The sequence below is a fragment of the Phoenix dactylifera genome, chromosome 12, assembly GCF_051530095.1.
Source record: "Phoenix dactylifera cultivar Ajwa chromosome 12, Ajwa_hap1_PhDact_Kaust_v1.1, whole genome shotgun sequence".
NCBI classification, from domain to species: domain Eukaryota; kingdom Viridiplantae; phylum Streptophyta; class Magnoliopsida; order Arecales; family Arecaceae; genus Phoenix; species Phoenix dactylifera.
Genome location: NC_143201.1, coordinates 28,993,237 through 29,136,834, shown reverse-complemented (window position 1 = coordinate 29,136,834; position 143,598 = coordinate 28,993,237). Strand labels below are relative to the sequence as shown.

Below are 143,598 nucleotides of genomic sequence, written 5' to 3'. Positions count from 1 at the left end.
AGGTGGGGAAGGGGGAGGCATCAGTGACGTGGACCGTCGACTAGAGAGCAGGCCCACGAGTCCGCTAGGCCGACAGGGCGGTCCGAAGCCGTCACGGGAGCGTCGCCACGCGTCGCCAAGGCCGTCTCTGATTTGACGCGCCGATTGACGTCCCTGCCGTCACATGGACAACGGAACTGCCTCGCTCCACTTTTCTTTTGCCCTTTTTCGCTAGCATCCGTCGTCTCGAGTAACCGAGCACGACGCTCCCCCCCCTGCTTTCGGTGGACGGTGATATCAGGATCCCTTTGATTCTTCCGGCTTCCGGCGTCAGCGGATCGAGGGGAGGAAAACGGAGCATCGGTCAGCATCCGAGTCCAGGTATCAGGCGGTGTGTCCCGCTTTCTTACGTTAGAACGTAAAGATAATAAGATAGTTTAATCTAATGATGGTCTGATTGATCGGTTTAACCTCAGATTTGGTGTATTCCTGTCAATCATTCTGTTTTGATAAAATCTCAATCCACCTTTGAAACTCGTACTTAAGCCTAAATTTTGTCCCAATTAACTGACTTTAGCTAGGATGTACTTATTTTATAAGAATGTTGTGTTGTGGGGGGTTCTCGAATTTAGTCCCACATCGACCGAGTAGCGAAAAGGTCTGTGCCTTATAATGAGGAGGCTTAAGCTTTTCCTCTCGAGGGTCTTTTTGTGGGACAAAACCGTGAGGGGCGTTGGCGGGTGACCCCCGTGCGAGCTCCGCGCCTACAGACAGGTGCGCCCCCTGCGCGAGCTCCGCGCCAGCCGGGCATCCCCAAAGCAGACAATACCTCGGAAGTGACGCAGTCGCTTTCGCTGCTCGGATCGGTCGGGGGCTATGCTGGTGATGGGGTGCAAATCCCGCATCATGTTGAATATGTTTGATGGGGTGAAAAAAAGAGCCTCAAGACATGATGGCGTGATTAAATTCGTTCATCTTGCGATCCACCGGCAATTCAGATACTCTAAATGCTCTACAGCCATTAGATTGGGATCACCTTTTTCAACTCGGAGGTTAGGACGAGCAGGCTACGAGCAACTAACCTCCAAGATCAGCTAACGTGTAAAGTTCTAAATCTCTCAACTTAGCGTCTGTCTCAAAATGATCCGAATTTTCTCACTTAGCTGAAGATTTTTCCACCCTGCACTGAAAGGTGTCCCCTCCATTGAGCCAGAGTGAAGATTATCATAATAAACTCCAACGATTACGCCGAACCTTAAGGCAATTATAACGCAATCCTACCAAATCTTTAGGTAGCTATAGTGCAATCCCAAGTGATTACAGCATGATTTTGAGCCATTAAGATACAATTCACAGAAGATTTAGGATCGCACGGCTATAAACAAACCATGAGCCACTACAAAGATAATTGCTAAACCATAGTTAGAACAACACTTTCTCTAATGTAAGCATTGGATGGTCCGATCGAAGCCAATCTGGCGAGTTCTCTAACCTTTTTGTTGTCGTGTAGATCTATAAAGGCAGCTCGTATCATCAATCTGAAAATCAGCAGCAACAACGTCTATAGAGGCAGCTCGTGTCATCTGTGCCCCAGTCTTAGTATTATTTGCTCTTTTCTGATTTTGTTGATTGTACCCACGTCCGCTGTGTATGAGCTGCTGTTATATTAAAAAAAAATTTAAAAAAATTAACATACGATGCTTCCAAATAGCCTACTTGACTTGGTTTCACAATTCCTGGCCCTAGGAATTTTACAGAAAGATGCGAGAGCATCAGCAGCGTCTCACCAACAGCGATATATTCGGTTTCAACAGAGTGGCTGCGGACGTAAGAACTCTACAGTGGATGCACAGCAAGAGAAAGGAAGACTCGAAAGGAATGGTGAAATTTTAGATATCCCTCCGAAAGTTCTATTCCATCTGTGAAAACTGTCACCAAGCATTACCCACTATAACACCGTTCGAGATCAAGGAATGAGAATAAGACGGATATATTATGCTTTCTATGAACGAAGAAGGATAAGACAGCATCCACGTTTTGTTAAGTGTCACAGTTTCCATCAAAAGCAATCTCCATGAGCATTATTTTAAGCGTTCCGAGAAAGCAGCGTGCCGTCAGCTGGCAGCAACAGAGGAAAAGTGCGTTTTGCCCACTATAATATTGATGATGCATCATTAGCGTCAGTAAGTTGTCTTCAAGGAATAGTCGGACTGACTACTTCTGTTGATAGATCTATCCAGAGAGCTAAATTCGCAAATTGCACTCAAGGATCTAATTCAGGGATAGGTGATGAGATTTTTTTGGAAGAAGATATTGCTAAGTGGGCTCAAAATGACTTGACAAAGAGTACTAACTGTAGAGAATACTGACCACCACCTTGGTCTCCTCAGAATGGCCTGTTGTGCAGTCAGTTGAGATGTTACAAAGAGGAGGACCTGCTCCTGGGATTGGATTTGGCTGGGGTTCCTCTGGGTCGTGCTTGAGAATGATCTTGCTCTTGCTGAAATCATGAAACCGAATGTCTTGATTCACCTGAGTCAATTCTGTCCTTGGATATGTTTGGTTGCAGGACCTGCAGACGGAGCAGCTGCCTTGGAGAAGGCACTGGATATGTTGCTTCAATCTCGTGTTCGAAACAAACTCAGCTTCCATATCCAAACAAACAAACAAACAAACAAAAAGCAACTTAGCTTCTGCATTCATATTTGTATTCATCAAAATTAAGACGGGTTTCAAATCATTTCACTGGCAATAAGACGAAGAGGACTACGTACTTTCTTTAAATTCTCATCTCAAGAACAGATGGTTACGTATTAAGAAGTCATCTGAAAAGGTGACATATCTAGAAATGGCGATGCTCTGGAAACAATTCATGAGGAAGTAGAGCAAGCAGAAACAACTATCAAGTATCCATATTGCAATTCATTGCTTGTAGAGTGGGCACACCAGAAACAGCCGCTTCCTGCGCATTGTTTTTTAGGTGCAATACGTAGCATTGGCGAGTTTAAACGCACTAGGACTTCTTTCATTGGGAACAAGCTGTTTATATTGTTGAACCCATATCGATTTTGGGATTTTTGTTGTAAAGATGTACGGTATTATCGGTATTATCTTATCGATCATAGAACTTCCAGATTCAAGCATTGGAAATTAGAATTCCTGTCGAAAATATTGCCGATGTTTTTGGAAGAGATGATGAGCACAATTACTTGAACCGACGCGTGCGGTGATGAAAGATGCCCCAAGATTGTAGGCAGTTCTTAAATTTTTTCCGTCAACTAGATTCATGGACCGAGACCAATCACTTGTGCCTGGGTGTTTGACGGTACGCCACAATGCCATAAATAGATCTTTTGCACCAAAGATACAAATCCATAATCAGCGTAATTAAATACGTTCGAATGGGTTCGATTTTTTTTTTTTTTCTGCTGCAACAGATGTTTTGTACTTATCTAGTATGAATAAATTTAAAAATATTAAAATATAATAAATTTTAAAGTGCTCTAAACAACTTTTTGTTTCCAACTTATAGTATCCTTCGGAATAGTTGATCATAGATAAGATCATCCAATTTGCAATCTTATTGATTTAGAGTCTTTTAGAATGATAAATTACAAATGAAGTTACATAATCTATAATTTTATTGGCTTTTCTATATACAAACTTAATTTAGAAAACAACGCTGTCCCAAATATTCTAAAGCAAACGGAGCGCAGGGAGCATGGTCCTTTACGTGTTATCAGAGGAATGGCTCTTCGCGTACCGACTCCATGAATTTGAACCATTCCTCTCATGCCGCATCGCATGGGTATGACCTAGCAATAGCTCCAAGCCACGATATAACCTGAAGGGCTAAGAGTCATTTCGCCTTGTAACCCCCCCGATTTAAGCGCTGTCATGTCACTCCAACGACCGATGGACCTACATGTAGGTCTCCTTCTTCTCCACTCCTCCCACCTCTTCTCCTCTCCAAGAACTACTCGAATTACAGTATTTGCCCTCCCTTTCTTTTCTCACCAACAAGTAACTCTTTTCTCCTGGCTCTCGTAGATAAGAAGACCACCATCAACCACGCCAAGAAGGAGAAGAACAAGAACGGGAAGAAGAACTATGGAGGTTCCATCCGAGAAATATAGTTTCTTGAATTCTTTATATAAATTCCCAGCACGACCTTGTAGCGACCCTATTCTCAACGTATCTTTTTCTTTTTCTTTTTCATTTCTTTTGTAGGAAAAACCGAACAAGGAAAGAGGAATTAAGAAAAGGCCATCACCATCACGGCTGCCCGAGTTTCAAAGATGCCGAGTCCGCAGCGCAACAACGTCGAAGAAACCGTCCCTCTCGACGGCTGGGAGGAGATAGCTCTCGGGCTCGCCGATGTGGCGGCGGCGGCGGCGGCGATGATCGTGCTTGGGCTGGCCTGCTCGATCAGCGCCGCGCTGATCGAGGTGGTTCGGTTTGTACGACGACCCTCTGGCCAAGCGCTTCACCACCAACCACACCCCGGTGACTGCGATCGGAATCCCGTGCGCGGTGTTCACGGTGGCTCTGTGCATCAAGAAACGGAGAGCCGCTTCAAGAATCGGAGTTAACGGTGACTGCGAGAATGGAGGCACTGCCGAGGTTCTTGATGACTTCGTGCATGGAAGCAAGTCGTGATCGTGTCTCGGTTGGTGACTATTCCTAGCTCCTCGTCCTCGAGGTCAGGTGGTGGTGTTTCGGCCGGCAGCGGAGGGGTAACTGCGGCTGATGTGAAGCTGGGGGGGAGCGAGCCATCACCGGAGGGACAAGACACAAGAGGGAGATAGGTGTTCGCATGTCTGGAGAGGCGGTCAGTGATGGGAAAGGAAAGAATGCTTGATGAAGATCGATGGTGTCAAAAGGTGAAGATATTAGGTGTTCAGTTGGTCTAATGATCTGGGTCTGTGGTTCTTGGTTGAAGTTCTATAGGCCTGGCTTTGTTTGTTAGGGACGCATGGGGCTCCAGTTCTACGTAACCTTCAGCCTACAGATACTGTTCAGCTCTTTGCTATTGCCCTCATGTTGCCAACTCGTGAATCATTTGTGCCCCATATAAACTTAAATATATTGTGATCTGGTGCAGGCAACTGGTACTTGATCTGTTCGATCACATAACTTTTGTCCCTTTATATTCAGGTACCAAACTCTTTTCTCTCTTCTAATCTTTTCATTAATTACTGCTATCTATCGAAGCAACTTTTCTGCGATATGGGCTCTTTGATTTGTATTAATCAAGTTGCCACAAAACCTTTTTCTTAGGGTAATTTTGTTGCAAAACCTTAAACCATAAATTATGTGACATGTGATCTTTGATTTCTTATTATAGTAATTTATTCCACGCTGCTTTTTTTTAATATAAAAATGGCATTTCATATAGCTCTAACGTGAGAACATCCAACTACATCAAAAGAAAGTAAAAAGTACAAGGTAGGAGGTATGTCTCCTACAGATGTCCATATAATCTTTCCAGAGTACCGGGCAACAAATGAGGTGACGCAGTCTGCTGCGCTATTTTTGCCTTCGAAATACATGTAATGCTACTGCTTTCTGAGTTATGGAAATATCGTGTTTTCACTAGTCTGTTTGCGAGATCATGCATATACTTTGAGTGCATTCTTCTTGAGATTATGGATGTATTTTGGCTAGTCTCGCATTACACGTATGGTGAGCGGCTAGTATTGCAAGTGATTCAATAAATTAGCTCTACGATAATGAAGAACAGCGTAAATCTCAAACAATCAAAAGTATGAAGTTCATATTTTTCGGTCATTGATAAACAGTTTGTTGGAGAAAGGTCCACATTTTTAGAATTAGTATGTTCTATGTTATTTCAGTATAAAGCATGGTGAATGGCATCATAGCCAAACTGAAAGTTGCAACGTCTAGGCAGCCAAACGAGACCAGTTTCTCTGCTTGTATATATGGACGGCAATGATGAGCTAAAAAGGTTTTGATCTTCTTTAGAAATGACTGAACTTTTGATAGATTTTTGGAGCTAGAGTTGCAAATTGGCTTAAGCTTAATCGAGTTTTAGGCTGCTAAGGCTTGGCTCAACAATACCAGGGGTGAATTCAAACTCAAGCCAGCTTCAAACTTAGCTACAAACGCTACTTAATCGACTGACTAGAACGGATTGCCCGGGGCCAAAACTGCCCATTTACATGGCAGCAGCATGCTTTAACTCTCTCTTATTATTACATGGAATTCCAATTCGTTCCTTCGCCATTTCCTATCGCATCCTAAGACTTCGAGACCATGAAGACTTGGAGGCAATCCAATCCTTCCACTTGCCTCCCCCTTCGATCCAGTCCCCTCCGTGTCTTTCTTCTTCTCCCAATCTTTCGAATGCCAACAAATTTCTTCTTGCTTTTTTGAGGATGTAACGAGATCATCCCTAATGTCGACAAGAGGAAGAAACCAAGAAGACCGAAGCCTATTACATATAAGAAACCTTGACTTATGAACCGGGGATCATCCACTGATCGCTTTGAGAGCTGTGCATACGGAGGCCTCTTCTTGTCTTTCTTCTTCTTTCTATCTTTCGAGTACTGACAGAATTCTTCTTGCTTTCTTGAAGATAGAACGAGATTATCCCTATATGAGGAAGAAATTAGGAAGACCGCAGCCTGCTACGTAAAAGAAACCCCGCAGATCATCCACCGATTGCTTTGAGATATGTGCAGATGAATAAATAACAGCATTCGAAGCGCGCTTTTGAGAACTATGCGGTAGACTAGGTAGCCTCCTTTGTGGCGCAGCATTCGGGTGGATTGATTTAGGCCAAGGTCGGAGATATATCTTATCTTCTGTATCATTTTCTTTCTTTTGATTTGGCAGATTGTACACACGTGGAATCTATATATGAACGCCAATTTTAAACCCAAAAAAAAAAAAAAACTGTGCGGCAGCCATTTCAAGACGGATAGCCCGAAAGCTCGACCTGAAGGGCATAAGCCGAATTTAAGCGAGGTCACCTCAACGACTGATCTACCTATCACAATCGCAACGACGACGCTGCTTCCCCCCCTCCGTCTCTCGTCTTGCCTTCATTCCCAGCAGCAAAGAGAAGGTCTCCTTCTTCTTCCCCACTCCTCCCTCCCCTACAAGAATTACGCGAACTACTTTATTTTCCCTCGCATTCTTATCCGACCAAGAACTAACTCTTTTCTTCTGGCTCTCGTAGATAGAAGAAGACCATCATCAACCACGCCAACGAGGAGAAGAAAACCAACGGGATAAGGAGAACTATAGGTCCTATCCAAGCAATATATAGTTTCTTGAATTCTTTATATTCACAGCAGAATAACTTTTTAGCCACCTTATTCTCAACATATCGATCGTTTTCTTCTTTTGCAGGGAAAAAAAAAAAAAGAGCAAGGAAGGAAGAAAAGGCCATCACCGTCTCGGCTAAGCGACTTCCAAAGATGCCGGGCCTCCAGCGCCGCGACGTCGAAGCGACCGTCCCGCCCGACTCCTGGGAGAAGGTTGCCCAGGGGGTGGCCGACGTGACGGCGGCGGTGATGACCGCGCTCGGGCTGGCCGGCTTCATGAGCGGCGCATCGAGGTGCCATTTCGGTCTGTGCGACGTCCCGCTCCCCGAGCGCTTCATCACCGACCACCCAACCCTGGTGATCGGCATCCCGTGCGCGGTGCTCGCGGTGGCTCTATGCATCAAGAAACGAAGAGCCGCTTCAAGAACCGAAGCTAACGGTAACAGCGAGAATGGGGGAGGCGCTGCCGAGGTTCTTGATGACTTCTTCGAAGCATATCATGATAGTGTCTCGGTTGGCAGCGATGGTGGTGGCGAGAACTGGACAGTCCGGCCGCCGATACGCCTGCCACCGGTGGTGAGTATTCCTAGCCCCTCGTCGTCGAGGACAGCTGGTGGCGTTTCGGCTGGCAGCGGAGTGGTGACTGCGGCGGACGTGGAGCTGACGGGAGCGAGCCATCACCGGAGGAGTGAGAGGGAGAGAGGTGTTGACATGCCGGGAGAGGCGGTCAGGGATGGGAGAGGAAAGAATGCTTGAAGAAGATCGATGGTGCAGAAAGGAGAAGATGTCAGATGTTCGCTTAACCGGTGTGTTCGTGGTTGAAGTTTTACTGGCCTGGCTTTGTTTGTCAGGGACGCATGGAGCTCTAGTTCGATCTATAGAACCTTTCAGTCAGTTCTTTGCTATTGTTCTCTCATGATGGCAGTTCTTGAATCATTTGTGCCCGATATGATATGAACTAATAAATTGTGATCTGAAGTTGAGGCGTGAAACTGGTACTTGAGCTGTTTGATCACGCATCTTTATCTCCTTATATTGAGGCACCAAAGTCCGTGCTACGGGTTGTGTTCTTCGGCTGATTGGCTTGTAAATCCTTCTTTCATCATGTTTTTCATTATATAGATCGATGTTTTTAGCCTGGCTTTTCGCCGGGTGTTGTTCCTTAATTTTCTGCAATCTATTTTTTTTAATAAATTAGATGATTTAAATTAATTAGGTATATATATATATATATATATATATATATAGGGGATTGATAACCTACTCTCTGTTATCAATCTACCCATTTTTTATTAGACAAAAAATACCCTTACTTTTTATAACTTTTAAGGATACTTTATGTCTTTTTACAATCTCACATTTACTCACCCTCTTAACTCCTCAATTAATGCTCTCTCCCTCTCTCTCTCTCTCTCTTACATATACATATACATACACATACACATACATACATACATACATACATACATACATACACATATATACATACATACATACATATATACATACATACATACACACACATATACATACATACATAGACATACATATACATACATACATACATACGTATGTATGTACATACATGCATACACACAAACACCGGAGGGAGGGAGGGAGAGAGAGAGAGAGAGAGAGGGAGAGAGCATTAATTGGGGGTTGAGAGGGTGAGTTAATGTGAGATTATAAAAAGACATAAAGCACCCTTAAAAGTTACAAAAAATAAGGGTATTTTTTGTCCAATAAAAAATGGGTAGAGAGTGCCACCAAGGTAGTAGCCTAGTGGTAAGGGGGCGATAATTCCGCCCAAGTTGCCCGGGTTCGAAACGCACGGGCATCGATTAAATTAGGGGACCGGATGCCCCACGCTCGGCTGGCTTGTTGGCGGTTATGCTTTCCTTCCACTTGTACCAAGGTGGTACTGGGATGACGTACCCACACGTGAGGCGGTGAACCCAGTGGCTTCGGCTTTATCTCCGATGATGCTTTGGCTTTATCTTTCTGGCGACCAAAAAGTCGACTATTCAGCTGATAAATAACCTGCTAAACAAAACTGACAAAAGTTTTGCATCCAGAAATAAAGCGCGGACATTAAGACCGTCCAACAAACTTCCTGCAGCACGCACTTCCCACTATATAGGTCATCCAATAAATCACGAATTACAAGCCCAAATACTTGAGCTTTCCAATTGCCGATTGACAGTAGCTATGCGATGATATCTTTAAAAACAAGTCAGTCCCCGTCATCCAGACAACCATATGAGGACTGGAAAGTGCATTAAATCTCAACTAATCTTCGGACATCCAAATTCTGTAGACCAAGTTTTGACATTTAAAGCCAATATGCACAAAAACCAGCAATGAATTAGTTTTTTCTTTTTTTTTGAGAATTCTAGCATTGAATTAGTCTACTTAGAGTCTTAGACATCATATTTAAATGCAACTGCTGCAACAATGGCACGAGCAGAAAAATAGGAGCAACTACTTGAATACATAGGCTGGAAACTACGAAGAAGCCACTTCTCAAGTATGATATATCCTGCATGTTAACGCATCTATATGGTCATCAGTCAAAATGTATGAATTTACTGGTGCTTCACTGGTGAGTCGTCTGATGACTGCCTGAGCATGACAGATCCCTGTATAAAAGCCCACAGGGTAAAAAGTGCATTCGAATCATGGCTATCCATAACAAGCTTTGCCGATTCCCTGTCAATTTGGGCCACCTCCATGTCTCCGGTCATCACATACAGAAGATGGACGGAAAGGGAATTTCGCAAATTGGATCCTTAAGACTGGCGAATCCTGTTTCCTGGCATCAAATTTATATTCTGCAGGAAACCCGACTAGGTAATTAGTCAATGGTGTGGATTGGAATTAGAATATGGAGTTGACAGATCATGGTATTTCCGCATACAGGCGCTATCTTCGCATCACTGTTTTATGTTTACCAAAAATGTTACAAACCCAAGTTTATAATAATAAAATATCATCTGACCACAGCAGTGAAGAAACAACAGCAGGAAAAACTTAGGTTGAATGATATGATTTTCCATGCAACTACATTTATAGCTGATGCTAGTTATGAATGATCGCATTTTCTGGTTTTGGTGTTGGTGGGGGAGGGGGTGGATGTCTTATTCATGAAAGCTATGCAAAATGTGTGAATCTTTAGAGAATCTGAGCAAATATGGCAGCACATGAAAGTCTAGCAAGTCATGGCATGAAAAATGCACCTTGAAGAGCTTCCAGAGCAGTTAAAGCACATTTGGCATCATTAAACTCCACGAAGCACAGGACATGAGCCTTATCTCCAGTCTGCAAGCCAGCAGTTGCACAAACTATGAGCAAACTTCTAGGCAGTAAAACTCACACTATTTAGTTAATATGTTGGAGAGAATTTTCAAATGGAACAGATAACTGTCATAGGTTTATGTCAAGCTTGAATGTTCAAACATTGCAAACTGTCGGTATCGAACTTTCACAAGAGCACCATTTGCAATGACAGATGTACTGCTCAAAGGACAAACACAACCAAGCTAGAAAATCTGAGAAAGGCCAGAGCATTCTAGATGAAAATCATCTAAATTTGTGAATGTACCAATTTAAGAAATAGCAGACCCTCTTCATTATAAAGCTGGTATCTATATAGAATCTAAAAGGGATAACAAAAATATTCACATGACACCACGAAAAGATGATTGAAACAGGCAGTTAAACCATTTCGAGAACAGCAACAGATGGTCAAAGAGAACATTTTTCAAATTCATGTAACTGATCCATCTAGTCAACTAGTGTTCTTAGAAAAAACAACCTTCGAGGCACAATCACAGCATGAAATGGGTACAAATTCAGCAAAAGGCAAAGTGTAAGTGCTTCATATTAACTGATGAAACATAATTTGAAATTTCCAACATCAAGGCATCCAGATTTTGCCAGAACAAAAAAAGGTCTGCAGATGAACTTGCTGACTCATAAACATCTTGCTCTCAGCTTGCTCAGTGGCTCCTTCAAGTTAAATCAATTAAGCAAAGAATCCGGCTTAAGCCACATCTTAAGGCTCAACAAATAAAATAGCTCAGACTGAACACTGAAAAGTGTGGCTGGCAAGCAAAAAGAACTAGAAGTTCGACTTAGCATGTTTAATCGCGAGCTAAACTTTTGCATGGACAGCTGAGATTGTCCAAAGCCTGAACTGAGTTTGAAAACCTGCTTGATATGATCAAGCTGACCTGAAGCCCAAACGTCAACGTAGGTTGACTTTTGAAGGCCTATAAGCAACAGATTGTGGAATTTGCATTGAGCAAAAGAAAACCTTCAAATGTCTATGATAAAGGAGGTGGCTATAAAGACCTAAAAGTACATATGCTGAATGGAAGCATAACAACCAGCATTTTCCTAATAAAGGATAATCAGGAAGTACAAAAAGGGGATAAAAGCTAGAACACGTAAATCCAACAATAAATCAGAAGGTCCTCTCCAGCAAGATAGGCTAACAGAACATTTAGAATTGATGGCTGCAAAAACAAGTTCACCTTGTGAAGGGTACTGAGGGAGTAGTGTGCAGAGAAATGTCTCTTGAACAGGAATGAGCAACGTTTTGGAAAACTGAGAAATCTATCATCTCGGTAGGTGACAAAGGCCAAGATGAACCCAGATCTTGATTTATCTTGGCCAAAATGGAGGATAAGGACACCTGGAAAAGTCCAAAATTTTTCAAGATCCTGGTAGATATTTTGGGATGAAGGTATAAAAATATTAGCTAATATAGTAAATCCAGGATGCGTTAAGGCATTAATTTTGGAGTCTATTAATTAAATATCAATTTAAGGAAGTAAAAAATGTGATTGGAAAATATAAGCCGATATAACAGTATATCAGCTAATATCTCGGAATTTATAAGTTTGTATCGGCCAAGATAATAGAGGCCAAGATTTTTAATATCTTCTTTCAGGATTTGTCCAATATTGGCATAAACCTAGATCTCAGCCAAGATGAGAACTTCCAGAAACAAATGGTCCAACAGCATCAGCTGCATTAATAATCATCTCTGACCACCATCGATTTAAAGACAGAAATTTGAATAGAGAGGAAGGTTGAACAATATTAAGTAATATAGCTTGTATCTCTCTCTCTCTCTCTCTCTCTCTCTCTCTGTGTGTGTGTGCGCGTGTGTGTGTGTGTGTGATACATAATGATAAAAAAATTGACAAGTAGAACATCAGCAGCTACATGTAAAATATCATACGTATTTTAACACGACTTATATATTCATAGGGAGCATATATCAGCACAATATTGAGACACTACAGAAAACTGCAAATTTGACATCAAAGATATTAATTTGAAACATGAACCCATGGTTATGACCCCAAAATTCTCAGAGGTTGAAAATACCATAAAAATAATTTTCTGATCAGTATGAAATACGCATATAAAAGTGCCTCCAGTATGAAATACGCATATAAAAGTGCCTCCAGTATAAAAATAATTTTCTGATCAGTATGAAATACGCATATAAAAGTGCCTCCAGTGGCAGGTCATCAGATTCGGTTTAAGAGGCAGGAAAGAAAGTGGACAGTGAAAGAAGAACTTAATGTGTCTAGTGAAAGTAATTTAATATTTCATTTTGAAGGATCTGGCCTTCATTATAGTGGCAAAACATGGTCTGTAAAGACAATACCAAATTGATTGGGTGTGCTATGAAATTATGCTCATTGGACAATAGGTGTTGCCAAAAAATAAATAATCATATTAATCAGGCCATCATAGGATGATAAAGAATCAATTCTACATATCAGCAAGCAGTAAAAACACCATGATTCTCATAAGCATCAAGAATGAATCGATTACATTTCAAATATTTATAACTACTTCATGAAGTTTCAAAATTTACCAAAATAAGAAACTGATTGTATCAATATACTTACACGTCTAGGCTCCTTATGTACAACTTTGATATCCTTGAAACCAATAAAAGGGCGGAAGAGATCTTTTGGTACAATATTAAGGATTAGAATAGAAGAACCAAAGAGTAATCAAGTCAGAAGGCAAGGTCAATGAGTCACAGCCACAAGGATACGGGCTACTTCTCTCCTTGTACAATCAGTAGGAAGGCCATCAACAAAAAGGATATTAGACTGATCTGCAGATGCACCATCAGATTTTACCAAAGGATTGGGTACGTCTCTGATGCCAGGCTTAATGCCTAATGCATCTCTTCTTGTTAAGCCTGGCTCTTCTAATGGAGTATATCCTCTTATGGTAGCTCCAGCAGCCAAACCACTAAATCCAGGCGTAGCATGACTTCCTGCTCCAGAAAGATGATCTGAACCATAACTTCCAGGTCGTATCGGTATCTGAGTACAGCCACAGCATATGAAAGATATCACTAAGCAGTAAGATGCTCTGTACTCAAATCTTAAATAACTTTTAAACCACTTCTAGGTGAAATCTTACATCACTCCGCAGAGAATCTGATGTGCCCCTTGGATCACCAGCACTCTGCATGTGATCAGATGCTACAGTAGAACCATCAGATAAAAGAGAACCACGAATACCGGCTCTTGGATCTGCTCTTGGATCTGTTTCATATAGAACAATAAATCAATGAAGAAAATCCAGAAGCTAGAAACCAAAAATATGACAATGGTATTTCCTTAAGCAGATTATTGTTGATGGACAAGAACATGCCATACATAAACATCAGACTTATATGGTACAGGACATGCCAGTCCTGCTGAACATAATACATTGTACATTAAACTTATTAAAACATTGATAATTACAATCATTTTTTATGTATGCAGAAGAAACACTTCTCCGTTCTTAGATGTTATATCTGTACATACCATGAAAATGAACTAGAGATGTATCTAAGTGTAAGTAATTGCAAGAACAGAATAAAGAGGAAAGGCAAGGATCCTATACTCCAGAATGACACAATGACAAGTGTAGACAAAATGTTAGAATTGCTCTTCTGTATAGGTTAAAACACATATGTGACCCTAGATAACATCAAACCATATGAGTTAAAGCATAATAACCAGCAGGTTAGTAGCAAACGTCAGCATCAAAAAATAAAGTATGCACCCAGCAAACCATTATTACTAAGATAGCCAGCCCATTTTAATTAAATGTTCCTAACCAGGAAGATAAAACAATAAAAAATCACAATAATTAAGAAAAATAAACATGAAATCTTTCATCTACAAGGACCATGACTATGGTCAGTCATATGTAATATACGATCTACAGACTACAAAAACAAAGGTAAACTACAGAAATAGTGATAGATTAAGCATCAGCTGAATAATCTAAAGGGAAAAAAGGCTAACAAGAACAGGATTCATCAGTTGTCAAAGTTCATGTCTCACATACCAAAATGTTTCTCATCATGATGTGTTCACGCACATCAAACACATCCTTTTGGCACCTGAAACTTCCTCAAAAACTTGGGAGATGAATGCTCATTCTTAAATTTTAACCACCCTCTAGAAAATGAGGAGTGCAAGACCTACAAGCGAGTGTAGGTGGAACCTGCAACACGTGGCATGAGCCCCACACTCTGCCCTCTTTAAGAGAGCTCACAACCGATTCAAGCAAGCTGGTGTACTAAGCAGAAAAAGGTATGGTTCACACCATGTGTATGTGGACATTTTCTAACACATGGCCTTAGTTTAACGTTTCCTTCCAGAAATGGAATCCCCATAAATCCCTAACAGTTATATGTGTTCTCTAGCATAGAAAGTAAGAACAACTGTTCGGTAATTCCCATTGTAATATCCACTTTGGGGAAATAAACAAGGAAAGGTGGAAAAAATGGAAGCGGGAAAGGAGTAATGTCACCAGTGTGCGATGAAAGAATACTTTGTTAGCAGAAACAAGAGAAACTTCTCTACTATCATAATGGAGACTCTTGGAAGTAAGACTCCAACCCCATTTGGCTCCATATTTGATTTTTTTTTTTAATAGAATTACACCTTACAAGAGAGACTTGAGCCACCTCCTTCCCAGGAAATGAGTCCATCATTTTTCCTTAATCTGTTTTCAGGATCCACTCCACGCCCTTCTCTTCCTCGTATTCCTAAAATTTCCAGTTTTTTTTTCCTTTTGCTTTTTAACTGCATGCATAGTGGACATGCACCTTGTGTGCTAAATATTAGTTTGAACAATGAAAGGGATATCATAGGGAAGTGCTGGAAACTGGTTAGCAGTCTTGGAGTCTCTTCTTGCATACTTAATCATGTTTCCCAGCAACTTCCCCATAATTTTCGAGGTCTTTACCTCGATGCTTCCCAAGGGTGGTTCCACAGAACCATGCCCCCCTGCAACTAAGATTTGCATGCACAACTTCTATGGAGTTTATGCAGAAGGAAAGATAATATCATAATAATGGTAAGAAAAAGAAATTATAACCATTGCCTAAACATGACACAATTCAAATCTCTGTAACTGAGTAGGCAGACAGTATCATTACATGAGGACTCAAAAAATCATATCGTTATGCAATCACATCAATTAACTCTTCCGTGCAAAGCAATGCGGCACGCTGTGAAGGTTTTCTCCGAGTTTAGTACACTCCATCCGGGTGGTGCATTCACACGTAATGTGATGTGCTGCGGGCACCAGCACAAAGAATTGCGAAGAAGATATCAGCATTAACATAACTTAATCAATAAATTTGATAGAATATATGGCACTAAATAAAACCTAACTCATCTACCTTCATTACACGGCTATTCCTATTTGTGATGTACCTCTCCTCCACCCTAAGAACACATCTCTCTCTCTCTCTCTCTCTCTCTATAAATATATCTGGAATCAAATAGCAAAAGATGACTGTTCGAAAGAGGGGCCGTCTATTAAAAATCTCACGGCCTCCTTCTCCCCCATCCAAGAAGATAATAGCTATTTCGACGATCGAAACAAGAAAATGCTTCCAGCTTCTCTCAAACATTGACCAGGGCTTGCCGGTGGCCCAAACCAAGCGAGCAGAAGGAGAAGGAAACAAAAGGCTTGGGCGTATCCGAAGGAGGGAGAAGGGAGAGGGAGACGGAGGGTACCTCTTTCGGGAGAAGAGTATCTCCGGTAGCGATCGGACATTGCTCACCTCTCCTATCTTCCAGTGCCGGTACCGCTGGGGGTCGAGGTTGGGGTTCGGGTGGCGGAAGGAGTCCGATACCGAGTACCAGCGCCCCTAGAGAGCGTTCCCCGTATGCGGCGCCGCCCCGAAACAGTATCTAGCCTCATTTCATACGAGGGGACGAGCCAGGACCGAATGGCGGCATGCATCCAGGTGACACCCCGATCTCAATTGTATATCTTGATAAATAAAATTAAAACAAAGTCAAAAAACTAGACGTACAAATACCATTTGAAGAAGCGGAGAAGAACTAAACTACAAAAGAAAATGCCATAGATCCTATAAACTTTCTTTTGTTCAGTGCATGTTGTAAATCATTAATTCTACGGCTTCTAAATTATTCCAGCATGATTTTAGACTAGTTCATTGGCCTATATATAACCAAACTATCTTTACCCTAAGAGTGCATGGATAGATTTTAAGAATATGTTCATTGCATTAAGAACCATCTATCTCTCCAAGGCTAGATCCACGTATGGTTAACTTGGTCATTATAGATTTTAAGAATCATAGTTCTACATCTGGGTTTGAATCATGCGTTAGGCATGCTCACTAGAGATATTTGTCTGTGTCGGCATCTCTTCCTGGCAAACCACCAAGTCGACAAAGCCCTGTCGATTCTAGCTTTAGCTTAAGCGGCCGAAACTGATCTTAAATAAGATCCCATGTTTAGCTTGTGCCTGTGCTTCAAAAGCGGAGCTTGGAACAATGCTTCTAAGCCTTGGTATATAAATTTGATAACCGATGCTGGAATTTCACTTGAAACTATACTAGATCAGCTCATAATCTAGCATGCCTCCTCAAAGCCAATATAACTAGGTTGCTGTGGACCTTGTTAGATCTCCAAAAGGAACCAAAACGAGCAGATGGGACAAGAAGGAAAGCCATCCCGCTGCGGCAACTTAGCTTGTCAACATTGTTACATAATTCAAAAACCACACGCTACTACCAATATTCATGTTATCGACTTCCCCACCCTTCCCCGGGGGTAACATTTCACGCAACAAAGATCAGACATTTTCATCCGAACGTAGATGAATTATTTAAAAGCTTTTTCTGGCCAAGTAAAAAACTACCTTTTGGTGCTCGAAGCGCAGATGATGCTACGATCATTTACGTCATGGACACCTGCAATGAGAATATATATATATTTATAGCTGAAAACAAATGAGCACAATTATATTCCTATCAAATTTTCTTCCAAATTATAATCCAGATTGATAAAAGACGATGGTGCGCACTTCCCACACACCACACGGGAAAGAAAACATCAACGGTGCGATATGACTCACGTACTATTTAGCTTTCGATGTGTACCACATGGCTTTTGACGTGCTCACTCCCCAGCGAGCCCGATTTCAACCAACTTCAATTAACCAACCTGGAGTTCGCTTATTTCTTATATTCACCTTTCTTAAGACTTCCATACCGGGGCACAGATAAGTCAATATATTGCATTTGTCACATCAAAATGTGAGCCTCAACACTGCTAAAATAAATTGGCATCACAACATAAAACTTGCAAACATAAGGCTCGTGCTCATGTCATAGAATGTTTTCTGGTGTTGGTCGGTAGCATATTTCCGGGCTATTTTGGATTATGTTCAATACTCGAAGAAATATCATACATTCTCTGAATGCATGTATCAATCACGCCACAGCAACCACTAAGGCATCAGAACATCTCACTTCGCAAATTCAATATACGAACATTAGAACTCATGCACCAAGTTCCTTAGCTTTGTATGCGGATGTGTCCACCCTTCAAAATAAATTAAAACATCAATTCTGGCGGTCAGATAATTTAATTTGATTGAGATTAAGCATACCATTCCGTGCTATATAATAATAAAGTATTAAACATCAAAATACACCGTATCGAGCAAAACCGGATGGTACAAAACGTATTGTACCATACTAGTTTGATACCTATATCTAGTACAAAAATTTCATAACATACTATACTGACACTATATTAGTATGGTACCAGTACGAAGTCCGGTATCGAAACAGCGAATATTGATCGACACATTCACAGTTGGAAAATTGTCAAACTCCAACCTATAAACTAGGCATAAATCTATCCGCATGCTTGTAATCCCACCATTCAACTCACTATCAGTCAGCGGTCAAAAGAGCAGACATCTATATTCGAACCACATTTGAGATTGGTGACGTGCCCAGAGAAAATGTCCAGCCTGTACAAAACTCTAATTGCAAATGCATCACCACTTTGCTTGTCCCAAATGCATGATTTCAGGTTGAACTGAATCCATATAATAAGAGACTCCTTAAAAAAGTCCCTTTCACCATCTAACAACCTTTAAGCATCGAACAAAGTAACTGCTAATCAAAATAATCTAAACTCTAGATGCTTGGAGGCAAAGGGGCATTAAATAGGAACATTCAAGCCCCTATTCTACCCTTACAGTGTCCAAAACTATGTTTACCTCCCAAGTGCCCCTCCTCCTGATTTTCTCAAAATAAACTTCGACGACAGTGTAACCAAAGACAAAAGCTACAAAGGTGTAGCATTCATCATTAGAAATCACGACACCGGACTAGTAGCAGCAAAAAATCGACGAATCTTCGATACATCTGTGGTGTGTACCGAACTTAGAACTGCTTGGAGGGGTATCTCCTATGAGAAGCAGGTACTAGAAGTGGATCACCTCCTCGAGGAGAATTCGGCCACGGTGATTGAGTAAATCCAAAGTCGCAGATGCGCTGCTGGAGACTGGTAGTTGCTCCACGGCATTCGCAGATTACTGAAAAAGTGCGGCTTCCACCAGGCCACGCACGTTTACAGAAAGACAAACAGTGCCGCAAACTGAATTGCCTCATTTTCTGATTTTGTTGGCTGCATCTACACCCATCATGTGTGAGCCGCCGTTGTATCAAAAAAAAAAAAAAGGTATTAAATAAAACTACTGCAGTCTCCCAAATACTCATCAAAGAGCATGGACATGATAGCAGCATGCTTGGAGTACTTACTGTCCCCGAAGCTGAACCAGGCCAGAAATTGCCACAACAAAAGGCATTGCCAACCTGGGCAGCCAGGACACAGAAATCGCATTCTGCTATCAAAACATATTCGAAAGAGCACAGTTCAATACACCGGGCTTTTCTAAACATCCTTAATATAGTACTGTACAACTAAAGGCCCATTCGATTCTACAAAATGCTTGCGAGACAAGCTTATCAGGACAACTGAATAGGGCAGACCTGACTAAAAACAAGCAGGTCACTTCCACAGCCACATCACGGAGGGCACATGAATAAACTATTAATCAGTGCAGATAGCAAGTTATGGGGACATTGCATCGCCTGATGAGACCATGGGTACGTCAGTATCCCCTCCAGTTGATTTCCTAGCAGAGTCCATGGCTGAATTGGCTGGCAATAGAAAGAAAAGGAAGGGTGTAAAACAGGACATGAGACTTTTTGAAAGAATCGTGAAAGATGTAATCGCAATAACTGCGAGGCACTTCACCAAATATGGAATCGATTGCGGGCCGCTTTGGTGACGTACTTCTTTTCATATCTGCAGGATTAATTTGCAATAGAATGAGTTCAAAGATTCTTTTATAATTTAGTGAAAAGGAAACGTGCAAACTCGCAAAACTCTTATTTGCATATGTAAAAGACAACATATGATCAGAGCCCAACAAAATGATTGTTTTTTTTCTATCATTACTCTAAGACATGTAATTTAAACAAAAAGAATACCTTTGCGATCAGCCATAATACATCACATAGTTATTATGATAAGAGTGACCGCCTGAGCTTAAGATAGTGTGCTCTCATATTTGTTCATTTATATCATCCAGTGTTGCTAAAAGCAGTCGCCTAGGTACAAAATGGAGCCGGGCTGCCTAGGCCAAGCCCACCTAAAGATTTATGAGGCGGCTACCACCAACCTGCCAGCTGCTCGTAGGTTGGTCAATGGCCATAGATGGTGATGGATCACCGCAATGATAGCAATCACTTACCATTGGTGCCAAGAACATATATATATATATATATATATATATATATATATATATGTGTATGTATTACTTTTTTCTTCCTCCCCAGTTTCATTCTTCGTTCTTCTTTGGACGATCTTCAACATCGTCCTCTTATTCTTCTCCTTCCTACTCAGATTTTTCTTCCTCCTTTTCTAATATTGCTTCTTCATTTGGTCATGATTTTCCTTTTTTCAATGTTTTTGTCCTTCCCTTCCTTGCTAGCCTCTATCCCGCTCATGGTCTGCCGTACCGGAAGAAAACCGATACGAAACTCAACTCTGAGTCCGTATAAGTCCTATACCATCTTGTACCGCCTCGTACCAAGATATACCGATCTGTATCGAGGCATACCAAGATTCGTACCGACCTATACCAACATATTGACCTATATCGAGGCGTACCAAGTTAAAAATTGAGAAAAATAATTAGAGAGCTATTTCGGTACCGAATGCATACCATACCGAACCGATAAGGTACCGATGCATACTCGATACCGAGAACCTGCTGACCTTGAACCTGCTTGTCTCCACCCTCTTTTTCTTCTTGATGGGTGTTTGTTATGGCTCTGCAGTCTGTCGGCTGCTGCTTCCCTACCATTCTCTTCTTCCTCCTACTTCTTGCTTGGTGTTGGCTGCCTAGCTATAGCCCTATCGCTTGCTGGTTTGTGCGATGGCAGCAATTCTATTAGTGCTCTCCTTTTAAATTTGTTCTTGGGACTTCTTAAGTGTGGAAAAAGGTTGTATAATATCATATATTGTGAAAAAAGAATGCATATATGACATGCATATACTAATTTATGTATATCATTAAAGGCATTCATACTTAAAACTTTGGGCACTTCCCTCCCTAGGCACCTAGGCGCTCGCCTAGCCCATAAAGGGTGTCCACAGCCTGGATTCACCTACACAATTTAACAGCCTTGATACCCTAATGCATACCTTGACAAATATATGATATTCTCATATGGTAAGTAAGACACATGCTTCAATGCAAAGATATAAAACTAGAGACAAGAAACTTGATGACCATCAATTTAACAGCCAAGAAAGTCGTTATCAACACCGGTCATAAATTAAGATTTTTTTTAAGCATGCTGTACACAAACAGCTTAATTTTGTCCAAAACCAGAAATTCTGGAGAAAAGGCAGGTCACTTTCAGAGTCTCGGAACTAAAAATCTTTCAATTCCTTATTTTGGCAAGGAACCCCAAATATGCTAGTAGAATCGCCGAATATGATGCAACACAAATACACAACCACAAGAACGGTTGTTTCCAATACAAGAAGACAGCCAACAGAATTAGAAAGCACTAACATTTTTGTACATAAGATCTCTTTTCTAATTAGAGAAATTTCATGAAATAAGGAAAGACATGAAGCCCCTCTTGAACACAGCCACTAAAACTAACCTTGTTCTACCAATCAAGATCCTAGTGAGAAAACCACCTAGATAAATAGAGACACAAATTGAACTAACAATCTCACTGTTATTAAGCTTGCAATAATACACATATGAGTATTCTTTAATGCTTAAAAAGAGCTCTACATTAAGGCATTCTTATCTACAGGTTGAACGTTCTTTAGCAAGTGGATTCTATTGAAAAAATATCTACTTGTAGCTACTGCTTCTTTGTTTGCAGAAAGCAATTACTGTTCAAGTCTATCATATACGATATGAATCCTCCAATTTGAAGGCCGCTTAAAACATAGTGGCATCATTCCCCAACATATATTTCCACTGGCATAATTCTCATGCGAGGACCGAAAATACTGAGATCGATGGCCACATTATCCATAAGAAGGTTGAAAATAAAGAAGAAATTGGAGCATATCTTCGACCAAGAGATGAAATCAATTCATATGTCTATCAAACTTTTGCTTAGGCAGGAATTAGTAATTCTTCTTCTAAGCTCGGGATTGTTTTTAAGCTTGGGAATTACCATACCTACACTCCAACTGAAGAGGTGTTGAGATGTAATCTATTTTCCACATGAACCATTAGTCATGCTCCCATGTTACTAGCGTGACTCTCACATATATATCATGGGTTTTTATCATGTGTTCTGAATTCTATTGAACTGGCCCACTGATGTAAGGAGTATTCTACCAACTGAATCCTCACCAGAGGCAATTTGCTCAATCACCAACCCTAGTAAGAGATGACATACATTCTTATTATAAAAAAAAAAGGGGCACACAACCTGAGTCAAAAAACTTCCCCTTTTCTACTCTCCATCTCTTCTTTCTATCTCTCCTCTTTAATATAAAGTTCCTCATATTATAAGCTTGACATCTATTCACTTCTCTTTTCCACCTTCCAGTCCTTTTAAATAAGATCAATATCTCAGATCTCTGCACAACTGCATGTGCAGGTGAGCAATAATTTTAGCCTTTCAGGCTGTTTGATGTTGATTTATGATCCATACTCAATGACTTTCGCTCGCTTAATATGATATGGTGATAAACATGCCAAAATGTAGGTATCAGCAGAAACTAATTGCATGTATATTATTAAAGGGGTTGGAACCACAAAGCAACACAAATACAAGATCCTCAAGAGAATAGGAGTTTCTAAAAATCTAAAAACTTAAAATGTAAAGAAGAAATGCCCATACCAAAAGAATGATGAAAGCCTTTGACAGCCTCAAAGTTCTTGTAAGTATATCCGACAAAGCTCAAGTCCTTAGAATTTAGCAACATCTGTTCATAAAATGTTTCACAGCAATGATCAGCTACCTTGAAATGCTCAACAAAAAAATTTCAGGCCATCAGAGATGAAAGTACAAGGTTATTCAAATGTGTAAGTAGAACAATGAACAACATAACACATATAGATAAATGATATTCCCAGAACTCTAAAAACAAACACTAAAAAAAGACAATAGTTAAAAACTGTAACATATTTTTACAGCTGTCACATGCAAAAAACAAGAGAAATGGGATCCCCATCACGGACTTGGTTGTGTAGTCGAAGCAATGTGATCCTAAATCATAAATCTCAAATTCAAGCAGAATGTTAATAGAACACTAATATTGTTCCTATCTATGTCAAATGAAGAATGAGGCATGTAACACCTTGACAGAAGTTCCACAAGCAACGCTTGCATTTGAGAGCCTATTAATGTAGCTTCTTAATCCACCAACTGCAGCACATGGTGCCATATTGTATTCTCCTCACCAGATCCATCAATGCATGAAATTTTATAATAACAAAAAAACCAAGAATACTAAGCATAATTTTGTCAAGCAACAATACCAGTGCTTTAAATATACTACAAGACTTGCATCAAGAAAATAACTAAAACCTTAGACTTTTCTTTAGAAAATAAAATATTGTTAAATCTATATGCAAGTTAGCCAATAAAAACTTTTAATTTAAAACATGCAATGGTACCACCATCTAATCATTTCAAACACCAGAAAACTACTTTTGTAAATTAAGCTGAACAAACTCGATAAGTATAATTTCAGCTGAAAATGAGTCATTTCTGGACGAAAAGCTCATAGACATGGGATTCTTCAAACTTGCTTGTAACCTGCGGAGCAGTTTTAAAATTTTCTTTTAGAAAAAATGTGCAGGCTCTTAGAAAGAAGCATACCCTTTGATTGAGTTTGTTGGCTTTAAACCTGACTCCTATGAATTAAATTTTGTCTGTTCAACTCAACTTGTTTGGAAATAGTAGCAATAGTTTTTCTAGCGGAAAGATAAATTGGCTCAAACTAATGGAACTCGGATAACTGTATCCGGGACCATTTTAACCGCAACCACCTAGCCTTTTCCCAACTATTTGGCATTGGCTTTATGGATCCTCATTCAAGACCATTTTCTCTTCGTAAATATATTTGATATAGTAAGGTAGATTCTGCCGATGGGTTTCATGCATATCACAATGCATTAGTGCTAGATGGGTTGACAATAGGTCAAAAAATGATGCAAGTATCAGTAGTAATAATTCTTGATCAAAAAGATACAAAACAACACCACAATGTCAGGGCAGATATAATATTCTAAAGGTTTTTAATGTCAAAATACTAACAGTCCTATGCATTGAACACCTTCAAGTCTGATTTACCAAATCATACTGTTGGTGGAAAAATGGACCACCCCACAAATGTAATTATAGCACCCAAATCCATCAGCAAGCTCGAGCTCATCCTAAGTGATGGAGCTCTTCCGCTCTCGAGCTCATCCTAAGTGATCGGGCTCTTCCGCTCTCGAGCTCATCCTAAGTGATCGAGCTCTTCCGCTCTCGAGCTCATAGACCAGAGAGCCGAGACCAGATAGCCGAGACCAGAAGGCCGAGACCAGAGAGCCGAGACCAGAAGGCCGAGACCAGAAGGCCGAGCACAGCAGGCCGAGCCCATGCCTTAGCCAAATATCCAATTTCCACCTAACCCTCTAAGGGACCTGACAACTCCACTATAACCTGCCACTATCTCCAAGCCATCAAGGCATAAGATCTTCGCAGGTATTCGGCACGACCTGCCATTAATGCACGAGACTCTCTCCAGTCTCCGATGCACTCAGTCATTTAATGAACACGGCCCAAGACGATCTCCGGATCACTGAACCATCAGAACGTATGGCTCTCCCTGACCGCCGGTTCATTCGGTAATAAATGCACTTACCATCCACGGACCCCAGGCCCACCACAGCCGGCAGTTCAACCACTCCAACAGGTCCGATCGACCGTGACAACTCCCTGATTCCGGTCTGATCCGGTCCCGTTCTCCATTACGCCATTAATGGGCCAAATCGTGCCCAATTATTACAAAACAGGACAAACCTCCTGTCACCTCCCAGGTAACAAAAATCCTCCTATAAAAGGAAACCTGGGGGGAAAAGGGAGGGGGGACCAAAAACAAGAGGAAGGACCGGAAGCCCGAGAGAACCCTCCTAGACCGGGTAGAAAGAAGTGAACAACACACACAATTGAGGAAATATATCCTCTTCATCTTCTCCACATACTCTCTCCCTTGCTCTCTCCACATATCTGCCCCCTCTGACTTAAGCATCGGAGGGCCGGCGCCGGAGAGCCCGGCCACCGGCTTTTTGCAGGACTTACGCCCCCCAGGAGGACGCCACCCGCCGGCACGCCATTGACCACCGCTCCTACGGCGGACTTGCACCCCTCCAGGAGGACGCCAGTAGCCGGCGCACAGCCGTCCACCGTCCCTGCGGCGGAAGCCCCTCCTTCCCCGGCTTCGCGGCGGCCCCCGGGTCCAATTTCCAGCAACAGTGGAGGACGCAGCCGGCCGGCGCTCCGCCGTCCGCCCCCTGCAGCAGCGGAGCTCCTCCTTCCCCGGAGGACGCCAGTAGCCGGAGCACAGCCGTCCACCGTCCCTGCGGCGGAAGCCCCTCCTTCCCCGGCTTCGCGGCGGCCCCCGGGTCCATATCTGCTACAGGACAGGACTGGACGCACCACCCCTCTTCGGACGCTCCCACGCCCCACGGTGGAGGACGCAGCCGGCCGGCGCACCGCCGTCCGCCCCCTGTAGCAGCGGAGCTCCTCCTTCCCCGGCTTCGCGGCGGCCCCCGGGTCCAATTTCCAGCAACAGTTGGCGCTAGAGGAAGGGCCCGAGTTCGCTGCCATGAAGCTAAGAAGCAAAGGGGCTTCCAATGCCTCTCGACGTCCTCCACCCAGTCCTGAGCATTCCGTCCGGAACTCACCACCTCCGGCTGAGTCAGTTCATCAAGTTCGGCCGGAGCAGTTTGATGCCCTGGTGCAACAAGTGCAAGCCTTGGCTACCGCTGTCCAAAGCTTGCAACCCAGGGGCATCCCAACGGCACCGCCTCCTCCGGCTCCAGTTCAACCGGAGCCCCCTACAAGCGGGTTTCCCCTTCGAGTATCATGCTCCAAGTCCCAAACGCTCAGTCCAAAATTCACCATCAAGATCTCCGGTAGATCAAGTTCCACAAGTCCAACTCGAGCACTTCGATGCGCTTGTGCAGCAAGTCCAAGCGCTAGCTATTTGCAGCCCAAAGCCTGCAACAAGTGGAGGCCCCTCCTGTGCCGCCTCCACGGAATCATGTGAAGCAGAGGAAGAAACTTTCTCCTGACTCCCGAGCCATCTCGAATCAGGTATGGCTCCCGCTGCAACGACGTATGTGGAGGCAACCAGTGAGAAGTAGTAGTCCAAGTCTCACGTCAACGAGTTGGGGGGAAAGAGAAATAAAAGCTGAGGTCTGGAGAAGGAAAGTTATGGAGCTTTAAAATGGGATTGTAAGCCTCTGTGACAAAGGGTACAGCCCCATTAAATCCCATTATCCTTCCAAGTCTTCTGTCTTCCGGCAGCAAGCAAGAAACCAGCATGTACTCCCTCCTTACGGGCGTAAGTCCTTGGGACGGCGCCCGCGACATTGCTCCCCTTTCAGAGCGTCGCCATCATTGAAGCCCCCGCCGAGCTCATGCAGACCGAGCTCAGAAACCCGAGCGCAAAACACCTAAAAAATCAAGCCAAAGAAGGCCGGTGCCGAACCAAGTCCTGAGGGACTTCGAAGCTCGAGAGCTATCAAGATATCTCCAAAAGGTACAGGACGCCACTTTGGCTTCAAATAAATTCAATATTTTATCTATTTTCAGGTTAGCCAACGAGCTCGGCTCGTTCTCCTACCCTGACCACGGTCAGGATGCCCTGCCACAGCGGGATGCCCCGATTCGTCGGGATGGCCCGAGACGTCGGGATGCCCCGGCTATAGGGATGCCCGAGACGTCGGGAGATGAGTTAGCGGTCCTCCTACCCTGACCACGGTCAGGATGCCCCGAGACGTCGGGATGCCTCGATCCGTCGGGATGCCCCGAGACGTCGGGATGCCCCGGCTATAGGAATGCCCGAGACGTCGGGAGATGAGTTAGCGGTCCTCTCTGACCGGACGAGCTCGGCTCGTGCTCCATCGGCTATGAGTTAGCGGTCCTCTCTGACCGGACGAGCTCGGCTCGTGCTCCATCGGCTTCCACCGTCGAGCTCGGCTCGTGCTCCCCGACTATGAGTTAGCGGTCCTCTCTGACCGGACGAGCTCGGCTCGTGCTCCATCGGCTATGAGTTAGCGGTCCTCTCTGACCGGACGAGCTCGGCTCGTGCTCCATCGGCTTCCACCGTCGAGCTCGGCTCGTGCTCCCCGAATATGAGTTAGCGGTCCTCTCTGACCGGACGAGCTCGGCTCGTGCTCCATCGGCTATGAGTTAGCGGTCCTCTCTGACCGGACGAGCTCGGCTCGTGCTCCATCGGCTATGAGTTAGCGGTCCTCTCTGACCGGACGAGCTCGGCTCGTGCTCCTACCCTGACTACAGTCAGGATGCCCCGAGACGTCGGGATGCCCCGGCTATAGGGATGCTCGAGACATCGAGATGAGTTAGCGGTCCTCTCTGACCGGACGAGCTCGGCTCGTGCTCCATCGTCTTCAGCCAACGAGCTCAGCCCGCTCTTCTATTTTTGGATCTCTGCCGACGTCCCCAAAGAACGGAGTCCGAGCAGAGAAGCGTCTTCAGTCGCCTCGGCGCAAGGACGCACACGGTACAAGGTACCCATTCATTTAATGTCTTTACATTATTTTATTCTTGGACTTTTCTCTGCCGACGTCCCCAAAGAACGGAGTCCGAGCAGAGAAGCGTCTTCAGTCGCCTCGGCGCAAGGACGCACACGGTACAAGGTACCCATTCATTTAATGTCTTTACATTCTCATTTATCTTTACTTGGATTCTTCTCTGCCGACGTCCCCAAAGAACGGACTCCGAGCAGAAAAAGCGTCTTCAGTCGCCTTGGTGTAAGAACGCTCACAGCACCAGGACGATCGATGACTGAACTACTTCCTTCGCCCGAGCCAAAAAGCAGCTCGGACTCGGAAGTCGGGGGGTAGTGTTGGTGGAAAAATGGACCACCCCACAAATGTAATTATAGCACCCAAATCCATCAGCAAGCTCGAGCTCATCCTAAGTGATGGAGCTCTTCCGCTCTCGAGCTCATCCTAAGTGATCGAGCTCTTCCGCTCTCGAGCTCATCCTAAGTGATCGGGCTCTTCCGCTCTCGAGCTCATCCTAAGTGATCGGGCTCTTCCGCTCTCGAGCTCATCCTAAGTGATCGGGCTCTTCCGCTCTCGAGCTCATCCTAAGTGATCGGGCTCTTCCGCTCTCGAGCTCATAGACCAGAGAGCCGAGACCAGAGAGCCGAGACCAGAAGGCCGAGACCAGAGAGCCGAGACCAGAAGGCCGAGACCAGAAGGCCGAGCACAGCAGGCCGAGCCCATGCCTTAGCCAAATATCCAATTTCCACCTAACCCTCTAAGGGACCTGACAACTCCACTATAACCTGCCACTATCTCCAAGCCATCAAGGCATAAGATCTTCGCAGGTATTCGGCACGACCTGCCATTAATGCACGAGACTCTCTCAAGTCTCCGATGCACTCAGTCATTTAATGAACACGGCCCAAGACGATCTCCGAATCACTGAACCATCAGAACGTATGGCTCTCCCTGACCGCCGGTTCATTCGGTAATAAATGCACTTACCATCCACGGACCCCAGGCCCACCACAGCCGGCGGTTCAACCACTCCAACAGGTCCGATCGACCGTGACAACTCCCTGATTCCGGTCTGATCCGGTCCCGTTCTCCATTACGCCATTAATGGGCCAAATCGTGCCCAATTATTACAAAACAGGACAAACCTCCTGTCACCTCCCAGGTAACAAAAATCCTCCTATAAAAGGAAACCTGGGGGGAAAAGGGAGGGGGGACCAAAAACAAGAGGAAGGACCGGAAGCCCGAGAGAACCCTCCTAGACCGGGTAGAAAGAAGTGAACAACACACACAATTGAGGAAATATATCCTCTTCATCTTCTCCACATACTCTCTCCCTTGCTCTCTCCACATATCTGCCCCCTCTGACTTAAGCATCGGAGGGCCGGCGCCGGAGAGCCCGGCCACCGGCTTTTTGCAGGACTTACGCCCCCCAGGAGGACGCCACCCGCCGGCACGCCATTGACCACCGCTCCTACGGCGGACTTGCACCCCTCCAGGAGGACACCAGTAGCCGGCGCACAGCCGTCCACCGTCCCTGCGGCGGAAGCCCCTCCTTCCCCGGCTTCGCGGCGGCCCCCGGGTCCAATTTCCAGCAACAGTGGAGGACGCAGCCGGCCGGCGCACCGCCGTCCGCCCCCTGCAGCAGCGGAGCTCCTCCTTCCCCGGAGGACGCCAGTAGCCGGCGCACAGCCGTCCACCGTCCCTGCGGCGGAAGCCCCTCCTTCCCCGGCTTCGCGGCGGCCCCCGGGTCCATATCTGCTACAGGACAGGACTGGACGCACCACCCCTCTTCGGACGCTCCCACGCCCCACGGTGGAGGACGCAGCCGGCCGGCGCACCGCCGTCCGCCCCCTGTAGCAGCGGAGCTCCTCCTTCCCCGGCTTCGCGGCGGCCCCCGGGTCCAATTTCCAGCAACACATACCATTAGACATCAACCATAACTAATATAACTTGCTCATCTAGTAATTAAATATAATCTGAAAACAGCACAAAGAAATTAGTTCATGGGATTTGTAAACCACTATTACAAGCTATGATGGATAATTTTTCACTAGACACAAACATTTGAACCATTTTTTAAAGTTATTCAAGGGGTAAGGTAAGCTCTCAGCATGAGCATAAAGAGGCTGACCTTTGTCGTGTTCAGAATAACAGAATCATTAAGATCAAACTTTCATAATTTATAGTCAAGGTCGAAGCTTTGCATACATTGTGACCAACCAGCCACCCAAATCTTTTCACAACCATTGACAAAGTGGTTAAAATAAATTAAACAAAATGGCATACTTAAAATCACCAGAATTCATGGTCCTTCCCATCATCCTGCTCCTTTGTTAATCCTAAGTGCCAAGTTCCGAAATTAAGAATGCGGATTTTCATGAAGCTTTACAAAAAGGCAATAAGTAAACCAAATATCCAATAAGCATTGGCCCATCTAAGATCTCAGATAAGTGACTGGCATTACAAAAAGTTAAATTTCTAAGCTTTTTACCAAGGAAAAGTACTCATTCTCAAATTTAATTTAAAAGAGTTGTCTACCTTTCTTGATCCAGAACCAGTTCTTGCTGGAGTAGGTGGCTCTAACTGTTTACAGAGGAAGAAGAAAACTGAGTGAGAAGATAAATTTCATGAAGTCACTAACACTACAACTTCCAACAAGTTGAATTAAAAAATAAAATTTAGAGGGAAAAACTGATGACTCTATTGTTACCCAGTGTTGAATTATTCAAAAAATTATAATTTATAAGTGACCAATTTTAAAGATAATTTCCATAAGATGTCGGATCAGAGGTAAAAGAATCACGTTAAGATATAAAAAATGCCTCACATCATATAATGCATTATGGACAGAAAACTAACGCAAAGCATATAAAGGAAAGTAGATGCCATAAGTATCAAACTAAGGCAATTTATGATTGAAGACATCAGCAAAAAGAAATTGCATAGGAATTGGACCAAACAAACACCTAGTAACAAAAAATTAGCTAAGCATAAAATAAGAACCCTCAGCACCATACTTCATCAAACTTCAGGAAGTTCTGGGTATCCAGTTCTCCATTTATTTCAGGTTTAAATGCTGCCTCCATTTCGTAAAGTTTATCCCATATGATATCTTTGAACCAAGGATGGGCCTGAGAGAAGATAAATACAGTTTATTTTAGATAAAATCAGCTATCAGACAACAATGGAAAGTTTTAAGACAGCTATCTATTCAGCACAATACCTTTATGTGGTCTGCACCTCCACTGCCAAGTCTGTGTTCAACATCACATAGCAATCTGCAAATAAGATCCTTTGCCTCAGGTGACAACCTTGCCTCTTCAGGAAATTTCAAATTATGTCTCCAATGCACAATCTATTGTCATTGTTACAGAATGTGAGATGGGATAATAGGAGGTCTCCTTTCTGTTTAAAACATACAATACCCTACCATATCTAAGAGGCATTATCTTCAAATAGACAACCTTAACATGCTATCAAATTCTAGATGAGAACCAGAACCCACTTCATTACTTAATAATGTTACAGCATAAATTTAAATATTACAGCATAAATGACCAACCATCAGAAAGATTTAATTAAAATCATCAGATTAAAAGTCCCTGTGTATTGGTACATAAAGGAATACAAATTTCCAGAACACTCTCGTGGTAGCTTGAACATACCCAACTCTAGGATAAGACCCAACTGCAATGTGCAAACTATACAAGAGATGCAAAATAAGGAAGACCGTGGATCAGAACTCATGTTTATTGTCTACTATCACCAATAAAAAAGCCCTCGACGTTGTTGCAAACTTCACTCTAGTCAAGAACAAGCTATCGGTCATTCTCATGAAACTATTAGCATTTAGTGTCTCTCTTCTTGTCCAGCTATCAACCCATGATGAAAATGTTGGGGGGAAAAAAACATATGTTTTGCATTAATTGGTGGGGCATTTACAATTCCTTGAAGCACAGGCCTCTATGAAATATGATTAAAATGGACTCAGCATATCATTTAAAATAGACTTTCAAAAGAGATGACTATTTTTAGCATTTGATACTTCATTGTAATAAATGAAGCTGCAGAGGAATTGGCTGTTCTTTTCTCTCTCTTTTTTGGCAAAATCTTCAAACATTATATGCAAAAAAATGGTACCAACCTCATGTTTTTGCAGCAGATCATCAACGAACTGTTATTGAAATAATAACATTGACCATTGAGGTATTTTCTCTGGTATGAATTATGTAACATATGGTTATAAACGAATATACTACAAAGAGTGACACATTGCAATGATATAGGATTAAATGATAGAGAATAAACTGTGATTGCACAGGCATGTTGGAAGATGATTCAAGAAAACCTTTTAAATAGTGTAACAGTTTCTGTATCTTAGGGAACATAGAATGGGGCATAACCAAAACAAATCTGGATGGAACCTGCAAGAAAAGGTTGGAATTGTATTGATAAAAGATGGTCCCTAGAGGATCATAAAGTCAAAGCCAAATAATCTGGATACAGTTGATATTTACAAGCGCCCTCAAAGATTTCAAGTTTTCTGATAGTCTAATCATGATATAGACACACATGAGATAAAGACAATGGCTTTAGAGCAATATTTCCCACCCAAAAACCTAAAAGCTTCCATCAAGAATGAAGGATTATGGATACATCGACGTGTAACACTGAGAAGTTCGGTAGAATAACCTTTCGACAAGTGGTAATTGGGTCATCGGAGTAGAATGGTGGATAGCCAACAAGCATCTCATACATTATAGCACCCAATGACCACCTACAATAAACCAACATAAGAATGCATGAGAAATAAACAATTATGTCACAAATTTGTGCATTACATCTTTGCAAAACTTACTACCAAGGTGTAAACATTGGAAGTTGCAGACAAAATAGTAGTTTGCAGAAAATGAAAAAAAAAAAACTACAGCTATAAAATACAAGAAGAATTTAAAAAAAAAATCTAGAAATTAAGTTGAAGATACTCTAAACCGCTCAAATGCGGATCAGGTTTCTTCAACAAAGTCTCGTATGCGCTATAGTGCTATAGCATATCAATTAAGGAATTACACTGTTTTATTTGATATATATGGTGCATGTACTGTTGAGCATGCACGAATAGGTTCAAAAGAAATCTAATGAATAGGTGCAATATTGATTTAAATTTTTCGTATTTAGTGTGCCTACAGATTTGATATTTGACAGACACAAAGAGAGCACTATTTGGTAAGTTGGTGAGATTGGATCAAGGACCTTGGAATTCAAGGGTCAAGTACACTATTTGGTAAGTTGATGAGTTTGGACCAAGGACCTTGGGATTTAAAGGCCACGTACAAACAATGCAGAGGGTGTGATCTTTTGGAAACAAACAGGTAAACATATCTTGCATGGGCATTTATAGTTGTTACCTATATTGAGTGTTTTAGATTAATATCGAGCTTGAAACTTCAAAGTGGGGAAATTTAGAAACTGTTCCATATGTAGCCCCTAGTGGGGAAATTTAGAAATTGTTGTTGCAAGGAAGCATAGAGCTAGCGCAAAGGCTTCATGGTTAAGTGTGAAGGTAGCAATGCCTGGTATCCACTAGATGTTAAATGCTTCCATATTAGGAATGCTGAGCAAGGGAGAAGCCATCACACGACTTGATAGGTTTAATGTTGATATGGAAGGTTCAGACACCAAAGTTCAGAGATGGGAAGGAATCCATAGAGGTAGTAAAGCTATTGAAATAAGAATTTCTGGAGAACAAAATATCTTATAAATACAATACTCATTTGAACTGACATATAAGGAAAGATATTTAGGCCTCATTTGGCATTGCTTTTGGAGAGCCAAAAAATGCTTCTTGGAGGGTCAGAAGCTCTTGTAAGTGACTTTGAGGTGTTTCCTAAAGATTTTGAAATAGCTTTCTAGCTCCTCCAAAGGCTGAAAAAGACCTACTAAGGAAAAACTCCAATCTAGAGCTTTTAGGCAAAAGCTCTACTTAAGATACATAGGCAAGCTGTTTGGGGGGCAAAATCTCAACCGAAAGACCTAGGTTTGAGTCTTGGCCAAAGATTTTTCAAAAAAATAATTTAAAATACTTTTTTATTGCCATAATCATATGTATTGGTGTTTTGATTGCCATAATAATGGAATTCAAGATCTTGAGTTTAACCTTAAGATGATGAAGAGGTACTTCCTCCCGAATTGTTTAGAGATTGATCAACCACAGAACAAAAGAAGCATGGAATAAAGCCAAATTTTAAATAACTGTGAGATTGATGTTTTGTGAGATTGTATTGCAACTCTTCTTATAAATTGTTGACTTGTTTATTTAGGATATTATACTTGTAACAAGAATATTGAGAAATGTTGGTGAACAGTTACGTTGTTATTATGATTGTGGATATATGAACAATTTTATTGCCATTTTAATCTAGGTGAACAAAATCAAAAATTAATATTGCTGTTAGAATCAAGAACTACCCAGTTTGCTATTGTGATATTCTTTGTTACTTGATAATCATACAAAAAATAACTACATTATTTATTATATTATTTATACTAAATATAAAAATATATAAATTAACAATACTTTGAATAATGATTTTGACAGTACAATATAATACAACATAATGATATTTCATAATAGTAATATAATAGTTTTATATTAAAATAATATTATTATTATTATATTATAACATAGTATTGTGTTATTGTAAAAATATTATTATATTTTATGATAAATAATAATTTATTATTTATTATATTATTTAGATTAAAATATCAAAATAAATAATTTATAATTTAAGAGTTCTGATAGTATAAATAGTTAAACAATTGAAATCATTATGCAATGTTCTTTATTGCCATTGCTTGATGCTTAAAGTACTTTCACAGTTTCTGTACTAAAGAGAGATTAAAGTTTCATAGCACTTCAGAAATATAGTTACCAAACAGCAAACAACTTTTTAATAAAAGCTCTACTAGTGAAAGCGCTATTGCTAAAAGCTCTGCTACTTAAGCAATGTCGAATGGCCCTAGAGACTATCTAGTTAGTGGAATCTTCTAGAGTGAAAGATGATTCTATTAATTTACCTAGCCTACACTGTCTTCCTAAGAGCTATTGGGCAACCAATCTTAGGGCTGCATGTGTTATTGCGCTTTTGCCAAAAGACACTTTACCCCATCTACATCAGGCCTATGCCTCTTTAACTGACAATTTCAAATAGCATTTCAAGTTGTCATACTAGATGTTGTATGAGGAGATATCTGGAAATAAAGTAATAGAAGCATCTTCATAGAGCTCTCCAGATTGGAAGATGTTAGGGCTTCATTACAGGCATCAGCAAGGTTTTACTTCCATTGCCGGGGCGGTGCGAGGGGAGTGTGGGTTTCCATTCTTCTATGTTTAAATTATTGTTCCTCTTCCATACCTTTACATTCTCTTTACAAGATTATCCTCATTAAATCTCATTAAAAAAAAAGAAAAATAAAAAAACTACACTAGACATAAAGTTACTCCCCTAAAGACTTGAGAACAGCTCCAGTTGTTTTCTATGCAAGGTGTAATGTTAATTTTATGGGCGAATTTCTAGAAAACATAACAGGGAGTATCCAATTCCAGTTTGCTAGGTGCATTACAGGCTTTAGGCAGATGCTCAGAAAAACTGCCTAGAATATCTAGGAGATAAAAATAACTTTGAAGTACAAGGCAAGAATTTCAATAGACATCCCAAATTTATAACCTGGTCAATTATCATAGAGAAGATGCGCCTACTGCACTCACCTATTTATAAGCTTGGCTAAGTCTGGGTTTCTTTGCATTATTCAAACATAAAGCAATAAGTCTTTATCGCACATATTTATTACATGAATAAAAGAAAGGAAGAACTGTAGAAGATCATTGCATAGGAAACAAATTTCTTCTTTCTACTATAATAGCATTTGATTCATTCACAAGGAAATGAGATAATCACCAAGCCATTGTGTATACTGTAGAAGCCTAAAGGCATAATTATCGAAAGTTTCGATATCATTTGCTCTTAGCTACTAGAAAAGCAAAATTATTTTTAAGCATTTTCACCTCAAAAGCATAAATCAGCATTTAAGAACTTTACTATCTGAGACAAGAGCCAAGCAAAGACTCCCCATAAGCTTCAAAAGTTAAACCAGTATTGGCCATTGAGCATCTATGATGCAGTCTTTAATGGATGGCTTTGATTCCATATGTTTCAAGATTTTGCTTTTTAGAAGTTTTACATAATCTGCTAGGTATACTCCCACTTTTGGTTGATATTATTGTTTTCTCCAAAAGAGCAAGAGGGATTCAAAACAAAAGAGGTGTAGCTACTCATGAAGGGGATTGGTTAGAGGCAACTGTTAGACCAAGGTGAAATCATTCATGAGAGTTTGCATTATAATGTAGAGAGGAATTACATACCAATCACATTCCATTCCATATCCCTTTTTCAGTAATACTTCTGGAGCAATATAGTCTGGTGTTCCCACTGTGGAAAACGCCTGAAAGTACAATTCAACAACCTCTAGCCTTATATTTATACCTCGGAGCAAAAAAAACATAGTGCAATGGATAACATGAAAGCAGAAGATGAAGAAAAATGTGTTGTGTAATAACTAATTCAGGAGGTAAAAGTTATGGACATAATATACCAGTTTCCTCCTGTTCATCTGCCAATGCTGAAGTTGTTCATGGGGGCTATTCCACCTTCTACCTGTATTTGTATCTGAGAAGCTTCCATCAATGTCCATTGACTCATTAAGATTTTCATCACTCATTGGTTCATCCTCATTCAAAGTCAAAAGTTTTGAGCAGTCAATTGGCTTGCACAAGCCAAAGTCTGACAGCTTCATGTGACCATTTTTGTCCAAGAGAAGATTGTCAGGCTTAATATCTCTGCATATAGAGAAGGCTACATGAAGATTGGATTGATAACAAAAAAACACTTGAAATATTTAAACCATAGACCTACAAAATAATACAGTTTACTAAGGTAATATAGTCAGATATTGCTGACCTGTGAATATAATGATGTTTATGAATTGATTCTATGGCCAATACACTCTCGGCGATGTAAAATCTAGCCACATTTTCAGTTAAGGTATCTTCTCTGATTAGCAGGGTCATCATATCCCCTCCCGGAAGATATTCCATAATTAGGTATAGGTATTCAGCATCTTGAAATGAATAGTAGAGCTTCACGATGCAATGGCTCGCAACCTCAGCAAGCAGGTTCCTTTCAGCTCTAACATGCTCCACCTAAGAGACAAATATGCAAAAATGTGACTACAATAACATGTTCAAGAAGATTGATGAATTTTAGTGGGGAAAAAAGTCAATGCAGAGCATGAACTGTATCGACTAGAGTTTTATGTAGCAAGCAAATTACTACAAGAAGCCCCAAATATCATAGAGAAACTTGCGATATTGCCACATTAAATGGAATAGTATGAGAACTTTATTATCCTTAATGTAGCCAATTAATTCTTATCCATGAATTTATTTATACAAAGATGTAGTGTTGGAACTTCTGCCCAATCAATACTTAGAATATAAGCAAATATGTTAACCTTAGAACAATTTGGGGCCTGTTTGGACTGCAAACCAATGTATCCATATGATATAACCCGTGCAGCTAACCCGTGCAGCTTTGTAGGCTGTGAAGTTCAAAAGTTCGAGATATTGTTAGAGAGCCTAGATCCCACGATACCATGAATTTTTTGAACGCTAGAAGTCACCCTTTTAGACAGATTGTATTATCCCAAAACAAAATCAGAATTGGAGGAATAAAAGGCTTGTCCTGATTCCTCCCATTCTTCTCTTCATTTCAATCTCCACTTAAGAAGTCCCGACCGCATGGGACATATCTTATGGCTAGAGTAATCAGCTGAACCAAGTAACATAAGTTAGCCATAAGTGATCACAAAGTGCAAAAGGAACAATTAAAAAACCTGTAAGACAATTTAAGAACAGGTTATAAGGAAACATCATTGTTCCATTATGTATGATCAGAAAGAATAATGACAAAAATTTTAATAGAATGTACCTTAAATATATAGTACCATTTCAAATCTCAAAGATAAGAACATGGACAAAGATCCACCTTTCTCTAATCTGTTTGTTTCCTGTTATGCTCGTACTCCTTAATCCTTCAAATTTACCAGCGTGCTATAACTATTTTCTGTTAAACGCTATATCCATATCATAATAGTCTCTTAACACCAATTACTTGCCACCAAGTCAGGGTTCCATCAACCTCATGTATTTCCAATCCAAATAACTCTTACCTGGATTACCTTATAAGTTTCATTTACAATACAGCCAAAAAAGCTAAGAAATGGTTAATTAGTAAGTACATTAAGTCATTAACAGTGCATCAGAAGTTAGTAGGCTTTCTCAAAATAATATGTGAATTAATATTTCACAAATATGAAAGGTCAATAAGCAGGCGAGAAGATGAAAGGTCTATCTACAAAACTTCACTGACAAAATTTATAAGGGCAAATCTTACCTGACCCCTGCTGACCATTTCAGACTTTTTCAGCTTTTTCATTGCATAAATATTGCCGGAGGACTTCTCCCGGCACAGTCTGACCTATATTATAGCATGAAAATTGGTAAGCACCCAAGAAAATGGCAAGTAGTCAATATTACAAACTTGCAACTTTGAATAAAAAGTTCTATGTACGACTACATTAAAGGATCTTGCAACGATGCTCAAACTTTACAAATCAAAGCTATAGCCCATTCTTATAATAAAATTTGACCAGAAACTCTAGTTCATTTCAGCAAATAACTATTCTTCTAATCAGTTATCATATTATTATAAAATTTCTGAAATGATACTGCAGCACATTCATAAGTATCCACAATCACAGATACCACTTGTTCCAATAAATTCCACCAGTCATCTTTATCAACTAGTAACCTAAAGTTAACCCAAACAGACATCAGAGTGAAGCATGTATGGAATCAAAATCACCAGTCAACCCTCGTATCAGCATACAACTTAAAGTGTTACAGATTTTTTCTTTAAAAATATATTAGTTTCAGGGAACCTCTCATTTGATATTATGTTAAACACTAATAATTTCTAAAATATATCTACCATAATATAATCTGTATCGAAACAATATTTTCTGAGTGTAAAATATGCCTAACAATAGTATCTCACTGTTGTAAGTAATACGTCATATGCCATTATTGCCACCAATAGCTCATGATTCAAACAGCAAAATAATAATTCCAATGGGTTTTTTATGAGTCATAATAGTTTCAGGCCACGGACATCATATAGCCATAACAACATTATGGAAACCACGATTTTCAGTGAGACGATAGCTACAATAAGAGCCTTCCATGTGTTAGTGTTTCAATCCTGAAATCAATATAAGATTTTCCAGATGCATAAACATCAAGCTTTATGTATTGGAATCAGCTTTGTTGCTTCAACTGTGTCATCACTTTTGTTCTGAGCCCAATTACTTTCAATGTAAACCTATAATAACCCCCCTCTCCTCTTTTCTGAACCTTATTCTTAGATGATCATCCATGCCATCCTATTCAAAGAATATCCAGATCATCTCAAACAGTTTCACTCAATTGGATCTCCATTCACACAAGTTGTAAACTCCACACAACAAATTCATTCTTGTTCTGTCCCTACTGTTTCTATTTGGTTGATACCAGGATCCTCTACTAATTTTCAAAAGCTCTCAGATACCCACACTTAATCACTGGATACAAATACAAATGAATTTAACCTTTTTATATTTCATCTAAATACAATCCATTGATATAAAATTCTTATAAACATTGAGTTAATGATAAATCATATTCCTTTTTTTAAGTTTCTGCCTAAAGGTTAACTTTTAGCATAATATAAACTTGTTTTTTAATTATTTTTCTAACACAGTAATTAAAAGTTTCCATTTCAATACAAGTAAGGTTTTTCCATATCAATACTGCTAAGCGGCTATTTTTTAAGGGAAAGAAAATTGTGTTACAAAAACACAAAAGGCTGCTAAATATCAAGATGGGGTCCACGAAATGCATACATCAAATCAAACAATAACTCAGGAAAATTACAAGCAAAAATACATGGCACCACAAGATGAGCAATAACTCCCCCCAAGATACACCTGCACAAGACCTCATGTTCAAGACACCAGCAACATCTTCAAGAAACTTCAATTCTATCCATCTATATATTTCTTTCTTTAAATAAGTATTCTCCTTTCTTTGTCCCTAGATTGACAACCAAACAACAAGGGACAGAAAGCTTCCCCTTCTTTCCATTCTCTCCTCCTCCAAGCACCTAACTCCTCCAAAACAGCAGCTCCTAAGGATCAAATGTCCTCAGTCGAGAATTCTCAAAATCTCCCAAATTTCCAAGAAAGTCCCAACATATTACCTATAAAAAAAAGATATGAAGTTGACAGGAAATCTTTTTAAAAAATGCACAAAGAATGGAGGGCCTAACATTTTAAAATAGTCCTGAAACTACCATCTTAAAGGTTTATATGCAGGTGTTCAATTGTCTTTCTGTAATGCAAAATATTATGCAGAGTACATTTCAGCCTGCTCATGCCATCTCATGCCTGTTAGGATGTTTTTTGCCATAATATTTAGCAGATCATCTATATACGTAGACTATGTGCATGCCAATACACTGACTTCTCTGCAAATAAGATCCAAGTTGTAAAGCCTTGTTTAAATCTGCTTTAAGTTTTTCCCCCTTTCATCAGGAGAAGGGAGAGCATAAACCTGTATCATATCACTGTAGAATTTTGTCAAAGAAGAATTCTTCTATATTGAAGCTTTGGCATCCAAACCTTAGTTTAAATGTAAGGAATGCTACTATTTTAATCCTAATGAGAATGTCAATGTGCAGCCATCTACTAAACTTTCTAGCATCCAATCAAGTGTGCATGTCTTGTACTGCATTTCAGTCTGAAAATTCAGTACCACTGCACCACAGATCACATTTTTTTCTGGAGCAAGCATGCCATAACTGTTCTTTCTAGATCTACTCCTACCACACTATATCAACAATATGACCATCAACTACAATGATAAATGTAATTATCTGAATGAAAAGCTGACACAGCAAGCAGTTCAAGTAAAACAATGTACTTCCAACCTAATTACCAGTAATTATATGGTGGTATGCTTTTAATTATTATCCATTAGAGGTCTTGAGAAACCATCCTTTTTATAACATGCAGAGATTAACCAGAGATCATACTTATCGTCATACTATTCTATGTGCAATGATCTTTATCATCGGAAAGGAACTTATTTATTCTCACATTGAAAAAGATACTGAACGACCAGTACAGGAGAGTGGACAAAAAGTAATAAATGTGACAGACTAAAAAGGTAAAACGACTTTACTTCTCCCAAAGGTTGTACGATTTTAGAACAAGAAGATAAATAAAGCTCAAACACACCAAGTCAACCATAAAAACTGATACTATAGGAAGATATATTGAATATATGTCTCTTATGGTTGCCAAAATCACACAAGAAGGAAACTGCATGCTAACATGTGGAACTAACAGGCGCACCTTCAAGACTAATATGTATCGCAACCTTTCTATGAAAGAGATAAAGTATCTCCCGTAACAATGTTTTCAAAATGGGAAACCTGAGGTGATGTAAAGAAAGGAGATAGGAAATGCAAGGAAAAGGGATTGCCTGCTCATTGACTCATCTTCCAGTTCCCATCTAGCTAACCAAATGGATATGCTTAATATAACATTAGGTTTGACAAATTTAGTTTCAAAATTTAATCTACTTATTACAGCAGAGAGATAGGATAAAGCTCGTGTTATAGTTAATAACAATCTAGCAACTAAATGAAATTGGGCGGACTAATTCCTTATGCACGATATTTTTCTGCAGAATTATGTTATTACATCAACAGAAGCTCCTTAATGCAAGATCAGCACACAAAATTCCTATGATACTGAAATTTCAAAAGAATAGCTCAACAACACAGTAGCAGCAGCAGGTCAACAACACAGTAGCAATCAATGTTCTCCAGCTCTACCAGAAAAATACTACTAGCTGCAGCAAAAGTGCTACAACTTTTGATGTTCAAAATACCAAAAAGAGAAATTTTAATGAATCAAGGGCTGCCACTGCTATATATATATAAAGCATGATACTCCAGACCTCTCCAAAAGCTCCTCTCCCAATAATGGTGAGTAGCTCAAAATCATCCACACAGATTTTATGCCTTTTAAGTCGCATGAACTCCGTCTCCTTCCTCTCCAGATCTTTTAGTAAATTGATTTTCTCCTCCTTCGGAACTTGCGAAGAGGCTAATTGTTTCTCTAAAAACCAACGCCTGCAACAGAAATAGAAGTCGTCAACCACATAGCCTCAAGAGAAGGGGGGGAGCTAGGCAAGGATCATAGTTCAAAGAGCATATTTCCATTTGCTGGGGAACACATGCGTGCATTCATATATAGTATGAACAGGGATCTAAGTTTGCATGAGCATATCTCCAAATGGATAGGGAACAAAAACACATGCAAGCACGTGCTCACGCATGCACAGCATATATTTATATATAGATAAAGATGCCGACGGAGAAAGTGTTGGGCTGCAATACCATCAATACCATTTAAGCCCATATACTACTAATACAAGCTACATGGTGGACCAATTAATAGGGCATTTAGCAACACTTCTCAAACCATATAAGATTTAAAATATCAAAAAGTAAGAAATTAAAATATTCTGAAGATTTGGTCCCAAACTGGAAAAAAAGTTTCAGTAACAAGATTTCAGAGGTTTTTGGCATGGACTTCACACAATTTTTGGCATTTCATTGAAAAAACAGCACGAAGCAGAAAAAGATAAAGACAAGCACCGTCCATTCCTGTTTATATGCAAACATCAAAAAAGTATTTAGGAGAGTACACAATTAACCCACTTTTTTTGAATACTCGAATTTTTGCTATTTCTTCCTCTATTCCTAAGTGAAGACTAATTACCATTAAAATCTCCTCCCGACAAATAACAGGTTATTCCAGTTCTTTCCAAATGAACATTGATATGCCCTCCCAATAGTATAACCGTCATCTATGTCCATCCAAAAACAGACTAGTCAACATGCATCCCTAAGTCTTAATGTCTTGGGATATCTCACTCTTGGAGATCCACAGCAACCAAAGTTTAAGTATCCTCAGTAAAAATAGGAAGGTATTAAACTTTCACAGAATACTAAAAACAAAAAAAAAAAGAAAGAAAGCCATGAGATGACCTAGATAGAAAAAGATCCGTTCATATTTAAACTAGAATCCTGCATGTGCAACGTGCATGACATGGGGTTCTCGGCACAAGGCATGTTCTTTGTTTGAAAGAATCCAGACTTTTAAGATGAGGGCCACTCACTTAGTAAGCAAAGGCCTCTGGACAGCCACGTCACACCTACCCAAAAGTACCTTACTTCCTATAACTCATGTGGCAAAACCAAGAAAAAGAAAAGAAAAGGGAAAGGCTTCAGAGTCCAACATGCTGCATGCTGGACTCCAGGCCTTTCCCATTATATATAGAGATGTACTAGCCTTTTAAAAAAAATTATTTAATCTCTATTGATAGAACATATCTGGAAAGTAAGAACCCTCAATCCTGATTGCCTTTTCTTCACAAGTCAAGCTTACTGACATCACATTCCAAATTCATCTCTTGAGCACAGCATGTCTGTTTCAAAAGAGGTATTTGCAAAAAAAAATCTCCTAATCCATATCACTAGATCTCTCAATGGTTGACCATCTCGTCAATTACTCCTGTTGCTCCCTTCTCTCAAATAAGCATCTAGTGACAAGTAAATCGCTCTTTTGTGTCAAACCCTGCTTTGTTCTTTCTTTTCTAGATTTTGTAGCATCTTTCCGGAACTTTTCCAACTGTCTCAAGTCTCAACTCTCAAGTTATAAAATCTTTCTCCTCCACATAAATACTTGCAAGTGCACAACCATCCTGACACCAAGTAATGCCCATTATGTTAACATTATGCATCACTTAACATGACAGTTACTAGAATAAAATTAGGGGAAGGGCAAGGAATAACAGGGGGTAAACAAAGCTCCAATGAGTTTAAAGGCAACATCAGTGAAGACCAGTTTTTTTTTCCAATTGAATAGCACATTAGCCATAATCCAGCTGGTCTTAAAAACCCAGTAGAAACAATCTTGCCCTTTTTTGGAGGGAGATGATAAAATGGTACCTTTCAAGATGCAAGACACAGGCTACATGCAGAATCATATGATAGCGTAGCTTCGGTCATGTCATGAATCAAGGTGTGGGGCATAACTTCCGGTAGGCTACATGCAAGGATTAGGCATACTACAAAATGGGTTATCGGGAAATCGAGCTCAACTGGCCAAATCAACACATCAAAATCTCTAACACACAAGAAAAGCTAATCAATCAAATATTTAATCACCTAATTCCTTAGCTTTGTCAAAACCCTGACTTTCAGAACTGAGCACTGCGCCAAATGTCAAGGCGGCATTAAGAAACCCAGATAGAGTATCCTTCCAGCTCAGTAACCAAGACATCACACTATCAAAGAACAAAGAATGATTCTTGTCTCGTATCATCACAATGCATCAATGTAGGGAGCACAACTTCTGGCACTGTTGTTTCTTTCTGTCCTTGTGTATCACATATAAAGATTGAGTCTGCTACACGACAACGATCACACAATAAAGATCAACTGGCTACATCAACGTGTCCGGATCTCTAATGCGCAACTCCAAATCTCTAATGTGCGAGAGAAGTTAATCGGTCAAATATCTAATCTCCTATTTCTTTAGCTACATCAAACCCTAGCCTTCGATACTGAGTGCCACACCAAGCATCAGGGAAACATGATGGTCAATCATAAGCGACATCAAGATCTCCAAATTAAGGTCTTTCCAACCCCATAACCAAAACATGATACAATTAAAGTACGATCTCTGCAATAACTAAACACGCGGGCATATATTCAAGAAGGATCCATCAAGAACTGGATTTCCATTCGTTTTCAGTCAATCAAGAAACAGATAACGAGAAATAACATCACGGAACAGTGGTACAAGGAGTGAGGAGGATATATCAAAGGCAAAAGATGAAGAAAAAGATTAACAGAAACCAAGATCAGGAATAAAATATCATCAAGAAGAGATCTTGGCGTAGCGGAAAGAGGGATTCGGTCGGACGAAGCGTGGAGCTAACCTTTCTTTACGCTCCTGGATGTTCTTCATCTGGTTCCTGTAGTGGTTCTCGATGAACTGCTTCGCAGCAGCCACCCGCTTCATGGTGAGGCTGGAGCCCACTTCCTCCTCCGCCACCACCGGCGCCGCCACTTCCCCCTCCCCTCCGTTCTCCCTGTCCTCTTCCCCTTCTGCCATCTCCCTCTCCATCACCTCTCTCCCTCCCCCCCCCCTCTCTCGCCCCGCCGTCTCTCTCTTCTCCCCTGGGCTCTCTCTCTCTCCCTCCCCGGCCTTTTTATATATTTCTGGGTTATTTATTTATTTATTTATTTATTTATTACACTGTGCAGATGTTCACACGACGAGGTCAGATCATGGCTACGAGGTTATGAATGGAATACCCTGCGCTCTTCCTTCCCGTTCGCTCCCAGTGTATTTTCCCCCAATTTTTTATTTCGGGTTATTACTTATTTTTAGTATTGTGATCCGGCGGACCACTTTAAGATCCCGGTCCAACGGGTCCGTCCGAAGTTCCCCGACGACCGAACGGCTTGGATGTTTCGATCTCGGTGATTAATATGTGATGGGAGGGCGAGCTTTTTTTCGGGGGTTTGTTCTTCCCATCACACGGCCCTGATGGATTAAATTATTAACGACCCTCCGATTAGGATCTGACGGCATGTTGGGCGAAGAGCCACCCATCTGGACGAGGGATCTTGTCGAGGCGATGTGCCGTGCCAGAGTTCGCTAGATTGGAACAGCAGACAACTTTTTTCACCAATAAATTGCTGCCACGTTAGGATTCTGTGACGTGCTAGATGGCAGCTTGTGGGAATATCTGTTCGCTGAATAGTTCAACGCAGCTAACTTGTAACAGATACGATTTAATACGTCTATTGTATTGTTAGATTAAACTATTGTTTCGTGTTAATATATATATTGATCACTTATTCACTTGACAACAACTTGTTTGTACGGCACCATACAGACTTGCTTTTAGTAAAATCCAGCTGGTTTAGCGAACTACTTCTTCTTCTTTTTTTTTCTTTTCTTTCTTTCGGTTTTTTTTTTCTTTTTGATAAAAAAAGATGACTCAGCCATCAGTTGGATCCAGAAAATTCGAGGGATGCCGGCAACAATCATCCATTGCTTCGAAATATCTGAACAATAATAAAAAATGAAGGAGTCTTTCATGCCAAGCATATATTCAGTAAATCCAATAAAGCTGCAGATTGGATGATCGTCTATGTGGCCAGCCATGTGGATAGTATCTTGTGGGCTGAAAATGGATAGCTGTCTTGAACACTCTAAAATATTATATTTTTTATTTTTTTTTTATTTGTGCTTATCAGATATGGACATCCATCCTACCCAAAAAAAAAAAAAAAAACGAACTACTTCGGCAAGGCTCATAATGCTGCTTTCCCAAAATCCGATGCCGGTATATTACAGTTCTAGTACGCAAAAAGATTTGGAAAAACACAAAACAATACATAAAATTGGAGGGGAAAAAAATCCAATAGTCTCATGCATCAATAACTCGGGAAAATTGTGGTCAAAGGATGAGCACACAAAAAAATACACCCAGGTGATGTTTTTTTTTTCTAACGTATCTCACCACACAGCATATTTAAAGTTAGAACTTGATGTTTTGATGTTATTAGGAGAGTTAGTAGTTAGCATTCTTCTTCGAGTTAGAATATGATGTAGAATTTCATTTTAGAAAACTGAAGAAAAAAATCCTCTGTTACTACTAATAATTACTTCTATTAAGGCTCATACTCAAGATACTTGAGTTATTAATTAGTAAAAATTTTCTTGTAGGAATTGTTTTACCTTCTCTCTGTTCTCTCTCTTTCTTTTTGGTACATTCCTAGGGTATACTACTGAGTGTGTAAAAGCTATATTCTTAGAGTGGCTAGCCAAGATAATATTTTGGATCTCAGAATAGAGTGATTCACTCTTGCTCCTTTTTCAACTATTATCCTCGCATTTTAGCACCTTGCATCTTACGTGTTCCTAGTGGGTTTCTTTGCTTTGTCACAATTTATCTTTGAGTTCACCATTGTTGATGTTTTAATTTGTATATAGCATGTAATATATCAATCGCTTGCATTTTAATACAGAGATAATTTCTGTGAGGCCCAATAGTCCCACATCGAAAAGATTCGTTTTAGAGCCTGGGCATATGAGGCGGGTGTCTCCTAATCCTGTAGATACGTTTTGGGAGGAAAACAAAACCGGAAAGGGATGAAGGACGCTTATGTGAAGCTTCGGAACCGGACAATATTTGGGAGGGAAGCCCCGTATTCCTCCCTCATGTGGCTCCCATGTGGGCACTGGGTGCCTCACGTGCTCCGCGCAGGCGGGGGCGTGACAATTTCTATCTCCAATTAATTAATTTTAAAAAGTACATGAAATATTTATTTTTATCATCCATTTGTGCCTGGTGCATGAGTGCAGTACAAAGAGAGGCACTGTTAAATTAAGGGGAAGAAAAAAAGATGAGAGATTCACAGATAAAAAAAAGAAGAGAGAGGCACTACTGTCTCTAGATCTCCTCCTCTAATTGAAGTTCAAAGATTTCGCCCCATCAACGTATTGCTCCTTCCTTGGCATTACGCATGATGCGGACATCAGCGCCCTCAACATCTCCTATGTCCAATTCAACCACTCGCTGCCACCGGAGAACGGCCATCTCAACTGGCGAAAGGGCATTGTGGGATTGGGGATAGCTAACCCTAGCATGCAATCGCTGCGGTGGATTCTGCCATATCCAGCAAAATCTTTCCCGGCACCTTCCTCATCTTGCCTCAGATGCCCCCAAAGATTCCTTGTTCTCGCAGCTAGATTCGCCGCAATTGTGCGTCGTCAGAGTTGAATTCATCGCTAGTGTCACCGTCATTCGAGACTTCTATCGAACACTTCATGCACTCACGTTGCTCTTTCGGTGAAAAAAAGTCAAAGTTGGTGAGACCGAAATCAGATTGTATACCGATATATTCATATTTATATTTATTTTATTTAACAAATAAAATATTAATTAAATGTAAAAAATTTTATATTTATATTTGTTTTAAATAGATACTAAATAAATCAGATATTGAAGGTATAAATATATTAGATAATTAAATTTCACGACACATAATTAAATATATTATTAAGTGGATGATAAATTAAGTCAACACTATATTAGTATAGTTATTTATTTTTCTTAAATATTTATGAATACTATATAAAATTAAATAGGGTTACAAGTAGAATCGAATATTTGGATATGGATCAGATATTTGTCTATCCATATCCATTCTTTAGTAAATATGAATAGAGATATGAATATTAGTTGCATGCTTAAAGTTTTGAATACGAAAATGGATCCAAACTATTATTATTCTATTTACTTTCATCCCTACAAAGAAGATGGTGACAAAATTAAAAATTCAAAAGCTTAAGCGATCGGTAACATGCAACACAGGGCCCCTGCTATTGGAGATAAAAGAAGCTGATGGATATGAACTTGCGAACAAATTAATTCTTAAATGTATCATCATCATTTTATATAATTTATTGCTTTCGTTCTTGTAATAATAACATCAATGGCACAATATGGAATGGATGCTTTTGATTAGAAGTGGCAAAAAAAATTTTGATCAAGTTTGTTTATCAAAAATCAAAGATTGTAATTAAGTGAGCACTTGTCGAGAATATCAATAATATCTAATAAATAGGAGACACAAAAGCTCTATCAAAAATGATCGAAGTGATTAATATTTAAACATCTATTGACATATAATCTATTATTTACTGACAGTCATTGCCATCCCGCCGGCCAAAAAAATCATAACTGCATCAGACGATGCATCATTTTTAACTCTGAAGAAATGCAAACACTGCGTCATACGTTACAGAAGAAATTGGAATCATCGCAAAAGGTTGATATTTTCTGGCAATCAAGCCTTACGGTGGCAACGCATTTTTAAACTCATTTTCTGTTAATCATCTATTTTCTAAGCCATCACCGCTCAGTATATTTATTAATTATTTTTTTCATTAGAAACTCATTTGATTCACAAAAAATACACACACACACACACAAAAAAAAATATTTTTTTATTTGGTTGAAGTTTTTTAAAAAATAAAAAATAGTATTTTTATTAAAAATATAATAAATATTATATATATAAATAGATATTTAATTAAATATAAGTTATTTTAAAATAATTTTTTTTATAATCCAAATCAAACATGCTAAAAGGAGGCACAGTGACATTGGACGCCGCTGTTTGTTTTTTTTCTTTTTTTTGTTGAAACGGATATTTTATATATTATGGACACGAATACGTCAAATAGTACAGACATCTCACCCTCTCCAATACATGAGTGCTTCATGAGTGGCTCGTTACATATGGACACCACTGTTTTAATCCTGTACAGCTTTCAGATGAATCGGAGTCTCCATCGTATATGGACACGTGGCTGCATCTTCCCCGTACTGTACCGGCTTCTTATCATTTTCTTTTTTTTAATTCTTTTCGAGTCCAGACAAGAACCTCCGTCAAAGCCGTCACCTCAGCGCCGCGTTTCACGAAACATCCCGCAAACCCGGCGCCGCGCTCCCCGTCTCCCCCGTAACCTTCCCGGCTCTAATTTTCCCCAAAATTGAAGAGAAACTAAACCCTACATCAGCCGAGATGAAAAAATTATTTGATGGATCCTATGATCGAACCAACAGTCACTTGCCACGTTATCCCTCCCGTATTTAAACTCTTCGAGATAAAAAATAGGGGGAGGATTCATCGTGTCATCCACCGAACATGTCCCAATATCTGGTTCAGTACCGAATCCATCTAATAAATTCTTGACGAGGTGAGCTGTGACAATTTGACATGAGGAGAAATTATACCTTACATAACGTGCACCACATGGTTACTTACACGGTCAATTACAGCCACTTTTTTCTTTGACCTCGTTCATCAAAACGCTCATTTTGATATATTATTATAAAATTAAGCAATTATGATTATCGCGTGCAGAGCCATATAATATAATTCGTGTAGGATCTAAATTCTTTCAAATAAGTTGCATAATGAATGAGACTCGCAAAAATGGAAAATTTGTTTGGTATAGTGCAACAATAGCGTGGTGCATATTGTGTAGAGCAAAAGACTATAGAATGGGCACCGTTAGATCTATTAAGGAGCCGAGCTGCTCGGGCTTGACCTAAGCTCGGTCCGATAAAAGTTTGGCTCGAGCTCAATTTGTTCGTTAAAAGAGCCCGAGCTCGAGCCCAAAATAAGCCTATTTAAACCTGAGCCCGAATAGCCCACGAGCCCAAACGAAACTCGTGACTTAACACTGCCCACCGACGACCAAATGAGAGGGCAGCTATAGGATCCGACGGTCGAGATCGCGCCACCGACGGAACTGTGGACAGTCAGATCTGGATCTCACTTGAAAACCCTGTGTCCAAGTCCAACCCAAGGGCCAAGGCCCTCATTTCCTACCCCTCCTCTCATGTGAAATGAGTTTTGTTTGTTATGTTCTTGAGTTTTCTTTGTGTTTCTTGCCCATTTCGAGGGACTGCTCTCTTTAGTAGTAGAATTGGAACAACTCCATGCAGATTTTGTGAAGCTTCTGTTAGAGTGAGTCGATCCAAATGATCGATCAAGTTTTCTTTGCCTCAGGCTCGGGCTTGAGCTCGTAATTGAAACGAGCTTTACAAGCTCAAGTCCAATACAGAGCTCGGTACCAAATCTGAGCCCAAAACCGAGCTCGAGATTCTGTGAAATGAGCCCAGGCTCGGGCTGGGCTCGGCTTGTTAACAGGCCTAGACACCGTAGAATATTATATAGGATAGAACTCCTATTTTGCCATGTTTTCTATAGTAGCCATTTTTAAGAAAAAGAATTCAAAGGCCTAATAGAGACAGGACTTCTCTTACCAATAGAGTATGTGAGTCACGTAAGTTCGTAATCTAACCCACCCCTTTCCCATCCCAAAAAAATAGAAATTACATGCGCCATAAGAAACCATCCTCGTTCTCTTTCTTCATTGTCAAGTCTCTCAATCTATCATCTTCCTCATCCAGTCGCCTTGTCCATCCGTGAGATCTTACTTCTTTTTCTAAATATATTTCTTCTTCTCCAAATCCCTCCTCCTTTTCAAGATCTTTGCATTTAAGAGACCATGAAATCCAAGAAATGATGTATATACAATTTCTTATTTTAGACATAATTAGGAAAATATATACCGGTACCGATGAATACATATTTTGAAAATTATATATCGACTTACCTAGAAGTGTGTATTGGTTTACTAAATAAGTAAACAACTGATTTATTTGTTGTGTATCACCTAGTCATGTAGTGTGTACTGATAAAAAAACATATTCTAAAAATTATGTATCAATTTATTTGAAGATCTATATTTGATTATTGCTATGCGTGTATCAAAAAAGCTTGCAGTACATACCAAAAAGTTGACGAGTATGTATTATCTCACAATGCAATATGTATCGGCGAGCATGATGTTTTGGAAACTATGTATTAACTTACTTAAAAGTATGTACTAGATTATTAGATGACTAATTTGTTAAATGTGTATCATCTAGCCGTATATCGTATACTAGTAAACACTGTATTACAGAAACTATATATTGATTTATCTAAATATATATAGTAGCTTGATAGAGGGCTGAGTAACAGTAAAAAAATATCGTTCAAAAAAAATACTATACATAATTTTTTAATATTTTTTAATGACAGAAATAGCGGCTCGGTTAGTTAAAAAAAATAAAATTTTAAATTGTTTCTTTAAAATAAGTATTAAAGGGAATATGAAAATATAGAAAGTCCGTTATATACTCCCATTTCGAATGCATGACCAAAATAATTTTTGTTGTTCTTAAGTCCAAATTATCGTCATGGGATCACGTCATCCGTGTACCCCACCCACTTCCCGTCTCATTCCAAGTTCCAACTAATCCCGCCCCGTCCCCGTCCCCGTCCCCGTCCCCGTCCCATTCCTTCCATCCGCGTTAGCCGCGGTTCGCCATACTAAAATCCGGTCAGCCCCCTTTCCTCCCCTCGCGCCTTCCTCAGAAACCCCCCACAAACCGCGTTCACACGCTTTTTCACCATAACATATGTAAACCGCCCCCCCGCCCCAACTTCCTCATCCCACTTCACCCACCATCCAATCTCTCAGCTCTCCGATTCCTCTCTCTCTTCTCCCTCTTGCTGAACGAAGCACCAAACTCTCCAGTCTCTACTACGAGTAATAAGAGAGATTGTTTTAAAGGCGTCCACCCTGGATTTATACATGAACGTCCCTCCCACTTCTTTGCTTCACTTGTTCGAAGACGACTATTCCTACTACTGTTCCTTCTTCCAGGACGCTATCCCCAGCCTCCCCGCCCCTTCTCCGCCGTCGGAGATAGAGATGCTCAATAGAAAGCGGAAACGGGTCGAGGAACCGGCCGAAGCGGACCCCAATCCGCTTGATGGCAGGAAAGGATCCAGCTCCTGCCGGGAGAGTGGTGACTCCGACTCTGACACCATCAATTCCCACGCCGCCACCTCCTCTGGCGGCGGCGGTGGAGGTCCGTCGCCGCACCACCAACGGCGGCTCTGGGTGAAGGAGCGGTCGCGGGACTGGTGGGACCGGTGCAACCACCCGGACTTCCCGGAGGCTGAGTTCAGGCGGGCCTTCCGGATGGGTCGCGCCACCTTCGAGTTCCTCTGTGAAGAGCTCGGCGCCGCCGTGGCCAAGGAGGACACGACGCTCCGGGCGGCGATCCCGGTCCGGCAGCGCATCGCTGTATGCGTCTCCCGGCTCGCCACCGGCGACCCCCTCCGCGTCGTGTCCAAGCGCTTCGGCCTCGGCATCTCCACCTGCCACAAGCTCGTCCTCGAGGTCTGCTCCGCCATCAAGACCGTCCTCATGCCCAAATTCCTCCAGTGGCCGGACCCCGCCGCCGCCGCCGCCGCAGCCCGCCGCTTCGAGGCCCTCGCCGGGATCCCCAACGTGGTCGGATCCATGTACACCACTCACATCCCCATCATCGCCCCCAAGGTAAACGTCGCCGCCTATTTCAACCACCGCCACACCGAGCGCAACCAGAAGACCTCCTACTCCATCACCGTCCAGGGGGTGGTGGACCCCGACGGCGTCTTCACCGACGTCTGCATCGGATGGCCGGGGTCGCTGCCCGACGACCAGGTGCTCGAGAAGTCGGCGCTCTACCAGCGAGGAAGCGGCGGCCTGTTGCAGAACCAGTGGATCGTCGGCGGCGCCGGATACCCTCTCATGGACTGGGTGCTGGTGCCCTACGCCCAAAAGAACCTGACTTGGACCCAGCACGCCTTCAATGAGAAGGTTGGGGAGGTCCAGAGGGTGGCGAAGGAGGCTTTCGCGAGGCTGAAGGGGCGGTGGGGCTGCTTGCAGAAGAGGACTGAGGTAAAGCTCCCAGATTTGCCGGTGGTGCTCGGGGCTTGCTGCGTTCTTCATAACATATGTGAGATGAGGAAGGAGAAGTTGGAACCGCAGCTGAGTTATGAGCTGGTGGACGACGAGATGCTGCCTGAGAATGGCCTCCGATCGGTGAGTGCGATGCAGGCTAGGGATAACATTGCTCATAATTTGTTGCATCATGGCCTTGCTGGCACGGCCTTCTTGTAGTTTTTGCTATCATATGGAAATTGGAATTCTTTTGATTGATTGTTGTCAACCATGGGAAGGAAATAAGGGGCTTCAGGAAGAGATTTGATGGCCTCTGCAATAGCTAGGGTTTTAATTTGTACAAGAAAGGATTGGTCAGTTAGGGAATAGATTATTAGAATGTACCTTGGCATAATGTTTTGGTTTGTTTTCAAGATTGGACACTTTGAGACCATTCAAAGTTGCTAGATTGTATCATGATGGTAATCTTTTGTAGTATTTTGCTTGTGATAAAAGCAATTGAAATGGAAGGAAATTAAGCTTCGTGGAATTATTTTGCAGCATGCCTTAGATTCATCACATAAATCGTTGTTGTTCTCTGTCTTAGCTCCCCCCCTTCCTGATCCGGCATTTCCATTAGATTTTGGTGGTTATAAGAACTGATATGACCTTTCGAATGCTTAATGACACCTGTATGAGTTACTTACATAACACTATAAATTTTGTAATGAGGACAGATCCCTTGGTTTGCTTCACGCAGTTGCATGAAGTATATACCATGCAAAGAAATGAAACTAAGTTAATTCTCATGGTGTTGGTGATTATTGGAAGTTTGTCTTATATCAGGAAAAAATAAAGATCTTTTGACAGAATATTACAGGCAGGACGGGTTAAATTTCCAGCATGTTGAAAATACCGATGTTTTCCCCCTATATGTGTAACCATGAATGCATATGTTTCTACATGAATTGATTTATTTCACCATCTTTGTCTTCATATCAGGATGAATTAGTTCCATCTGTTCATTTATCAGATGAACTTAGAAAATACCTGACTTTCTCATAGTTTTGCAATGATGATGTTTCTCCAATCAGGAATAATTTAAATTTAGAATTTAGGATGCAAACATGCACAAATCTACTAATTCCATGATCAAATCAAATTTAAGTTTCTTTTTCTATTTGTGGGTCCCCCCCCCCCTCCTTCCTTTTTTTTTTTGGGGGGGGGGGGGGGGATTGAAGGATAGAACAAACTGGAAAATCAGATTAGAGAATCAATCTAGTCAAAGCGCTGATGCTAACTAAAATGGATTATTGATGTATGCATACAGGATCACATTATTTCCTTTGGATAAAAATACATAATTGCATTATTGCTGCAAAATATTACTGCAGAGAATGAAGTTTGTCAAATGCACTATAAATAGTAGCGCTCTTCCTTTTCTCGTGGCATGTTTTGGAAGATCCATGTATTATCTCTTGATTACTTGACCATTGGGAGGGTAGAGGAGAAGAAAGCTGATTAATTGTGAGGAGATCCCTGAATGGGATAATTGCAGTAAATTTGAAGTGGACAAACAAGGGGATACCAGAAAAAGGAGGATAAGGAGATTTTTTAATTTTATTTGTAACTAAGAAAATGTGATGGAGGTGGAAGGCATACAAGCATTGTATGGTTTAGGAAACCTGGGTTGTACTTCTCCTACACAAGGCCTTAGGCACCGTACTAAATAAAGAGAATTTTCATGGGCTGTTGATTTTTTTGCCTGAATATGCTGTGTTCATCATTGGTCTGCACGCTTAGACTCATCTAGGCAGTTATAGCTAAGGTTGTACTCATGCATTTAAATTGCAGATGGGCAGCACACGGTAGTTGTTATGAGGTCATTGGCAGTTTCCTGGAGGCACATTAGAAGAGTGTTTTACGGCCAAAAAAGAAACATGAGCTGGCTAGTGTTTGTTTTACGACCAGTCACGATCAAATGGAGGTCAGTTTGAAGAAGTGTCGACAATTACAGTGCATGCGGTGGTGATAGGGCTACAAGAGGAATGTTTAAATTAAGAAGCAACTCCTATTAATGTGATAAGGTTGATAGAATGGAATGAAGAGTACTGTTTTTAGGGGGTGATATTACAATATATTGATCTGGCTGTCGTATGTTGCTTTGAGCAATAGGCATCTGGCAGTCGCTCCTGCTGTAGTTTGACTGGCACATGATATTGTAATTCTTTGGATCTGCATGATAGTAGTAGAAAAATTCTCCAAGAAGAACTCTGCTGTTTAACAGCAAATTTTGAAATTTGAGAGAATTGCAGGACTGTAGGAATCAGACGGCAATATAATAATGAAGGTTACTTTTGTTATGTTACATGTGTTTTTCATTTTGTATAGATAAGATTTCATATGATCTTGTTGTAAAGCTATTGAGTTTGCCATATTTGCCACTATTTTAGGAATACACACATCCCATCCTATAGTGCATAATATAAATGCCGAGGAATGCGCTAAACCATCCTGATTTTGCACTTCGCTTTCCTCCAATATATCATTCACATTTTATTTTTAGAGATTTTAGCTAAATCTTTGAAGTTCAGTTTCTCATACTTTCCAATTTATGTTTCAGAAAGAGACAATGATGAAGATGCTGATAGCCAAACGTGCAAAATTGAGAAACCTTTTTTATAAGGAAGGTGCATTGTTTCAGAGGTTAGAGTGCAGCATATAAATAAAGCAGATGAGGCCTTACGACTGCTGAGTCAGAATGATCATGAAAGATGCATGAGCGGGAGTCCCGACTCCAGGGCTGCAAGTTGTATGCAATAAAAATCTTCTGCTATTGCATCCAGTTCTTCTAAGTTCTATCAAATGTTTGTGCATAACATAAATAGATTCATATAGAGTACATGTGTATGTACATACAAACACACCGATATGTGCACACAATTAAAATATAAGAAATCCAAATTACATTTTCTTTGAAATAAGATTGGAATAATATGCACTGAAGGATATTGTCTTAACGAAAGTTATCTTCTAGTCACTCTTGTTCAGTATAAGTTTTGTTATTGAAAGTAAGAGGCACATTTTGTGCCTAAAACAGGGTGCTGCATTGTATGTTAATATTTGAAAAGGCTTTCAATCAAATTGTTTTTTGCCCGTAATTTATGTTTGTCATGCAAAATATTAGCAAACATGAAAGTTGAAGTAGTCTTCCACTAAACTGTCTGCATCTTCTTGTAGAGGACAGTGGTGATGAGGATAAAAGTGGAACGACGGCGAACCAGTCAAAGTACAGTTTCCGATTCTACTAGAATGGTGCTTTCTTATTATCCTGCTCTTCCAGCATAGTTGCCATTTTTTGTTTTACTAGCACTGTATAACTTGCAGAACTTTTGCATGACGACAAGGCTCTGGAAGATGGTTCAAATACAGAGAATAGGGAAAGCAAGCCTTTAATAGGATGCATGCGAGCTAGAGCAACACTAGTAGGGCTTATCTGGCACTTCCTTGACTATTGAACCACATAAGACTCCAAATCATATTTTGATTCTCTGCTAACTATTTTCAGCTTTCATTGTTTTTCTTTGATGTGTTGTGTAAACATAGACAATGGTTAGTAAGATTTAGATGTTCTTATACCTGCTCTGATGTTGCTTCAAAAGTTTCTGTAACTAAACTTGTTTCTGAAGGTGAATGTTTGCATTTTGCCTATTAACAGAAACTGGCAGGAAGTTTGTGTATGCACTGTTCATGTCTATGTTTGAAAACTCACAGCTAGTTTTCTTTGCTGCTTGATCAATTTTGGTAGATAATCTCTCTTGAAGTCAATGAAAGTTTAATAGTCATCTAGGATCCAAAACTAAGGCTAAATCTTCATATGTAGATACAAAAGATTCGGATCATTGCAAGCTTCTAATCACTGCTCACATGGCGGAAGCATATGTTTGAGGTTCCAGATAATTATTAATGGCTGCTTCCATTATGTTGGAATTTTACTTATTAAAGTTGTATTGACAGATCTCAGGCAACTACCGAAACTTAAAACCATTATTTTGGCATAACTGGTTTTTACGATCCAGTTTTCTATACCTATTCCTATTTGAATCCATGCTTCCCATCATTCGAGGCAGGTGCTTATGCTCTTTTTTTGTGAATCCAGACGAACTATTATTTATTATCAAGAAATGAAATAATCTGCAATGGATTATTCAATTCCCTTGATTGAGTTATTGCATTGATTATGAAAATTCATTTATGCAATCAAGTATTGTTGCAAAGCTCTTTAAAATTTGATAGAGTTTGCTTTCTGCAATAGTGAAATATGAGGTATTAGCCTTTGTTTGATTCTCTACTTTGTTCTCTGAATGCCTTCCATCAGAAAGTCTAACCTATGGTTTAGAGTAGGTTTCCCTAAAAGCCATTTGCTTGTAATTACAAACATTATAAGGATTAATATGTGGATTTTTCCTTTCCACGATCACTTAAACAATATAGGATATGTATCTTACATTGGCATTAGAACTAGAAAAGAGTCCACAAGTATTCCAAAGGAATTATCCAAATGGTCGGAGTGTTTATTGCAAAGAGGATTGGATATTCCTGAGTACTCAAAATATATTTAGAGCTGTGGGTGATGTTAGGTATCGCATCTTTAAGGTTGTCGAGGTGTACAGTGATTACGTGGAGCTCCTCCTTCACAAAGGTGGTGACATCGCATTGACACTCAGGTATGCTATCACATTGAATAGTCAATATTGGCAATCCTTCTTGGAAATCAATATAATGAGTTATAGTGTGAATTGGGTTGCACAGCCTGTGAGTGGTTCTTTGACCCGAAAGACACGATACCTTAGTGTATTCTGAATGTTAGTAAATTTATGGTGAAACCTGTATAACAGTGTGTATCGACTATGATACTCTAGACCAAGGTCCGCCGTACCGGTACCGGTCGGCGTACCGGTGGCCGGCCGGACCGGTACGTACCGGCCGGTACGCGGTGGTTTCAAAAACCACAGCGCCTTCTTAAAAAAAAAAAAAATTGTACCGGTGCGAACCGGCCGGTTCGCACCGGTACGAGGCCGGTACCAAGCGGTATCGGCCGGTACCGACCGGTACGGGCTCCGTACCGGCCGGTACCGACCGGTACGGGCTCCGTACCGGCCGGTTCGGCTAAAAAAAGGAAAAATACCGGTTTTCTTGTGGTTCCGGTACCGGTCTAGGACCGGACCGGTACGTACCGGCCGGTACGGCATTCCATGCTCTAGACCATATCCTTGATAGTGAGCATAATTGTTTACTGGATTCGTATGCAAGTGAGGGTCTACGAGGTCAACAGTTTGAAAGTGTATTAGTTCATAATGGTTATACGAGGTCATTGGAATGATGGGGGACCAAATTGCAACATAAAGCCTGTGTGGGAACAGAAAGAACAAATGAGTTTATCCTGACTCACTAGTGGTCCAGTAATGCGATATGGGCACCATATCCCTATGTCGGATCACGTTACTAATGCATGACAATATTGGACTTGTAAGGATAGGCTATTGATAATCAGGAACCTTAGTTGATCTATCCTAGTAACATATCTAGCATGTGCCTGATTCTTCTTTATCAAGAAGTTAGATGGTATAAGAATTGCATTATTATTATGTTTGAGATGTCCAATTGTTGCTTTTCTTTGTTGTTCGTTACCTAGATCAGACATCTATGGCTGGCATGTCCGGGAAAACTTTTTTTGCCAAATTAATGGCGATAAACATACTTGCTTATGTGTGAAACAAGTGTATTTGTACCAATTTATCTTAGGCCATGCATAATGGTGAATGGACTAGAAGTTTGATGAGTGGTTTGTGGTTGATTAAGCAATGACTCTATCAATCCTTAGTGGATTAAGCTGAATCAATTCCTGGTATGGACATACATAGCTATCACATGAAAACACAGTTACTCCATATTTCAAGAATGGCCGGTTTCCACTTCAGGTGAACAGATTCCTTGAAGTTGCAGTTTGACATGGTTAATTGGCATGCCTATAAAACTCGACCACATTTGGAAATGGCAGGATGTTAGGTTCTGATCGACATGTTGAACCTGTCATGCATGTTGGATCAGTTTGACAAACATATGGATATGGTTAAAATTGCAGTACTTTGGATATCAAGATCATATTTTATCTATTTGGCTTAATTTTGTTTCCAAATTTTCTAAACTACCTTTGATCACTGCATAATGGGACAGTATGTGCTTGCAGGTAGGTATGCAAACAAAAGGAGTTATTTTGGACGCTTTCAAGGATAATTTTGCTGGCCTGCTGAGCTATATATTAATCTGCTGAATAAATCTTCTTTGCTCAGGTGGTTTTGGGTGTTAGAATATCCCATGTCTTGAGGGGACGCGCATACCGCTGCTGACTGACTTGCAATCTATAGTGGAGTTGTTTCTGTAAATGTGCAGGCAGGTGCTGCAGATACAAGCGTAAGGATGTTCTAGAGGTAAAACAATACACTGCTGAAGGCTAATTTTTCTCATTCAACTCTTTTGTTAAAGGGTGTTTGTCACCCACAAGAACCTCCTTTGTTCTCTGAGTATCTTTCTGACTTAGGCATTGGAGGATCCTCAATACACTCGGGCAAGTTCGTTTTTGCTGTTTCAAGTCAAAGCTCGGCTGCGTACCAGGACCCCAGACGTAACCATCCATTCCAAACTGTTGCTTCGTGCGATCCGAGCTGCTCACCACCGAGCCTTTCAGCATCTCCCCTGCTCGGCATCAGGGTCAAGTCAGTCCTCAGCAGCAACAATGTTATTTAACTATTAGCTGGAATGTCCGAGTGTTTGGACTGATAAGAAAATTGCTAAAATAGCATAAGGGCTTGAATGAGAAATTATATTCTGCATGCACCAACATGGCATGCACCACGCCAATCACCTCGGCTCGTTTCGGTGGGCCCACAGAAACAAGCCGAGGTGATTGGCGTGGTGCACTTGGTGGCAGAATATAATTTCTCGGGCTTGGACCAAGAAGGTGTTGTTTCTAGTAGGACTAGATCTAATGGCTGGTCATCTCTGTTATTTAAATGCTGATCTGATCTGCATCTCTAACACGGTACGTCATCTCTTTAAAATAGGTTCAAACTTGGATTGGTCAACACCGGCGATCCCATGCGATGAAACAATGGAGCTGCTCCCGGATTGTTAGGAAAAAGTACAACATGATAGCTGGCAAGATAGTATTGACGAGGGTTCTGGATTTCGCTGTCGCATTCACCATCTTTGGCAACAGAATGAAATTGCAAGCAAGAAGGGAAGGTATACCTTTCAAAGCAGAAAACTATGCAAAAATTTCTCAAGTTTTGACGACTTCCTTTTTGTTAATAAAAAGAATATACTTACAGAGTTGGGAAACAGATCCGAATCTGATTGATAATTCTCAAGTTTCCTAATCTGGTGAGGTAGGAGTCTATCGAGTCATGTTGCTTTTATTTGCATATTTTTAAAAGTCAAGCTGTCCTGAGCTCTTGGCTCAATTAATTGTAACATCTACTGGTATTTATGCAATCTAAGTAATGATAATTCCAGGCCTATTTTTTGTTTACGTTGTTAGAGAATTAATACCTAGATGGGTAGCTGCTGATCTCTTGAGGTATTCAATGCCTTGAATGCCACCAAGCACTCGTGGTGAAGAAATAATAATCTAGGATGCGGTTCATCTCATGGGAGCTTTCATCTCGAGCTTCCTCAAAGTAAATTTTGATGGTAGTGTGAGTGATGGTGGTATTAGTGGAGGTGCTCGGAGGTCTGGATTCTCACCTGTTCATTCTTGGTTGGAGTCGGATTCACGATGTCAATGTGCCTAGTGCTGAGTTGAGGGCAGCCTAGGCAGACACCATTTATGCGAGCTTTACCTGCAAGCGGACTTCATTCACCTAGAAAGGGATTCAGCTCCAATGATTGGTTGGATCTGGGAGCAGGTTGGGGATGGGGACCATTTGGCAATGTGCTAGGGTTGTACGTCCTTTCAAACAACTCATATCTATTGTGGACTAATAAAGCGGCAAATTGGGTTGCATCCTTTCTGGCAGCGCACTTTGGCGATGTGGTGTGGACTAATAGTGTGAATGTATCCATCCCTTTTCCAAATGTTTTGGTTTCCAATTCCATTGGATGTATTCATATGAGATTTAGATGAATTATCCATTTTATCAAAAAAAAAAAAATCTAGCGCGTTCATGTTCGTGATGGCTATTTAGCTCTTGGTGACTAAATGTTTTTGTTTTTTATTTGTGCATCACTAGTGGCAACTCTCGAGCCATATTCTATGCGGTTTCTAATTTTGTTTGCACGCACAGTGAGGCTAATGGTTTGTAGATCTTCTACCATGCATGTTTTACACCACAGAGAGTTGTGGATATTTGGATAATCTCAGAAATTTAAAATAGAAGGCTCCCAGATAGTTCCTCAACCACATGTTAGAGATGCCAGTGAAGACCAATCATAGATATAATATTACAAATCAATATTTATTGACCTGATGTTGATATAAACACAAGGCATCTGCTTAATTAATAACATATAACGTCAAGCTAATGGGCATCATGACAGATATGAACAGTACCATTCATCTTGTGGTTTTTGGATGAGACTTGTGTCTGGGCATTAAATATTTAACAATTAATCAGTAGACCTAAATATAATTTGACTAAATTACAAAAACCGCCGGACATAAGTATAATTATCTCTTACTCTTAGAAGATTTTTTTTTGTAATTTGCACTATAATTTTTTTGTTAATATATTGAGATGGAGTTCCACGCATTGAAGCCGAGTTCTATCCGGAGATCACAAATGGTTTCGCCATCTTTCTGGGAACTCGTGATTAGCGTTCAAAAAATATTTACTAGTTCATATAGGGAGTTGAAAATAATTTCTTTAACTTTTTTTGGAGTTTAAACCATCTGTAGTCTCTACACGAAGATCAGACATCACTTGTGGTTAGAAACTAAAATACTTTTATTTATATATTCATAGTAGAGCTGATGATAGGCTTAATTTAGATATAAAATATTAAATTTTAAATAAACTCATCTTAAGTTTAATTAAAAATAAATAGAGTTTAGATCTTGCTGTTTCGAGACTGTTTGCGGTAAGATTCGTCATCTCGATGCCAAATTTCACACGATGCTATATTAGTGTAGTATTAATATAATATAAATTTTTTTCGAGTTATTTATATCGGACATCAATACCAAAGTGATATAATATGGTATGTTTTTTACCATGTAATTTAGACCGACATGGTTTACTGCGGTATTTATCGGAAACATATTATAAGAACCAGAAGATAATTAGTAATTCAAACTTGGGGTCTCAAATACGAAACTTGATTCATCCGGTTGACTTACGGTTGACCCCAATCGAAAGAAAACCACCTTCGGCCTCCTCGCCAATCCCTTCCAGCCGCCTCCCCGCCCCCGTATTCGTTTTCCGCTTCTCTTCTAGCGGCGGCGGATGGCGGGCGTCGCCGGCGATGCCGCCGCGACGGTGGCCATCGCTGTGTGCGGCGGCGGCAAGAGCCGCCGTGCGGTCCGCTGGGCGGCGGCGAACCTCGTCCCGCACGCCCACAGTGTCCTCCTCCTCCACGTGATCTCCCCCGTCTCCTACATCCCCTCCCCCTGTGAGCCCCCCCCCCCCCCCCCTCCCCCTTTTCTCTTCTCCTTCTTCGTCCCTATCGAATCGAAGACCCGATAACCCTTTGTTTTGGTTCTCTTCTGCAGCCGGAAAGCGTGTCCCAATTGAGCGAATGGAGCGCGAGGTGGTGGAGATGTACATCAGTGATCTCAAGTTGAAGTCCCAAGAAGTCTTCGTCCCGTTTAAGAGGCTCTGCGGCACCAAAAATGTGAGATTTTTTGGTCTCTTGCTCTCGTAATATTCGTAAAGGTAGGATTGTTGATCTTTCTGAGAGTCAAGATCGAGCATGCTCTGTTCTTTAGGTTGAGACTTTGGTGTTGGATGGAGAGAATCCTGCGGCCGCTCTACTGAGATATGTTTCAGATTCGGGCACCAAGAATTTGGTGTTGGGATCCTCTGCCATTAGTTGGATCAGAAGGTGTGGTTCCTTTGTTAGCATAATTCTGCAAGAAATTTGTTTCAAATTGTCTTTCTTCCTTTCCTAACTATATATTTATCAGCAAGAGTCTATACAATTGTCAACTGGGCTTGAATAATAACTGAGTTTTGATTCACCAGTTTCAGGATTTTGAAAGATAGTTAAGTTTGTGAAGCTGGAAATTAGGTAGTTTAAAAAATAATTAAGTTAGAGAAGCTTGAAATTAGGTAAAATGTGAATAGATGGGTGGGACTTATTATATTATATGGAGATACAGCGCAGTACTTTCTGATGTTGTTGGGAGACTGGAATCATAGAGAGGGGAAAGAAAAGATGGAAAATCTGTTATTAAGAAAGTTCTTCCTTTTCTTTTCATTATGCTATCTTTAACTATGAAAAAGATATCATTCATTCTTCTTTTAATCTCTCATCCACTCTCTCCTGCCATGCACCCAGCATCAGGTAGCAAATAAATTGGCGTTTGGGTGCTCTTTTGGTTGCAATTCTTGACTTGCCAAAATTAAATTTTTTCGACAAGTAACATAAAACATTGTAGTAGCAATGAAAAGAATGAAGCATGGAGAGAATGTGGTGCAAGGTATCTAATCATGCCTTATGGAAGAGCTACAAAGTACCTGATTTTTAATTATCAATACATTGTCTACCAACTTAGTAAATGGAAGGGCATTAGAAAAAAGCATCAAAGTATCCTAGGAGATTTGTTTGACACTTCCTTTGCCATATATGAAACCTTAGCATTTGTTTTCCAGAAGAATAAGTGAAACTGAGTTCAAACTTTCTTTGAGAATTTCTGACAGATCACCCTTGCGAATTTGTGTCTATGGGACGGATAACCTAATAGATGTCCTTACTGGAATAATGTCCATCCCTCATCTACTATCATGATGGAGCAGATCAACCCGTCTTTTCAGACCTATATAAACTTCCAACCAATTCACTGTATTTCAAAACTCTTCACGTTATCCCTAACTCAAAATTAACTTTTGCAAACTTATGTTCAGAGAGGCCACAACCATCTGCGTCACATCTTGTACTATTTTGAAGTTGATTTATTATAATTTCTTGTTTCATTCTCCATCATCTTGTTGCTTGGCTTTGCTTTAAACATTTTTAATACTGTTCTTGTTTTGTAAGGTCTTGTTCTCATATCTTTGTAGGATCTTGTTCTTCTTCTGTTATATTTGCCATTTTTGGGTTTTGCTCCACTATACACATGTTTTTTGTTATTGTGAAATCCATCTTTCTATAGAAAACCATCCCTCCAATTCTCTTTCAGCCATACTTGTAGTTGATGTATAAATATTTCATGATAATGATCAACCTTTATTCCTAATGATTGTGGACCAGATTTACAAATTCTACTTCAACATAGTTCCCACCTTAGTCTGAGTCCTCTAAAATGGAGGTGTCAACAGATCCATGCTCATCAATTTCATCCAAATATCTTTGGTTTCTAATGAGCTTTAGTGACCCATCAATAGTATGTTCTCTTTGGTCTATATACATATATTTAAGCCATCCCAGATGACTTTTCTATTTACACCCCATCTCAACAACCTAGTTGGAGGCTGTGAGTAAGCGCCATATGGATAGGTTAGATGGAGTAAAGGTAGATGGAAGTCATGTGACCCTTACTGGGTTGGATAAGGTTCGGCCACCATAAATTCCATTTAAAAGTGGAGGTATCGGTCAAAGAGGCAAAATTTAGCCATGATACTAATGGGCAGACTGAAACATCAAGACTTGACCGTGATCATCCACAACTCAAGGCATATGAAGTCGGATGGTTGGAAGAAGGAATAGGCCGAGGTGATCGAATCGTTCTTAAAGATATTTTCAAATATAAAGTTCGTAGTGTAGGCCGAAATAACGAGAGACGACCAATGTAAACCATATATGGATAAGCCAAGGTTGATAAAATATGATTATTGATTTGATAGTTGATGCAGAGCGACCATAATAACGAACGTGCGTAGTGGGAAGATAACTGATATCAGTTATCAGAATTGCCAGGAGTGGAGGTCAGAGGTGGATAGCAACCATCAGAATGAGCAGTTTCTATTTCTTAGTATAAATAAGTGGAATTGTACTCAACGATGCACCCTTCGCTATCCATGTTAAAGAATCTTATTTTACCTTAGCTTTACTTTATTCTTTACTTTCCAGTATCTTAAGAGTAGTGTTAACTTAGAATTCTTCTACCATAGCCCAGTCTATATTTTATCCCAATCCATCTTCCTCGAACAATGGTGTGATGGTGGCGAGATAAAAGGTTTTGAAGGTCAAGTTACCGAGACCCATGCTACTCTTCTATCCTTCCTTCGATCACCCCTTTTCTGACTGTATTAACGCTGGTGGCATGTTTGCGCACCTGTCTACTCGTCTTGCCATTAACTTGTCAAACAAGCTTTCTATCACGCCCATCTTATCACTTTTATTGACTAAAAAATACTCCTTTTTCTGGCAATATTGGTGAGGAAAGCTTCGTGCAAACATCTCCTTTGATTATTTTTGGTGATGTTTGGCTTCCTTTAGTGTGCTTATGAGCATGCTTTTGCTAGAATTGCAAGCATGGTCTGCCGTACCGGTCCGTATCGGCCGGTACGGGCCGGTACGTACCGGTCCGGCCTGGGACCGGTACCGGATCAGCGTGGAATCCAGTACCGGTAGATTATTGTTGAAGAACCGGTTCCGTACCGGTTCGGACCGGTTCGGGACCGGTACGACACCGGTTCGGGACCGGTACGCCACCGGTTCGGACCGGTACGCCACCGGTTCGGACCGGTTTCGTACCGGTCCGGGCTGCCACCGGTACGCTGACCGGTACCGGTACGGCGAACCTTGATTGCAAGAATACATAAATATATGATCTTTGCTGCATAGACGATTGCCCATGTGCTGCTTAAGTGCTTCTCTTTATAAGCTGGTTTTGTAGCTATTTATTGATGCTTCAACTGGTTTTAACAATCACTCAAACTCCAAAAGTGCAACTCTACTTTTCACATCCAAGTTCAATTGAAACCAAGAGGAAACAAAATCTTGCTGTTTGGTGAGTCAGTGAGTCCTCCACTCTTATTGACACTAGCAGCGTCATGTTTTACAAGTAGAGACTCTTTATAAAGTCAGTTGCATTAAAGTCAAGATTTCACAAGTGATTATTTTCTTCTTATTAAAGTAGTATTTCTGGTTTTCTTCATGCTTTCCCTTGTAATAATTTTGTCATTTAATTTCTTTTGTTGTATTCCCTTGAAAAAAAGAATTTCTTTGGGTATATTTTCCCTTCCCCATATCACACCCTGCTTTTAGGTTAAAAATTCTGTTTTTACTGTTCTGGAATTTCACTTAGGTACTTTTGCTCTTTAATCTTTCATATTAACACTAAAGCACCATTCCCTGCATTTTTTTGGACCTGAAATTTCTCTTTTTTAATAGCTGATGCCTAAATCTCATATTTTCCTGAGTCGATGTTGATGCCATCGTTGAATCAGATCTTTGTCACCTTAACTAATAACTGATGGTATTGGCATACTTAGCTGATCTGCAGTAACTGTTAACTCTACAATACTGAAGCACATTAGTTCTTCTTGTTTATTTGCTGTTAGTGTTATGTCCTAATCCCCCTCTCCTCTTGTTATGCTTTCACTTACAGTTCCTGGAAATGACATGTTTTCTTTCTAATTGCTATTTTATAGGATTATAAAGGACCCAAATGTGCCGACTATTATCCTGAAATCTGCCCCAAATTCTTGCAATATTTTTGTCGTGTCACGGCGGAAGCTCACTATGAAACTTGCTTATCAATCAGTCAACGATGGTATTTGCAAATGTTTTTTTCTGACTTTTAGTTTGTTACAACCTTCCGCTTGCATCTCTGAATATATCATGATTGGATAATTTCTTCCTGCAGGGCTAAGTACTAGTATGCTAATACAAACAACTAGTCACAAATCATTTGATCGAATGAGAATGAACAATACTTTTGATAAGCAATCTATACTTAGTTCGGAAAGTAATGGAATATCCCATATATCAGCACAGATAGATGTTGGTTCACACTCTCAAGCCCGCAGCAATAGCAGCTCTTCTACTAATGCTCGCCAAAATTCAGAAAAAGCACCATTATTACCTTGTACTGGAGGTCAGGGAAACTTGGATAACAATACCCAAACATGGAGGAAATATGATGTTATGGCTTCTTTCAAAGGCATTCCTTTTGTGATTTCGCACTCCACAAAAGAGGTCAATGAATTGTTTTTATGCTGCAGCTTGAAGAATTTTTTTCATCTTGCTTGTTGACTAGTATTATACTAAGTCTTGTTTTTAATTTTTAGTTTTTGTCTTAATAATTCTTTGGCAATATGTGGTACAACATATTAGATGATAAATTAATTTTAAGAATAATGCTAACATTTGCTAATTTAGATAATCTATGCAGTCCGAAGCTCCAGCTGAAGTAGTAAAGTTGAGGAAAGAGTTACAGAATACTCTTGCAATGTACAACCGAGCATGTGAAGATCTGGTCCATGCTAAGAAAAAGGTTAAAGTTGGATTTCTTTTTATTGCCCCTGACTTTAAAGTTGGATTTTTTTTATTTCTCCTGACTTTTGCAAAAATATGAATACACTATCATATGAAGGCAGAAGGACCAATTATGTTATGTTTTCCACTCATGTTCATGGATAGGTATTCACAGATTTCTCTCCTGTTTCATGATTCCAACTTTGCCAGCCGTTCCTATTCTAGGCCCTTTTCATTTAGAATTTGTCTTTTTCCTACCTTTTTATTTTTGTAGAAGTTTTTGCTTGTCTTTCCTCTTTTTGACCCCTTTGACATAAACTTTGACCACATCTTAAATTGGGCCATTTCTAGACTATAATGCATATTTTAAACAATTTATTATACCGGAATCTTGAGTATATAGATGTTCTTTCTTTTCTCTTTCCCATTTACTCATTCATAAATTGGTTTTCCCCAAACATTTATTTCACCACCCTCGTTCATGTCTGCCAATTCATCCTTTCCTCAGGTTTGTTCTTCATTTCTCTACATTCTAATTCATATTGTCGCATGTTGCAGGTCCACTTGCTTTCTGCTGAATGCTCTGAGGAGGCAAAGAAAGTGAAAGATGCGCTAGAGAGAGAGGAAACATTAAAACAGATTGCAGCAGAAGAGAAGGCCAAGCATTCGGAAGTCATTAAAGAAGTTGAGGAAGCAAGACAATTACTTGCAAAAGAGGCTTTGGACAGACATAAAGCAGAAATTGTTGCCAGCAATATGTCGTCAGAGAAATCAAGAGTAGTGCATGCCCTTCTTTCAAATGACAAGAGATGCCGAAGGTACTCAAGGAATGAAATAGAGGTTGCGACTGATAACTTCTGTGATGCCAAGAAGATTGGTGAAGGAAGTTATGGTGATGTATACAAGTGCAACCTTGACCACACCCCAGTGGCTGTCAAGGTTCTTCGGCAGGATGCAGGTGACAAGAAAGAGGAGTTCCTTAGAGAGGTATGCTACAAGGCTACAATTCTTGAGTTTCTGTTTAATTGACTAATAAGCTATATTTGCCATCAAAAATTTTTCTCTCCTTTCTTCATTTTTGGAGTACTATTTTAATAAGATGTAAAGCCTAACTTATTTGATTTTGTTTTCCTGACCATTTCTTGCCCTCATAAGCCTGGTGGAAGAGAAGAAAATAATGTTGTTTATATCAAATATTATACAGGTCGAAATTCTTAGCCAACTTCGTCATCCCCATATGGTTTTACTGCTTGGAGTCTGCCCTGAGAGTGGGTGTCTTGTATATGAATACATGGAGAACCGGAGCCTGGAAGATCAGCTATTTTACAGGGAGGGCAAACAGCCACTCCCATGGTTTATCCGATTTCGAATTATTTTTGAAGTGGCCTGTGGACTTGCTTTTTTACATGGAACCAAGCCTGAGCCTATTGTTCACCGTGATCTGAAACCTGGAAACATTTTGTTAGATCGGAATTATGTAAGCAAGATTGGTGATGTTGGACTGGCAAAACTCTTGCCAGATATTGTACCTGATGGTCTCACAGAATACAGAGAAACCATTCTTGCTGGTACACTTTATTACATGGATCCTGAATATCAACGAACTGGCACGGTCCGACCAAAGTCAGATTTGTATGCTTTGGGAATCATTGCCCTTCAATTGCTGACTGCAAAACATCCGAAAGGACTTATTTTAAATGTAGAGAATGCAATTAGAGGAGGTTCTTTCCCTGATGTTCTTGACAAATCAATATCAGATTGGCCACTTGTGGAGGCAGAGAAATTAGCAAAGCTTGCATTGAAGTGTTCCAGACTAAGATGCAGGGATAGGCCAGATCTTGAGTTGGAGGTTCTGCCAGAACTTGAAGAACTTATATATATGGCAAATGTTTGTTTTAAGTTGAGACAGTGCAATGTTTATGCACCTAGCCACTATCTCTGTCCCATCCTACAGGTAAAACTTTCAAACATTAATACAGGTCTTCTGGTTCTTTCTGTGTCCTTTTCCAAAAAACAAAGGATCATCTTTGTCTCTATGCAGGAAGTAATGGATGACCCCTATGTTGCTGCTGATGGATATACATATGAATGCAGAGCAATCAAAGCATGGCTTGGAAAACATCAGATATCTCCTGTTACCAAACTTAAGCTTTCTCATACCTCCATACTCCCGAATCATTCACTGCGTTCAGCTATACAAGAATGGAGGTCCCATGCAGCATTCCTAACCTCCTGAAAAGAAGAGACTGCTGGATGTACTGTATATAATCATGCTATAAGCTTAAGAAAAGGCTTTGGATTAGGATTTATATAGGTGATGCAGATGGGAAATAGTTGATGTATGGGGAAAGTGCATGCCAAATGCTGCCTCTCTATATAGAAATATGGAATAGCCTCTTGCGTCTTGCCTTTTGAGTGGTTAGCACAGACATAACCAGAATATGTTATTCATAAATAGAAACATGGCATCTTTCTAAAGTTGTTTGATTAGCTTCTTGAAATTGCTCCAGCAATTGATAGACTAGGCAATGTATGTTGAAATTTTAGTATTAAATGTCAGTGTAACTGATTGTGCTGCATTTATGTGAAAGACAGTTAGATGATGCTGCATCCATTAGTAAAATAGTGCTTCATGAAATTGCTCATGCTTGTTTGGTATTTGGAATGGAATACTGGGAGTTCTTCAATGTTTTAGTTCTTCACAACTTTTTCTCTCTCTCTTTTTTTTAAAGAAAGACAAAAACAGTCGCAAGCCACCTTAAGATTTTTGCAAGAGTTATTGTCCAGAGCATTGATTGATCTGTGAAATATCTAGCAGCTCCATCAAGAGATGTCTAAAAACTATACATATAATTGGAAAGGCCTTCCATAAGGTTTGCTAAGGTTGCTGATTGTATTTGCTTGATGGCATTGTCATGCAGCCTTTTCCTATTCTTTTTTTTTTTTGATCATCCAATAGTGCTGTTTTATTCCTTAAATTATATATCGGTTACTCCTGCAGCGGTTTGTTGGGTTGAGGGGGAAAACACTGGAAGTCAATATGAATGACTACTGAAACATTTTATCGCCATCAATACATATTTGACAGGGCTTTTATTGGTAGGAAAATGTCATTATCATTTCAGCGACGGTTCTTAGTAGATATTTTAAGGTAATGGTTCTAATAATATCCTTTTTATTTTTGTCTACATAAGACATATTGCTTATTAGTCATTTATTTCTCTTATATTTCTTTGCCCAACCATCAGTAAAATCTTTCAAACTTGACCATGCCTAATTGGACTGAGCCAGTGATTTGCAATGTTGCTTGAAGTGGGAGTTCGTTCACTCGATAGTCCTGAACTTTAAGCTATGATCTTCGTCGACTTCCGTTTAAAGCTGTTTCGCGTGGTCTGCGACATGCTAAGAAAAGGTCATCATCAACTTAGAGTCCATGTTTTTAATACATATAATCAGTAGCTCAATTCTATAGTGGTACTGAAAAAAATATCCTGAATAATTTTCATGACATGGAAGACTCTTTGAAGGCAATAGATATAAAAAATTTTTCAAAAAGAAAGAAAATAAAGTCACTGTTAGATTAGCTAGCGAGGAGAGACAAAATGGCACTACCATCCTATGAAATGTACCTCATCGTCAAATGATGAATATTGAAAAAAAGGAGGATAGAATGATTAGGTAACCCTAATGTATCGATCGATCGACTTTATGCGCACGAGATCACATTTAGAGCCGGGGCCCTCTTCTATTGCAGATTGAATTGGGAAAATCCAAGTTGCATCAACTGTCAGTGTATGGCATAATGGCTGGTGATGAATGACATTGTTAGATATGTATTCCATGCCATCTCCATCCTACTCGATCACTGGCCATTGGACAACTGGTGATTGGAAATTGAACCCCTCCAGTTCACTTGAAGTGGAGAGGATGAACCCTTTGTATAAAGTACTTCATAATTACACATGAAATGCCTCTTTTTTGTGTTAAATGGCACAACGTAGAGATTGTTAGACTATCAGTCTTGCCATTGTTTTTTTCTAGTCTATTAGTCGTAGGAGATAAGGCTTACCACTCACTGAGATTCCCAATTCTCTTCTTTGATGGAAAACTATTAATAGATTAGGAAGTCTTTCTTTTAAATCAATTTTATTCCCTTTTTTTTAATCTGGGTATGCCCAAAAAACGATTAATAGATTAGGAAGTTATTTGAAATGGTTTAGGATATCTTCTTAGGCTGAGTTCGTGAACGTCTCCACCGATCGGAGATTCCCTGAGGAAGTAGGCGATCCAGACACAACATTTTTCCGGAGCTCTACCGGAACCGAGGAGGAGGCGGCGCTGACCCTAGAAGAAGAAAAATCCGTTCTTGGATCGAAAAGAGCCGTCGGAACCCGAGGTTTTGAAGGGGAGTACGGATTGGCTGGGGTTTTCTGATGCTGGGAAGCGGATTCTTTGAGAAAGATAGCATCTTGCTAAGCGGAGATGGGTCTCGATTGTGGGAGGGAGGAACTCTAGGAAGCCGAGCTCGACGCGAGCAGAGGCCAAGAAACCACGAGTGCTAAAGCCCGCTGGTTTCCGAGAAGATTGAAAGGAAGGTGAAAGGGAACAATGGGAAGCAAACGTAAGCCAGGGTTCGGGAAACTTGCAAAGAAAGTGGAATTAAATCTGCCACGAACTGGAAAGAAAAGTAGTAGCTGAATCAAATTCTGAGAGAAGATCAAAAGCACAGCAAACATCTCAATCTGAACTTATATATAATTAGCTTATTTTTGCTCTACTCGGTTACTGATTATTTAGCTCTAAACATGAATATTGTGATTCGGATAATTATACTTGGAATATCTTTAAGGGGCTTTCTTCTTAATGGTGGCAATGCTAGACTTTAGAAATGGTTTGAGATGGTCTGAGAAGGGTTTCAGGTCAAATGGTGTATGAATTCAAATAAGTGTTGCAAAGACTTGGAGCTTTTACTTTCTTTTTTCTCCATAGCCTAAGTTTACTATATGCCATGGGTTTCCTTACAATATTAGATTAACATGTCCTGTTAACTCCTACATTTTGGGACAACTACCAGCAATTTAGTGGAAACAAATTCTTATTGTTCTAGGGTTAAGGAAAGCTGGTGGTTGCAAGCCATTGATCATTCAACTCCAACAACTCACCACCTTGATCTTTTTATATCTTAGCACTTATATGCTCCTGTTTCTCTATATAGGAGCCTTGCAAGGAATTCAAATGTACAAATATTGTCAAACATTTGGTTACAGTGTAGCAGAGTCAAATTTTGGAGGTCATATTCTTATGGATACATCGACCGGCTTTATGAATTCATGTTTCATTTTTGCATGGTAATAGGAAAAGGTTTGCATCAGAGTATGACTATACCTGAATAGAGTTGATTGTTTGAGTTGCTTGGTAGGTATCCAAAATCTTTCCCAGTTGCTAGCTCTAGTGCTATAACCTTTGTGGTGCCAATACATAAAATGAAACAAATCAGATGAAGAATTGCAGCATTATTGCCAGTTATTCTGCTCCTGCTATTTATTGCATTCTCATCATCAAGAGGGAATGGAAGAGTTGAAAGTATGGAATCGAACTGATTGTAATGGTAACTTTGTTCTTCCTAATAAATAGAAGTAAGGTTTATTTAGCTTTTATAATTTGATTTTTTTTTCTTTGTTTCCCTATAAGGGGTACTGTTAAATGGTCCAACCTCAGCATTAAAGCAAAGAGTGGCATTGCATTCTTAGGATTAAAATTGATCGTATTAAATGGTCGCCATTTTATTTCATTAGCAGGTGAATGGAAATGTTCTGACTTGTCCAAGAAATTGATAGGTCACTTTCTTATTCAGATGTATAACTTTTGGATTAATTTGGCAACATACCAAGGAGTAGGACTAAAGGCTTACAAACAGCTGATGCTGCATGATACCGATATTTTGGAAATTCATATGAAGGACTCACTTGGATGTAATTGGCTGAAGACTCTGTCCTATTAAGAAGAGTAATTGGTGATTTGTTTTGTAGAAAGAAATAATGATGCCATCAATGATACTTGAACTCCTTCTCACAAGCACATTATATTTTTTTAAAAAAGACAAATAACAATCATTGAGACCCTGTTTGCTATCAATTTTTTTTATTTTAAAAATATGATAATAAAAATATGATTTTTTTTATTATCAAGATATCAAGGACTAGACTCGCATGCTGCATGATGCGCCGTTTTTCACTTTGGAAACTCATTAATGAACTCAGAGCTCGTAAGTGATGGAATATTTAGCTCACATTTCAGAATCCTGACCATGTTTTATTTGATTCCAGGATTATTAGATGTTTAAGAAGTTCAAAAGCAATTGATGTTACATAAGCTAGTGTTTTGTTATGGCAAGTATTCAATGAGCCAACGGTTGTGATTGTTGGAATGATCGGCTCTGCATGGAAGCTTACTTTGATGATCACATAGAGAACTGCTTTGAAACCCTCAATACCGAGTACATTATTTCATACTTTCATCTCGTGATTTAAAAACCTACTTTTTTTTTTTTTTTTGCTGAAAAAGAGGAGGGAGGGAGAGGAAACCTCACCTGTGTAGCAGCCTTCACTGGGCCCCCTTCCACAAGAAAATATTCGATGCAGGTAGAAATTTTTGCTCATACCTTTTCCGACTCGTGGGTCACCCTATGTGTGAGTACGTCATCCCAGCGCTACCTCAGTGTCAGGTGGACCAGATAGTGTTTCTATTGAACGTGTCCAGACAGGGATGTCTAGACGGAAAACATACGGTCTCCAACATTTAATCGACGCTCGATCTGGACCACACCAGTGGAAGCAAAGCTCCGTTTCAACTGTGCTACCATCTTGGTGGTAATCCTACTCTTTACCCACTCGTAACTGTTAAAATTCTGAGGTAACCTGCGCTTTGAGAATGGACGGTCGAGGTTCACCATCACTTGCATCACGCGTATCGGTGTTCCGCGGGAAAGAGCAAGGATGGAGGAGCCGATGGGGATACGAAAAATAGCCGGTGACATGCTTGCAACGGAAGACACCCAAAGAGCCCAGAAAAGGAGACCACACGAGAGACACCACTCCCCTCGTGTGCCTGGGGCCCACGAGCTAGAGCGACGGACGCCGCTCCTTCTGAGATTAGGGCCCACGACTAAAGCTCTTTTAGTTCGTGGGTGACTATGTGATTTCAGGCTATATAAACCGGAGAAGCTCTCCTCCCCGAGCCCGGCTCGGGAACGGGGGACTTTTTAAGCGTTCCGCCCAGCTCTCGTCTTTTCTCGTTCTTGCTCCTAAAAATCTCTGAGAGCGAGACGGAGCCCTCTTCGGGGAAATCGTGCTGCTCTCCTTTTCCTCTTCTAGGTTTCCTCATCTCGCCGATGCCTCTCTCGACGATGGCTCCTCCGGCGGCCGTGAATCCGTCGAAGAGACCGCCGGAGACGGCCGATAGCGAAGGATCGGGAGCCGGAGCCAAGAAGCAGAAGGGGGAATGCCGAGAATTCGAGCCAAGAAGGTTTCTTGAAGACGATAAAAAAAAACGTTCTTTTTTCTCGGAAAGAGGCATTAAGCATTCATGGGTTTTCTTGATATAGAAGTTTTGTTCTTTTCTTCAAGAAAAGGCACTGACAGGTTTTTTTGGTCCTTTCTTCGTGATTTCTTGATTTTGCTGGGGTTTCTTCAGCTATCAGGTGGCGGTATATGAAGTGGCATTGCGGAGGAACACGATCGCGGTGCTGGACACGGGGGCGGGGAAGACGATGATCGCTGTCATGCTCATCAAAGAAATCGGGAAGGAGCTTAAGATGAGCGGGGACCGCCGGATCATTATATTTCTTGCACCTACAGTTCATCTCGTCACCCAGGTCCGCGCTTGAAGTCAAAACTCCTTTTTTTTATCTTTCCCTTCTAATTACCCCGTACTGGTTTCTTTTTTTTTTTTTCAACATTTTGTTTTGTAATTCTTCTTTTGGTTTGATTTCTTTTTGTTGTCTATTGGCAGCAATTCGAGGTGATAAAGATCCACACTGATTTTGAAGTGGCTCATTACTTTGGTGCGAAGGGTGTTGATGAGTGGACTGCTGCATGCTGGGAAAAGGAAGTCGCCACTTATCAAGTAACTATTTTTCCACCTCTTTATTGTTGATTGTTTTTAACGGAGGCAAAATATGCATGAATCTGCCAAAGTTTGATGATCATCATTGTTGATTGTTTTTTTCTTTTTCTTTTTAAAATACTATCTTATAATTTTATACTATGATCACTTTGTCGTAAAAGGCTAGATACAATGACGGTGTGTCTACTGCCTGTACATAAATAACTATTCATACTATGATTCAAGTCGTTGTTCTGCTGTCTTTGTGATCATTCTTTATTAACCTGTAGCGTCACCGGCTGTACTCTGGTTGCGCAGGATTTAGCGTAATTTGTAGTGTGGAGCACGTGGCTTTTAGGTTACTTTGGTTGAGTTTATCACTTTGGCCGGATATTTTTTTGGCTCTGTCATACAGTTCAAATGTAAGAGTTATTAGAGTATTACCGGGACGTCATATTTCCGACTTCAAAATAGCTGGTTGATGTTGATGTAGCCAACCTGTGGAGTCAGAGGATCGAGACATTAGAGAAATTGGAAATCTTATTATCTTTAGATTGGTCTTTGCATCCTGTATATTATAATAGTTAACCGATTAGCCATTATATCTTTATAAGTCAATGGTATAGACGAATTCTAACATCCTTAAAATTTCCTTTTCAAATAATTAGAACTCCCAATATCGGGAACCCTTTAGTTAAGCGATTCTCCTGAACCATATTGATACTTGTACATGTATATGTGAATATGCATGCATGCCTTCATATGTCTACAAAAATTCATGAATGATGTGTATGCAGAAATATATGTGTGCATAGATAAGCAATAATTTGTTTGTCAGCACACATGCATCATCATGTATGTATCTGCCCCATTTTTACCTTACCCTGCTTACATTAGATGTGTCCATATCCTAAATTTTAGAGCCCTTGCAAGTGCGAAGAATGTGTTTCCTTGGATGAAGCACAATATAAAATGGATATTTAAAGTAAAGAAAAAAATTATGGTAACATATACAGTAGAGATGTGGTTTATAATGGTTATACAATGCCATATCACTCAATACTACTGTAATGCCCGTAGTAATTCATTTGGGTCATGGCATCACTTCCATATTCTTTAGGGTAATTGCCAAAATTTAAATGTAAAAGATAAAATACTGCTATATCTGATAATTAAATGTCAGTACATTGGTTACAAAAACTTAAATTGCGATTCTTTATTTAACATTAAATTTAAATACAGAAGATTAGTGATCAATGATTCATGTCAATATGGGCTTTATATTGGTTTACAAGACACTATGTTGATCAACAATACAATTTCATTACTATCTAGCAGATGCCTTGTAGCACGTGGTCCGGCCTGAGACACCACTGTTTGTTATCTTAACTGCTGCTGATGCTGAGGCATCTGATGACATGTTTTGATGTTGATCTGTATTGTATATCATGATTTTTTATCTCCGATGGTGTGTTAGTCTTTTTTTGTCAGTCTTTGTTTTTGCTGTTGTCATAACCTACTTTCACGTAATTTCTACTTGTTGACTTCACCAGATTATACACATTAATTTTTTCTATCTTTCAGCAGTCTCTTAGTTTATGACGTGCGTTGTGATGCAAGAAATGGATTACTAGGCATAAAGACATCTTATGCATTGCCATGAATATGCATATGCTTAGATATAATGTATAGTGTTTTATATATGAAGTTTTAATTTTACTACTTGGCAGAAAATATTTTTGCTTCTTATCGTTTTGCAAGCAAGTACTCCATACCTTTCATAATCTCAAGTATAAATCAATGATTCTATTTTTGCCCTTCATTTTATGATTTTTTGAAAATGATTTATAGATATTTATTAGTTTGAGAATTGATTGAAGATGTGCATCTGACTGTGTCATATTTCCTTATGAATTTTTAAGTTCTTTTTCATGGTGAGTCGTAATTGACAGGTTATGGTCATGACACCCCAAATATTGTTAGATGCTTTAAGGAAAGCTTTCCTGACATTGGATATAGTACGTTTATTGATATTTGATGAGTGCCATCATGCCACTGGTAACCATCCTTACGCTAGAATAATGAAGGTATTGCTAAAAAAAAATCCTTGAAGTTATATTGGTATGATTTTTTTTTCTTTGTCTGGCACTAACAGAATTCTTCAATTTTCCTTGATATAGGAATTTTATCATAAAACTGTGCTTAGAATAAGTGTTTTTGGAATGACTGCTTCACCAGTTGCAAGAAAAGGTGAGTAGATTTACTAAGTATTAGTTGCATTTAGATTTCTCTACTTTGTCTTTCGTTTTGGTCTGTCAAAACTTTGACATATTAGATATATATGTTGATTAGTTCTCTTTAAAATGTTGCTGTACTTTTTGCATGCGGCCAATGACATATAGAAGCTGATGTTCGCAAAAGGAGGCATACTTATATTATCAGATAAAATTTAGAATCAGCAATCTGCATTGCCTGCCTACCTGGGGTGTCTTCATTCTTGCATTTCAGGGGAATCAACTCTCAACTAGCTTGCGCTATATTTCTTTCTCTGTTTTTTATTAGAAATTATGTATCTGCATGCAAGTGTATTGTGTAGTTTGATTGCACGTAAATTGTGGTGAGTTTGAATGACTCCTATATGGTTTCTCTATGCAAACATGTGCAAAATGCAAGATATGAAATGCAACTATGGGTTGGAATTGTACCTGGAAGCAGGCATCTTGGAGAATCATGTCTATCGCTACTGTTTCTTTTTGTATCTATTTCCCTTTCCTAGCGTTCTTTCCATTTGGTTGTTTTGCATCTTTTATTGTGTATTGAGTTAAGATTCTGTTATGGATTGCCCTATACAACATCAAATTTAAGAATGGGCCAAAATGATCATATCAACAAGATCTTGACTTCTAAGTTTGAGGTAAACTAAAGTTTTATAGAAAAAGGATGGATACCTGAAGTTGATGCCAAGTAGTCTGAGGGACTGTTATTTCTCATCATTTTATGTACTTATTCATTTATCTTCTTTTTTATATGTATCTAATATCAGGGGTGTCATCAGTTACGGATTGTGAAGATCAGCTTTCTGAACTTGAAAGCATTTTGGATGCTAAGGTGAAAGCATGATTCCTATGCGCTCTTTATTACTATTTTTACTTTTTTAGAGTGAATTTCTCTTTTCTTTATGCTCATGGATTCATATACTTTGCATGTATGGTGTGGGTAGATCATCGTTTTTTATCAATTATTTTTTCTTTTACAGATGTATACTGTTGCAGACAGAAGTGAGATGGAATTTTATGTTCCTGCAGCTAAAGAAGTTAAAAGATACTATAATCCAAATATATTCCTTCATGAGGATCTGAAAAGCGAGTTGGAATTATTGTGGGCTAAGGTTTTTACATCTCTGTTTTCTGCCTTGCATATTTTCTTGTTTCTCATTTTGTAGTCAGAGTTGATCCAATAAACATAATCATTTGACATGATTTTTATGTTCATACAGTATGACGCCTCAGTCACCCAGCTGCAGAACTCACCATTATATCAGCATAGAGATGCCACTGAAAGAATTAAAGCATCAAGACGGCAACTGTCCAATTGGCATGAAAAAATCTGCTTTTGTTTAGATGACCATGGTCTAATCTGTGCCAATGAGGTAATACAATAGCCATATTTGATTGTTATTTATGCATTACAGTAATTTTTATTTTCTGTCCTCCCTTTTTTTTGAGCAATTGGGTGGGAATTTCACCTTCCAATTTTGAACCTGGAAGCTTGCTGCAAAGCATGCTTTGAAGAGAGCAGTGCCAACTTGCAGACCTCAGTCCTAAGGGCATGCTTGGTGCTGCTTAATAAAGTCCTTTAGCAATTCTTAAAGCAGAAAATCTACTTTCTGAAAAACAAGTGTTTAGCAACATCATCTATGAAGTGCTTCTACAAGAAGTAGACATCAAAAAAACACTTTTAGGAGAAGTCAGAAAAACTAGCTTTGGCTTCTTTTGTGATATCGATCCTTGTCTTTCAAATATGGTGAGCCCATCCATAGAAAGTGGTTGTGTCTATGACACTACTGGATTCCAAATATATCAAAGAATACTTTTTTAAGAACTTAAACAAAAGTGATGTCTGAGAATGACTTTTTGAAACCTAGAAGCAACACCAAACATGACCTCAGCCCTGTTGGTTAAACAGTATTTACTGATAGTTCATTTCTTCCCTCGGTTTCCTTTCTCCTATTTTACCATTTCATTTGTAACAGGCTACTAAAATCTGTATGGAAGCTGTTCATCATCCATATTCTGCAGAGGGGTGCGATTTCCCCATGGAGAATGTAGTTCAGTATAGTGCTTTTCTTGAGGAAGTATTGCATGCAGTTGAAAAACGGATGCTAGATGGTATGATGATTTAGTGCTTAACTCTTTATATGATTATTTATATTCTATCAGTATTTGCTATATCTTTTTCGAATTAATATCTGCATATACTTTGGATGCCTGTGATTTTGCTGCATGCTTGTATGCTTTTTGTTGAATATGGATATTATATTCCAGGAAACTGTGATAATGCATGTCATTCACAAAATAGGCAGTAGCTCAATTTTTGTATATAAAATACATAACACTACTTTCTTTACCCACCCCATGGTCCATGATATATTTTATATCTAGCTGCGGTGATAGACAAGTCAATTGAAAGCAAATAGAGATGAGACCATGACAGTATGTTCTGCGATGCCCTTTTCCTGGGAAAAAAAAATATCAGGATCTTCTGTATAGGCTGTATATAGATTTTAATTTATACAAATCTAATGAAGTTGCTGAAATAATTTAAAAAGCAATTTACTCTTCATGGTGCATTGCCAATACTTATGATGCATCTCATATTCTCATTATATCAAATGATGCTGGCCATACTTGTAGACCTTCTTGTCCCTGTACCATCATCATATTGCATGTGTTTAGCTGTTTCCTTTTATTAGGATTTGTTATGTTACCAAGCTCGAATATGTTTACTTGCAGTGGTTGAGTTAGTGTGTAACTACAATATGAGATGATAAACAAAGGTGAAATGTTCTTGATTTTTATAATCATGATCTGTGTTTAGACTGATATTTACATTTGTGACATCATTTTCAGGTTATGAGATGCTACTGAAGACTGAATGTGGATGTTTAGAAGCAATGCACTTGGGTTATATCTCGCCAAAATTGTATGAATTAATGCAAATTTTCAAATCTTTTGGGTAAGCAAGTTGTTCCACTAGTCCATGTATCTGTTTTTCATCAACTTACCCTACACCTCTTTTGTATTCAGCTATTTAATTTGGCTGCAGGGCGTCAAATCATGTACTCTGCCTCATTTTTGTAGATAGAATTATTACTGCTAAAGTTGTAGAGCGGTTGATGAAGAAAATTAGTTATTTGTCACATTTCACAGTTTCGTATTTGACTGGAGGGAGTGCTTCAGTAGATGCACTGACCCCCAAAATGCAAAAGAAGACTCTGCATTCATTTCGTTCTGGAAAGGTATTAGGAGTATATATATATTCTTTATTTGAAGTTTCGAACTATATTTTGAATCCTGAAGGGAGATATTCTATTGTATAGGTAAATTTATTGTTTACTACTGATGTGGCTGAAGAGGGATTACATATACCGGATTGTTCATGTGTGATACGCTTTGACTTGCCAAAAACAGTTCGTAGTTATGTCCAGTCCCATGGACGAGCTCGACAAGCTGGTTCTCTTTATGTCATCATGCTTGAACGGTATGAGGATGCTGCTTATCATCATCATTACTGTTATTCTTTTATTTTTCTTTTTAAGCAAACCTGCTTCTTTTTCCTATACAGTGTTTACATGTATATATCTTAGTATTTTTCTAAATAATTAGTTTAAGCCTCATTTATTTTATTGTACTATTTTTGGCCTTTTGAATTGGTAAACATGCAGATTCTTAGTGCCAAATTTAGTTGTATTTCTGTCTCTTTTGCAACTTGCTGCCTAGTTATCTTTAAAGAGTTTTGATATAAATGAAAAATGTGGATTTACAGCCTAGAAGAAACTCCATAATGGAAATGTACATCTATGCTAACTATGGGTACATGTTAGGCTTGCAACAACAGGGTTGCATTTATGATTCCATGTATAAATGTATTCAACAATTCTGGAACGCAATTCTTAAGATTGGACGACCCTTTCAGATTTTTCACATTCTTGAATAAAGGTGAAAAGCACTAGGATGACTGCCAATGTCTCAAGACCAGGTCTAAGATATTTTTGAAAGTCTTAGGAGTTAGGAGAATAATTGATTGATATTGCTAGCCAATTCCAGTGCCCTCAAACATCGTAAGGGTGATAGCAACACCCTAGACAATTGATTTGCAGAATACAAGCTATGGTACAGATTGCCTTTGAGTTTCTTCTTGATTGATTCTTGCCCTTCTTGCCCCTTTAAAATGAGATTAATACTTGTGCTTTTTCGCTGCTTTAATTGAGTTGCTGTTCTGTTGACAGACTTTGTAAGTCCACCATGGCTGCTAGGTAACTTTTTTAAGGAAACTTTTGAAATATTTACCTTTGTTTGACGTTTTTTTATTGTTTTCATTCTTCGTGCAGAGGTTCTTTTTTTCTTCATAATTTTGCTTTTGTAGATTGCTGCTGAATAAGTTCTGATAAAATGAGATTAATACTTGTGCTTTTTCGCTTCTTTAATTGAGTTGCTGTTCTGTTGACTGACTTTGTAAGTCCACCATGGCTGCTAGGTAACTTTTTTAAGGAAACTTTTGAAATATTTACCTTTGTTTGACGTTTTTTTATTGTTTTCATTCTTCGTGCAGAGGTTCTTTTTTTCTTCATAATTTTGCTTTTGTAGATTGCTGCTGAATAAGTTCTGATAAATATTTACTTGCAGGGGAAACATCCAACAGAGAAATCTATTGTTTGATATCATTAGAAGCAAACACTCTATGCTGGACACTGCTTTAAATAGGGACCCTCATGCCCTTATCTCCAAACTGTCTAGTGATGAGGAGATAGATGCATATTATGTTGAGTCAACTGGTGCAAGAATAACAGCAGACTCCAGTGTCAGTCTTGTCTATAAATATTGTGAAAAGCTCCCTAGAGATAAGTATGATATATCTTTCTTGATAACCATGACAACCATTTTAAGCTTTTCTTTTTCTTTTTTTTTTTGGTCGGGCTAAGCTCTTTTTATGGTGTCATCATTGGTAAAATGGCCTTTTTTCAGGTATTTCACTCCAAAGCCAGTTTTTGAATTCACTTTGTATGGTGGGTCCTATCAGTGCACATTGACTTTACCTCCCAATGCTGCATTTCAGACACTGGTTGGCCCAGTTCATCGAAATTCTCACATGGCAAAGCAGTTGGTATGCATGGATGCTTGTAAAAAACTGCATCAATTGGGAGTACTTAATGATCATCTTCTCCCATTTGCTGAAGAGTGTTTGGAAATTGTATGCGATGAAAACTATGAGGAAAAAGAAACTGCTGCAGGAGCTGGTAAGGGATATTTTATGATGCATTATAATGATAACAAGAAATATTGTTGTCAACCCAGTTGTTTTCATTACCATAAGTTTGGGCAGTCAGTGAGGCACTTATGAGAATTTCTCAATTTATTATATGATCAAGTACAGTTCGGTGCAATATTTAGACTTGATTATGCATTTCCTAGCATTTCTGCATTTAGTAAACTATAAATTATATTGAACATTCTTTTGTTCAATACAAGGTCTTTAATGTGTATATATCTGAATTAATTGGATGAGGTGCGTTACCTTTCTTAGTCTTTGTTATATCATCTTAGGCCATGTATAATCTACAACTTCTTTGCACTTTAAAATGTTGGGTAGAACTGTTTAGAATTAAAATGTGGGACTCACCCATCCTTTTCTCATGAAAACAAGGGAAAAAGAGAGAGAAAGGATTGGTTTGTAGAACAGTTTAGGCATTGGTGACCATCTCCATAAGTAAGGTCTGGACAAACAGTACGTATGCTAATGAAGTTATGTTCTATGCGTGCTGATACCAACCAAGCATTTTAAATCTAGTGTTGAACACAGGAACTGATCCTTTGTCTCAGTTATCGATTCTGTGCTAATCATTTAGGTAGATCTATATTTCGGGAAATACAGTCTAATATTGGTGCTCTGCAGATGAAGGATAATAATGGTAGAAACAATGCTATTATTTTCATATATTGGATGTAACTGGTCAGTGGGATCTAGAGTTTGTGTCCTTTAGTCATGAAAATAATACTTAATCAGTGATCCAATAATATTTTTAAACAACTATAACCAAGAGGTTCATCCTATTTATTATGGTGTAGAAAGCTGACCTTTTTTTTTTTTTGCAATTAATGCTTTAGTTCATGAAGGCACACAGTATGTTTACACTGTTCACCATCATGGAGGTGGGATTTGATGAAGCATCAAATGGTTTAGCCTATATAGTTCTCACCCAAATTATGTCAACTCCATTATGACAATATTAGCATTTTGCTGAGATTGGTTCTACTTTTCCTATATATGTTGATTTCTGTATACATCACTCCCTTATTTGTGGTTTCTTTATATTCTAAAATTAGGTTTACTTGAGTGAAATTATTTGATGACATATAGAAGTATGAACTTTTAAGCTATGTCTGAAACTTGAAAGGAAGTATTTTAAGTGAAAGTTTCCATTGGTTCATGATGATTTCAAAAATCTGTGTAATAATTGGGTCTTTTATAGAATTGTAAAAATATATTATCATATTGTGCCAATTATATATTCTATTTATTTATGCAATATCTTGTAAACTTATATTTATATTCTTGTTTTATGAGTTGGTGTTCATTGGTTGTCAAATTTTTAGTTTAACCACAGATCTGGTTGTCCTTTTCATGTGTTAACTGATGAAGAGTATTTTAATTTGAGAAAGATTGTAAGACAAACAACGTAATGTCAGAAGTAGATCAAAAAGAAAAGAATAGATCAGTATCCTGAATGGCCAGTGTAGGAAATAGTGGGGACTTCATGTGGCTGTAACCCATCTTCCACATTGAACTCGTGGAGAAGCAAAAGTTAGTCTTTGTGAGTTCTTCTAATAATTCCTTTTATTATATGCTTACCTTCTTAATGTGATTTAGGTCACTTGTTAAAGTAAGATATCTTGATGCACTGCTAAAAAGAAATCACTTGTCCGGTGGAACGTTAAGCTAGCCGTCCAAGGGCATCTTTGAATCCTCAGTAACTTGGCTTAATCATATGCTTGGCATTCATCTAATAACATTATTAGGATCTTCCTGGACTTCTTCACAAATTATGAGCAGAACTTTGCAATATATAGTCTTCAAAGAAAAAGAAAGATTGGCATTCATTTCACAATATTTAGAAAAAAATTTGGAAATTAGATAGGATAAATTACAGGTAATGCAATATCAGCCAGTCACTTTTTATACTTTCTCTAAAATACTTGAAGTGTACCAACCAGCAACAGTTTGTACAATATAAGGCTTGTTCAAGCATTTTAATGCTTTTCATTATCTATGACTTGCTGTAAAAGTTCAAAATAGTAATCCTCCTTCCTGATTTTGTCTGAAGGAACAACAAAAAGGAAAGAGCTACATGGGACAACCACTGTCTGTGCTTTGTCCGGAACCTGGGCACATGAAAAAGCTGGTGTAACTTTGCAGGGATATAAGTTGAACTTTACATGTGATAAAGTTGGCCAGAGTTACTGTGACTTTGTTCTGCTTGTTGATGCAAGACTGGATGAAGATATTGCTTCTACAGAAATAGATCTTTACTTGGTTGATAAGATTGTCAAAGCCTCTGTTTCTCCATGTGGGCTTATTCAGTTGGATATGGAACAGGTTTCTCTATTTCTAAACTTATTTGATTCATTTCATTTTTATGATTTGTTTTCCTCTATGCTTTCGTGTTACTTGACCTAATCACTTCTTCCTCTTTCATACCAGGTGGAAGAAGCAAAACTGTTCCAAGAGATTTTCTTCAATGGATTATTTGGCAGGTTATTTTCAGGATCTAGGTCATCTAGGAAACCAAGGGAATTCTTACTAAAGGAAGACGACATATCATTATGGAGCACTCAGAACATGTATTTGCTTTTACCATTGGAAGCTTCGTGTAATCAAGATCATGAAGTTATATGTATCAATTGGAAGGGAATCAGTGCAAGTGCTTCAATTGTAAGGTTTATGAGAGATATTTATATGCCTGTGGCTGCAAATGGTCCATTTGGCAGTTTTTGCTCTGGTTCGTCTGAGACTGAATGGTGTGAATCAGATATGATTCAATTGGCTAATAAGACCGCAAACCTTCAGAGCTTTAAAAATATGGTAGTGATTGCAATCCATACAGGAAAGATATATTCTGTTCTTGACGTGGTAATTGGTTCATGTGCTGGCAGTCCATTTGATGGGAATAGTGAAAAATCACCACCAGAATTTCGTACATATTCAGAATATTTTAATAAGAAGTAGGTTACTTGACCATTTGACATTTTGTCATGTATTATACCGTGCCTGATGATTGCCTTTATGCATTTCAAGTGAACTAATTATATTGACCATACAGGTATGGTATTATGCTTCGACATCCAGGACAGCCATTATTGTTGCTAAAGCACAGCCACAATCCACACAACCTGCTATCTTCAAAGTCTAAGCATGAAGGTTAGTTATTTTATTTTCAGCAAGATTAGCTGAACCTGTATCGGGACCCGTTCCCGTCGGCTACCGGTTCGATACAATACTAATTCACGGTTCACCCTGGTTCAATAGACCATGATTTAATCTTTTTAAATAGGTGGGGACCATCCGGTTCGGGGTGGTTCGAAGCGGTTTAGGACCGTTCTGGGAGGGTTTTGAAATTTAGGGCCAAACCGATCCGGTTCCCCACCGGTTTGGTTCGGTACGGGGTGAACAGGGCGGTTCGGCCTGGTTCGGCATAACTCAATCTTCAGAAATATCCCATCCTTGGTTAACAACTTAACATATTTTTGCATATGTGAAAAAAATCTGATCTTTGCTTAAATAATTTTGACACATTGTTACTTTTTAAAGACATTGATTGTATCGACAAAGAGGTCAAGTAAAACTACTGGAATGAGTAGCTGGATATTTATATATTTCCTCTTTCAAGCTGGGATAATGGCATAGAGATTCTGATAAGTTTGAAAGTGGAGAGCCTCAAACCTTTTGTGCTCTAACTTTGATTTCAAACGCTATGGCATCTTTTTCCTTTCCATGTGCAACATCCATAATTTCACACCTGCAACTACACATATGGAGTCTAATATTTTTCTTGGGAAAAATATATATATCTCATTCTATTTTGTTTACAGTCTTATACAACAATGTAAGGCATCTTCACTATATTGCCCCTCCATTTTTCTTACGCATCTTTGCACATACTGTTTTATAGAGCTTGTATTCCAGCCTTATTGTGGTGTTTTGCTCATTTGGATGGTTCCCACCTTAATGAAAATAAAATTCATTCTAACACTTGCTCATGTTTCATGGCATGTCTTCAACTCATCACCTGAGTCCATCATGAAGCTTCATAGACCTCTTCTCAGCGATCCAAACTATTTCTATGTTGGGATGAGATATTTCCCATTAGAGTTACGATTAACCTGTTTGTGCTCTAATTGTGATCTCTTTATCAATTGGATGTGAAGCACATTCTTTTCACTATTACATATTAAGTATGCATCCAAGCCCATCTCGGTCCAATACACTTCTTGAACAGTGCTTGCTGGCTTTGAGCTACTAAGTGGCTCAAACAGGTCCTTTTGTCTCATACGAGCATTGCTGTTGCACATCTGTCATGATTTCCTTGCTGAGAATCTCATCATGATGCTTTCTTTAGACTCTGTCCAACATATTGCTAGTCATGATGCTTTCTTTATTGGTGGCATGATGGTTTCTAGTCATGATGCTTCAAACCATCCATTTTCTTCCATCAAAAGCATCATTTGAATCATTTGGTTAAGGAAGTTGCTTTTTCTATCTTGATGGTGTTTATTTCCCCTAGGGTACACATTATCACAACAATGACTGCACCTTTCATTTGATTAGTCATGCCTTTTAACTGAAGAACTCACCATTGACATGCTGATAAAGTTTGTTCTGAAACTTCACTGTACTAATGAGAAGACTGTCAGAAGACCACTTATCTTTCAAGCTATAGTAGCTGCTCTCATTTTGTTGGGAACCTCTAAAGTTTACATAGAGCATCTGATCATTTATTGAGCTTGTCTTGCACACTTGTATTTCTTCATTTTCTTGTCCCTCCAGTATTTCATCTAGGCTGATTGCATTCTGTTCCCACTTCCCAGCAGTTGGGTAAGCACCTATGGCTTCTTCTTCCTTGGTGATTACACCTTGAGCAAGCAATATATATATATATATATATATATTGTCAATGCATATCTCCAATTCTAGCATTAAGGTTTAATATCGTATAATTGCCCACCAATGATTTTTCTGTTCTCAATGCCATCTCCCAAAGTTGTCACCATGTTTATTATCCATTTGCACTTTAACGTGATGAATTATATTTAGATTGTTAGCAGTCAGGCTCTTCTGAGCAAATAAGAACCTCAATTGCTTTATCTGTTGCCCTTGTTATTACACCATGTCGATGCACTATTCTTTAAGCAACTTACTAGCTTCATTAAAGATTTAATATAGCAACCTTTAAGTTTCTATTAGAATAACTTTTGGTCACATATCCACCGTGAGACTGATGGCGTGGCTGTTTAAATTGCATTGTGGATTGCTATAGTGGTGTTACATTAGTGGATTTCTGGGTTTAAACATTTTGTTAGTCTTGTATGAAATTCTCATGTTAAAATGAGGCTGGTACAAAGTGGAACCAATATTAATTCTTCCAATGTATGGTATCTACTTATTTGCTTGATCCTTTTTTTTTGTTTTAATTATGAGTTGATGCTAGCTGCAGCCACATGTTGTCTCTTAAAATTTGTGGACTATAACCACATGTTGTCTCTTACAAGTAGTGAACTGTATCTACATTAGTGGGTATCTACGTTAGTGGCAAAGCAGAATTCACATTGCTATATGACATCCCTTCTTGTACCAGCTAATCATAATAACTTTGTTGCAGGTAATGTGGCATCAAAAAAATCAGACAAGCCACAAAATCATGTTCACATGCCTCCAGAGCTTTTAATTCACATTGACGTACCAATAGATGTCTTAAAATCATTCTACTTGCTGCCTTCCTTGATGCACCGAGTGGAATCCTTGATGTTAGCCAGCCAACTAAGGAAGGAAATTGCTTTCTATCCCAGCAATACCTGTATATCAAATTTCCTGGTATGTTGTTTTTTCAGTTGGGATAATGCTGTGCTTGAATACTATTATATAGTGCTGTCAAGTCGGCATAATGAAAATTTTGTTTTCTCAGATATTGGAAGCAATTTCGACAGTAAGATGTTGTGAGGACTTCTCCATGGAGCGTCTAGAACTATTAGGAGACTCTGTATTAAAGTATGCAGTAAGCTGCTATCTCTTTATGAAATTTCCTAAGAAGCACGAGGGGCAATTATCTTCCTGCAGATCCCAATTAATCTGTAATGCCATGCTTCATAGACTTGGAACTAAACACAATATACAGGTAATTTATCATTTCCAAGTATTTGGATATGTTTCAGAGAAAATGAGCTAGAAGATCGTGCAGATTTGAGAATACATGCACTTGCAGCATAAAAAATTGTATTTCTGTTTCAAGATTTTTGCTCTAGACAAGGAAGAAAAATGAAAGGAAAGACAAGGAAGTGCTGATTTTATAATTGATGAAGCATGTGAGAATATCCGGGTTAAATTGACTAAATTGCTTCTCTCAAGTATAATTTTAGTGCATTATTTATCCATGGATAAATATTTCAGGGAGGACTGGTCCTCTAGACTTACAATACCCATAAATCCAATCCAATAGTGTGTGCGAGTATGCCTTGTGCGTGACTGATTCTGAGATAAAAATTAGTGGTGTATCATGCTTCAATATGGATGCAATGGCCCACCTTAATGGGTTTTGTTGTTTCAATTTAGCTTCAAGAGTCACTTGACCTGAAACTTACATTTGATTGAGTGTTTTTAGTGAGACGAGGTCACATCTAATATAGTATCTGGCACCCATACTAGATATGCAGTCTCCGCATCTTCCATGTAATTAAACCACTCTGAGAAACATGCAATAATTTTGGCCATTTATTTGGACTTGTCCAATTGACAATTGCAAAACTATTTTTTGACTTACCATGAGTATATCTTCTTTCGGAGTGCTCAAGGTGCTATATAGTATCGCTGACAACATGAGATAAGGATCTTCGGTGTATGCATAACCAATATAGAAAACATAATATTGATTACAGATGTGTTATCTGGTTGAACTGTAGTCCAGAAAGTCAAATATTTAGTTACTACAGGATATCCTCATGGTTGATCAGGTAGCCATTTCTTTTCTGAAAAATGATCATTGATATAACACTAATAATACTCACAAGCTTCGTTTTGAGACTTGCATGAATACATTAGCATCAAGAATTCCAGTCTTAACTAAAGTACTAGGTCTATATTAATTACAGCAAATTGATCATGCTCTAGTTTTGCTAATTTATGCCAAAAAACATAGTACACCAGCCTAGTCTCATAGTATAAAATTTACCCTTGTGTCTATCCTTACAAATAGATTTTTCACAGGGTTACATACGTGATGCTGCATTTGATCCCCGTCGTTGGGTTGCCCCTGGACAGCTTACTTTACACCCTGCCCTCTGTAAATGCGGAGTGGAAAATTCTGAAGTGCCGAAGAAAATTATTCATGAGACTGAAGATAAATATGTTGTGATCGGCAAGGCTTGTGATAAAGGACACAGATGGATCTGTTCTAAAACAATATCTGATTGTGCTGAGGCTCTAATAGGAGCATACTATGTAGGTGGTGGACTTGGTGCTGCACTTGCAGTACTGAAATGGCTAGGAATTGATGCTGAACTTGAGCCGGAATTGGTTGAGGATGTCATGAGGACTGCGTCAATGTATAACTATCATCCCAGAATTGATGAGATTGAAACACTGGAATCAAAACTTGGCTACAGATTTAGTGTTAGAGGTCTTTTACTTGAGGCTATTACACATGCATCTCAGCAAGAATTAGGAGCTTGCTACTGCTACCAGGTACTGAAATTGCAAATCTGATTTTTTTTTTTTTAAGTCAATGATACGTTTTTCATTTATCTTGTTTTTCCTATCATAAGGCATCAGTTATGACATTTTTTTTTGCTCCAGCGGCTTGAATTTTTGGGTGACTCAGTATTGGACCTTCTCATTACATGGCATCTCTTTAAATGCCATAAAGATATTGATCCAGGGGAGTTAACCGACCTGCGATCAGCTTCAGTAAATAATGATAATTTTGCTCAAGTAGCAATCAGGCATAAGCTTCAGCAGTATCTCCAACATGGTTCTGGATTGCTTTTAGAGCAAATAACAGAATATGTTAAAAGACTTGAGAATTCCCCTGAGGATAAGTATTTGGTTTCATCAACTAGTTCCTCAAAAGGGCCAAAGGTAAGTTAATGAGATAGCATGACATGCTTTTGTGGATGAAATTATGTTGCTCCATGCATTTATATTTGTTGAGTTTATCTTTTTTATGGGACTAAGAAAGTAAAATACATTCATCATAATTCTATTATGAGTTGATTTGTCGCTAAAGTTTGCATTGGTCATGTGCTATTAAATTATTTGAAGGTCTACTCTCTTTTTAGTATCATCAATTCTTTTCTGCTGCAGGTTCTTGGAGATATTATAGAAAGTATTGCTGGAGCAATACTAATTGATACAAAACTCAATCTAAATAAAGTATGGGAGATTTTTGAACCACTGCTTTCGCCTATTGTTACACCTGATAACCTGGAGTTGCCTCCCTTACGAGAACTAACTGAGCTTTGCAGCCATTATGGCTACTTTTTGAACACAAAATGTGAAACTAAGGGAGACACAGTAGTTGCAATGCTCGAGGTGCAGCTCAAGGATGTTTTGGTTGTACGAAGGGGATGTGAAAGGAATAAAAAAGCTGCCAAAGGACAAGCAGCTGCCCTGTTACTGAAGGACCTTGGGGTTTGTTAATCTACCTTTCCTAAGCTTGCTTGCTTCTCCAAGTTTCTTTACTTGGCTACCCCCATCTTGGTCCATCTTTCTTTGTTATGCCATAAGCAGTTCAAATTAAATCACGAAGACCTCTAATATTTTTCTCATTGATAAAACTTCAATATATGATCTTGGATGAAATCTTTATGCCTTCCAGTAATATTTTGGGTTACTTAAATCTGCATTTTTATTTTCATGATAGGAAAGAGGGCTTTCACATTATCGCTATGCCTCCAAAAGGAAGCAACCTGGAGAAAATTCTGTAGATAAAATAAAATCTGTTGATGATTCCTGCCATCTAATCATGGATATGGGCATACCCACACCACCAAGGGAAAATGAGTTGATTGAATCCGAGAACATCCGTGATTCAGAGCCAGGTATGTCCAATTCTAATATCGCCTTTAAGAAAAGAACTATTTGAGTTGTTCTTATTGAATGAAAAAGTTTATTGTTCATTAGCTATGATCAGACGATAGTTTGCTATATTATATAATATCTAGAAATGGAACGAGCTCCTATACTCCGGAAGGATACAGAAGAGCTTTACTTTTTGCTTGGTGCAGAATGTCAATTATGAAAAGTCACATTCACTGCAAGCAATAGTATGAGAGGGTAGAAGAGCTTTACTTTTTGTTCATTCTCTATCGTGTCTACAAATTTTTTCAACTGCTCCATGCCTCATATTTTCTTCATAAACTAACCGTTTTTCCTGTGGCAGCTTTTTCATTCCTTTCACATCCCCTTCGTATGAACAAAACATCCTCGAGCTGTACCTCGAGCATTGCAACTACTGTGCCTCCCTTAGTTTCACATTTTGTGTTTAAAAAGTAGCCATGATGGCTACAATAGGAAAAAAAAGAATGGATGATACTAAACAGAGAGTAGACCATCAAATAATTTAATAGCATATGACCAATGCAAACTTTAGAGTGACGAATCAATTCATAGCAGAATTATGATAAATGCTTTTACTTTCTTAGTCCTATATAAATGTATAAATTTAACAAATATTAATGCATGGAGCAACATAATTTTATCCAGAAAAGTGTCGTGCTTTCTCGTTAACCTACCTTTGGCCCTTTCAAGGAACCAATTAATGAGACCAAATACTTATGCTTAGAGGAATTCTTAAGTCTTTTAACATATTTAGTTATTTGGTATAAAAGCAATGAAGAATGTCAATTATTAAGAGTCACATTCACTACAGGAAACAGTATGACATGGTATAAACTATGAAAAACTATTTGCTCTTAATTCTCTATCTTGTTTACAGTTATTTTCAATTGCTACATTCTTCATATACAAGTCATAAAAGACTCTTCTCATTACCAATTTTGTCATAACGTGCATAGATCATTATTACCAATAGATTAGATAATTCCCTCTTTTTATCTTTTGTTATCATATATAAACATGCTGAAGGGTTAATAACTCAATAGATCCAAACAAGAATTTCATATTATTTTAAAATTCAGTTAATTTTTAAGCTCTACATTTCCATCGCACCTCATTTCATATAATTTTTCGAGATGAATCAGTGGAAATATATCTCACATTTCATTTATGTGATGAAACAAGAACACTTTGTTTCATTTAATAATGGACCAAAAATTAATAATATAAGTTCTAGATATCTTGGGATATAATGAAATGAAAAAGAAATAAGAATTTTGTTAAATGATTGTTGGGGTTGGCTATAAGTACCTACAAAGTGGTTTTATTAAGACAACCATGTGTCATCAAGATGGAGCCAGTCTTCTGGATCCTATTTTGCCATTAGTTCCTACCTGGACAAATGCATCTGAAGTGGAAATTTCACCCAAGCTTTCTCTTTTTGGAAACACGTCCTTGTTATCTCAAATAAATCATAAACATATATGCACTCATATTTTGATTTCATCATCTTAGATTTTCCACTTAGCTGTCTTAACATTGTGATCACTAATGCACTCATGTTTTGTTCATATATGATCCTCCATGCAGTAAAAGATTGTCTTGCAACATACTTCATGGAAGCTGATTACCATTCTGATATTACCTGATAATCTCATGGGGCAGATTTCCACTACCTTATTTTGACCCTCTTAGAAACATCCTTTCCGGTCTCCTCATCTTTCTATGGTAGATCAGAGATACTAAAATGGCTACTCTGAATAATCTTTCTATAAATTGCATTTCTTGTGCTCTTGATTATCCTGACAGATTTTAGATATATATTCTTTTGTACATCCTTATGACTGTAGTTGCCCGAGAGTAGAGTCAGAAGAGTGACATGTTCATTTTGTCACACGCAGTTAATTTTCTGTTAAGGAAAAGAATTGAATAATATCAAAACCATTCAAGTTGGCCATATGGAGTTGCCTGTTCCATTGAGGGGCTGTTTGGTTGTCTGTGAGTTCTTCTAAAGCGGATAATCATAAAACATGATTATCTGATAAAACAGGTTTTATGAAAACGGGAAGATCTGTTTTTCATAAAACTCATTTTTAGGTTTTTGAGTAGTCAGTTTTATCAAAATGGGCTTTATGGAAAAGAACCAAACAAAGACTTCTGTAAAACTCATCATTTTAAGTCTTTTGTAATCATGTTTTAATAAATCTGTCAGCTAAATATTCCTTGAAGGTATAAACAATAAGATGGTCTACATTTTTGACCTGAAATTTTTTTTATGCTTTCTATGAAAATGTTAGGTTTGAAAAAAATAAAAAAAAATCATTTTAACACATACATCTAATTTCTTTGCTTCTAAGGTCCATGGTAGCCTTTATGACAGGATTTGAGTACACAATTCCTTGTGCGATAGTTACACATACTAGCAATTTTGAACATATATCAATCACTATTGGTGCTTATTGTTTCAGTTGTATATTTCTTAGCAATTGATTTAATTAACTGGTTTACTTTTGCAGTGCTTTTGACAGTAAAAATGCAGAAAGGAGGGCCTCGAACTGCGCTGTATGAGCTTTGCAAAAGGTCGCAGTGGCCGATGCCTAGCTTTGAGTCAACAGAACAGAAACCAAGGTTAGTTTAATTTGGTATTTTACAATTCTGGAAGCAAAATTGATCTAGGGGAGTCATAAAGTCTAAACTACACATTTTATAGAAATAATTAAAGCATACACCATGGAATATACGCTATATGATCTAAAGTTACTGTCTATTGGATGTTTGCCACCTATTTAGTTCCCCTTTCAAATAATTCATTGTGTTCGACGCATTCTATTAGATGACGTCATTTGCTGCAACCAACCAACCTATATATTCTCGATCTGTCTAGAAAATTGCAAGTCTTGAGAATTTAATTCCAAATGACAATAGAACCAGAAATTAGGTTTGCTATCTTGCACCATGCACTGCAGCTGCTGTGCTTGATGCCCTTTTCTATACTCTCGGGAGGATGTTGATGCAGCTGATTTAGTACCTATTCGGAAAGACAAAACACTTGAAATTTTAGCTATATTAAAGATTTGGTTGCTAATTGACTTTCTTTTGCGGGTAATTTTACTCTGGAGAGTTGAGATTGGTTTACCGTTCCCATTCAGCAGGATTCACTAGCAAAATCTTTTGATTGGATCTAGTACTGGTTGGACCCTCATAGTAAACGACTAAGGCTCCATAGGCAAGTGAATTTTACTAAAGTTGGTGCCTTCTCCTTTTTAATTAATCTTATTCTTGCAACAGCAACAAGGGTGCATTGGACCGCAATGGTGAAGGAAGAAGTGGGTTCCACAGCTTTATATCGAGCGTTACACTGCATGTACCCAATTCATCAGTCATCACAGTCACTGGAGATCAACGAGCTGATAAGAAGAGTTCACAAGACTCCGCAGCCCTATCCTTGCTCTATGAGCTTGAGAAACGGGGCAGGTGTTGCATTCAGGAGGTGTAACATTTGTGCTATAAATTATGACTAGAGGTGTAATTTCCTTTTTCATTCATCCCTCTGCTGAATCTGTGGTATCTGCTGGACCAGGCCTGTCTGATAGGAGCTTCCAGCTATAGTTCCAATTCAATCTATAAATCATATAGTTATTGTGTTTATTACTACTTGGTCTTTATCTTCTTCATTAGCTTCTCTCAAGAAGATGGCTTCTTCAGGTTGCCGCTTCTGTGTAACCCTATTTGTGGGGCTTTATCTTCTTCATTAGCTTCTCTCAAGAAGATGGCTTCTTTAGGTTGCCGCTTCTGTGTAACCCTATTTGTGGGGCTGGAGATATGGAGGCTTCATTTGGTATGTGGGTATCTTCCAAAGTTCATGATCCTTACCCCATGCGAATCCAACTCTGAATTGCACCTCCAAGCCCAGGTCACTTACCGTTCTCTCTTGATGAGGGTTGATAGTAGAGAGCGATGTATACCGATATCTGTCAATATTTCATCCAGTGGCATATGCATATGTACGAAGCATGGAGGTTTTCTTCATCAAAAGTAGCTGTGGGAGGAGCTGTTTGACCCGGCATCCATTCACGACGACACCGGTAAAGTCTAAACTACTTTTGACGAAGGCTGAAAACATTCTGATATTTGGCTTTGGTGCACCTTCAATCTCCATCATACTGAATTATAATACTCAAGAATCAAATTGTATTCGACGCAATCCCACATCAATCCATTGTTACTGGAATTTATTTTTCCCCGAAAAGCATCTTTAGCGCAGACAATTCCAAAGCTAATCACAACTCATATAATTAATACGCCTTCTTTCATCATATAAAAATGAAAGAAAATCTTGTCTGAGACCATATATATCGTGCCTCCATCAATCAACGTTAACCGGCGGCAACTTTAAACGACGTTCATCGTGGGAGTAATCTCACCGCCGCTGTCCCCATCCCTAACCGCCGCTGTCAGGACAACCGTCCTCCGCCGTCGATCCACGCCACTTGCCCTGTTTCCCTTCTTGATTTCCTGATCCCGAATCACGAGGCGCACATCAGATGCTCGTGTTACGGGACGGTGGGCTTACCGCTACCGTTGGCTGGGAGAAAGCGAAGAGCCCCGTCTCTTTCGTCGCCCAACCGAGGATTTCCGACGCTGCCGCCTCGCCCCTCCCCGTGTTGGCTTCACAAAGTGGCACCATATCCCTCCGAATTAGCGGAATTCTGGAGACGTTTTTGTCTTTTCTGCCCTAAAATCTCATCGGATCGAAGCCCGTAGGGTTTCTCCCGGTCTGATGAGTTTCTCCTCTCACTGCCAATGGCCCCAGCTCCCTTTCTTCCTCTCCTCCTCCTCCTCCTCCTCCTGGTCTCGAGAATCGCCAACCCTAACCCTAATTCTTGGCTGGCAACTGCTGCCGAGGAGGAGGGGCTGGATCGGGGAGGGGAGTTCTCGATCTTGAGCTACGAGTCTTTCTCCTGGCACGACTACTCCCCGCCGTCGCCTCCCCCACCGGCGTCCCCGGTGCCGCCGTCGTGTTCTTGCGAGGCCGACCTCGGCGGCGCCGGGGACTTGGACACAGTGTGCGAGCTTGGCTCCAGCGTGCAGCTGTCCGAGGATATCTACATGAAGGGGAACGGCAGCCTCGTGCTCCGTGCCGACGTTGTTCTCAGCTGCCCGGTCGCCGGGTGCTCCATCATCGGGAATCTCTCCGGTGGCGTCCGCCTTGGGCCGAACTCCGGGATTGTCGCCGGGACCGTGAAATTGGCGGCTGCCAACATGACCGTTACGGAGGGGGCGGTGGTGAACACCACGGCGTTGGCTGGAGAGCCGCCATCGAAGACCAGTGGGAGTCCTTCCGGGACTAACGGGGACGGCGGGGGGCATGGGGGAAGGGGGGCGAGCTGCGTGGTGAAGGAGGGGCAGACCCAGGAGGACTCGTGGGGTGGGGATGCCTATTCTTGGTCTTCTCTGGACCAGCCCGACAGCTATGGCAGCAAGGGCGGCACGACGAGCAGGGAGCACGACTATGGGGGAGCAGGGGGTGGTCGGGTCTGGCTCTTGGTCGAGGAATTGCTCGAGGTTGATGGGATTATCTGTGCCGATGGCGGTGATGGCGGTCAGAAGGGTGGTGGAGGGTCGGGTGGGAGCATCTACATAAAGGCTTCTAAAATGTGAGTTCAGTACCTTCTACTGATTCATGCTTTCATTCGAATCACTGACAAGACCATAGTGTTGTACGAATCTGTATGATGATTAGTTTATTTGGGTTTGGTTGCATTTGTTTCTTACTCTTGTCTCAGCTCTACAAAATGGTTTGCGTCCGACATTCTTTTTCTAGTATAGAAATTTGCTACCTTTAAATTTTAAAGAAAGACTCCAGACTTAGGTTTTTATAGGCAACCGGTTGATGTCTGATGCACTGTTTAGTTCGGAACCCTTGGTAAAAATAACGTGGGATAACAAAAGAAAGTAGAAATATATGTTAGATAATAGAAATCTATGCGAATTGTGGTATGCTTTTTAACTCTGGCATTTTGTTGACTATTTCATTTTGTTTTAGCGGTACAAGATTCATATCAATATGAACAAGCCTCAGCTTATCTACCTGGTGCTGGCATTCATGATCCTTTCTCCCCATTTGTTTTGTATTAAGCATTAGATCTTCTATTAGAGAGAGCCCGTAAAATATTTCCTTGGATATGGCATTGAATGTTATATTAAATCTGTTGGAATTTTGTACATTTTACAATTGCGATATCATCATGCAATCTCAATAAAAATAGAATAAAACTCTGATCTCTGAAAACCTTCATACCTAAGCAAGGAAATTTGGTGAATTAATAACTTATGATATTAGAATAACAAGTCTCAAACATCAAGTTAATGGATAATCATGCTTGCTGTCGATCCTAGTTGAAATTCCTATTTTCAAACCATCTGATTTCTCTGAATATTTGTTTGCATTGTTGTCTCCTTAATGTTGGCAATGAGACCTGGGGAACAAGATTCAATCGATAATCCATAGGAAAATATTTTGCATTTCAAAAGGATCTTCATCTTATCCCATGCAGCTACTCATCCTTCATTATTCTTGTTTGCTTCTTGATGATCAATTGCACCATGTTTATGCATCCCGTATAGAATATCCCTTCAATTCTTTGTTAGTTGACACTAGGTAAAAGAGCTACCATGGCTAAAGGCCAATTAAAAAAAGCCTCATTTTTGTCTTGCCAAAAAAACTTGAGCCCTTTTCTTCTTCTTTTGTGTGTGTGTGTGTGTGTGTGTGTGTTGGGGGTGGGTGTGCTTGGATGACATTTTCTTTGAAACTAAACCAAGATGTTAGGTTCTTATATTATTTTGTCAATTCCAATTGGCGACCACAATCCTTCATGATGACTATGACAATCATCCCTCATCAATAAGAGGTTATTTCTAGGCAAGATTTCGAATTGGTTACATCTTTTGGGTCAACATTTTCTTTCGCTGTGTATATGGCAACCATGCCATTATGTTTGGAATGTGAAATAGAAGAAGATTTTCAACTAATATTAAACAATTTAATAGGCTGGTGCTACAACTAGATATAGCTAAATTCCGTGGGGACCTCCTAGCCATTGTTACATATGAGAAGAGCCAACATCTCAAGGACAAGGAATCAAGAAGGGAATTTGAGGAAGAGTAGGTCCAGACTAAGGAGAGAGAAAGAGGTAGAAATTTTCTGCACTTTAGGGTCTGAGCTGATGGGTTCCCCTTTTTTCCTTGTTTTCTGTAACATGGTGCAAATGCTGGAACCTGAAATTGACACCACCCATTCTCCACCCCAACACATCACCCCTCCCCCCCCCCCCCCCCCCCCCCCCCCAGTTGCACTGTTCCTTGGTCATATCAGCCAAGATTTTGGTTGCTAATATCAGTGACTTAAGTCTCATCAATTTTTGTGCATGGAAAGAGACAATAGACTTCTATACTTGGACAAGCTCTGCTGCCACAAATTTTGAATTTTTATGCCTTGTGAACTCCATGTAACTTTTCTGATTCGAAGACTTTGAAAGAGTCAAAGCAAGGTCCGCCGTACCGGTACCGGTCAGCGTACCGGTGGCGGCCCGGACCGGTACGAAACCGGTGGCGTACCGGTCCGCACCGGTCCTGCACCGGTCCGAACCGGTCCCGTACCGGTTCTTCAATAATAAACTACCGGTACCGGATTCCACACTGATCCGGTACCGGTCCCAAGCCGGACCGGTACGTACCGGTCCCAAGCCGGACCGGTACGTACCGGCCCGTACCGGCCGGTACGGACCGGTACGGCAGACCATGAGTCAAAGTGTATTCGGAATCATGCATTACTTGGAAAAATGTTGGATTTTTGTAGTATGAAATTGTTGCACTCTATTTAAATATATTGTAGACACAATTCCAGCTAGCAAAATTTCTACTTTATATAACAATCAGATAGCTGTTGCATCCAGTAGAGAGTCAGCTAAAGCTTGATGGGACTTGTTGAACCAGAGACTAGCTTGTTAGTTTCTCTAGTTGCCATACGTCAGACAAGGATGGTAATAACAACTAAAGCAAGTATGAAAAGAAGGATATCATTCATTTACAATGTGTCTCATTTTACAGGTGAAATCTATGCGGGCAGTGTTCTTGTTCCTGCACCAGTGTGCATATTTTTCAATTGCATAGATGCAAATTTGAGCTTGTAACTTTTGTTTATTATGCTTTGTAATATGCTTTACTATCATATTGTACTAGGTATTGTTGCCAAAATGCAATTTTCAAGCCATTAATAATATTCTTCATTCTATCTAATTCTCTTTTGAAGAACAGGAAGGGCATTGGAAAAATAAGTGCTTCAGGTGGCAATGGCTTAGCAGGGGGAGGAGGAGGGCGAGTTTCCATTGACATTTTTAGCAGGCATGATGACCCAGAAGTTTTTGTTCATGGTTAGTTTACTCAATTTTCAGTTTTGGACGTCCATGGCCTTCATTCTATCTAAGATAAATTCTTATTTATTATCATCCATTACTGTTTTGAGATTGGAGCTGGCACACATCAAATTTATAGTAATTATTGCATGTTATATTATATGTTCTCTAGATTGAGCTATAGCTTCTGTACTTATATCATTTTATAGTCATGCTTTCTGCAGCAAATATTTACCTGAAATATTGTTTGAAATATATGATGATGCTAGGTTTGAGTAGGAATTGCTGTGCAAAGAAAACCATGCCTATGATTATGCACCAAATAAGGCCACATTTTTTGAATTGTTTCATTAGTGGGAGTGACAAGGTCGGTGGAACTGTTCTGAACCGGACGGTTTCGGCCGATCTGAACAATGGAAACAAGCCCCATTGCCAGAGCTAGAGAAGGAGAAGAAAAGAGAGCGAGCTGGGGAGGGAGGGCCGGAGGAGAGTGGCGGACGCTGGCGGAGGCCACGGCAGGTGAGACCCTTATTCCTGCCGCCGGCCTCCGCCACTCTCTTCCGTCCCTCCCCACCCGCTTACTCTCTCTTTCTCTTTTCCTCTCTCCTACGGTGCCGTGCCCTCTTTTGGTACTGGCCCGGCATGGCCCGTATCGAGTCGTCTCACCGGAAACCAGTACGGTGCCCGGTACCGGTTCCTCCAACCTTGGTGACCCATGTCCATTCAAAATGCTGATTACCAGTATGTCTTATTTGTGCATGTTGTCTTTGTTAAAAGTATGGCTTTGTACAAGACTCGGTAATTTTCTCCTGAGTATGATTTCCATAGGCATATGCATCTTAAGGAAGTTTCCTAATACTCATAGTCCTTGAGCTCATTTTTATGTTTGAAAGTTAAGGAGAGAGGTGCATGTTACAGGTGGAGGGGGAATTCTTCTATTGGATCAAGATAAGGAATGAAGTTTGTTAATCATATAACTTGCTTATTGTGCCATTTGATTATATCAACTACAAACTGGAATGGAAGAGCTATACACTTGGCACATCAGTTGATTAAGCTGTTTTGTGATCTTCTTGAGCATTGGAATCCTGTATTTTATTTATTTATTGTAGTTAATTTAAACAAACACCATGTTCTTAAATTTTGGTGGCTGTTACTAAGTCATATCTTTGAAACTAGGATATTTGGAAATAAGTGAAGGACTTTCTTAGTACCAATATGATGCAGTTATAAGCAATAACTCATGGAGAATTTAGTCTTGGCGAGACATACGGCCCTTGTGGTCACTTTCCAACTTGAAGTGAGTCAGTTAATAAGGTTTACTTTAACAATGACAACCACAATTTAGAAAAATTTGCTCTTGGTGAAACATTTGCCCTTGTGGTCAGTTTCCAACTCAAAGTGAGTAACTTGATAAGGTTTAGGTTTAACCATGATACCACAACTTAGATATTTATGACCTTTCTTAATATTTCTTTCCTTTCTGGAATTATGTAGAATTTGAAGCAATGTATTAGCAAAAGATGCATTCACCTATTATCCGACATTTTAATAGCTATCTAGTTTGTAACTTTGTTTGATGATTGTTACTTGTTATCTTTGCTTTAAATGTTCAAGAATATCTGTGTTGAAAAGGAATAAAAAAATATATGATTTACAATGTTGAATGAACAAGTTCCCAAGTTACATAATTGTCGATGAAGTTTATATATACAATTATTATCTTGAACAATAGAACTAACATTGTGAGACTGCATCAAACATGGGGCACATGATGCACTTTGATGTTCATCATTTTTGTTGTATAGATTTGTGTTTTTTTCAACATCTTATGTTTTTATGTTTGTGGAGTTGCAGCTATAACAGGATATAGGTCTTAAGCTGGATTACCTTTGTTGTTTGCTTCATTGCTTTCCCGCCATAATTCAAGTTGTACTTATTTCATGTTCACTTCCTATAGTACTGAAATTCTGTTTAATGTGAGCTGGTTGACCACAATCTTGTCAGTTATTTCATGCCATCCTCAATATCATGTTGTATGTCGATGCATTGAAGAAATTGTTGGAAGATTATGATTCTTTATCTGTTCATATCCTCAAAAACGTTTCTGCCACTTAAAACTCTCAATTTTTTTTTTCATACATAAAATGATGATGGTGTTGTACGATGGTTAAACCATGATTTTGTTTGGTACATGCTCTTGGTCAGAGATCTTTGCTTTGAGACAGCTTCGTTATTTTATTTAAGTTATTTGCATCATCAACATCACTGAAAAGTTCTACTTGTAACTTAAAATATGAACATTCTTGAGACCTTTTTATTTCTTTTTGCTGCTTGTATTCAGGCTTTAGAATTTGTAATGTTTTGTGGGGCATGCTTCAAGGGTTCTTTGCACGTATGGTCTTTAAATTATTTTGCCAGCTATGTATATCAGTTTACTTTATATACACATGTGGAATTATGAATCTTTGGATGCTCTTCTATCTCCAGGTGGAACAAGTTTTGGCTGTCTGGAGAACTCTGGTGCTGCAGGGACGTTTTATGATGCAGTTCCTAAAAGCCTTATTGTTAACAACCACAACTTCTCAACAGAAACTGATACTCTTCTTTTAGAATTTCCTAATCAGCCACTTTGGACAAATGTTTTTGTTAAAAACTGTGCCAAAGTAGTTGTCCCTTTACTATGGAGTCGTGTACAGGTCAGTTTCTGGTTCTTGAATTTTGCATCATGTTGGGTCATTAACTTATAAATATGTTTAGATAAGAACATGATTCTCATTGATGCAGAACTTTGATGCTAGTACAATAGATGCTTGATTTAGGTTGGTTTAGTCAAGCTCTCATTCTAGCTATCAAAAAATCTTTGTTTATTACTTATTCGGACTAATAACAGAACTTCATCATAACCTGGAACTTGTTCAGTTTCTGTCAAAGCTGAGCAACCTGATCTAATTCTGAATTGTGCATCTTTTTTTTATTACTAGGGCGCATTCTAGGATAATAACTTAGCATGTATTGTATTAGTATTTTTTTTGAACAGTATATTCTTTTGCATATTTATTATTTATTTAATTATTTGTGTTTGCTAGTCTATTTTGCATGTCGGTACCTTTTTATTGCCCTCTAAGACCAAATATAAACCTTATCGAGTATAATCTTAATTTTGGGATAACAAAGTTTTCAATGTAAATTATTGAAATGCTTGAGGATTGATGAATAACATCATTTTTCGCTATCTGCTTACAAAATAATAAGGTTGCTCTTTGCTTGGTAGATGGTTTTCAGGTTTATTATAATCTGAAGTATATGGGAACATGGTTGAAAGGAAAGGTTGGTGAAGATAATATTCGAAGCTTAAGTTTTTGAGGTGAAATGGGATATTGAATCTGGGACTATTTACTGTTTCTGAGTGCCTATCTTTGTACTTCTTCTGTCGCTATCTAACTGAAGGTTCATGATTTTTGTAGTTTTACTGCAGTTTATTACCACTGTATTCTATGAAAGCAGATGAATGCATCGACTTCTGACATAGCACAGGAATGCATTATGTTCAAGGTGTTATTGTACAAATAAATGGAAACATTGGTTCAAAATTTATTATTTCTATGTCTACTTGATTTGGTTCTGAAGAATGATGTGTGCTGCCTTTTTTATTCATTTTCGTTGTTTGCTTGCTAAATTTTATCATGGTTTCCATTTGACTGTTTTTGTAGCTCAACAATGCTACTGGATATGATACATGGTGTCTAGTGCAGTGGTGAATTGACTGATTTGACTGATTTAATCATAAGATTGAGTGGTGTATTTTATTGAACTTACCATCTTTTAGAATAGTACTGTCTCAGAGGATAGTTCATTTTGCAATATGGAGTGATCTGCTTTTTTTGTTAATATGTCCTACATTTCCATATGTTGAAGTTTTAACCCTAGGAGATATAACATTGACTCTCTCCCTTTTGTCGAATAGAAAATTGGATGTCAAGATTTAAATCTTAAGATTAATTGGTCCATGAAATTGAACTTGCCATCTTTCAGATTAATACTGTGTCAGAGGGCAATTTTGCAATGTGCAGCAATCTGCTTTTTCTGTCAATGTATCCTACATTGCTATATGCTAAATTTTAACACTAGAAGGGATAGCACTAGCTGTATGTTCTTAATGGATTTGATGATTGGATGTCACAAACTACTGGAAATTCTTTGCACTCTTTTCTTTGAAAGTCATTTATACCTCCTTTACATATCATCAATGTCATCACGGAAGGAAAGGTCCTTTGGGACCATGAATTTGATTGAGAAACTGATGTTTAGTTTAGCTGGCAAAATCTCATTAATGATCAATCAGCTAGACATTTTCTATTTTAGAGGTGCAGGTGAATCAACTGTAAATATCAGGTAGTTCATTAATTACATTGTGTATGTGCATGCACTTTGCCAAAGATTGCCCTCTTTCCATTAGTTACAGGTATATGTTCTATATTAAGTAGAACATTTTGTAATTTGTATGAAATCTAGTGTACTAAATCTGAGGAGACCATAGGGCAGAAGCAAGCAATTTGTGTTTTTTATGAAATGTTATATCTCTAGGAGTTCTATTCTTTTTTTTTCATTGGTGATCATTGATTTATCTCTGGGCGCTTGTATGTGTGGTGGGGGTAAGGATTTATCTCTGGGCTTGTAAATGATTTATTGCCTTGTATTAGGGTAAGGATTTACTGATCTTTTCATGCACTTTGCCAAAGATTGCCCTCTTTCCATTAGTTACAGGTATATGTTCTATCTTAAGTAGAACATTTTGTAATTTGAATGAAATCTAGTGTACTAAATCTGAGGAGACCATAGGGCAGAAGCAAGCAATTTGTGTTTTTTATGAAATGTTACATCTCTAGGAGTTCTTTTTTTTTTTTCATTGGTGATCATTGATTTATCTCTCTCTGGGCGCTTGTATGTGTGGTGGGGGCTTATAAATGATTTATTGCCTTGTATTAGGGTAAGGATTTACTGATCTTTTCATGCTTGTCTCTTCATTTGAGGATGCATGTGCATTCTCATGGAGTTTGCATGTAAAATATGACCTGTAATCCTTGTTTTCCATGTTGCATAAGTTTCTCGATTAGCATTTTGGTTTGACTAGAAATCAATTAAGAAATGGCTAATATGTGGTAACATAGTTGGGGATTATATTGGTGATATTTTTAAGGTCCCATTGAATATTTCCATAAATGAAATATATTTCTTGATCATTTTTTTCTCTCTCTAATTCTAAGTTGTTTCTGAAATGGCTTTCCCTGGCTGAAAATTTCAGGTCCAAGGACAACTTAGCCTGCTTTGTGGTGGTGTGTTGACTTTTGGTCTAACTCATTATCCTTACTCAGAATTTGAGCTGATGGCTGAAGAACTTCTAATGAGTGAGTCGATAATCAAGGTGATCTTTCTTTTTCTTTTTTAATATATTTTTTTTGTGTCATATGTGGGACTGTAGCCTAAATGGATTGAAATACTGTACTTGTAAGGTATTGATACCAGTATGCCTCTCAGTATGATACTGTATTGATTGACACATGATTGTGCAACACTTTTGTTGTGCTTGCACCAACAGACGTACTTTGTGTCAGTATGGAGTTGTACTGGTTCGTGCTATGTTGGTTAGGTACTGGTACAAGCACCACAAGCAAGACTTTTAAACTTTGGTAGCAAATATATCCTTTTGGTATCTTATATAGAAAGTATCTGCCCTCAGTCATGTGCATATATGCACTAGAAAAGCTGCTCTATTCTTTTCATCATACGGAAAGCTGATGACCGGCCGAGCCACCTGGCAGTGACTGGCTTGTTGGAATGATAACACAAACCAAAGAGATGACAATAGATATTTTTGTTTTACACCTTATTATACATTTTGAGCTTATTATGTACATTTTCACTACATTGTAGTATAACACGATTTGAAGATTATTTGTTGTGCTTGTAGCAATTTGTCATAGCTGTCATGTTGTGGTGCCCTTTATTTGTCCATTTTTTTATGTTTACACTTTTACCTTTTAACCTTGGTTCTGGCCAATCCGACCCTCCTAAGTTTCATTCACTGGATAAAAGCCTTGATTTACACTTTTACCTTTTAAACCTTGCTTCTTTAACAAGATTGCTTGATTTCATCATGGTGATTTGGTATCGAGCAGACTTACAATTCCCTGTTCTCTTTCTACCTTTGTTGTGTTTCATAATAAGAATGTGGAAGAAAGTTAATTCTGCAAGAGGTCTAGGGTCAAACCCTAGTGGTGGTGCCCCCATCATATTTCCCAAGAGAAAAGAAAAAAAGTAACAAAATTATTCACATGTAACTCAACCATGGTATGCTGAACCGACCGGAACCGGTGCCGACAGGCACCGGTCCAGTACAGCCCTTGAAATCGGTTTCGACCTCATATGAGTTGGAACCGATCAGTTCCAACTCCATACCAGTGCGAACCGGCTCGGTTCGCATCGATACGGGTTAAATATTAAATTTGCTGTGCACCGGGGCTGAAACTCGGCCGAACCAGCCTAACCGGTACAGTACCGGTTCGGTTCGGTACCGTACTAGTACCATATTGGTACCGGTGCCCACCAGTACGTCGGTACGGTCGGTACGACGGATCTTGATGGATAAACTAACATGACTTATCTACTTATTTGTATGACTAGTTGAGCTGCATCCAGTAGACTTGTATTGTTTCAGTATATCTGCTTTGTGGTGCTGCCATCTAGCAATTTTTCTTTTCAGTAGAAATAGATATTGTCATCATAATATAGTCATAAGCGATAAACTTCTTTTAGACCATATTTGGATATTTTTTTATATTCATTGTGTTTCAAATTTATTTTCCCTTTATTTTTCCCTAATCTTCAGCTATTGTAGTAGGTCATCAATCTGATTTTACAATTCTGTTAAGTTTAGGTGTTTGGGGCTTTGCGAATGTCTGTAAAGATGCTCTTGATGTGGAATTCCAAAATGCTTATCAATGGGGGTGGGGATACAATAGTTGCAACATCGTTACTAGAAGCTAGCAATTTAATTGTTTTGAAGGTATGCTACTGACTCTTAGCCTGTAAATAACTCACCATTGATTTATTAGTTCTCTCTATATAACAGAACTGGTATGTTTTTTGTATGTCAGGAATCATCCATGATACAGTCTAATGCCAATCTTGGTGTTCATGGTCAAGGCCTGCTGAATTTATCTGGACCTGGGGATTTGATTGAAGCACAACGCTTAATTTTATCACTCTTCTATAGTATCCATGTAAGCTGGATGAACTGACATGCTTTTATTTCTTACTGCTGTTTTTTATTGTAATGTTTTTTTTTATCTATGCAAAAAACTATGCAGTACCTGTCATCACACAAACTTTAGCATCTACACAGTTATCGCTGATGGATAATCACAAAACTGATTTCTGCGCTCATACTGGCTTCATAACCTTTAATTTCATATAATAGCTTACCCTTTATGCTTCTTTCTGGTTAATTTATATCCTTGGGCATAAAATCACTGGTTCTTTTCCCTCCTTTTTTTTCTTTCCTTTATTTTGTACCTTTCTTTTCATGTTTCTTTATGCCGTCGCTCTAGAGTTGTTCAGCTTCTTTTTTTCGGTATGGATCATATGGTTTTTGTTGCTTTTTGTAGGTTGGTTTTGGATCTATTTTACGTGGCCCCTCAATAAATGCAACTAATGATGACATGTGAGTTTTGTTTGAGATAAAATCTGCAATTCTAATTTTTATCTTATTTTATTTTTATCTGATTGTTTAGTTGATTATCACTTCCTAAATGTTCCTTTTAGGGCTCCAAGGTTGAATTGTGAAGTGCAAAATTGCCCCATGGAATTAATACATCCACCTGAAGATTGCAACGTGAACTCTTCACTATCTTTCACCCTTCAGGTGCTTCTATTTGTACTTAATTCTATTTTCTTAATAGAAGCAGCTAATGTTAGACTTTATTCTGCCATGCTGTAAATTGTCATGTGGGCATTTAAATGATGGCCTTCCTGTTGTGCAGATTTGTCGTGTAGAAGATATTGATGTTGAAGGCCTTATACAGGGAACTGTTGTTCATATCCATAGGGCAAGAGGTGTTGTTGTGCACTCTTCTGGAAAAATTAGTGCAACTGGGTTGGGTATAATTTGTTCTCTTCAATCTAATTTAAATTGATAACTACCTGTAGACATGTCATAAATTCATTTGCTTTGTGTTTAATTGATGATGTTGATTGGTCAGTGTTGCTTTGCCAATTTTTATCTGAAAAATGGAAATGGGTATCCTAGTCTATGGTTAATAATGTCTGCCCTTACTGGTGGTAGGGCTGGCATGTGTTAATCTTTGCATCAATAAAATAATGTAAACCTAATATGCTTTTTTCAACTATGCAGGCTGCAGAGGTGGGGTTGGTAGGGGAAAGATTTCAAGCAACGGTCTTGGTAGTGGCGGTGGGCATGGGGGTAAAGGTGGAGATGGTTTCTATAATGGCACTTTTGTTGAGGGTGGCATTGCATATGGAAATGCTGATTTGCCCTGTGAGCTTGGTAGTGGCAGTGGTAATGACAGCGTAGCAACTTCAACAGCTGGTGGGGGTGTCATAGGTATCTATCCACAATTATCATCAATTGGTTTATGTTTTATTGTTCATCTTAAAATATTGAAGAATGAGAAAGTGCATGTGCAGATTCCATTCCTTGTAGTAAAATTGTAGTTGTACAGTGATAAGGTGAATGATTTCTTGGCAGACTGCATTTTTTGCATCATGGGGTGGTGCTTCAAGTTTTCAGTCTAAAATCATTAAGCTCCCCTAGTTGCCACCAAAATTTATGCTTAACATGAATAGTGTTTTAGGTGCCCTAAAGATTCTCTACTTTTTACATTACCTATTCGGTTTAAGTTAATGGTGCTATTATGATCATGTTTTGTTTTACAGTGATAGGTTCATTGGAGCGATCACTATCAAGTTTATCTGTTCATGGCTCAGTTGAGGCAGATGGTGAAGGTTTCAGGGATTGCATTGGAGGTCATAATGATGCCACTATTAATGCCTCAAATGGAGGCCCTGGTGGTGGTTCTGGGGGTACAATTCTTCTGTTTCTGCATACATTGACCCTTGGTGATACTTCTGTCCTTTCGAGTGTTGGTGGGCTTGGTAGTCATGGTGGTGGTGGTGGAGGTGGTGGGAGAATTCATTTTCATTGGTTTAATGTTCCTACGGGAGACGAATATCTCCCAGTTGCAACTGTGAAGGGAAACATAAACACAAGGTTAATCAAATTTTTTTCATTTTTCTTTGTTTACTTTAGTACTTGTTATTCTCATCAGTCACATAAACACATAGAGAGAGAAGGGGGCATAATACATTAAAATATTCTTTTTGAGCTGATTGATATAAAGTATAGACTCTATGAATCCTAAGATATGATTGTGTAGTTCTCGTGATTCTCAGTTTGCAGTTCTGATCAATTCTTCTGTTACATATGAAAGGGGTAAACTTGATAATGAACAAAAGTTTAAAAATAACACAAATAACATGGGGATTGCTGGAAGTTAGTGTTGAACTATCTAATGCATGCTTATTTGGTTTCTTCAAGCATGGTTTGAAAAATTGAGTTTGGAGTTGCACTTGCTCTGATTTATTTGGGAACAACATGAAGAGTCACAGTTCAGTTACATATGAAGTGCTGAGACATTCTTTCCTTTGGTACTTGGTTGTATCATACTTGTATGATTTTTTTTTCATATTTTATTTGTGCTTAACTCCATCAGTAATTGCATTTTTCTAAACTGGAACCTCTTTCTATATGATTTATCTATTGTTCTGGAGAGATGATAGATTTTGTTGAGATGATGTTCATCTGACTAGTTGGGCACACGTTAATGCCACTGTGCAGAAAGTCTTCAAGGGATTGTATTCATCTTATAAGCCACCGAGTGAACTGGAACTACATTCCTGAAATATATGGAAAATGGACATTGTTCTTTTAAGAGGATTTTTTCTTATAAAAGCAACTAATCCCCAAAAATCAGTTATATCTTGAGACAGTGGGTCAAATGGAACTTTTTTGTTTGAAATTGTTAGTTATAAGCTACTTATATCTTAGCCATTATTTAAGAAGTGAGGTATTGTTGGCACATTTGATAGATACTTTCTACTTCTACAAGAGTATGCCGTTACAGTATCTTTTGAATTTTTTACATGGGTTTTTATATAGTTTGTTTACTAGCATGCTTTTTAATGCACTAATATAATTTCACATTTTTTTTGGCTCTAAAATGTGTTTGTTCTTTCCATCGACTATATAATCAGTGTGGAATCATAGAGTGGATTATGTAGTATATAATGGATTTTACCATTTATTCTCTGCAACATATTTGATATATAAATAAAACATATAAAAGAATAATATGGTCTTCTGAGCAGATATGTTATATATGGGTTAATGTTGTGTTCTTTGATTATATTTGGTCCTTGCAATAAGCGTAATCAATTTTCTCTGGCAGGGGAGGCCTGAGTAGAGGTGAAGGTTTTGCTGGAGAAAATGGAACAGTTACTGGAAAAGCTTGCCCAAGAGGTCTTTATGGAGTCTTCTGCAAGGTGGCTTATGCTTTAGTCCAAAAGACACTATTTTTTTGTTTTACTTCCTCCTATTTTTACTTCTATTCTAAAACATTTTGTGTGAATGCATGTGGATCTTTTGAGTACATTTTTGTTTTTTTTTGTTGCACGTAGCTTTTTGACTTTGGTTTCTTTAGTTCATCAGTCATCAATTTGCTTACTTTGTCATGTTACTTGAAATTTTACTTGTTAAATATGGGCCTGAGAGTGGAAGGGCGTGAAGAGAATGGAACTTTGATGTGACAGTTTAGAAGGTAACACTTTAAAGTAAACTAGGCAATGCTTTCAAGAGCTTGAGTAGGAATGGCTCATTTCTTTATTTGGTTTCACCAGACAAGCTACTGATATCTGTTTCCAAGTTTACTTTATAAAATAATTAATGTAAAGAATTTCTATTTTTTTTGACATGCTTCTTCATATACAATGTGGAATGACTGAATATCATTTTACATTATGATCTATAGTAGTTCCATGACTTGTAACTAAAATTGAAGTACAGGGGAATAAATTATGAAATGATGAAGAATTAAAGAACAAGCAACATGGATGCATGACTTGTAACTACATTTGAAGTACCTAGCTATCAAGTATGTCATACACTACTTAAACTACCAATCTTCAAACTCTCAGGAGTCCATCTTCTTCCTCGTTAAGTGACTTATTAGACAAGCAGTCATCATCACATTTCATATATGTTTCAGCTGCATATATGAGATTCTTGGGCCTATTTAGGTTGTTGGTTGCTCGTTATGTGGCCAATGCCCATGTGGTGTTCTTGCTAAGCCAGTTGCATATGCAGCTTCCTGGACCATGTTTTAACACAATGTTTATGGGAAACTATCATGTTGCACGGCCTCAATACTTTCTCGTAGTTTAAATTCCCTTTTTTAAAATTAGCCTGTTGCTTACGGTGGCATATTGTTTTGTCTTCACTAACTAATCTTTGTAGGAATTTGTTCATTTTTTGTAAGGGACTAAATCACAGCTTTCTTTTTCTTTGGTCACTCAGAGGGAAACAAACTAGTGAATCTTTGTTGTAATTGTATATTTGTAAGTATTCATCGCCTTGTGAGGGATTTTTCTAGATTGGCCTAGGTTGAAGATTGCTGTGATTTGCATCATGTTCGAGCCAAGACTGAGGCTGGAGTGCCTAAAAGTTGGTGCTGTGACAATTACTTGTAGAAAATATGTGGCCAAGTATGAGCCATTTGTTTCAACACTGACCAAGAATGGGCTCAGGGAGTGTTTTCTTATATCCAATATTGAGATTAAAATACTTTTTTACAGAATGATTATATCTCTTTGCTCTTTTTTTCAATAGTTAGAAGCTGTATAACCAAAACCAATAAAGAAAAGCCATTTAAGATTTGTCGCTATAAGTTGGAACGCCTATAGTTTCTGTCAAGAAATTGACTTTAAGTTTCTCAGAAATCCATGCAAGCTTTGATATCAATTTAATGAAGTTTCACACAAATATTGCTAATTTGCTATTTTGATGTTCAACATGCAGCATTTTTCTTCACGAAAGTAGGTTTGCAATGTGAACCACTCGAACGAATAAATGTAATCATTGGTGGATTGGAGGGTGTGTATGAACCTAAGTGGTTGCTAAATACTATGAGATCCATTGCATTAAAACTCTACATTTATGTGTTAATTAATCAATATGTTGTATATGAGCACGTGAAGGTTAACTATATTCTGAAGAGCAAGGAAGCTGTCATATTTTTCATGTATTCTTATTCTACTGTTGCAATAGTATCATGCAGTCACCCTTGAACCATCTTTTGTTTAAAAAAAAAATATTCATCTTTAACTGATATGGCTATTTTGTGAAGTGCTTTCTTTCTTGTAATAATACAGGAATGCCCTTCGGGAACTTTTAAGAATGTCACTGGATCTGATAAGGCTCTTTGCTATCAGTGCCCCTCTAATGAGCTTCCCCATCGTGCTGTTTATATAAGTGTTCGAGGTAGCTCTCGCATATGTGCTTGTTAATTTAATTTTATTTGCAAGACAAAATTTATACACTCATATATTTCTTCAATTAGTCCTCCTGTTTCTGAATTAACTATTATTTATCACCTAGTCCATTTGCTAAATTTTATTTTATAGACCTTTTTCCTAGTTTCTGTCAGGTTGCTTTATCTTTGGGCACTTATAATTTGTTGTCTGAGAGTCCATTAGCTTCTAACATGATTGCCCTTGTTGAATTTTCTGTGAATTTTTTCTTAACTTGCAGCATTTTTTGCACAGGAGGTGTTGCTGAAACCCCTTGCCCATACAAATGTATATCTGAAAGATATCACGTGCCTCACTGTTATACAGCTCTTGAAGAGTTAATATACACTTTTGGTGGACCATGGCTATTTGGTCTACTTCTCTCTGGTCTTCTTGTCTTATTAGCTCTAGTTTTAAGTGTAGCAAGGATGAAATTTGTTGGCACTGATGACCTACCAGGCCCTGCTCCAACTCAACATGGGTCGCAAATTGATCGTTCCTTCCCATTTCTGGAATCATTGAATGAGGTGATTTGCTACTTCTGGTGCCTCTATGTTCTTAAAGTATAATTTAATTAGATTTGCATGTCTTGATCAGTAATTTTATGTATTTTTCTTGCACACAGGTCCTGGAAACAAATAGGATTGAGGAGTCTCAAAGTCATGTGCATAGAATGTACTTTATGGGCCCAAATGCATTCAGCGAGCCTTGGCATCTTCCACACTCTCCCCCTGAGCAAATTATAGAGATTGTGTAAGTCGTAGGTCCTGCTGTTGCATTATGCTGTTTTCAAATGCCTTTATTTTTATTTATTTTTTTGAGAGAAGTGGCCAGAAGGCATTCATTATCAAATATCAATTGTTAAAGGCTTAAAAAAGTCCTCCCTAGCTAACTCCTGAAGAGTTAGGGGAAGACACTGATATCTGTATAATAGATATTACATTGAGTAGCTCAAGCTGCTTCAGCCAGCCGATTAGCTGCTTTGTTCGTTGTTCTAGGAATCCATATGATATGCTGCTGGTGCAGCTTTTCCCCTTTAGTTCCTGTTCTCTAGATTTTCTTTCATAAATGTAGTTCGCTCTGCCTTATGACCCCTAACTGCTTTAAGATTATTTTATTGTCTTCTGTACTCCATTTTCATGGCAGATACGAGGATGCATTTAATAGATTTGTTGATGAGATTAATGCCCTTGCTGCTTATCAGTGGTGGGAGGGATCAATCCATAGTATTTTATGTATACTTGCATATCCACTTGCATGGTCATGGCAACAATGGCGTAGGAGAAACAAGTTGCAGCGGCTGCGTGAATTTGTTCGATCGGAATATGATCATGCATGCTTACGTTCTTGCCGTTCACGTGCTCTTTATGAAGGGATCAAGGTTTGTTACTTAAGACTTTGGTTGCAGTGTGCAATGTCACATGTTTATTCATTTCTATCAGCTTATCAGAATTTCCACTTATCTTTGAGATAATTTGATAAAGCCTGCCTACATTTCAATAAGCCTAGTTATTTAGTAAAACAGAAAATGAATTTCGTTATAAAGGATTATTTTTTAGCTCATGAAGGGTGGGGCAGTAAAATTAAAGTCTTAAAATATGGGAGAATACACCCAATTCCTGATGATAAGTCTTACATGACTTGCTCTATAACTTATGCACCCATGGTTTATATTTTATCCAGTGTTTCAATTCCATGCCGGTGGGCTGGTGCAAGTGCTGTGCCAAAAAAAAAAACCTAATACATTTTCCAATTTCAAAATTTAGAAATAGACGAATAGATGTCATACTGAACAGTGCCAGTACTGGTCTGACATGTGAATTTTCTTTTGAGCTCTAGGGTGTCCAAGATTGAGAGCTCCTTTGTCATTCATTATAATCATAGCTGAGAAGCTTTGCATAAATACGTTTGTCCACGTGGTGCGGGTCTTATGCCCCGTATTGCTGTGGATTCTGTTCAGTCTGAAGTTACTCATCTGGGTCTGATGTCACTCACAGTCCTGCTTATGTTTCAGTCAATGACCGTAATGACACTTAACCTGCTTGTTATCCAGGTTCTGGCTGGTGCAATCCAATTTGATGTTTCAATTGAATCAAGATGAGTGCTATTCATATTATGTGTGAGGTTCAACGTGATTAAAATTATGTTGCAGATTTGCGCCCCCCCCCCCCCCCCCCCCCCCCCCAAAACATGATGCACTTAGGGGTTTAAACATAGGATGTTTACCTGGATCTGAATTTAGTTTCACTTTTTGTGCTGGTTGAGATGGGCTAAAATGTGGTCAGGGTGTCCATGAACCACTTGAATCTGTAATTCTTATGTACATTTTATTTATCAGGAGGCATATTCAAATTTTATGCTACTACCACTTGTCCCCTATAAATTTTTGAACCCATTTCGAAGTCCCTTCAGTTGGGCTATCTTTGGCATTTGCTGCATGTGAAATTGTTGTCTATGAGAATATAGGCCTATCTTTCTATGGTGTTATCCTATGTATCCAACCACACGATGTTTTTATGTATTCTTCCTGTTGTACATTTGCCTTTGTTATGCTTTTGAATCTGCTATTATTGACATTCAGATTCATACAACATTATTTATGGGTCTCAACAATAATTAACATAGTATACATAACTATGTAATTTTATTTATTATATGTTCATTGTCATATCTCAGTTATGCTAGCAGAGGTACTTGCCTCTGTTTAGATTTTGCCAAATGCTGTTTCTTAACTTTCAACTCCAAATCTAATGTCACAAAAATTGCTTGCTATTTGCTTCTTTTTCTCAATTAAACATTTGCCCTCTATCCTTCAGAATTTTCTTCTGTTTTGCAATAAAAAAATAATTAGTAAAGTAATATTTGTCCAACAAACATGACATGATCTGCAAGTGGCATATCTCAACTTTTTTTTATTATACATACTAATGACCATATTAGTTGTAAAAAGCAGATTTTTGAGGGATTAAAACCAGCTTTGGTGTTGATCACTTGACTGCACTATCATCTCATGGTTCTTGGTTCATGCTTTTCTTCTATGTTAACAACATATTCTTTCAGCATGCTTTCTTCATAGCTGGTAAACATAAACTACAATGTACACTTCAGCTATGTAACTATGAATATAACTTTTCATATGTCTTGACTGTACAGATCTAAGTGGAGCCAAATCTATTTTCAGCCATATTTTGTTTTCTATAAGTTGGATCGTAAGTTTCAAAGATCACGTGTACATTCTGAACATGGTCCCTACTCTTTGCTGTCATAATGTTTCTTTAGACCATATGAACCATTTTTTTTTCTCTTCACTTCATGTTTCAAGATTTCACTACTCATGCTAGGCAGCAATTTTAGATCAATATTCTGATTATTTTTCATACTTAAACCAGTTGCCCTAAGGTCCTTGTAACTTGACCCTTGTAATCCTTCTTTGAGTTTTTTCTGACTCGAATTGCTTGGAATGGCACATCCTCCATCTTCTCATCAAAGATCTATTTGGTTGGATGGTATCACTTTTGTGTGTCAGCGTGCCTTTTCTGTTATAAGAATGAAGTCGTATATGCCCTTTTCAACCAGCTGAATGATCAATGAGAGCCTCTTTAAGTTAATCATCATAAGCTGATGCAAGTTGACCACCCTTCATATTTTATGGTATTCAAACATTCTAGTTTGGATTGAAAGGTCTACTACTTTCCATGGGTTGATTCTACTAAATGCTGCAACTTTGTATTTTTGACAACTTGTAGCTTTTTATTGTCAAATGTAACAGTTGAAGTTGCTGGGCATGTAAAGTTGAAAGGTCTTTTCCAATTAGAAAAGTGGCATTTTTTTTCTGATAGGTATGATTATTATGTTTCTTTTGTTCTGGAAGCTAGAAGATATGTAACATGGATCTTAATGTTTTTGGATTTTTTAAAATTCTTTTTGGTTATTTGGTCTTATGGCCGCTAGGTTTATTTGTAGATATAAATAAATGTGTTCTATTTTGTGCAGTGGTTTGTAGTATTTAATGGTCTTGTATGCATGTCTGCAAACTACAGAAGCTTCAAGCTTAGTTATCCATTGTGCTGTGCTAATGTAGGTGGCTGCAACTCCAGATCTAATGCTGGGATATGTAGATTTTTTTCTTGGTGGAGATGAAAAAAGACCTGATCTACCTCCTCGTCTGCGTCAAAGATTTCCGATGCGTTTAATCTTTGGAGGTGATGGAAGTTACATGGCTCCTTTTTCACTCCACAGTGACAATGTCCTCACTAGCCTTATGAGTCAGGTTTCTTTTCTATATATGATCTAAGAACCTTATCTTTTACTGTTCATTTTCTTTTAATCTTAAAATCAGTATTTCAGCAGTATAAATATGCTAATCCATCACTCTTTGCTTGCAGTCTGTTCCACCAACAATATGGTATCGGCTGGTAGCTGGATTGAATGCGCAGTTGCGCCTGGTTCGTCGTGGTCACCTTAAAGTATTATTTTTGCCTGTTCTCAGCTGGCTTGAAACTCATGCAAATCCTGCTCTGAACTTGCATTGTGTACGTGTTGACCTTGCCTGGTTTCAAGCTACTACATTAGGCTATTGCCAACTTGGTCTTGTGGTATATGCTGTAGAGGGTGAATCTGGGTCAACAGTGGTTCAATGTGGTTCCAGAACTTTAAGGGTTGAACAACCTTCACGGTAGGTTTTTGTAGCTTCCCTTGTAATTTGTATGACTATAGTTTCATGGTAGTTACATGCACATTATTCGTAGATGTTCTTTTTATCCGAATTCATTTCTTGCAATGAACAATATTGCGAACGTTTATGACCTTGCAGAGTGTACGGTACCCATAGAGATATTCAACCAGTCCGCTTGAGGAATCGAGAAGCTGACGCATGTAAAAAGATTAGTGGAGGAATTATAGATGCTTACAGCCTCCGGATGATTCAAGACAAGAAAGATCTATTTTATCCTCTCTCTCTCATAGTGCATAATACTAAACCTATTGGCCATCAGGTCTCTTTTTTTATATTAATTCTAATTTATTTCCTCCTCCATTTCCACAAGTCAAGCTTCATTGTATTATTTATTTATTTATTTGATACTATTGTTGATTTATCATTATGTGCTGCAGGATCTTGTCGGTTTGGTCATCTCAATACTGCTCTTGGCAGATTTTAGCTTAGTGTTGCTTATGTTGCTCCAACTATATTCTTTTTCTATGGCAGATCTCATCTTAGTTTTGTTTGTTCTTCCACTGGGTATACTTTCACCATTCCCTGCTGGAATAAATGCTCTTTTTAGTCATGGACCTCGACGATCAGCAGGCCTGGCACGTGTGTATGCATTATGGAATGTCACATCTTTGATTAATGTTGTAAGTTGTCTCTTACATCCAATCCGTGGCTGTTAACCAAGTTTTTCTGCTTAATTGTTTCGTTTCTGTTTTTACTTCATATGGACATCCATTTCCAATTGGCTGTTTTTATTGATATGCTACCAATGTATGCTAAGAATAATGCCTTTCGTTTTCATGTTGCATAGCTAAGATTTCATCCATGCCTTGCACTGTGAATCTTTCAATGACTAAACTTTTCCCTTGGAGATTTTAGAGGGTAACCTGGTCAACAATGCCAATGTGAGTTACGTGGTGTCATGCTGGAAGGAGGAGAAACTAGTATATAAAGGGGGGCAAACCAGAGATGTTTGCTTTTCTAAATGGTGCTGGGTTCTTCGAAGGCTATAACTAAGGATAATACAGGAAGTAAGAACTGTTCAAAGGAGGCCTGCAGTGTTTGGTGCTGAGGAGTTATCTTTTTGACCTAGGCCACATGCCCAAATTATCTCAATGGTTTTCACCTTAACTTCTGTACATGTTGGATTAGAAAACATAGCCATTCGTGCAAGGTTTTTGCCTGGATATGTAGCATTGTTCCTCAGTACTTTTATCTTCTTTTTTTCAGCTGCTGGAGAGAGGGCTTGATCTGAGTTTATTAGTCTCAGGGCTATGATTTTCTTTGTTCAGAAATTTTATCATCATTGTGTTCTTTCTTGATGCGTTCCTCAAAAGAAATGTTCTTGATGTTTCTTTAATAACTATTGCTCTGTTCCCAATAAAATTCATCTTCTTGCTTTTGGGCTAGTGTTGTTTCTGTAACTCTCCATGCTTGTCGCTTTGCCTTACAGGTAGTGGCCTTCATATGTGGCTTTGTACATTACAAGTCATCCAGCCGGAAGCATCCAAACTTACAACCCTGGAGTTTTGACGCGTGAGTAAATCTCGCCTCCTTATTGTCAGATTGTTTTGTTGACCTTCTTCTGTGTATGAATGAATTTGAGAATTTATCAACTATTTGTGAAGAGGTAATTGTAGGGTGTGTAGGCTAATAGCTGACATAGGTATCTTGGTGCGTGCTTGTATTGGCAGGGATGAAAGTGGATGGTGGCTGTTTCCCACTGGGCTAGTGCTGTGTAAATGTATCCAGGAAAGACTCATTGATTGGCATGTCGCTAATTTAGAGATTCAAGACCGTTCCTTGTATAGTAACGACCCGAATGTATTCTGGCGGTCATGACATACATGAGTGATCAGTAATTTTTGGAGTTAGATGCAACTCGATTTTTTCCGCAGTTGAAAAGAGAGGGAGGGAATGGGCCTTCTTTCTGCATCAGGTCCTACTTAGCAGTCAGCAATCAGAGCTAACTTCCCTCAGTGAATCTTGTGCCGTCATAGTTTTCACTTTACTGTAAATATAAAGGTGTACTCCATACATTCTTTGTAGAGAAATCAAATTACAATAGCATTATATAATGGCTCTTTGGCTGACAAGAATTAGGAAGTTTTGATCTCTACCATGTTGCTTTTGTCTTGTTATGGAGCGGAGGACTATCATATGTAGCATTTCTCCACTGGACGCGAGAGAGTGCGTGATATTATTGTTTTTATTGTTAGTGTTTTTTGTGGCCTTACTGCCTGTGAATTGGATTAGTGTTGACATGCCATCTCGCAATCCCTCGTCTCCCTTGTCTTCCTATATTAAAAGGGACCTCCAAACTAGACATCAGGGATGTTCTCGTTGCCAAGCGTGTCTGCTATTGGATAATGACGTCTTGTAGATTTCAATATTTCTTCTGTCTTGTTCGTTGAGGCAACTTTTTTTTCTTCTTTTTTTTATTTTGTAAATTTGTTTGCTCAGGGGTCGGCTTGGAGAGGTTGTAGGGTTTAGGAAATTCAAATCAGAGAACCTATATGTTTTGGGAGTTTACAGGGGATCTATTCTTTCCTTGTGGACTATTCTTTCGCTGACAACTCGTCAGTAATGGAAATTTGTCCGATAAACAATTCAGGCTAATGTTTTCATTTTCATGAGCTCTGAGGAGTTGTTTAGTTTGTTGCGCCATCATTCTCATCAAGCAAGCTTTGAAATGATGGGCTAAATCATTGTGGTATAAGGAACATGTAGTTGGTTGAGCTGATTATTGGTGATAGCTAAACATCTGAAGTAGTGTTTCTTCAATTATTAGGTGTTTGTGATCTTACAGTAGATCATAACCCTAAGAAACCTAAGGGCTCATTTGGTTCGCGAGAAGCATTTTTCCTTCTGGGAATATAATTTCTGAGAAATAAATTTCTAGGAAGAGGATGCCTAGTAAAGTACTTTTGACATATTTGGTTGACCATGAGAAAGTGACAAATTTCCAAAGTGTTTATGTTTGGTTGGTCATTTACTTTCCTGCGAAAGTTATGTATAATTCCTATTATGCTCTTAATAAAAATTAAGTCTTTAATGTCTCTTTAATGCTTCTTTAATGTTGAAGAGCCTTTTTGAGAAAAAATAAAAATAAAGTGATTCCTGTCTAATGGGAAAATAACTTTCTCATGTTTTTTATGGGAAAGACTTTTTCTTGAAATGTGAAAATTATATTCCCATGGGAATACAACTTTTCCGTCTCTCTCCTTTGAAAACTCTAACCAAACAAAAAAAATCTCATTACTTTTCCGTTGACCACACTTCCTTCCATTCTTTTACCGCGAACGAAATGAGCCCTAAAGAGTTGCTTTGCACAACAACCAAAAAAAAAAAAAAAAAGAAGAGAGAATGTCGGAAATAGCTGTCTCAATCCCGAGACAACAACAGCGCGCTTTTAAGATCCTCACAGACACGGGTAGTTTAGAGCGGGTTTTTGTCTCAATCTAGCTACCAGCTTGGATGCCGGCTGTTCAATTCTAGTTCCTACTAGAAGTTGGGTCGTAAATTGTGCAAAATAATCTGGTTTCCGTGATAACTGCTGATCTTTGCCTTCGGCTTTGCAAGTTCTAATTCTTTGGCACTCCATGCCACAGATTCTCTTGCATGCTCTGCTACTCTGCGGGGGGAGAAATAAAGCCTCGGTTGGTACTGCAATTATTACACTTTCCTTCAAATATGATTCTTTCAATAGCGCGCTCGTACCATTCTGGATTGAAGTTATCCTTCTGCCAGCAAGTAGTGCCTCCAAGATTGAGAAACCTATTCAGAAAGTGTGGTGGGGCGTGAGTTCTTCAAATATTTAAACCTAGCCATGTACTCATGGTTTCCAACGAATATTTATCCAGCTATGGGACCTGCCCAAAAGATAAAAATATATCCAATTAATCCAACATTGGCTCCAGTACTGCTGCTATCATCACTAAATAGTCGTTGCTTTTAATGGGCAGCAGCATGTGGGGCTAGAAAGCAAGAAGGACAACTAGAATGTCTTCCTCATGAGTTCCATCCCCCAAGCGTGCTTTTAATGCAGTCTAACAAACTTCATGGGTCCTCCCCTAACACCATCCTTTCAAATACGTGAATATATAGCGAGCTACAGTCCGCCATTAGCGCTTGCATCCCTCCCGAAAGCCATACCATTATCCCCAAGGAGGAACGAGATGGCGAGGCACGCCGGCAATGCGTATGCTGCTGTGCTTGTAGCTCTCTTCCTCTTCGCGGTTATCAGTGGACATGCAACAAGAGGAACATAGCTTATACTAGGATTCCTGAGCCTGTCTAGAGAGAAAAAAAGGAGGAGAGAGAATTTTAGCTTGGGTTTGGAGTTGGTTTAATCTTAGTCTTGGGCTCGATCCGAATGTTTCTGATCGACCATCAAAGGAAAGATCTAGATCTAGTCAAAACGTAGGCTTGACTAGACAGAAAAAGAGATACACAATCTAAGAATATTTGAGTTTTTGGGCTTGATCCACTTAGCTAGGTTCAAACAAAAGCTTAGCCTATTTAGTTCGGTTTGACCAAAATCGGAAAAGGGATATTTGTCTTTGATCGATCTCGATCAATCAATATATCTGGTTTATAATGAATGGACTCGCCTTAAAATAGATGAATAGGGCCCAACAAGGCCCAAAAGGAATACGACCAATAATAGATGAGCGGAGCCCAAAATTATACGACCCACAATAGGTGAATGGAACCACAACGGATGGACGCACAATGGGTGAACAGGCTCACAACAAATGAACAGGCCCATAACGGGTGAATGGGCCCACAATGGGTGATCAAACCCCCAACAAGTGAACTAGCCGACAATGGGTGAACAGGCCAATGATTAATGAGTGGGCCCATAACAGGTGAACAGGCCCACAAAGGGTATACGACCCACAATTATTCACGACCCAATCAGGATGGACATGGCCCAACTTGGCCCACAATAGACGTAACCTACTAGAGTGAATAAAGCCCAACAAGGCCAAAAAATGGGCATGACCTAAAAAGTTACGTGGCCCAAAATGGGCGGGGCCCAACAAAATGAATAGGGCCAAAATGGGCACGGCCTAATAGGGGCAAAAGAAATGCATTGGGCCCGAATTCGAACAGGCCCAAATAAATGGTCACGGCCCAAAATGGTGTTCTTCATCATCATTCAGGGGAAAAATGGGAAGAAACTAAAGAAAGGAAAAGAATAGACAGGAGGAAGAGAAAGAAGGGGGAAGAGGGAGGAGCTCCGGCGGTGGCCGGGCCCGGGTGCCGGAGGTCGACGGCCAGCCGACCGCAGCGGTGGCCGGCGAGGAGGAAGGAACCGAGAACAGTCTCGGTTTCTGCCCGAAACAGAGGAAGGGGACACTCTCGGTTTGGCTGGGAATGGAAGAACTGAGGAAAGAAAATCTCACCGGTGAGGCAGAGGTGGTGGATCTCGGCCGGGGGGCTCAGTCCGGCGAGCTAGCGGTGGCGGCAGCGGGGTTGCTTCTGACGAAGAGAGGGAGGCGATCTCGGAACAGAGCAATGGGGAAGACTCCGGACGGCTCGGCGTGCCACCGGAGAAGGAAGAGAAGGAGGGAGGAGAGGGAGGAGAAAGCGTGGCGGATCAATCAGAGAGGAGGGATTTATAGCGTGATTTTGAACGGCTCACCGCCGCGATTCCCGCGGCGGTTGTGCGTGATCGGCGGCCGCTCGTGCGGCCGCGGGGCAGCCGCGAAATGGCCGTGGGGCAACCGCGAAATGGCCGCCAGGCGGCCGCGAAACGCCTGCGGCGCCTCCGCTCCCGTCGCGCCCAAAGAAGCCGGAGAGGATCGCAATCGCGATCCTCTGTTCCAGCTTCTTTCAAAAAAAATGGTCCTGGGCTGAAGTCGGCTGCGACTGCCGGCTTTAGCCCACTATCTCACACTTTAAAGGTCGACTCTTTGCAGGCTGAAAACCTGAGGCTCCAGTGTAAGGTGTCGGATTGCTCGAGAGCCGTGGGCCCGTGGCTGAGCCGTGGCACGTGCCATGTCATCCTCCATCTTCTCATCAAAGACCTATTTGGATTTATGGTATCACTTTTGTGTGTAAGCATGCCTTTTCTGTTATAAGAATGAAGTCATATATGTCCTTTTCAACCAGCTGAATGATCGGCGAGAGCCTCTTTAAGTTAATCATCACAAGCTGATGCAAGTCGACCACCCTTTATATTTTGTGGTATTCAAACATTCTAGTTTGGATTGAAAGGTCTACTACTTTCCATGGGTGGATTCTAAATGCTGCAACTTTGTGTTTTTGACAACATGTAGCTTTTTATTGTCAAATGTAACAGTTGAAGTTGCTGGGCATGTAAGTTGAAAGGTCTTTTCCAATTAGAAAAGTGGCATTTTTTTTCTGATAGGTATGATTATTATGTTTCTTTTGTTCTCGAAGCTAGAAGATATGTAACATGGATCTTAATGATTTCGGATTTTTTAAAATTCTTTAAGGTTATTTGGTTTTATGGCCGATAGGTTTATTTGTAGATATAAATAAATATGTTCTATTTTGTGCAGTGGTTTGTTTGTAGCATTTATTGGCCTTGTATGCATGTCTGCAAACTACACAAGCTTCAAGCTTAGATATCCATTGTGCTGTGTTAATGTAGGTGGCTGCAACTCCAGATCTAATGCTGGGATATGTAGATTTTTTTTCTTGGTAAAGATGAAAAAGACCTGATCTACCTCCTCGTCTGCATCAAAGATTTCCCATGTGTTTAATCTTTGGAGGTGATGGAAGGTACATGGCTCCTTTTTCACTCCACAGTGACAATGTCCTCACTAACCTTATGAGTCAGGTTTCTTTTCTATATATTATCTAAGAACCTTATCTTTTATTATTCATTTTCTTTTAATCTTAAAATCAGTATTTCAGCAGTATAAATATTCTAATCCATCACTCTCTGCTTGCAGTCTGTTCCACCAACAATATGGTATCGGCTGGTAGCTGGATTGAATGCGCAGTTGCGCCTGGTTCGTCGTGGACACCTTAAAGTATTATTTTTGCCTGTTCTCAGCTGGCTTGAAACTCATGCAAGTCCTGCTCTGAACTTGCATTGTGTACGTGTTGACCTTGCCTGGTTTCAAGCTACTACATTAGGCTATTGCCAACTTGGTCTTGTGGTATATGCTGTAGAGGGTGAATATGGGTCAACAGTGGTTCAATGTGGTTCCAGAACTTTAAGGGTTGAACAACCTTCACGGTAGGTTTTTGTAGCTTCCCTGGTAATTTGTATGACTATAGTTTCATGGTAGTTACATGCACATTACTCGTAGATGTTCTTTTTATCCAGATTCATTTCTTGCAATGAACAATATTGCGAACGTTTATGACCTTGCAGGATGTACAGTGCCCATAGAGATATTCAACATGCAGTCCGCTCGAGGAATCGAGAAGCTGTTGCACGTAAAAAGATTAGTGGAGGAATTATAGATGCTTACAGCCTCCGGATGATTCAAGACAAGAAAGATCTATTTTATCCTCTCTCCCTCTCATAGTGCATAATACTAAACCAATCGGCCATCAGGTCTCTTTTATTATGTTAATTCTAATTTATTTCCTCCTCCATTTCCACAAGTCAAGCTTGATTGTATTATTATTATTATTATTATTATTTTGATACTATTGTTGATTTATCATTATGTACTGCAGGATCTTGTCGGTTTGGTCATCTCAATACTGGTCTTGGCAGATTTTAGCTTAGTGTTGCTTACGTTGCTCCAACTTTATTCTTTTTCTATGGCTGATGTCGTCTTAGTTTTGTTTGTTCTTCCACTGGGTATACTTTCACCATTCCCTGCTGGAATAAATGCTCTTTTTAGTCAAGGACCTCGACGATCAGCAGGCCTGGCGCGTGTGTATGCATTATGGAATATCACATCATTGATTAATGTTGCAAGTTGGCAGGGATGAAAGTGGATGGTGGCTGTTTCCTACTGGGCTAGTGCTGTGTAAATGTATCCAGGAAAGACTCATTGATTGGCATGTTGCTAATTTAGAGATTCAAGACCGTTCCTTGTATAGTAACGACCCGAATGTATTCTGGCGGTCATGACATATTTGAGTGATCAGTAATTTTTGGAGTTAGATGCAACTCGATTTTTTCGGAGTTGAAAAGAGAGGGAGGGAATGGGCCTTCCTTCTGCATCAGGTCCTACTTAGCAGTCAGCAATCAGAGCTAACGTCCCTCGGTGAATCTTGTGCCGTCATAGTTTTCACTTTACTGTAAGTATAAAGGTGTACTCCATACATTCTTTGTAGAGATATCAAATTACAATAGCATTATATAATGGCTCTTTGGCTGACAAGAATTAGGAAGTTTTGATCTCTACTATGTTGCTTTTGTCTTGTTATGGAGCTGAGGCAGGCCTATCATATGCAGCATTGCTGCTTGTGAATTGGATTAGTGTTGACATGCCATCTCGCAATCCCTTGTCTCCCTTGTCTTCCTATATCAAAAGGGACCTCCAAACTTGACATCAGGGATGTTTTCGTTGCCAAGCGTGTCTGCTATTGGATAATGACGTCCTGTAGATTTCAATATTTCTTCTGTCTTGTGCATTGAGGCAACTTTTTTTTTTCTTTTTTTTATAAATTTGTTTGCTCAGGGGTCGGCTTGGAGAGGTTGTAGGGTTTAGGAAATTAAAATCGAAGAACCTATATATTTTGGGAGTTTACAGGGAATCTATCCTGTCTGCTGCCTGTATTCCTCAGTAATGGACGAAAATGGGGCATTTCCTGGTGGACTATTCTTTCGCTGACAACTCGTCAGAAATGTAAATTTGTCGGATAAACAATTCGGGCTAATGTTTTCATTTTCATGAGTTCTAAGGGGTTGTTTAATTTGTTGCACCATCATTCTCATCAAGCAATCTTTGAAATGATGGGCTAAATCACTGTGGTATAAGGAACATGTAGTTGGTTGAGCTGATTATTGGTGATAGCTAAACATCTGGAGTAGTTTTTCCTCAAATAGTAGGTGTCTGTGATCTTACAGTGGATCATAACCCTAAGAAACCTAAAGAGTTGCTCTTCATAAAAGAAAAAAAAAAGAGAGAAAATGTCGGAAATAACTGTCTCAATCCCCAGAGAAAAACAGGAAGCTTTTAAGACCCTCACAGACACGGGTAGTTCAGAGCAGGTTTTTGTCTCAATCTACCAGCTTGGATGCTGGTTGTTCATCAATTTCTAATTTCTACTGGAAGTTGGGTCGCAAATTGTGCAAAATATTCTGGCTTCCGCTATAACTGCTGATCTTTGCCTTCGGCTTTACAAGTTCTATTCTTTGGCACTCCATGCTACAGATTCTCTTGCATGCTCTGCTACTTTGCCGGGGGGGGGGGGGGGGGGGGGGGAAATAAAGCCTTGGTTGGTACTACAATTATTACTCTTTCCTTGAAATATGATTCTTTCAATAGCGCGCTCGTACCATTCTGGAAGGAAGTTATCCTTCTGCCAGCAAGTAGGACCTCCAAGATCGAGAAACCTATTCAGAAAGTAAGGTGGGGTGTGATTTCTTAAAATATTTAAACCTAGTCATGTACCCATGGTTTCCAAAGAAGATTTATCCAGCTACGGGACCTGCCCAAAAGATAAAAAGCGAGATCCAATCCAACATTGGCTCCAGTATTGCCTCTATCATCAATAAACATGGAAGCAGCCGTTGGACTTCTTTCGATTTAGATTGCAGTCTACGTTCATGGTCATGCCACATGCCTCATTTACACCACCCAACTCACCCCCAACCACCACTGCCACATGCCTCATTTGAGCCATCAATGGCCGCCTTAGTGGTTGCAGGGATTAGTAAGCAGCATGTGGGGTTAGAAAGCAAGAAGGACAACCAGAGTATCTTCCTCATGAGTTCTATCCCCCAAGCGTGCTTTTAATGCAGTCTAACAAACTTCATGGATCCTCCCCTACCATCATCCTCTCAAATACGTGTATATATAGCGAGCTACATTCCGCCATGAGCGCTTGCATCACTCACGAAAGCCATACCATTATCCCCGAGGAGGAACGAGATGGCGAGGCACGCCGGCAATGCGTATGCTGCTGTGCTCGTGGCTCTCTTCTTCTTCGCGGTTATCGGCGGAGATGCGCAATCTTCGACCGCTCTCGTCCCGGCCATCATAACATTTGGTGACTCCACGGTTGATGTGGGCAACAACGACTACATCCACACCGCATTCAAGGCAAATTGCCCGCCTTATGGGAGGGACTTCGTGAACCATCAGGCGACCGGGAGGTTCTGCAATGGAAAACTGGCGACCGATATCACTGGTGAGAGCTACTATATGCCTCGGTTTTTTTAGTACTCCTCTTGGAGAAGCTCATATATGTTTTCTGATCTATTTCTCGGTGCAGCTAATACTCTGGGGTTTACCAGCTATCCGCCGGCATATCTTAGCCCGCAAGCGTCTGGAAAGAACCTCCTGATGGGAGTCAACTTTGCTTCTGCTGCATCTGGGTATTATGATGAAACAGCGTACTTAAATGTAAGATACTTAAGAAAGTTTCCTTGGTAAGGGATCGTGCATACAAAAAACTATTTATATCATCGTAAAAATATTCTCCAAGTAATTAAAAAAAATATGAATTATTCTTGAGTTTTCTCTCGGCTGATGATTCCCTAAATTATCTTCGGTAAAAGTTTAATCACTTCGAGTTATGTAAACAAATTAGTGATGCTATATATAGTTCCTTATGCATCTTCTTCTTCTTCTTCTTCTTTTGTTCGTTCTTGTTCTATGCATGTTTTCATGTGAATATATAAATTTATATAAGCATATATACTGCAATAACCTTTCTTTTGTTATTGTATATTTTTTAGATTTTTATTGAGTTCTGAATGCTTTTTACTGAAAGCCGAACTTGCACAAGCAGTCTTATGACCATAAGGATATCTGTCTTTTTTTTGAGTGAGAGAGAGACAAAAAGATGGGAAACTTCGATCTAATTGCATGCAAAAATCGATCTCTACTCGCTTTTCGCAGCATGCCATTCCTCTGCCCCAGCAGTTGAAATATTACAAGGAATATCAGTCCAAGCTTGCAATGGTGGCCGGGAGCAAGCAGGCATCATCCATCCTCTCCGGCGCGCTCTACATTCTGAGCGCTGGAGCCAGCGACTTCATACAGAACTACTACATCAACCCTGACCTTTATAAGTCCCAGTCCCCTGACCAATACTCTTCGTTGCTCGTTTCCATCTTCACACAATTCGTTAAGGTCAGTTCCAAAAACTAATATTTAATTTTGCGGCTATTGATTCGAGCTTAACTCTTTCTTTGGTCCACGTAGGATCTCTACGGCTTAGGGGCTCGAAAGATTGGAGTGACTTCACTGCCACCATTAGGATGCCTTCCTCTATCAATCACACTCTTTGGACATGGCAGCCACCAATGCGTCCCCAGGCTTAATGGTGATGCCCAGAACTACAACAGGAAGCTCGGTGCTGCAGTGAACTCATTAGCAAAGCAGCTCCCCCAGCTAAAGATAGCGGTCTTCGATGTCTACACGCCCCTCTATGATCTTGCCACCAATCCTTCTAAAAAGGGTAAGAGTATATCCATCCGATCTTGTTCCAATGCTACAGGCCAGGTGTGGTATTTTCTTTTCTTTTTTTTTTTACTTCAATTGCAATAACAAAGTTTTGGTCTTATTCATGTTTCTTGGTTCCGTATTAAGTATCCAAAATCTATCTAGTCTATAGCCGATATGTGGTTAAATGCATACCCATACGAATTCTTATATATTTCCCTCGTTTAAACATAAGACCTTACCTAAAAATACTAGCTAGAAGATGTTGTTCGAGTTCTTTGGTCTTATATTAAATATCTAAGATCTATTTGGTGCATAGATCCTCACACTTATGCTCGTAAATATTTAGGCTTCTTTGAGGCGAGGAGAGGCTGCTGTGGGACTGGGACCATCGAGACAACCACGCTGCTGTGCAACCCCAAGTCGATTGGGACGTGCCCGGATGCTAGTAAGTATGTGTTCTGGGACAGCGTCCACCCATCCGAAGCTGCGAACCAAGTAATTGCCGACTCTCTGGTCAACCAAGGCATCAACCTTATTTCGTGAACAAGGACTGGAGAAAAAAAAAAAAGGAGGCTGAATTGTGAATTAATTAGGCTTCATTACCTAAGGAGCCACTGTTACTGCTATGTGTCACTAAAGGCATAATAGTGTGAAAATAAAATGTTGCCAACGTTCTAACACAAGACTGGCCTTGTTGTATGGACAAAGACAGGAGGAATAAGGCTGCAAGGATCCACTGTTATTGTATCATCAATTAATGGTAAGAAAATAAATTTGTGTTGGTGTAGAACTGATGATGACCGGTGGGGAAATCGTTGCCTTTGAATATAATGCAATTTGTAGTGCTGTTTATTCTTTTGCTTATCAGCTAATAATTTTAGGGTGGATTTCTTAGACAGTGCTTATCCGTAAACGTAAACTTTTACATAAACGATGAACCTAAGGTTGTCCTGCGAAAACATATTGCCATGGTATTTCTTGCAACACTACTGATTTGGCATGCTGTAACAAATGAAAAAAAGAGAGAAAAAGATAAGCTCTTACTTGTCTCGATGGCTTCATTAGGTTGCATGGTGCAGTCGGATGGTGTTTTGGATAACGAAAGCGGAGCTGCATTGTAAATCATGTCACTTATCGTTGTTATCGTCGTCATTAGAAAACCAATAAGTTTCATTAATTTGTTTATGTGCTCGCCAGTCGCCACTATTGGAATATGGTTGAGAATCAATAAATGGGGATATGATTAAAGCAAGTGCCGTGAAGACCGGGAGTGGGCTGTGGACCTGTGGTCGAGCAGAGCACGGAATCCATATGGAATGAAATTAGGGGGTAGATAGCGTAATTATAATTGTAGAGATTACATACTCTATCTATAAGACTATAACTATAAGTGATAGAAGATAGAATTGGCATAGAAATTTAGATTTAGCTTTAGAAAAAATTTAGATTTTTTTGATTATTCCCAGTCATAGAAATCTCAAATCTTACTAATATAAAAAAAAATATGGAATGCCTTACCGGTTTAAATTGAATGGTACAAAACTTACCGTACTGGTTTGGTACCGATATCTAGTATAAATGACATATCGACACTTAGTACGTCAAAAATTAAAACTTCATACCGTACCGTACCGATACTATATTAGTATGGTACCACAATGAGATTCGGTACTAAGATGATGAATTTTGATAAAAAGAGTTATAATGAATCAGTGTATTGATTTAATGGAAACAAAAACAACTTAAAATGCTACTATTATAATTCTCTAGATTTTCTATTATTTTTTTTTGAGAAATCTGAGTTGAACGAATTAGAGGAATTATTTCCGATCAGATTGAATGACCCGATAGTTAAACTTGGCACCATACAATTTTGAATATATATTTAGAATCTAAATTTGATGGTAGTTTTAGATCCTCTTTAACCAAAAAGAAAAAAGAAAAAAAAACAAATCTCTCCCAGCTTGTCACCGGCGCATCTCAGCCGTCAAACATTTTTTTTCAAGGGAAGAAACTCCGCGAGGCGGTGGCTCTCTTCATTTCATCATTTCTAATAATAATTTTTTAAGAGTAAATTATAATAATTTTTTTGAGATTTCTGTTGGTCACATTAATATCTAAAAGTTTTTAAAATAAATAAATTTATATTTATTTATCTTGCGCAAAAAGTTAAATTATTTTTAAGTGGAAGAAGAATACATATATACATTTTTTTATACATTTTTGGATGGATATTATATCATTTAATATTATTTTAATTAATTTTTAAAATTTTTCTGTATGGTATTTAAATTTTATTTAAAATTAATAGTTGGATAAAAATAAATTTTAGATGCAAGCGCAATTTAATTTTAATTTTAGAGAATTTTTGTAATTTTGGGTTCTTAACGGATCAATTATTGTTGCTACGGGATGCAATGCCGGCTCGGTCACACCAAAATTAAATTAAATGTTTCTCGTGCCAAATTATCATTTCAATTGAATAAATCATATGGGGCATCAAATTAAATGTTCATTGATGAAAGGTTACGTCCGTGACAGCGCGGCAGATGGGACGGGAGACTGATTTGACTTCGGCAAGAGAGAGAGAGAGAGAGTAACCATAATGCCTGGGGATTGCCGGATTGGTTGATCCATGAGTAACCAAGATTGGATGTTGTTGATGCCGCCAGCCCAGCTTGTATTTGCTAATGATAACGGGCTATGGAAGATCCAAACTGGTTTCATGGTAGATTGGGTTTGAACGCCAAATGAAGGCTGGGTTAACCTAAACCAGCCAACCCAAGCTCATATATATCACGCAACTGGAATTCAACTCAAACTTAGCTTGCTTTTCTTTCAATTTTCCCCTGCCTGAATTCGACTTGTATTTTCTCTAATCAAACCAACATATAATAAAACTGTACTACTGAAAGCTCTACCACAAATAGCTCTGCTAAATAGAGTCTAAATCTAGCTGGAGTAGCAAATCTAACTCACCAAACATGAATTGAACCAACCCGAGACAACTCAAGGAACATTTGGGTTAGAAATTGTGCTATCAAATAAATAAATAAGGTGTTGGCCAGATTTTAAGTCAAGTTGTATTGGACATGAGGTTGTCTTGAACATAATCCAACCTGTCCAGTTGCATTGCATCCCAATATAAGTTCATGAGTATTAAGTAGGACTAGCTACAATTCTAGCATGGATGTTGTTATATAAGAATCAGTGAAGATTTCAAGAACAGCATGCTACAATGGCATCCCAAGCTGGGTGGGCTTTTGGTAGCCTGGTTAGGGACTTATTAAAATGAAAATTAATATTATTTATTAATAGTATTATTAAATTAATATTATTCTAATATTGCTGACTTAAGAATCCGTAAAGATTTCAAGAGCCGGCGGTGGAGCGACCACTGCGGCCATGCGGGTCCCCCAAAACCAACCAAATATCCTCATCCATACCCCGTTTTCTTCGCTTTCTTTCCAATTTCGCGTTTCCTCCGATCCTATCTTGGGCTCCAACCGTGGCGGGCCCGAAAACGAAAACCCCTGCTTTCTTCCCTCCCTTTCTCTTTTGTATTCGGCGACGTGGAAGCCTCCGCCCCTTCGACTCCTCGCCGGGTTCCGAACGCCTCCAAGCAAAGAAAGCAGGGGCTGGGGTCGTCCCCGGCCGAGCTGGGAATAGTTAGAAATGCCTTCCTCTCTTCTCTCTATGATCCCATTCTTCCGGTTGATGGGCTGTGATCCGCTGCTGCGCTGCCGCTCGGCTTCAAGTGCTTGTAGACGGCGACAGTTCTCTTGATATACGCATATAGAGATAGCTTTGGATGGTAGATGGTCGTAAAAGACCGGAGATGGAATTGGCTCTGAGGGCCAGGCCCCGGGTGAAGCCCCTGCTTCTCAAACTGGGCGTCGCTCTCGCTCTCTCCTTCGCTGGATTCCTCGTATACCACGTCCGGTCTCGATCCCGGCCTCCCGCGACTCCTCCCGCCTCTTCAGGTTTTTCCTTTGCCCTCGTGCCCTTGTCTCTGATCTGTTATCAAGATTCGATTTTTCGTACGTTTCTGCTATCAAAATTGTTTTTTTTTATACATGGCGGTATTTCCATCTGTTATTTCTTGCAGCTGGTGGGAAGACATCTGATAGCCTCAGCGAAGAACTCCGCATCCGGAAAAAAGTAAGAATCCATTTTCATATTTGATGCATTTTTTTTTTTTTTAAAGAAAGGAAGGAAGGATTGAGAAAAACCTTTTTTTTTTTTATGGAAAGCTTTGTGCTACTTTTTGTGTGCGCTGAGAGATTCATATGGTTGTTTGTGAATCGGGTGTTTTTATGTTTGGAAGGGAGAAACTTTGGCTAAGATCGTTAATAGGACTTCCACCACCACCACCACCACCACAACTACAACAACTACTACTTTTGTGGGGCTGTCTCCGACCAGGAAGAGTTCAGGAGATGGGAAGGGATTCCCCTTGCCGGAGTTTAATGATCTCGTGTCAACAGCATTCCGGGCAGGTGGGCGAGATGTGGAAACCGCCTCCACCGCCTCGACACCGAAGTTGGAGTGCAAAGAGGAGACGGCGATGGAGCAAGAGATTGCACACCTAAGGAAATTGGTATGGTCCCTCCGGGAGAGGGAGAGGAATCTGGAGCTGCAACTCCTTGAATACTACGGGATGAAAGAGCAAGAGGCTGCCATGAGAGAGCTTGAGAACCAGTTAAAGATCAACTCGATGGAAACCAAGTTGTACTCTTTAAAGGTCGACTCTTTGCAGGCTGAAAACATGAGGCTCCAGTCTAAGGTGTCGGATTGCTCGAGAGCCGTGGCTGAGCTGAATGCAGCAAGAGCGAAGATTAAACTTCTGAAGAAGAAGTTGAAATCAGATGCCGAGCAGGCAAAGGAGAGAATAGCTTCCCTTCGCCAGAGTCTCAGTGTGCTGCAATGCAGGGAGCAAAAGGATGGGAGAAATAATGCGGAGGTCGAGAGGAAGTTGAAGAGGCTGGAAGAGTTGGAAGGTGAAGTTGCAGAGCTAAGAATGGTGAACTCAAAGCTGGAACGGGAGAATTCTGATTTAGCAAATAGATTGGAGGCCACACAAATTCTTGCCTCTTCTGTTCTTGAGGGGCCGGAGGTAACATCCACACTTTAATTTGGATCAAGTTGTCATTTATTTCCATTGACAGTACATGGCTGGCCGCTCCTAATGTTTTTATATCACTGGTTATGGTAACTTCATGTGCTCTAATCCCTCGCCATAAGAACAGTCTTCATGCTTGGGCTTTTAAAAACTGCATTTATGAAACTCTGTGTTCATATTCTGCTGTAAGATCTGCTTTCCTGTGTACATAGTTTGATGGTCTACTTTATCTTTATTTCCTGCTAGTTATTCTTGACTTTCTTCCCATTCCTCCTCCTACTATTCTGCATGAATACCAAGTTTCTGTCCTTCTCAAATTTCACCATGTTTTTGCCTAATGTGGCAGTTTTGCTTATTCTTATTTACTTGAAATTCTGGGCTGTTGTTCTAACCAATTCCAGCTCCATCGCAGCCCGAAGCATCATCGGACGAAATCCATCAGCTGAGACAAGCAAATGACAAGTTGACTAAGGACCTTGAGCAGCTCCGAACAGATCGATGTGCCGATGTTGAGGAATTGGTGTATCTTAGATGGGTCAATGCTTGCCTACGGTATGAGCTGAGGAACTATCAAGCCCCTCCAGGCAAAACAGTTGCAAGAGATCTAAGCAGGAGTTTGAGTCCCAAGTCAGAGGAGAAGGCCAAACAGCTCATATTGGAATACGCAAATTCTGGTGCCGATGAGAAGAGCTTGAGTCTCGCTGACTTCGACTCGGAGTACTCTTCTTCTTCACAAGCATCCAATGGAGAACTCGATGACGGTTGCGTCGATATCTCCATGACGAAACGTAGCGGTTCGAATAAATCAAAAATTTTTAGCAAGCTTAAGAAGCTGGTCTTGGGGAAAGGTGCACACACAAACAAAATTTCGTCTTCAGATCGAACTCCCACAAGCTATGCTAATTCTGAAAAAAGGGCATCTTTTTCCACCTGTTCCATTGATGAAATGATTGGAAGAGACTCGTGCAATAGCCTTTCTTCATGCCTCATGGATGAACCTGGCCAGGCCAATCGATTGGCAGGAATGGAAGCACAGCCAGATGAACAGCACCAGGGTAAGGTTGCTCAGTTTCAAAGCCACTCTAGGCCCTCTTTGGATATCCAAAGGCTAAGGAAGCTCAACCTCGAAGAAGTTTATCGGAATGATGATGAGACACCATATAGGTACAAGAACATGGACTCCAGAGAGGAGATATCGATTAATTTGGCTCGGAATAATAGTCTGCTTGACCACAAACGCACTGATATTCCTGGGAAGGTTGAGCTTAAGAAGTATGCAGATGCTTTGAAGAGCACACGAGGGGCAGAGAAGCTCACTAGGAGATCATCATCCTTTAGCAACTGATGCTAATTTTTGTCAGTAGGGAATGTTAGTTGCTTGTTTTTATTCACCCAAACTGTCCGGCTGTATATTTTTCGCCAGCATTGGACAGATGAGTAGCATCATATATAGATGCCTATAATCGAACAGTGAAGTATCTGAATCAAAAGTATGACAGTCAAAAGTTTTGTACGCATTCTTGTAACTCACACTTTAGCATCTGATGACTGATATCACTGTCTATATTGTGGATACTTTTTATTTATGCGACTGTATGCTCATTTCTCCTTTTCTAGCTACTGATGCCATGCCTCGATTCCGGCCTCTGGCTTTGCACATGTGCTTGTTGATCAATACATTTCCCTTGACCAATTCTTATTAATCCATTATCTACAATCCCTCCAATATTTATGGTCATTTAAAAAACTTATAGAATGTTTAGAAGGTTGCTTTCACTGGATGTTATGTTTTGTATTTAACTATATTTTTCTCATTCGAACTCGCACATGAATTAGCACTATGATTCATAATATTTGGAGCAACACCGGGGGTTATCATAACAACTCATCGTTCAGAAGCATCAGTAATAACCCATAAAGGCTGTAGGAACATAATCTTGAATGATCACTGTTCCAGAAACCTCTCTTACCAGAATCAGTTGGTTAAACTGAATCAGTTGTAACAATCCCAGTTCAACTGATTCGATCTTGATCCCTATATAAGGGAATGTAATAAACTCAGAAGAATGACAATGTATTTGTGAATAAAAACTCTACTCCTTCTCTCACTGAAACTTCTCTCTGAAACCTTCTCAGGAGTCATTTACAGTGACTTAGAAACTCTTCATGGTATCAGAGCGGGCTACTTTCCTCAAGAACTGATCCTCCAATCTCCAAATCAAGAAGTAGTTCATCTCATCTTCCTGCTGCAGATCAACCAATGAAGAGCTGCAGCTTCATCACAACCTATGTCTTCCGATTCATTCACCCTGGAAGTAGTTCTACCAGAACTTGATGAACAAACCGACCCACATTCAATGGATACTATGAGAACAAGAGATGACACAAGGGATTCTGAGGATTTTGCTATACCACCCAAACTGAAATTCCTGATCTCTCGCATAAATTCCCTGGTTCCCACCCAGCTCACTGCAGAGAACTTTCTCACCTGGAAATCTCAGATCATCCGATTGTTCAAAGCAAGCGGGTATCATGATTTTCTCGAAGGTCCCTCATCCTCAACCTCAGGTATTTCCGCTGACTCTGACCACTGGTTATTCCTTGATCAGTTCTTGGCATCAGCTCTACAGTCAACCATCTCTCCATCAATTCTACCATTCGTCATAAATCTGGTACACACGCATCAGATCTGGTCGGTTTTAGAACGTCGGTTAAACTCTGTATCAAGATCTCATGTCATTCAACTAAAGAATGAGCTCCACAGCATTAAGAAAAATGACAAATCCATGCAACAATACCTGACTCATGTTAGGAATATTGTCACTGCTCTTGCATCTGCCGGGTCTAAGCCTGATACCGAGGATATTATACTACATATTCTGAATGGTTTACCTTCCTCCTATGATTCATTTGCAACGGCTGTTAGAATTAGAAGCTCTTCACTTAATCTGGATGAGTTATACGCCCTTCTTAGCAGTGAGGAAATCATTCAAACAGCCAAGGACAAGCAATCGACTACTTTCGACACAAATCTCGCACTACTTTCTCTCCGTGGGAGAGGAAGAGGCCGATTCTCCTCTGTTAGCAGGGAGCTTCCCTTCAGAGGCCGTGGTCGCGGTCGATCTGGACCCTGGTTTCCGTCAGGCCGAGGCAAAGATCCTAGAAGCTTACCAGAATGCCAAATTTGCTTTAAGCGAGGTCACACGGCAATCAACTGCTGGCACAGACTGGATCCTACCTTTTCGTCTGATTCGTCTCGTTCCTTCTTCAGTCAGAAGGCTTTGCTGGCTAATCCTCTTGAGCACTCAAGAACTTCTGATTGGGTTGTTGATAGTGGGGCTACATCCCACATGACTCCTGATCCATCCATTCTTCAGAACTCTGCACCGTATCAAGGTCATGAGCATGTGTCCTTAGGCAACAACTCCACCATTCCGATTCACCATACTGGGACAGGAATTCTTCAAACACCGTCCCATAATCTTCAACTGTCTCAAGTTCTTCATACCCTGGTATTTCACATAATTTATTGTCAGTTCACAAACTTGCCTGCGATAATAACTGCACACTGATCTTCAATTCTTCTGGATGCTCCATTAAGGACAACATCACCAACAGGACGATTCTTCACGGTCGTTGTACTGATGGGTTATACAGGTTCCCTTTTCAGTTTTCTCAACTCACTACTTCCAACTCTCATATCTCCTCATCTGGTTCTACTGCTCTTCTTACTTCCACCACTTCACATGATACATGGCACCAAAGACTTGGTCATCCGGGCTCTGCTGTTCTTCGCACCCTTATGTCAAGAAGGCTCATTCCTAGCACCAAGCAGTCTACTTCCTCCTGTTCGGCCTGCCGTATGGCCAAAAGCAGCAGACTACCATTTCATAAGGCAGCTCATACCACTACAGCTCCTCTTCAACTCATTCATTCGGACGTTTGGGGACCTTCCTCTGTCTCCTCACAGCAAGGGTTCAAATATTATGTTTCCTTTGTTGATGACTTTACCAGATTTACCTGGGTCTTTCCAATTCAATACAAATCAGATGTCTTACCTATATTCATACATTTTAAGAGCATGGTTGAAACTCAATTCACAGCCTCCATTAAAGTGTTTCGTTCAGACAGTGGTGGTGAGTTCACTTCCAAGAAATTTTCTTCTCTATTTTCTAAGTATGGTATCCTTCATCAACGGTCGTCTCCTCATACTCCAGAGCAAAACGGGGTTGCAGAGCGAAAGAACAGACATATCCTGGAATCTATTCGAAGTCTTCTAATTACTTCTTCTCTACCGGTTTCATTCTGGGTAGAAGCTCTTTTAACTTCTGTATTCTTCATCAACTGTGCACCGTCTCCCATTTTACACCACAAATCACCTTATGAGCTTCTCCATGGACATCCTCCGGACTATTCTCTACTTCGGATCTTCGGATGTCAATGCTTTTCCTGGCTTAAGCCTTACCAGCATAACAAATTGGCTCCACGCTCCCTTCTCTGTATTTTTCTTGGATACTCTACTCAACACAAGGGCTATCGCTGTTACAATCCTACAACAGGTCGTGTTTTCATTTCCAGGCACGTTCAGTTTGATGAGCATATTTTTCCCTTCTCTCAGGTATCCAATTCCTCTTCAAGTCCACCAGTGATACCTACACCGTTGCTAGTTCCGGACTTTTCCAACTGTCCTCGTCCATCTCATACCCCAGCAGTACAATCTTCTTCTTCTTCATCTGCAACAGCCACTGATCAGTTACCTCTCTCTTCCCACACTTCTTCTTCTCATACTATCACTAATACTGGCACACCTTCACTCTCTTCGATACCTTCAACTGCCGTTCCCACATCCTTGTCTGTGCCACTACCAGTCAGACATCCTATGATCACCAGATCACAAACTGGGTCTCTAAAACCTAAGGAAATATTCTCCCTTCACACAAATATTTCTTCCCTTGTTGAACCCACCTGTTACTCTACTGCTGTTCTTGATTCTAATTAGCGTCAGGCAATGTCTACGGAGTTCAATGCCTTAATGGATCAACAAACTTGGAGACTTGTTCCCAGACCAACATATCAAAACGTTCTTGGGTGTCGATGGACCTACAAAATCAAGAAACACTCTGATGGATCCATCGCACGCTACAAAGCACGTTTGGTTGCTAAAGGGTTCAATCAGGAGTTTGGTGTTGATTACACTGAAACATTCAGCCCGGTTGCCAAGTTTCAAACAATCAGAGTGCTTCTTGTTGTTGCCCTGACCTCTAACTGGCCTATTAGACAACTGGACATCTCAAACGCCTTCCTTCATGGTACACTCAATGAAACAGTGCTTATGGAACAGCCGCCGGGCTTCGTTGACTCATCTTTCCCTCAGCACGTTTGTCTTCTTCAGAAAGCTCTGTATGGGCTGAAACAGGCACCACGTCAAGGGTTCTCTACCTTCTCCTCTTTCCTTCTTGAGCAAGGCTTCACTGTTAGCAAGGCTGACCCATCTCTGTTTCTCTTTGCTTGCAAAAGTGTCCATATTTACATCCTAATATACGTCGATGATATTCTATTAACTGGCAATAATAAGGATGCAATTGCTGATCTTCTGCTCCGACTTCAGCTCAGGTTCAAAGTTAAGGACTTGGGAAATCTGTCTCAGTTCTTAGGGGTGCAGTTTGTCTTCTCTTCTCAAGGTATCTCTCTTCATCAGCAGCACTATGCAAACATCATTCTGCAACGAGCTGGGTTAGAGCATTGTAAACCAGTGTCCTCTCCCTTACCTACAAAGCATTCGACTTCCTCTACAGATTCTATCTTATTTCCAGATGCTGCACTCTATCGCCGACTTGCTGGATCCCTTCAATACCTGACCATTACTAGACCAGATCTTACTTTTGCAGTGAACTATCTCTGTCAATTCATGCATAAACCATTGACCTCTCACTATCAGCTGCTTAAAAGAGTGCTTCGTTATGTGAAAGGTTCATTGGATTTTTCACTGACCTACCGTCCCAGTTCCTTCGTCCTCACCGCCTATTGTGATTCGGACTGGGCTGGTGACCCCTTTGATCGCAAGTCCACGACTGGTTTCTGCGTCTTTCTCGGAGATAATCCCATCTCCTGGTACTCCAAGAAGCAACCTACGGTTGCCCGTTCATCTACGGAGGCTGAATACAGGGCGTTAGCCATTACATCTACTCAGATCATCTGGCTTCGCCGGTTACTGTGTGAATTTCACATTTCTACTATCACCCCCACTGAACTTTTGTGTGATAATGTTTCTGCCTTGGCACTGGCCACTAATCCGGTTTTTCACGCACGAACCAAGCATATAGAAATTGACTATCACTTCGTTAGGGAGAAGGTGAACTCTGGTGAAATCAAACTCAGCCACATCTCCTCTATTGACCAACCAGCAGACTTGTTTACAAAAGCTCACTCTTCTCAACGGCATCATCTCCTCTGCTCCAAGCTTCATGTTCTTCCGACCTCTCAGCTTGACGGGGGGTCTTGAATGATCACTGTTCCAGAAACCTCTCTTACCAGAATCAGTTGGTTAAACTGAATCAGTTGTAACAATCCCAGTTCAACTGATTCGATCTTGATCCCTATATAAGGGAATGTAATAAACTCAGAAGAATGACAATGTATTTGTGAATAAAAACTCTACTCCTTCTCTCACTGAAACTTCTCTCTGAAACCTTCTCAGGAGTCATTTACAGTGACTTAGAAACTCTTCACATAACTTGATCCTTTCTCATGTTAATGTCAGAAATTATTCAAGAGCTTGACATGGTATGACTGCCAAAACAATCAACTCAATCTTGCCTTCTGCGGATGATATCAGGAATGGAGCTGTCTAACAACCAGAAGATGGTAGGTAGGATCGCTGATAGCTCTGTGCTGAGATTGAGGAGCAGGTACAGTTTTAAAGCAGGGCTTCTTTGATTTATTCTGGTTGCAGTTTGCACTGGAGAACAGTATGGATGGCTAAAACTCACTCAAGTACAAATAGATCTAATCAATCATTCTTTGCTTCAACTTATCGGAGGTCAGTCTAATTTCACACCATTGGTCATGGAGCTGTAAGCCTAAGCAATAAGAGCTTTCCACATTCAGTGATGCAGACTCAGTGTGCCTATGTACTCACTTTTTTATCATAAAGTCAGATCTCTGGCCTGTTTTGCAAGCCTTCGGGGAGGAGAATCCTTCTTCTTCTTCTTCTTCTTCTTCTTCTCCTTCTCCTTCTTAAGGGTCATTACACTGTCCTTCACCTCTATTACGTCCTGTGAGACGGCAGCGTAGAGAAGAGGCCATGGCGTCGAAGAGAGGTTTTGATCGTCGCAAGGAAGGTGACTGAACAAAGGAAAAGGAGAGAAAGAAATAAAATAAAAATAAACAATTCAACTGCTTGCACCTGGTTTCTGGAGCGCCAGTCAAAGTTCACAAACACTAATCCGCTCATACCGGCTCGATTGTTGGAGCGGTGGTCAAAGTTCCTCATGGTTTGAACCGGGAAAATTCTTCGGTGGAGTTTGGTAGGAGTACTATTGGAAAAATAAGACTAGGAAAAAATATGCTTGATGTCGTAGCTGTGCTAGGTGTAATTTATGCTTTTGTGGTAAAAAATTTTAGAACAAACTGAAAATAACAACAAACTATCAGATTTTTCTGAAATAACAAAGCTGCTCCCGACCTGTTACAACCTATTTTATATGATAATTTCATTTTTTAAAAATTCAATATTAATAATATATATTATATTATAATATATATTATAGTATCAGATATATTATATTATTCGATGAACATAAAAGATATTATATAGTGATATCATACTAATGTGTTAAATTATATGTTGATATCAAACAATCATATTATGATATTATTTTGCTATATCAATATGTGTATTTTGTACATATTATTATACAAATAAAGCAAATTTATGGTAATATTAGTATTACTATGTTAATAAAATTTAATATTATAACATGATATTATAGTACAATACTATATCATGTTAAAAATATTGTAATATTAATTTAAAGTAATAAAATAACTATTAATTGTGTATTATAATCAATATGATATTATTATGGTCATGTTCTTATATGACAATAGTAATACAATTAGGAATTATTATAGCATACCCAATTGTATTTGGTTATTATATTTATAATATTTTGTGGGAGAACTACTGTATAGCATATTACATTAT

At 39.5% G+C, this 143,598-nt stretch overlaps 7 protein-coding genes and 1 pseudogene across 22 annotated transcripts; 6 read left to right on the top strand and 2 right to left on the bottom strand.

Moving 5' to 3' along the window:
• Positions 1-9,615: 9,615 nt before the first annotated feature.
• On the bottom strand, positions 9,616-17,835 carry LOC103709601 (nuclear speckle RNA-binding protein A-like). 4 transcript variants are annotated; one of them, XM_089926829.1, is made up of 7 exons: positions 17,713-17,835; positions 17,493-17,544; positions 13,731-13,855; positions 13,354-13,630; positions 13,202-13,263; positions 10,508-10,589; positions 9,616-10,102 (listed from the first exon to the last, which is right to left on the bottom strand). In XM_089926829.1, the coding sequence occupies exons 2-7, from the start codon at positions 17,527-17,529 to the stop codon at positions 9,984-9,986; spliced, it is 702 nt and encodes a 233-aa protein (XP_089782955.1). In that variant the 5' UTR covers positions 17,530-17,544; positions 17,713-17,835; the 3' UTR covers positions 9,616-9,983. The 4 variants fall into 4 exon arrangements, with proteins under 4 accessions (XP_089782955.1, XP_089782954.1, XP_038986364.3 ...); XM_089926828.1 differs by lacking the exon at positions 17,713-17,835 and adding an exon at positions 16,337-16,595 and having other exon boundaries at positions 17,493-17,602; XM_039130436.3 differs by lacking the exons at positions 17,493-17,544; positions 17,713-17,835 and adding an exon at positions 16,337-17,261.
• Positions 17,836-18,619: 784 nt separating this feature from the next.
• LOC103709599 (uncharacterized) lies at positions 18,620-45,565 on the bottom strand. Of its 7 annotated transcripts, none has more exons than XR_005513476.3 (14): positions 45,184-45,565; positions 42,130-42,304; positions 38,462-38,545; positions 36,968-37,209; positions 36,603-36,846; positions 36,373-36,452; positions 32,640-32,724; positions 31,171-31,302; positions 30,965-31,078; positions 30,486-30,530; positions 23,041-23,125; positions 19,910-19,960; positions 19,642-19,812; positions 18,620-19,282 (listed from the first exon to the last, which is right to left on the bottom strand). XR_005513476.3 is itself a non-coding variant. In XM_039130433.3 (13 exons), exons 1-13 carry the CDS (start codon positions 45,369-45,371, stop codon positions 19,724-19,726), a joined length of 1,629 nt encoding a protein of 542 aa, XP_038986361.3. In that variant the 5' UTR covers positions 45,372-45,565; the 3' UTR covers positions 19,540-19,723. The 7 variants fall into 7 exon arrangements, 4 of the variants coding, with proteins under 4 accessions (XP_038986361.3, XP_038986362.1, XP_088564135.2 ...); XR_005513474.3 differs by having other exon boundaries at positions 19,238-19,282; positions 19,895-19,960; XR_005513473.3 differs by having other exon boundaries at positions 19,238-19,276; positions 19,895-19,960.
• Positions 45,566-62,950: 17,385 nt separating this feature from the next.
• On the top strand, positions 62,951-70,878 carry LOC103709628 (U-box domain-containing protein kinase family protein). The gene is made up of 9 exons (XM_039130604.3): positions 62,951-63,269; positions 63,370-63,491; positions 63,586-63,701; positions 67,415-67,536; positions 67,630-67,961; positions 68,158-68,259; positions 68,799-69,227; positions 69,445-70,194; positions 70,282-70,878. The coding sequence occupies exons 1-9, from the start codon at positions 63,104-63,106 to the stop codon at positions 70,474-70,476; spliced, it is 2,334 nt and encodes a 777-aa protein (XP_038986532.3). The 5' UTR covers positions 62,951-63,103; the 3' UTR covers positions 70,477-70,878.
• Positions 70,879-75,466: 4,588 nt separating this feature from the next.
• Positions 75,467-96,593, top strand: LOC103709597 (endoribonuclease Dicer homolog 3a-like). 5 transcript variants are annotated; one of them, XM_008795035.6, is made up of 25 exons: positions 75,467-75,764; positions 75,933-76,113; positions 76,251-76,364; positions 78,296-78,430; positions 78,524-78,593; positions 79,387-79,451; positions 79,600-79,731; positions 79,840-79,992; positions 80,596-80,731; positions 81,473-81,578; positions 81,669-81,861; positions 81,943-82,103; positions 83,249-83,467; positions 83,588-83,859; positions 85,945-86,216; positions 86,322-86,842; positions 86,941-87,038; positions 89,497-89,708; positions 89,800-90,009; positions 91,095-91,571; positions 91,683-91,964; positions 92,190-92,516; positions 92,749-92,926; positions 95,459-95,570; positions 96,231-96,593. In XM_008795035.6, the coding sequence occupies exons 1-25, from the start codon at positions 75,631-75,633 to the stop codon at positions 96,436-96,438; spliced, it is 4,968 nt and encodes a 1,655-aa protein (XP_008793257.4). In that variant the 5' UTR covers positions 75,467-75,630; the 3' UTR covers positions 96,439-96,593. The 5 variants fall into 5 exon arrangements, 4 of the variants coding, with proteins under 4 accessions (XP_008793257.4, XP_088564130.2, XP_088564132.2 ...); XM_088708004.2 differs by lacking the exons at positions 95,459-95,570; positions 96,231-96,593 and adding an exon at positions 93,050-93,186 and having other exon boundaries at positions 75,485-75,764; XM_088708006.2 differs by lacking the exon at positions 75,467-75,764 and having other exon boundaries at positions 81,773-81,861.
• Positions 96,594-97,320: 727 nt separating this feature from the next.
• On the top strand, positions 97,321-120,808 carry LOC103709596 (uncharacterized). Of its 2 annotated transcripts, none has more exons than XM_088708007.2 (22): positions 97,321-98,599; positions 101,259-101,374; positions 103,847-104,055; positions 106,662-106,781; positions 108,294-108,422; positions 108,514-108,639; positions 109,024-109,079; positions 109,181-109,280; positions 109,399-109,516; positions 109,770-109,979; positions 110,312-110,645; positions 111,883-111,976; positions 113,861-113,969; positions 114,254-114,525; positions 114,624-114,751; positions 115,145-115,379; positions 118,080-118,268; positions 118,384-118,673; positions 118,812-118,992; positions 119,111-119,353; positions 120,163-120,245; positions 120,404-120,808. In XM_088708007.2, the coding sequence occupies exons 1-22, from the start codon at positions 97,746-97,748 to the stop codon at positions 120,549-120,551; spliced, it is 4,344 nt and encodes a 1,447-aa protein (XP_088564133.1). In that variant the 5' UTR covers positions 97,321-97,745; the 3' UTR covers positions 120,552-120,808. The 2 variants fall into 2 exon arrangements, 1 of the variants encoding a protein (XP_088564133.1); XR_015971651.2 differs by having other exon boundaries at positions 97,325-98,599; positions 119,205-119,353.
• Positions 120,809-125,950: 5,142 nt separating this feature from the next.
• Positions 125,951-126,894, top strand: LOC148700536 (uncharacterized; annotated as a pseudogene). The gene is made up of 2 exons (XR_015971652.2): positions 125,951-126,252; positions 126,378-126,894. The product of XR_015971652.2 is annotated as an uncharacterized LOC148700536 (transcript).
• A 1,801-nt stretch (positions 126,895-128,695) lies between these two features.
• On the top strand, positions 128,696-131,122 carry LOC103709594 (GDSL esterase/lipase APG). The gene is made up of 5 exons (XM_008795033.5): positions 128,696-129,008; positions 129,093-129,223; positions 129,722-129,955; positions 130,028-130,283; positions 130,617-131,122. Exons 1-5 carry the CDS (start codon positions 128,750-128,752, stop codon positions 130,811-130,813), a joined length of 1,077 nt encoding a protein of 358 aa, XP_008793255.1. The 5' UTR covers positions 128,696-128,749; the 3' UTR covers positions 130,814-131,122.
• A 2,722-nt stretch (positions 131,123-133,844) lies between these two features.
• Positions 133,845-136,903, top strand: LOC103709626 (protein CHUP1, chloroplastic-like). Its single transcript, XM_008795068.5, has 4 exons — positions 133,845-134,253; positions 134,379-134,431; positions 134,598-135,386; positions 135,805-136,903. Exons 1-4 carry the CDS (start codon positions 134,082-134,084, stop codon positions 136,735-136,737), a joined length of 1,947 nt encoding a protein of 648 aa, XP_008793290.4. The 5' UTR covers positions 133,845-134,081; the 3' UTR covers positions 136,738-136,903.
• The last annotated feature ends 6,695 nt before the right edge of the window (positions 136,904-143,598 follow it).

Excerpts from the sequence above, each read along its gene's own strand:
- LOC103709597 (XM_008795035.6), top strand. The coding sequence starts at position 75,631 with ATGCCTCTCTCGACGATGGCTCCTCCGGCGGCCGTGAATCCGTCGAAG. Across the intron at positions 82,104-83,248 it reads TATGTCATCATGCTTGAACG|GGGAAACATCCAACAGAGAA; the intron begins GTATGAGGATGC and ends ATTTACTTGCAG. Across the intron at positions 92,517-92,748 it reads TGTTACTGAAGGACCTTGGG|GAAAGAGGGCTTTCACATTA; the intron begins GTTTGTTAATCT and ends TTTTCATGATAG.
- LOC103709596 (XM_088708007.2), top strand. The coding sequence starts at position 97,746 with ATGGCCCCAGCTCCCTTTCTTCCTCTCCTCCTCCTCCTCCTCCTCCTG. Across the intron at positions 109,517-109,769 it reads AATTAGTGCAACTGGGTTGG|GCTGCAGAGGTGGGGTTGGT; the intron begins GTATAATTTGTT and ends TCAACTATGCAG. Across the intron at positions 119,354-120,162 it reads TCACATCTTTGATTAATGTT|GTAGTGGCCTTCATATGTGG; the intron begins GTAAGTTGTCTC and ends TTTGCCTTACAG.
- LOC103709628 (XM_039130604.3), top strand. The coding sequence starts at position 63,104 with ATGGCGGGCGTCGCCGGCGATGCCGCCGCGACGGTGGCCATCGCTGTG. Across the intron at positions 67,537-67,629 it reads TTATCAATCAGTCAACGATG|GGCTAAGTACTAGTATGCTA; the intron begins GTATTTGCAAAT and ends TTCTTCCTGCAG. Across the intron at positions 70,195-70,281 it reads ATCTCTGTCCCATCCTACAG|GAAGTAATGGATGACCCCTA; the intron begins GTAAAACTTTCA and ends GTCTCTATGCAG.
- LOC103709594 (XM_008795033.5), top strand. The coding sequence starts at position 128,750 with ATGGCGAGGCACGCCGGCAATGCGTATGCTGCTGTGCTCGTGGCTCTC. Across the intron at positions 129,224-129,721 it reads ATGAAACAGCGTACTTAAAT|CATGCCATTCCTCTGCCCCA; the intron begins GTAAGATACTTA and ends CGCTTTTCGCAG. Across the intron at positions 130,284-130,616 it reads CACCAATCCTTCTAAAAAGG|GCTTCTTTGAGGCGAGGAGA; the intron begins GTAAGAGTATAT and ends GTAAATATTTAG.
- LOC103709626 (XM_008795068.5), top strand. The coding sequence starts at position 134,082 with ATGGTAGATGGTCGTAAAAGACCGGAGATGGAATTGGCTCTGAGGGCC. Across the intron at positions 134,432-134,597 it reads AACTCCGCATCCGGAAAAAA|GGAGAAACTTTGGCTAAGAT; the intron begins GTAAGAATCCAT and ends TATGTTTGGAAG. Across the intron at positions 135,387-135,804 it reads CTGTTCTTGAGGGGCCGGAG|CCCGAAGCATCATCGGACGA; the intron begins GTAACATCCACA and ends GCTCCATCGCAG.
- LOC103709599 (XM_088708009.2), bottom strand. The coding sequence starts at position 45,371 with ATGGAGAGGGAGATGGCAGAAGGGGAAGAGGACAGGGAGAACGGAGGG. Across the intron at positions 30,531-30,964 it reads ACTTCCTGAAGTTTGATGAA|TTAGAGCCACCTACTCCAGC; the intron begins GTATGGTGCTGA and ends CTCTGTAAACAG. Across the intron at positions 19,961-23,040 it reads AGGCTTTCATCATTCTTTTG|ATATGAAAAGAAGTACGTCA; the intron begins GTATGGGCATTT and ends TTAATCCTGCAG.
- LOC103709601 (XM_089926828.1), bottom strand. The coding sequence starts at position 16,376 with ATGTCCGATCGCTACCGGAGATACTCTTCTCCCGAAAGAG. Across the intron at positions 13,856-16,336 it reads ATACTCTTCTCCCGAAAGAG|ATCCAAGAGCAGATCCAAGA; the intron begins GTACCCTCCGTC and ends TATATGAAACAG. Across the intron at positions 10,590-13,201 it reads TACATAAGGAGCCTAGACGT|ACTGGAGATAAGGCTCATGT; the intron begins GTAAGTATATTG and ends GCTGGCTTGCAG.